The following is a 137,124-nucleotide window of genomic DNA, read 5'->3' on the forward strand; positions in this document are numbered from 1 at the left end:
GAGACCGTGTTCAGGATCTTCCTATCAACAATCCTCCTGATGGCAGAGGAGGGACCGGGTGCCCTTAGCGGATCTTGGGGAAGAGGCTCACAACCCAAAGTAAGGCAAGCAGAAAAAGTGTCTTACAAGTTCACTAAATGTTACCTATCCTTCATGCAGATATATGCATTTATTTTAATATTAAAAAGAAGAAATTTTTTTTTTTTTTTTTTTTTTTTTTGGCCACACCGCACAGCATGCAGGATCTTAGTTCCCCGACTAGGGATAGAACCCAAGCCCCCGGCAGTGGAAGCTCAGAGTCCTAACCACTGGACTGCCAGGGAATTCCTGGGAAGAAATGAATTATATTAGCTTTGGGAAAAATTGAAAAGGGAAAATCGTTTTTTTCTCTCACATCTTTGAGTAAAAATAATGTCCTGGTACTTCCCTGGTGGTCCAGTGGTTAAGACTCTGTGCTTCCACTGCAGTGGGCACAGGTTCCATCCCTGGTCAGGGAACTAAGATCCCGCATGCCGCTCAGCTCAGCCAAAAAAAAAAAAAAAAAATAGTGTCCAGAGGCAAATGTCCTTCATCTGTGGGGGGCCATGGAGGCACAAAGTAACACAGCAACATTTTATACGTTAAAATGTTTACATTCAACACAGCAGACATTTCTTTCTCTCTCATGCAGATGTAGGAGATCAGAGGTGGTGTGGCATCACCACAGTCACCAGGCCTCTTCCTTTTGGTCCTTCCAGCATCTGTAACCAGTGCTTTCCACCTCAGGGACCAGTATAGCTGCTTGAGCTCCAGCCATTTTGTCCACATTCCAGCCAGCAGGAAGGGGAGAGAAGGAAAGAGGAGAAAAACTTGTTTCTATCCCATTGGTCACAATTTAGTCACATGATACTCCTTACTGCATAGGAGGCTGGGAAATGTAGTCTTTCTCTCCAGGAGGCCAATATGTGCCTGCAGAAGGGCACTGCACCCCAGCTTGACAAGTGCTGCATTATGCTCTCCTGTTTACCAGTCATGGTCTGAGCCACATGCAGGGCCAAAGGGACAACACTTGGCTTCTCTGAGCCACTGACTTTCTATCAGAGGTCTGCAGCTCCAGGACTTGGACTTTTCTTTGCTTAAACCCTGCCAATGCGCTTGCTATAAAATCCAAAAACCCCCAGACAACCCTCACCTACACGGTTTTTCTCTCCTCCTCTGTTTTTCTTTCCTACTCCTTTTCAGCCCATTCTTGCCCTCATACACTCTGCCCTGGCCACACCTGCCGTCTTCCGTCTCCTTCAACCCTCCCACCTGCCCCAGGGCCTTTGCACCTGCTCTCCCTTCTATGTTTATGGTTTGGTGATCACTCTGACTTAAGACTCATCAGCATCATCACTCTCGCAGGAAGTTCTTGAGCTGAAATCGCTGCCTCTCCTCCCCATTATTCTTATTCTCACGCTTTTACTTATTTCCTTCACATTGAGTATCAATATTAGATTATTTTTAAATGTCTCTGGTTATGTCTCCCATTTAAATGGGAGCTCCAGGACAGCAGGTTGGTTTCACCACTGTTGGATTCCCAACATGCAACCCAAGCTTGGCACCTAATAGGTGCTTGGGAAATATGTGCTAATAAGTGAATGAATGGCCTTTTTCTCATCTTGGGAGAGTTTGTCATTTATCCTGGACAATGAGGAGTTATAAAGCATTATAAGCAGGGGAGTGATGTGGTCAGACTTGTGCCTTTAAAGGTCAACCCTGGTCGCTGCAGGGACGTTGGAGTCAAGGAAGTATAAAATGAGGGAAGGGAGATGAGAGAGGAGGCAGATGAGGTCAGGACAGAGTGGACAAGGGCGATGGAAAGGAAGTAGGAGAGTGATCAGTCTCCAAAGGGCAGGAGGGCTGGATTTAATGATATCTTAGGAGAATTGGTTAATTAGGTCTTGATCTCTGTAGCTTTTATTTCCTCCTTTTGCTGACTCACTCCTTTTCTACTGCATCTTGGAGTTCCCAGGCTTTTCTGTGGGGAAGAGGTATTAGTTTACCTCTAATTGCTCTGCTGGAAGCCCATGCCTCAGTCCATCCTCACCCTGTGGTCATTGTGTGACCACAGACCCTGGAAGCCAGTGGCTTTGGCAAAGTCCAGGCCATGAAGGGGCTCAATGGACTACGTGCAGGTTTACCTATCTCCCTCTGTGGGGACCCTCTGGTCGTGTCCACATTTCCTCCCAGGGAGGGAGCTCAAGAGACCATGCCACAGCTTAGCACAGAGCATTATGTGTAGTAAACACTCCAAAATGTTAGGTGGTAGATGGGTGGGGATGGCTGAGAAAGTGGGTAGGGTGGCTGGGTGGGTGGGTGAGTGGTGGGTAGATGCATGAATATTTGGGCTGGATGAGTGATTGGGTGGTGGGATGAATGAGTAGGTAGATGCACGGGTGGGTAGATAGTAGGTGGATGAGTGACTAGGTGGGTAAGTGATTGGGCATATGGATGGATGGATGGATTGATCGATCGATGGATGGATAGATGGACAAGTGAATGGGTAGATAGACAGGTGGATGGAAAGACAGATGTTATATGGATGGGTAGATGGCTGGATAATGATAGATGGGTGAATGAGTGGGTAGAAAGATGGATAGTGGACAGAATATGTGAATGAATGGAAAGAAAGATGGATGAGTGAATAAGTGAGTGCATGGATTGATGGGTGAGTGGGTAGATAAATGTGTGGGTGTATAGTTGGATAGTTTGGTGGCTGAGTATATGGATGGATGAATGGGTGGTTGGGTTGATGGGTAGGTGGTGAGCAAAAGATGAAAAGAAAAATGGAAAAATGTTTGGGTTGGTCAGAAAATCAAGCTCACCCACTTTCCAGGAACCTGGGCCAGGAACCCCAGGGCTTGATAAAGGTAATCAGACTAGATTGAAAAAGTACTAGAATCAGACATCTGGTCACTCAAAGATCATCCAACAGCTAATAGGTACAGTGCCTGGCATATAGTAACTGCTTAATCAATGTTAGCTGCTGTTATTGTGGTTGTTAGTATAGTTACTAAAGTTATATTAATGTGTACTTGCTAGTGTTATGTATGGTGCTAAGCACTTCACATGCCTTATCTCATTAGTCCCACCAGCAACCCTGGGAGGTAGCTTCTATCATTAACCGCATTTTACTCATGATTATGATTATTATTATTGGATTTTATTATTATTATTGGGGCAAAAGAGAAACGGGCAAAAAGACTGTAGTCCAAGCTGCTAGAAAAATCCCTGGGGCTACTGGAACTGTATCTGGGCAAGGCCACAGCATAGAGCAGTTGTCCTGAGTGACAGCCACTCAGAGATGTCAATTATATCCCTTGAGCCTTTGGGTACCCTCATAACCGAAAACAATTATTCCTTCCCAAGGGTCTGTGGGCAGAGGGGAGAGGAGATTAATTAGTTTTGCTTAGTGCCCAGAAGTGCTGAGAAACCTGAGTAGGATACTCAGTGGGATTATAAATAAGCGATGCCTGGTATTATGGAGTCCAAGAAAAAAAATCTGACTTCAAGTGGACATGTCTCTTGCCAGCCCAGCTTAGACGGGGATTCACTTGTATTCACATGGAAGAATTGGGCTGACTTGACCTCATTCAGCCTCGGAGAAAACTCTCAACACCTCTCAGTGGGAAGTCTGCCGAGAGGGCCTGAGCAGAAGATGGTTTGTGACCTAGTGCTGGTACTCGGCTGCCTACTCACTGGTTGACCATCAGGATGAGATGGTTATACTTGAACTCTTAACGCAGGGCTCCTTCTCCGTAGAACATTCTAAGTTTTATTACTCTTTTTGCACTGTTTCCTGTAAGTACATTATAAGGAGATGGTAAACTTCTGGTTAGTGGAGAGAGAATTGAATCAGTTGGGCTCTTTGGGACTTAAATGACAAAATCACAACACAATCTGGCTTAGGTAAGAAGGAGTATTTACTAGTTCACATAAGTGGAAAACCCAGAGGCACTGCCTTCAGGCATGGCTGGATGCAGGAGCTCTAATGACATTGACAGGACTCAGAATCTCAGTCTCTGGGCTCTACATTCCCTTCTATTGGCTTTATTTCTAGATAGTCTCTCTGCTTATGATGGTGGAAAATTCTAAGAAATGAAGACCAGGTGCTTTCAAATAATTTATAGTCTTTTCATTTAGAACATAAAATTTCTAAATTGGGCACTATGCAGAGCCTGGGGAAACAGAGAGCGGCAAGACAACTTCTTTGGACTTCCTTGGCCTTTGTGTGCAACAAGCATGAACTTAAATTTATACCAAGGCCAGGAAAGTAACATAAATAAGAAAAGTGTCTTGAGTGAGGAATATTAGGGAGAGGTGGAGACTGTAGCATAATAGAGAGCACATCCTGCCTAAAAGGAGTGGCTGTGATTCAAGGCCAGCCACTCCTCTGTGCCAGCTGTAATTGCCATGTTACACAGGAATGTGGGCCAGTGTTTATCAGTTCCTCTAATTTTTCAAGAGAAGCCAGAAATCCAGATTTTCATGGAAATCCCTCTGATATTTAAATATTAACTAAAAAAAAAAAATCTGTGATGGCCACACAACAAAAGTCTGCAGATAACCAGCTCATGACCTCTGCTATTTAGCATAGGGGATTGCCCAGAGGACTTGAACACTGCTTACATACTAACGATTTCTTTTAAAAAGATGTATACAAATATCAGTTTAGCTGACTTGAGACTGTAAATCATCTCAGAGGGTCTCCTCATGAAAGGCTTGGAGTCAGAGAGGGGGCCCATAAGAGAACTCTTTGCCAGTTTTATTTCTTATATACCTTGCCCCCACCCTCACCAATAGGATTGGACACTCCTGGAGTCAGAGGTGTGTCTTATTCATAAGTTTCTTATATACCTTCATATAAAAGGATTTATTTATTCATTCAATAAATATTTATTGAGCATTTACTCTGTACCTAGCATTGTGCTGGGCACTATGGGAACAGTGTGGCAGACACTGTTGGTTGCCTACCCAACTTTAATCTTCACTTCTTCCTTGTTAAGTAAACTTCAATTTTGTAAAGGCAGTAATTGGCCTAGGCCTATGGGGTGAATCCTATTTCCTTTGACAGTGATTGGTATAGGAGTGGCCATGTGACCCCTGATATGGAACTTGGCAGAGATTTTTTTTGGGGGGGTGCAGATAAAAGCATAAAAGGGGAATTATTTTTGGCCACCTTGGCCATCTTCTTCTTTCTGCCTTTGAATATGGTTTTATGGAGACTTATGCCTGGAGTGGTGACAACCATTTTGTGAATATGAGGCAACAAGCTTGGGACAAAAAGCCAATATATTGAAGAAGACAGAAAAAAAATGGAAGAAGCCTGGGTCCTTAATAACATAGTTGAGCTGCTTAATCAACTCTCCTACCATCCTCTTCCTAAATTTTTATGTGAGATAACTAAATATCCTTATTCTTTAAGCTCCTGTTAGTAAAGTATTCTGTTACTTGAGATGAGCAAGACAGACCACCTCCTGCCCTTCGGTAACCTACAATCTATCAGATAATGAGAGCTAGCAATGAGTAAATGCTTTCTATAAATTCCTTATAATAATTTCCATCCTCCTTTTACACACAGAAGAAAAAAATTGAGGCTCAGAGAGGTTAAACCATTTGCCCAAGGTCATTTTGCAAAAAATCGCACCAATCGTTCTTACTCCAGAACTCACTCTTGGAGCCACTAGCAACACTTCCTTCTTAAGTTTGCACTGAATCCTTTGCACTGAGTAAATGTATGAACAAGTAGTAGCAACAGGGCTTTTGCATAAAAGTTACAGAACTGTTTGCACTATCTGCACTTCTAACATCCAATTGTACACAGATGTTCTTTATCTGAATCTGGAGCCAGAGCCAGAACTTTGCAGGAATTGGGCCACCTGGAGTGACAAATCTGAATGACAAGGAATATCTAGCACTAGCCTTGGACTTGGGGAGGGCTCTCCCCTGTCAGAGCCCTGCAGCTATGAAATTGCCCAGCTATTCCCACCACTATCATCCCAGTCCAAACCCCATTATCTCTGGCCTGGACAATTGCAGAAGTCCCTTGATGGGTCTGCCTGCTGCTACCTTTTGTCCCCCAAATTCCATAATGCACACAGCAGCTGGAAGAATCATATACCAGAAACATACACCAGCACATGGAACTTCTCTGCTTAAAACTCTTATCATGGCTTCCCATCACAATTAAGAAAAAAACTCAAAAACATTCCTTAACCTTGAGAATAAAATCCCCAAAGGGCTCTGCCTGGCCTGGTTCCATCCACTTCTCTAACTTCCTTTCCCAAGCTCATGTCTGCCTTAGGGCTTTTGCCTGTTCTGTTTCCCCTGCCTGTACCTGCATCCTCAGGACTTCACATGGTTGTCTTCTCCCTGCCCTCAGGTTCTTGCCTTAGATAGATCACCTCCTCCAGGAAGCCTTTCCTGCCTGACCACCCTATCTAAAGTTGCTGATACCTCTCCCAGTCATGCTCTATCACTTCCTCTCGCTTACTTTTCTTCATGGCATTTAACACAATTCAAATGAGCTGGTTTATTTTTTTACTTGTTTATTAACTGTATCCCCCACCAGAATATAAGTCCATGAGTGTAGAGACGGCCTGTTTTATTCTCACTGTATTTCCAGTGTTCAGAGTAGTACCTGGCACATAATAGGTGCTCACTAATTACTGGTTGAGGGAATAGCATTTCCAGACTGGGAAATACCTTTGCCTTCTATTAAATTAATCTAAGGTTTCTCAACCTTGGCACCATTGACATTCAGGGCTGGAGAATTCTTTATTGCGGGGCTCCAACCTGTGCATTGGAGGATGTTTAGCAGCATCCCCGGCCTCTACCTACAAGATGATGGCATCTTGGGCACGGATCATGATGATGGAGGTGATGAGAAATGAACAGATTAAAATATATAATAATATTATGTGCAACTCCATGCAAATGAATTCCTTAATTTTAGAAATGAAGGAAAGGGCCAGGTGGGGAAGGATCTTACCTTAGGGCACTGTGGCTTGCTCAGTTTTTCTCCTCCAGAACAGGGGCTCACCGCTGTGTCCACAGCACCTATTTACTTATCATGCAGTAAATATGTATTTGAAAGCATAAATGAGTAAACATGGGGCCCAACTATGGCATCCTTAGGGAGGCCTTGCTCACTTCTCTAGGTAAATCCTTCAGTTTTTTATTCATTTCTGGAGATTATTTGATCGATTCTGTCTCCCCCACTGGACAGGGAGCTCCAGGGGGGGACGTATTCTTTGTTGACCCTGGCACAGGGTCTGGCACACAGGAAGCTCTCAATAACCAGCTGTCCAAAGTAACATGAATGAATGATTGACTCACCAGGCTTTATAAGCTAGCTCACCCTTCACTCTCTCTTCCCGTCACCTTGCTTTATTTTTCTTCTTAACCGTTATCACCAACTGCCACACTGGATATTTATTTGTTGATGTATTCATTGCTCACCTTCCCCCACTAGAATCTAGAATTCCATTCTAGAATTAGATTTTAGAATCTAGAATGGAAGCTCATGAAAGCAAGGGCTATTTAAAATTGCAATCTTCTCCCCCTACCCCTGCCTCTATCCCTCTCCCCTGCTTCATTATCCCCACTGTGCTTATCACCGTCTGACATATTCTTTGACTTTCTTGGTTTTGGTCTGTTTCCAACCAGCTCCACAAGGGCTGGACTTTTGCGTTTGGTTCACAGCTGTTATCTCGGACGCTTATCTTTGTGCCTTTCACACAGTAGGCGCTCAAGCCACTTTATTGACCGGATGAAGGAAGCCGGGATTGAGAGGCAGGCAGTGGAGGTAGCCCAGGTGGGAAGGGCCAAACCGCTAGGCGCCCCTCCTTCGCCCAAAACCCCAGCCCGCCCCCAGCCTCACCAACGGGCTGGCCCGGGCAGGCAGGAGTTAAGCGGCGCGCACGCTTCCGACCCGCAGGTGGCGCCGTCCCGCCTCGGTGCCCGACTGGGCTCTCAGAAGTGCGGGACAGAATCGCAGCGAGCGCGGAGCCGAAGCTCAGCCCCGACTTGTTGATCTCGCCCAAGCAGCCGCCACCGCTGCCGCGGGAGCAGGAGAAGGAGGAGGAGGAGGTGGAGCAGGAGGCGCCGCCCGATCCCGGTCTTGCCACCCGCGCCCCCAGCGCCCATCCGCGCCCCCAGCCTTGGAGAGCGCGCTTCGGCCCCGCAGCGCCTGCTGCTCCGGCGCGTCGCCTGCCCGTCCGGCATAGGCCGGGCCCAGCCCGGCCCCGGGTCCGCCGCTGCCCGCGGGCTGGGGCGCCCGGGCGACCGCGGCGATGCGCGGTCCCTGGCCCCGGGAGGCGGCCACCCTGGGGGTGAGTGTTGGGGCGCGCGGCGGGGGCGCAGGGGGACACAGGAGGGGGGCTCGCCTGCCGCGGTTCGGCCTGTTGGTCTACCCAGGCTCCGCGGTTTCAGGCGGGGGGGGGTGGGGTGGGTGAAGGGCCTGGGCCCGGGGAGGTGCGCGATCCGCATTCTGGGGTGAGGGGTTAGGGCGTGAGCTTCACATGCCTGGGGGCTCAGAGGAGCCCCTGAAATCACCAGTGCGCGGAGGGAGGAGGGCTCGTTTTGAAAAGGCCAGAAAATTCAGCTCATTTCCCCGCCTCCCACCTCCCCCACCCCTTCCCTTCCAAGCCCCGGGAAAGGCGCAGAACCCGGAGTTATAAAAAGCCACCGCAGGAGAGGAGCGAGGAGAAGGAGGAGGAGGAGGAGGAGGAGGAGAAGGAGGAGGAGGAAGAGGAGGAAGACAAGGAGAAGGGGGCGGGGAAGGAGCGAGGGGGTGACGGCCCAGGTGGATCCCCAGGACTCTGTTCCCCCCTCCTGCCGTGGGGCAGGGGGCGCAGAGGGAGGGGCGGGACCCCGCCCAGAGCTTGGCTTTGCGTCTTCAGGGTTCACCTCGTTGCCGGAGAGACCTCAAGAGATGCTCCCGTGGCTTGGGGAGAGGGGTCGCTTCAGGACAGTGGGGCTTCATGACCACCCCGTCTGTTGTGACCGACAGGTGGGCACCTGAAACCCTCCGGAATTCCTCCAAATCTTTAAAGGTTTAGAAAAAGCAATCCCGCTGCCACCCCCAAGCCCTCAAATCCTAATTATCTCGGAGCGGGGGAAGGAAAAGATGAGAAGTTAAAAAAAAAAAAAAGTTTTCTCATGCAGCTCCCCTCTTCTCCCCATTGCGGGGCCAGGTCGGGGACTGGACGGGGAGACCGAGGGAGAAGCGAGTTTCAGCACTCGAAGGGGCGGACAGCGCCCCAGGCGGCCGGGTCGGGTCCCGGCAGCAGAAGCCCGGGGTAGGGCCTCCTGGGCCCCCGGGGCGCCTCTTGGGGACCCTCTCCCCGCCCCGAAGGGCGGCCCCTCCCTCCGGCCACGGGGTGGGGCGGGCTTCAGCACCGGCTCGAGGGACAGCGCCCAGCCTGTCTGTGGGCCTGAGCGGCTTAAGCGCCGGGAAGGTCAAGGCCGGCTAGGGCCCGGGTGGAGAGGTGGGGAGGGGCTGCGCACAGCTCCCTGTTTGCTGACCTGCGTCTGCTTTCTGCCTCGCAGCCGTCGGGATGGAGGTGAGAAGACGGCCGTGACACGCGCCCGCGCGGCCCCCTGCGCCCCCAGCAGCCCACAGCGCTCCCTGCCCCCCTCCCCCGCGGCGGCTGGCCTTGCCCTCCAGTGACAGCGGCCTGGGGGGGCAGGGGGGGCGGGGGCGGCCGGACCAGCGATGCCGGCGGGCATGACGAAGCATGGCTCCCGCTCCACCAGCTCGCTGCCACCCGAGCCCATGGAGATCGTGCGCAGCAAGGCGTGCTCGAGGCGCGTCCGCCTCAACGTCGGTGGGCTGGCGCACGAGGTGCTCTGGCGCACCCTGGACCGCCTGCCCCGCACGCGGCTGGGCAAGCTGCGCGACTGCAACACGCACGACTCGCTGCTGGAGGTGTGCGATGACTACAGCCTCGACGACAATGAGTACTTCTTCGACCGCCACCCGGGCGCCTTCACCTCCATCCTCAACTTCTACCGCACCGGACGGCTGCACATGATGGAGGAGATGTGCGCGCTCAGCTTCAGCCAAGAGCTCGACTACTGGGGCATCGACGAAATCTACCTGGAGTCCTGCTGCCAGGCCCGCTACCACCAGAAGAAGGAACAGATGAATGAGGAGCTCAAGCGTGAGGCAGAAACCCTACGGGAGCGGGAGGGTGAGGAGTTCGATAACACGTGCTGCGCGGAGAAGAGAAAAAAGCTCTGGGACTTACTGGAGAAGCCCAATTCCTCTGTGGCCGCCAAGGTGAGTGTGAAATCTAGGGGCTGCTGGGCTGGGGCATTCTGCCTGTGTCCCCAGATCGAGGACCACGGCTGGGGGACTCTGGCTTAGTTCCCAAATGTGAAGACCAGAAAAGAGGAAGGGCTATGGCTGAGATCTCAGAGGTGAGGACCAACAACCCCTTCAGACTGTTCCTATGTGGCACTGGCCACCTCATCCTTTTATCATTCAATAATTTATACCCCAACTTTGTTGGAGAAAAGGATTTACAGAGACTTATGAAAACCCACAGCAAGAGAATGGACACTGCAAATAAAAAGGGCACGGAGAGGCAATAAAGCTTTGGGATGGAGTAGAGTTGAGTTTGGTCTATTCTACATAATGCTCCCTTGTGGATGCCCAGACCCGGGCTGGAGGGGGGTCACCCTGCAATTTTAATACTTATCCCTATATTTATAACCTCATTTTGCCCCAAGAAGGGAATGAAGGCAGCTTATAGACATACGTGGAGCACGTTGAGATACTGTCAGGCGGTTTTAACATAAGTGAGATAAACGAGGCAAAGGGACTCTGAGGGGTGAGTGTGTGCGTGCATGACGCATGCAGCTGGCTGTGGATGCTTGTGGGCGAGGGGTCACCCCTGGTTTGGTCTTTCTTAATTTGGTGAGTTGATTCCAAGAATGGTTTGATGCAGCTTCTAAAGATGCTTTGGCTGTCGGAAGACGATGTAAATTTTGAAATAGGACAGAAAAAAAATGAGGCAATGTGAAAAATAAAGCAGGAGAAAGAGGCAGGAATGAGTTCAATCACACTGGGTAGGCCAGGGAGTCCTGTGTGCTCTCAGATAAAAAAGCAGAGGCTGTAAGGGACTAAGAAAGGATTGGGGTGGGGGTCAGGCCAGGACAGGAGGTCATTTGTTGATGAGCAACTTCTCTGTGTCAGGTTGGGACTCGGGGATGCCTCAGAGAGGTGGGGGCCTGTCTTCACGTGGCCAGTGTGCTGGGATTTGGGAGTAAATGACAGCACAGTGTGTGCAGTGCTATAAAAGAGGCCATGTGGGACCCAGGGGGAGCCCAGAAAAGAGAGGTGTTGATGTCAAAATCCAGGAAAACCAAGTTGGGAAAGATGTGTTGAACATAACTCGTTCTCTGAGAGCAGGGCCAAAAAAGGGGGGCAGGTAAATGTATTCATGGCGAAAGGAGAAAGAGAAGAGGAAGTCTACGTACCAGCCATGATGTATTAGCTAGGGCTGCCTCCTGTCCAGCCTGGCCTCTCATTGTGGGTGCTCCCTGGCTCAGTTGCCCCCCACTAAAGGCCCACCTACAGGGCTGGGTCTGGAGCGGGTTTTGTGGGGTCCTTTCTCCAGATCTGTCTGCCCAAGGAGAGGCCTTTGAGAGTGAATGTAGGACTGAGTGGCTGGTTGGAGGGTGGAGAGAGGCCCAAAGGTTTTCTCTCTTCCATGTCGACTCTAAAGAGGACAGAGAGATTCCTAGGCCTGTTTCCTCTTCTGTGGGCTGCCTCTGGCCATAATCCTGCCCCAGGTTTCATGTCCAAAAAGCCTCTCTCTTAAGGCATAGTCGCTCACCCTTAACCGGCTTAGGATCAACAGACTTATTTTGCTATTTCCAGGCCTGACACGGGTTCTTCCCCTCCACACCTGGTTTAGACCCAGATATGACTCTCCCTCCTTCCTGCCCTGTTCCTAAGACAAGAGAGTGAGGGGCAGAGGAGGGGAGGGTCACTTCCCCAGAAGAAGCAGGCAAAAGGCTGTGTTTGGGTTGGTGCCTGACATCTAGGCAAGTAGCTCAGGCTTGCAAAAGGCGCTGTTTGGGAATCAACAGCTTCATCTCTCCCTCGGGTTAATCCGCTCACAGGGACGAGTTTCATGACCTCTCTGTGATCCTAGGCTGGGGCTGCCGGCTAGTCCTAGCAGATGGACGACGGCCTAGGATATTCTGCAGCCAAGGCTGAAATGGTGAGGCAGGCAGGCTCATTGGCCCTCAGTATAGAAATCCTGCCATTGATCACATATCTACTGTGTATGAAGTATAACAACACATTTAGCCTTATACCAATTCTCTACTATTATCCCACCTTTCACAAAGAGGGAAGATCAGAGAGGTTAAGTAACTCACCTAAGGTCGTGCGACAGGCCAACAGGAGTAGCCAGAAACTCAAACTCAAGTGTGATTTTGAAGGCACGGTTCTTTCCATAGTGATTAAGTACCATACTCTCCTCCGCAGTCTCCCTGCTTCCACCTTTGCCCCCTGTAATCCATTCCCCATTCAGCAGCCGGAATGAGCTTTTCTAAATGTTATTGGATCGCATTATTCATCTGCTCGAAATGCTCCAGAGAGGTTTCCCATCGCACTCAGAATAAAGTCCAAACGCTTCGCCACGAATCCAGCTTCATGACCTCTCTGAGCTCATCTGTTCTCTCCTCTGTTCACTCAGTTTCAGCCCCACTGGCCTCCTTGCTGTTCCCTAAACAGGTCAGGCTTTATCCTAACTCAGGACCTTTGCACTTGCTGTTCCTGCCGCCTAGAATTCTCTTCCCCATATTGTCCCATGGCTGGCCGCTCCTCTTCATTCCCCATAGGAGCTGGTCCCTGCTCAAGTGTCCCCTCCTCTGAGAGACCTTTCGTGACCCCTGATTAAAACAGCCTCCCTCCCCTTACACTCTGTCACATCTTGCAGTGTCTTTCCTGCATAGGATTTAAGCACCATCTGAAATTATACTTGCTTCCTTGTGTTTCTCCGTTTCTCCCCCACAAGAGTATGAGCGTCGAGTTGTATTCACTGCCCTGTTTCCAGCACCCAGCGTGGTGCCTGGCACAGAGGATCTCCAGATAACTACATGTGGAGTGAATGAATGGCGCAGGCAATCGGTCAGTCACTGTGTCTCAGGGTCTGGGAATCTGTCATTCCTTCCTCCCAGCCCACCTGCAGCCCAGTTCTCTGTGCCTCTGGCCTCCTTCAATCATTTGTTCTTTGCCCTCCCCACCCCCATCCAGCCCCCCAACTTGGATGCTTTGCTTGTCAGAACAGCAAGGCCTGTAGAAATTTCTCAGAGGTCACAGAATAAGAAGTCAAGTGGAGGATCATTGCTGGGTGATTGTGAGGTACAGAAATGGCCATACCTCATATATTTAAGAGCAAGGACAGACCTGGGTTCCAAGCCCATGTTCACCCCCTCCCCAGTTTCTGGCCTTAGGCAAGTTCTTCACCTCTCCAAGCTCTAGCCTCCCACCAGCTATCCTCTTAAAGTATAGATAAAAGGCCCACCTTACAGGGTCATCATGAAATCATGTTTGTCAAAATTTAGCACAGTGCCTAACCCACAGTACGTAGGGCTTATTGTTATAAATAATAGGGAGCAGAGTCCTTTCTCTATGGCTGGGTGGGCTGAGTTGCAGCAAGCCCTTTCCTTCTGATAGCAGTACTGTAAGGCTAAGCTGCCACTGTTAATAATTGATGGATGTTCTGGCAACACAGAGACAAACCAAAGCACAGGCCCTCGCCTTCCCCGTCAGGGGAGTGAAAATCAAAATCCATTAGGCAAAAGGCAGTGTGGTTGATTCTTGTTTGGAAGCTAGGGTCAGCTTCATCAGAGTGACATGACTGCAGTGCTGGGCCACCACTGAGTTTCTGCTTTCTGCGAAAACTACAGGCTTTTCTCAGTAGGAGAGACAGGGAACTAATTCGCCAGGTCAGGAGTGTCTGTGGTCCCTGGAAAAGTATCAGGGTTAAAGCCTGAGTTAATTTCCTAATTTCCAGAGTAGCTGCTGTTTATTGTGCCAGGCACTGATTAGTGATACTTTCTATGCACTATCTCATTGAAATCCCTTCAACAATTCAATCAAGGTAATCTGCCAGTTTGGGCTACAAGTCACAGATAGAAACCTGGAAGTGGCTTCTGTAAGGAGGAAGGTGCATCTTCCTCCTTTCTTAACGGGAAGTTCCAAGTAGCTGCTTTTGTGTTAATGGTTCCATGATGCCATTAGGATTCTAGATTCTTTCTGTCCTTCTGCTCCTCCAACTCCTGCAGGTGGCTTGGTCCTCAGGCTGGATGCCTCATCTCACAAAATGGCTACCTAGTTCCAGCCTTCAAATGTAGGCACATGATGTCTGACCAGTGAAGAAGAGTGTGCCCTCTTAGGTGCCACTTTTTTTTTTCTGCAAGGCAAACCTTTCCCAGCAGCCCCCTGGCAGACTTCTTTTTAAATCCCGTTGGCCGGCATCAGGTCACATGCTCATGCTCTATCTGCAGGGAAGCCTGGAAAAGCGTGTCTGGCATTTTCAGATGAGGGAGGGAATGGATTTGATGAGTGGTATTAATATTCTTTTATAAAGAGGAAGTGGAAACTCTGAGAGGGGCAGTCACTTGCCAGAGCTCACACAGCTAAGTGCTCAGTCAGTATTTGTTGAAGGAATGAAAATGGCCGAGCAAGGGTTTGAACCCAGGTTGGTCTGGTTCCCAAACCTGTGCTTCTTCAATCTGGAATCTTGGGCAGCTCATTCAAGCTCTCTGAGCTTCAGTGAGATCATCTGCCAAATGGTGATGGTATAAGTGCCCACCTGTTGGGACTGTTTTGATGATTCAATGAGATTTCAGATGGTGAATGTAATTTGCAAATAGAAAGTACTTTATACATATGAATTATTATTATTATATTCCATTGTGAGAGTATCCTTTATTTAGAGACTTTGGTCAGTACTTTGCCCACCACAGAATTTGATTAAAAATCAGCTCTGGGGACTTCCCTGGTGGTCCAAGTGGATAAGACTCTGTGCTCCCAATGCAGGGGGCCTGGTTTCAATCCCTGGTCAGGCAACTAGATCTTGCATGCATGCCTCAACTAAAAGTTCTCATGCCACAACTAATACCCGGTGCGGGCAAAATAAATAAATAAATAATAAATAAATAAATATTTTTTTAAAAAGCCTCCCCCCCGCCCCGCCCAAAAAAAAAGATTCAGCTCTGGAGTCCAACAGATGTGGTTCATTTCTACATTGCTTACCAGGAATACAACCTTGGGTAAGTTCCTTTCCTCCTCTGAGTGTTAGTTTCCTCCTCTAGAAAATGGGAATTATAATGGAGCCCGCCTCTTAGGGCCATTAGGAGATAATCTGCATAAAGAGCTTACCCCAGTGCCTGGCATGTAATAAATGTTCTATATGTGACAACAGTGATGATTAGTATTATCACCGAATTCCTCTCTTCTAGCTACTCCCCTGGTTAGCAACATCCCCTATTACAGTGTTGATTGTAGGATCACCACCTGCCCCCTTGGGATTTCATGCCTTTAGTGTGATGATGCTTTTACTTCCTTGACTTGATCCAGGAGAGATTCATGTTTTATGAATCCATGGGGCCCCTCCAGTGCTATGAATCGTCTAGCTGAGGCTCTTGCTGGCCTGGGTCAGTCATCCTGGATGTTTGTATTGGGTTGGCCAAAAGTTCGCTCAGGTTTTTGTTATGGAAACTCTGAATGAACTTTTTGGCCAACCCAATATGCCAGAGATTCAGAATCCCGGCTGTGGGGTCACACAGACCTGGGTTTGATTCCCAGCCCTGACATTTCCTAGCTCTGGACTTTGGACAAATCATTTCATTTCTCGTAGCTTCCATTTCCTAATCTGTAAATGAGGATGATAATAAAAGCTACCTCCCAGGGTTGCCTGGAGGATTAAGTATGATCGTGCATGGAGAGCACTGAAGCCACAGTTCATAAATCCAGTATCCTGATTTGATAAGGGGAAACACGGAGGATGCTTCAAGGACTTGCCTGGGTCACACAACAAGTTGGGGAAAGATCAGGGGCCATTTTCAGGCCTTTCTGCCCCTCCCTCCCTCCCCCCCACCCCCGTTACCCTCACTGAGGTTCAGGGGTATTTCCATTCCTCCAGGATGCTTGACCAGGATCATACCTGGGCAGCTGGTCTCCCAGGGTTTTTGAAAGGCTACAAAAAGCTAGAGATTGTGGAAAAGTTTAGGAAGGACAAGTGCTGGCCAAATGAGCAGTTTGGCCAAAGCTTAATTAACTGAAAGAGAACAAGCACGCATTAAGCACCAACTCCATACCCAGCACTATGTGTACTTCCTATACTTGATAGTGTCGTGGATGGGAGCCCTGATTTTAGGGTTGCCCAAGTTCAACCTGTTGTGGATGGGACCAAGTTCAAAATTTGACTCCCCTGTTACTCACCATGTGATATGTGACAAACTACTGCACCTCCTTGTGCCCCGGTTCCTTCAATCATAAAATGGGGGCAATAGCAGGGGCTGCCTCATTGAATCGCCACCAGAATTAAATGAATTAATGCATGCAAAGCATTTCAAATAGGGTTTGACACGTAGAAAGCCCTCAGTAACTGTTAGGGGTTTTGTTTTGTTTTGTTTTTAATTGTTGTTTCATTTAACCCTCTGGACTCTCCTGCCAGTTAAATAAGATCCTTTTCAAAAATTCATTATTCTTATAAAAAGATACATGTTCATTATAAGGTGAGGTTACATAACTTTGCTCAACATCACATAGGCAATTGGAGCAGAACGGGGACCCAATCCTGATGGGGAAGATATGGTCAGTGTCCCACCCATATCCTTTTAGCTCTTAGCTTTTCAGTGCCACTAGCCCAACTCCCAGCTGCCAGCACCTGCAGTTCTTTGCCTAGAAGCTTCCTCTGGCCTGTGGAGTCCAGTAAAGAGAGGGAGTTAAGGCCCTACCTGGAGGGAGCAGCCCTCAACTGATGACTGATGGGGAAGGTGTATAATACTTCAGCTCCCTCCCCCTGGATGGGGATATAACTCAGAGGTTCATGGTCCACACTGGCCCCAGAGTTCCTCAGCAGAATTCAGCCCCAGGTGCCCACAGTGGTTCCTTGCTTGATAGTACACTCTGTTTGGCCTCTTTGCCTTCCCTGTCTCACGTCTCCTCTCCCCTACCAGTGTTTTCTAGGATCACTTCCTACATAAGCCACTTTACTCAGATCTTTATCTTAGGATCTGCTTCTAAGGATGCAACAAAAGACCTGTGGGAAACCTCAAACTCCTATCGGGGATCATCTTGCAAGAAAAAATTCCAGGGCTGGTTGGGCTCAGTCAGCCTCATTTCCAGCTTTTGGAGAAAATAAAAACAATAGCAGCCGCAGCTACCACTGTGCCTGACGCAGTGCAAGGAGCATTAAATGCACTGTGGTATCTGATTCCCACAGTCACCTCACGAGGGAGGGATAATTATCCTCATCTTACAGCTGTGGAAACTGAGGCCCCGAGAGGTGAAGTGGCTGGCTCAGGGTCACACAGCGAATGGGAGGACTGCGAGCCCATGATCTGGCCTCTGTGCCATGTGAATGACCTTCAGGAAGTGAGAGAAGAGCTCCAGGATGCCTCTTCACCTTAGGGAACTGAAGTGCTGCGGAGGTGAGAGAACTTCAGCGTCTCCCTCCTAACTTGGGAGTGTTCCTGCCTCCTGCTCCATTATGACCTTGACCCCAAAGACTACGGGATGGGACTATTGGAGACACAGGGTTAGCATTAAGCATTATTTTAATAGATAATTTAAATATTAAGATAAGGCCTTACCTTCTCCCTGACGTGGGATATTCTTGATTTTGGTGTCTCTGGTTGAGGTGGGCTCGACCGGATGGGGACAGGGACAGAGGCACACCCCTGCCCCCAAATTGGAGGCGGGTGGGGCGGGAGCCGGAATTCACATGTTCATATCCAGAGCACCAATTCTCCTTTAAAATTTCCCTGATGACATAAATAGCAAATAAGACGTAATGTTACCACGCGAGACATATTCCTGCAGGTATGCCCTGGGTTTCAATTCCACCACCGCTGCTTCCTGGCGGTGTAAGCCCACAAGTCACCTCACCCGTGCTGGGAATGGGAATAATAAGTAGGGCACACTTCACAGAGCAGGGTGATCACCACTGTCTGAACATTTGGGTCACCTGAGCTTCGACAAACACCCATACTTGGACCCCACAGTTGAAACAATCTCTGGGTGATTTCTTTTTTATTTGTGGTAAAATATACATAACATGAAATTTACCATCGTAACCATTTTTAAGTGGATAGTTCAGTAGTGTTAAGTATATTCACATTGTTGTGCAGCCAATCTCCGGAACTTTTTATTTTGCAAAACTGAAACTCTGTACCTGTGAAGCAATAACTCCATTCCCACCCCTCAGCCCGTGGCATCCACTCTTCTACTTTCTGTCTTTATGAGTTTGACTACTCTCGGTCCAGTATTTGTCTTTTCATGACTGGCTTATTTCACTTAGTGTAATATCCTCAAGGGTCCCCCATGTTGTTGCATGTGTCAGAATTTCCTTCCTTTTTAAGGCTGAATAATAATACATTTTGTGTATATACCACATTTTATTTATCCGTTCACCTATCAGTGGACACTTGGGTTGCTTCCACCTTTCGGCTATTTTGTGAATAATGCTGCTAGGAACGTGGCTGTACAAATATCTCTTCGAGACCCTGCTTTCAGTTCTTTTGGGTGTATATCCGGCAGTGGAATTGCTGGATTATGTGGTAATTCTATTTTTAATTTTTTGAGCAATCTCCATACTGTCTTTCATGGCAGCTACACCATTTTACATTCCTACCAACAGTGCACAAGGGTTCCAGTTTCTCCACATCCTCACCAACACTTGTTATTTCCTGCGTTTTTTTGGTTTTGTTTTGTTTATCGTAGCCATCTTAACGGATATGAGGTGGTATCTCATTGTGATTTTGACTTGCATTTCCCTAATGATTAGTGATGTTGAATACCTTTTCGTATGCTTGTTGGCCATGTGCATATCTTCTTTGGAGAAATATCTATTTAAGTAAGTTGCCCATCTTCTAATCGGGTTGTTTGTTTGTTTGTTTTTGTTTTTTGTTTTTTAATTTTATTTATTTATTTATTTATGGCTGTGTTGGGTCTTCGTTTCTGTGCGAGGGCTTTCTCTAGTTGCGGCAAGCGGGGGCCACTCTTCATCGCGGTGCGCGGGCCTCTCACTATAGCGGCCTCTCTTGTTGCCGAGCACAGGCTCCAGACGCGCAGGCTCAGCAATTGTGGCTCACGGGCCTAGTTGCTCCACGGCATGTGGGATCTTCCCAGACCAGGGCTCGAACCCGTGTCCCCTGCATTGGCAGGCAGATTCTCAACCACTGCGCCACCAGGGAAGCCCGGGTTGTTTGTTTTTTATTCTTGAGTTGTAGCAGTTTCTTTATATATTCTGGATATCAACCCCTTATCAGATATGTGATCTACAGATATGTTTTCCCATCTGGTAGGTTGCCTTTGTACTCTGTTGACTGTGTCCTTTGAGGCACAGAAGTTTTAATTTTTGATGAAGTCCAACTTGTCTATGTTTTCTTTTGTTGCCTGTGCTTTTGGTGTCAGATCCAAGAAGTCATTGCCAAATCCAATGTCATGAAGTGTTTTCCCCATGATTTCTTCTAAGAGTTTTATACTTTCAGGCCTTGCATTTAGGCCTTTGAACTTTGTTTACAAACTTTGGGACTCTCATTATTATCACTAACACATTTCTAGAAGTCTGACTCTCATCTGCTTCTGCCATGCTCTGGGTGCAGGACATCTCTGGCTTTTCAACCTCAGCGCTGTTGACAGTTGGGGAGGGATAATTCTCTGTTGCTGGGGGCTGTCCTGTGCATTATAAGATGTTTAGCAGCATCCCTGGCCTCCACCCCCAGGTGTTGCATGAAGAGTGGGCATTAGAGAAATAAAAGATGAGCAGCTGCCAGGAGGATGTTGCAGCATTGCAGTCAAGAGAAGATGGCGGGGGACTCCCTGGTGGTCCAGTGGTTAGGACTCGGCACTCTCACTGCCGGGTCCCGGGTTTGATCCCTGGTTGGGGAACTAAGATCCCCCAAGCCACACGGCGCGGCCAAAAAAAAAAAGAGAGAGAGAGAAAAGATGGCAGCTTGGAAGAGGGAAGTAAGTCAGTGAAAGGTGGCTGGATTGGGGATACATGTGGGATGTAGGGGCGGTTCCTGGGCAACCACAAAACCTCAGCCTCCACCAGCAGCCACAGATGCCCAGTCCATGTGATGGGTCTTAAGCCCTGGCCATTTTCTAGCTGTGAGTCCTTGAGCCAAGTGGCTCAGTTTCCCCATCTGGAAAATGGGCCCAATCACAGCCCTTACCTTACAAAGAGGTTGTGAGGATTAGATGATATAATATAGTAAATAACAATAAACAGATAACACCCACAAGCTCAATAGCAGCTGTTATTATTAGGATTGGTTGTATTCATTTATTCAACAAGATTTATTGAGCACCTACTGTGTGCTAAGCACTGTCCTAGGTGTTGGGGACACAGCACAGAGAACAAAACAAAGATTCCAGCCCTCATGGCACTGAGATTCCAGTGAATAGAAAGATTAAGACCATTCAAAAAAGAAACAAATACAGATACTTCCTGGAGCTGAGAAACTGTGAAAAACAAATCATGAGACAGTCAGAGGAAGATGAATGCTAACTGGATATTTGATGTTATGGCGGAATGAATGCTATTTTTTAGGTGTAATAATTGCTATTGTGATTATGTTTGGAAATATTTATATTTTAGAGATACATACTGAAGTATTCATGGATGAAATGACAAGATGAAATAAATACGCAATATTTTGGTTGTAACAGGAGACACAGAGAAAGGTTAGCAGGGAAGGGGGTGGGAGTGTTCGGGTACGGGGTGTTTAACCAGGATGGTGAGAAAAGGCCTCACCAAGAAGGTGCCAATTAAGCAGAAACCTGCAGGAAGGGAGAGAGGGAGGCATGTGGACTTTGGCGGGGGAGAGTGTTTCTGGTGGAAAACAGCACGTGCTAAGGCCCTCGGGCAAGAACATGTCTGAGGTAGTCAAGAAACAGCCAGGTGGCCAGTGTGGCCAGAGCAGAGTGAAAGCAGGGGAGCTGGGGAGGTAAGATCAGAGGGATGACTTTGTTGCTGTTGGACTTTGGTCTTCCCTCAGAGTCTGAGCCTCTGCACTGGCCTCCCTGCCTCCAGCTGTCCCCTTCCAGTCCCTTCTCTGCAGGGAACCCAAGCCATCTTTCTCAAGTGTAATCTGCTCATGCTAATCATCCCCTTCCAAAAACCCTTCCATGGTTCTCACTGCCCCCAGAATAAAGTCCAAACTCCTCAGCCTGACCTTCAAGACCTCAGCCAACCTCTCCACCTTCGTCTCCCCCGTCCTCTGTCCAGGTACACCCACCTTCTTGCATTCCCCAAATACACCATCCTTCCTGGGTCCTGCTCCACACTTCTGCCCAAGCTGATTCCTCTGCTTTGCACTCCCTTCTCCCTCTTGTCTGCCTGCAGCCTCTCTCTCCTCACCCTTTAAGGCCCAGCTTCTCCCTCCCTCCACCACCCACACCCCCATCAGGCAGCACTGCCTGCTCCCTCCTCTGTGCTCCAGAAACCTGATGTTCATAACTTCCTTGCACAAAACACTCTGAAGACTAGCTTATGAGTTTGTCTGTGGATGCCAGGCCTGGCCCACAGAGAGACAGGAATGCTTAAGAGAGCAGGCTCTGCAGCCCGACTGCCTACATTCAAATCCTAGCTCGATGATGAGTCAAGCTGTGTGCCCTTGGGGGAATGAATTTCTCTGGGCTTCAATTTCCTGATCCATAATTTGGGGAGCCTCATAACAACCAGAGTAACAATTCTATTTCTTTCTTTCTTTTTTGGCCGCACTGCGCAGCTTGTGGGATCTTAGTTCCCCAACCAGGGATTGAACTCGGGCCCTCGGCAGCGAGAGCTCGGAGTCCTAACCACTGGACCTCCAGGGAATTCCTGTGACAATTCTATATGAAGCACTCAGCAATCCCTGGTACTCAGCATGTGTTCAGTACGAGTTAACCATTGCTGTTATTATTAATTTTTATTGCAGTTTCGTGTTAGTAAACAATTGTTGAGTGAATGAATGAGCAAACTTGCATGATCTTATGGTGATTGATCAGAGGGGTCTCCCATACAAGGCAAAGGTCTCCCAGGTGTACCCCCTCCAATCTCCTCCCACCTTCCTTATCTCTACCTGCCCACTACCATCCCCATACTTCCTGGGCCAGGAAGAAGTGACTTCTGGCCTTCCATTCACAGCAAGGAGGTGCAATTGAATTAGACACTTGAGGTGTTCCTTCACACCCTGTCTGCTCCATTTTTGCTCTGCAACAGGGCTGGTCTCCACCATAATTGCCCACCATGGCCTGGCAGACAGACACCGTCTTTGAGAGAATAATGTTATATTGGCCAATTCCACATCATCATTCACATCCGCCAGGTAATGCACCTGGAATCAAACAGCTTCTAAACATAGAGCATTATATTTCACTAATTGCTACCTAAGGCCCATCCCTGAGTCTTTCCAAGGCCTGTGTGATCCTTGGGGCCCCTTACCTTGGCCAGCATTGCTTCTCAGAGTCTTTGTAGACCCAACAGTTCGTACCGAAGAGGCAGTGCGTGATTGCCCTGCCAGGGGCATGTGAGAACAGAAAGAAAGGTGGAGATAAGATAATGTTGGGGGACTTCCCCAGCGGTCCAGTGGTTAAGACTCTGTGCTCCCAATGCAGGGGGCATAGGTTCGATCCCTGGATGGGGAGCTAAGATCCTGCATGCCGCAAAGTGTGGCCGCCAAAAAAAAAAAAAAACATAATGTTGAACCAGCCTTCAACATGTCTAGAATTCCCACTGAATAGATCAATTTTCTTTTATCTCTTATGCTGTGGGTATGTTTACACATCCCTTATTGTTCCTTGAAATACTGACCGAAATTTGATTCAGTCATTCCCTCCTATTCCTGGGACAATCCTATTGGATTCAAAGTTAGTTTCCTTTCTAGGCTTCTCTGGTCCTTCTAACTTCATGTGGGTATATGTGCATGTTTTGAGGTTCTCCTTCAATGCCACCTGTTGTCTGTGTGACAAACATTTATTGCATGTTACTATATGCCAGGCATTGTGCAGGGTGCGTGAGAAGCACTTGTGTATCTATTGGTTTAGGATTCCTTTGGTTGTGGGTGACAAAAATACAGTTCAAATGGACTTAATCAAAAAAAAAAAAAGTGTAATTGAGAAGTCCTGGGTTAGGTAGGGCTTCAGGCAGGGCTGGATCTGGGGCTTAAATATGTCATCAAGAATTGGTCTCCAATCCATCTAAGTCTCTTCTTATCCATGTTGGCTTCTCAGCAGGCTGTGCAAACATGGCTGGAAAGACAGCACCCAGCAACTGTAGGCTTCCATCCTGGGGAAAAAGCAAGTCTCTTCCCCAATAATTCCAGCAAAATCCCAGGGCTGATTTTCACTGGTCCATCCCTAAGCCAATCACTTAGCCAGGTCTGGGTCACATGACAATGGCTGGTTCTGAGTTGGGACTGAGAATGGGAAACAGGGGGTTCTTCAAAGAAAAATTGAAATACTGTTAGCAAAAAAGGAGAGAATAAATGTAAGCTGGTAAAAATAATCCATAGCCATTATGGAGTTTATAGCCTGCTGGAGGGAGATAGGCATTAAACAAATAAAAAGTTAAATGAAAGAATAATCACAAAGTGTAATATGTATGCTGGGAAGGAAAGAAGGTGTTTAGATAGAGAATAACAGGCCAAGGTCAAAGAGGAGTGCAGGTGGCCCTTTCTGAGAACCTGAACTTGATTTCTCTCCTTCCTGAGCTGCAGAAGTGATCTTCTTCCACAAATTCTGTTTCTACCTCTCCTGCACCATTTAGTATGCTCCCTCGTGTATTCTATTTTCTTCTAAACTTGTATTATCGCCCCAACTAAAGCAGGATATTCTCAAAATCTAGGACTGTATCGTACTCATTTCTGTGTTCTAAAGCAGGGTAGGCTGCCAGTTTTGTAAATAAAGCTTTATTGGAACATCAACACGCTCATTTACCTATTATCTATGGTTGCTTTTTGGTAACAACAGCATTTACAGGGAAAGTTTCCTGACCTGTGTTCTAAAGTCACCCCAGGGCCTGATGCAGGGGAGGGGCTGGCTTTGTCAGAGGGGGTTTGTTGGAGGACTGGAGGGAGGGAGGGAAGGCACAAGTTAGCCATGTGACCTTGAACAAATCACTTAACCTTTCTGGGCCTCTGGCTCTGTGTCTTGCAATGCCAGCTGCCCCTTCTCATCCTTCAGATCTTGGCTCATATGCCACCTCTTCAGAAAGGCCCTCCCTGACCTTGAACAACCAGTTTGGACTTGGTGGCATTTCCACTCTTTCAATGACAAAATGTCTCTCTGGTTTATTTTCAGATTAGGCCCACTTGGGGCACGTGTCCTTCCCCTCCTCTTCACCAGTGTTTTTCCTCCTCTCATATGCCATCTCCCTGGTAGGATGAGTGGAAAGACCTCTGGCTTGGAACTCTGGAGGCCTGGGTTCATAATCCTAACACTGCCACATGTGAGCTACGAGACCCAGGGCAAACAGACCCATCATCTCTCTGGGCCTCAGTTTCCCTACCTGGAAAATGGGCATGGTAACTTGCCAAGCAGGACTACTGGAAAGGCAGGTGCACTCATCTGTGCCAGAGTGGCCAGCACTGCGCTGGCCAGGCACGGATGCTCCGTTCATGTTGTTGGTTTTCCTTCTCTCTTCCTTTTGTCAAGAGGGAGAGAGGAAAGAGAGGCTAGCCCAAACCTTGCCTTAATCAGGCCTCTTATGACACCTTTGCCTACTTGAACCCTTCATGCAATGGCTGTGCCAAGGAGTGACTGGAGAGCGGGGGGCTTAGACCCTCCCCCCAACCTTCTCCCCAGTCTCCATCACACCCCGCATCCATTGATGTGGGCACATGGAGGCTTCTCCATCTTACATAAAGCCCCATGCAAATGCAACCCAAGGCAAGTCCCCTAGTTCCCCCCCCTTCCTTCAGGTTTCTACCCACCAGTACCCACCCCCTGCATAAAAATTTTAGACTCTTGCTGGCCTCACGACTGGGAGGATAAGCCAATCCAAAGAGGTGGTTTTCAACACTCAGTTAAGGAGGCAGGAGAGAGTGGTGGGGACTGCGGTGAACTGGAGCGTATGTGCCCATCCAAGGAGGCAGCTGCTATTCAGCTCAAGGCTGGATTCTGCATCCAGACCAGGTTCTGGGCCCAGCCAGAAATTTTAGCTTTCACTGAGATATCCCCATTTTTCAATGTTGCCAAATAATTTTTAAAAAATTAAAAACATTTGAGTGAGCCAAACAGAACACGTCTGGGGACCACATTCAGCCTTTGGGGCTCCACTTCTTGACCCCTGCAGCATAGAACCTTCGATGGCTAGAGATATCAGTGGGTGATCACTTCTTGCCTCTGAGACCCTCCCATCCTGAAGTGAGTGGGGAGGAAGGGTATAGAGCCTGGGTGTCAGAAGTAACAGGTCCCCTCTCCCCTCTCCTTACTGAAGCACAGCACAGGGTGGCAAGTGTCTGTTGAATGAATGAATGTCCCACACAGGTGGGGCCCCAAAACTCAAGGCAGCCCATCCCCGGTGAATGACAACACAGGTCAGGGAAATTCACAGGTAAGTCCTAAATTTATTAGCTAATAGGATCCTAGGTCCCCCTACCCAAACTCCAAAGAGAGCAGGAGGAAAAATCTGCTGAAGTGGTTGGGAAAAGCACTGAATATTGAGTCAGCAAACCAGACTGACTCTGAGCCTCAGGTTCCTCATCTGTAAAGTGGGAATAATAAATTCCCCGGGGGTGGTCCAGAGGATGCAATGAGATATAGCATGTGAAGTGCTCAGCAAAGTGCAACAAATGAATGTGAGCCAGTGTTATTCGTACTGTTATTTTCATCCTCTTCATCATCATCCAAGCCTCTGGCTTATTTCTGGGGGCTGTGGGAGAGTTTATTGTGTAGAATTCAACTTTATATCCTTATGGAGTGATGTTAGCTCTACAAATTCAGGCTGGAAAGCTTGGGATTTCAGAAATTCTTGGTAGAGATTAGGGTGCCTGGGATTGGAATTCTGGTGTTCAGGGTTGCAATTCTGTCACTCAAGATCACTGCTGTGGTTGATGTTCATTCTTGGAGCATTGCCATTCGAGGTCACAACTCTGGGGTTCAAGGTCAGAGGGCTGCCATCCAAGGTCAGAATCCTCAGATTTGTAATTGGACCCAAGGAGTACACGGCCAGAGTGTTGATATTTGTGATTGAAAACTCCAGCAGACAAGGTTGGAATGCTGATGTCTCAGGTTGGAACTCATGGTCGGAGTTGGAATTCTGAGGTTTCAAGGTCAGGACACTTCGGTGGCGTTTGTGATCAGAATTCTGGCAGGCACATTCGGAACGCTGGTGTTTAGAGTCGGAACTCCTGTTTCCAGCTCGTTATTTGTGGGTCTCATCCCTTGTGTGTGTCATTACTGCTCATCGTCCCCCTCCTGGCAGAGTTCCTGAAGAAATGCAAACCACAGAAGGTTCCCAAATCTCCATTTAGCCAGGGGGGTTCTGTTACACCTCTTTCTGTTTCTGACGCCCATCCACTCGGGTGGTGCTGGTAGAGGTGACGTGCTCCTCGGGAAGGCGGCTGAAGAATGGCTCCCCTGCCCCACTCCTGCCAGAAAACCTCGAACCTGTTGTCAACTTCGCTTAAATCCACTTCTTTTTCTTGCTGGCTGGCCTGGAACAGGCCCAGGGATGCAGCCCTGCCAACCCCCTGCAGGGCACCTGGATGATCTCACCACCCTATTATCCAGAGAAAGGCAAATGGTGTCAGGCAAAGGTGGGAACAGAGTGCCTAGTGCTTGTGGCTTCCTTACATGTGGCTGGCAGCAACACGTAGGGAAGTGGAACAGTTTGCTGGTCACTGTGGTCACCACAAATGCACTCTTGGTGCAAAGTAGAGGGGGAGCTTAATTGATTGTGGGATGGAGAGGTGCTAAAAAATCATCTTTAAACTCTGCTTACAATGGTGCAAATAATGGACACTCAGGGGACACTGGGTGGAAAGGGGGTCTGCAGGGACGATTTGCTGGGCCACATCCGCTAGTAAATGGTTACAGCACCCCCTCCCCCTGATCTTCACACACTCCATTCTTTACCTTCTTTTATTTTTCTCGTAGTCCTTTCCACCACCTAGAATGCTATATATTTATCTGGCTCTTGTCTGTCTCATTCTATTGCATTATAAGCTCCATTAGAGAGGAACTTGTTCAGGTTTTACTTCTATCTTCCTAGTGCTAAAATCGTGCTTAGCATATAGTAGTTACTAAATAAATATTTATTGAATAAATCAATGAATGAATGACTACTGCTCTTTCTGATATAGTCAGAGGGTTTTCCAAGCTCTCAAATCATTCCATGAAGAGCCCATGTCCAATCACATCCACTCTACCTAGACAGTTTTTGAATGGGGGTGAGGGGGAGCAGTGGTAGGAAGAGGTATCAACCCCTCCATGGTTTCTCATTGTTCTCAGGATAATTTCCAAAACCCTTACCTGGCCACTAAGGACCTATAAGGAGTACTACCCCACCTTCACATTACAGACACATCATATGGCTCCCTATCTCCTTTCTCAGACCTTCAGGACACCATTCCGGGTCTCATCCCAGAACCTTTGCACATGCTGTGCTGACTAGCACAAGCTTGTAGCCCCTACCCTGGCCCCCTTGGCCTCCTTAATTCATCCTTTAAAACTCTATTTGAACACCCTTCCCTTGACTTCCTTTTTTTTTTTTTTTGCCATGCTGCGTGGCTTGCGGGATCTTAGTTCCTCGACCAGGGATTGAACCAGTGCCCTCGGCAGTGAAAGTGAGGAGTCCTAATGACTGGACCGCTAGGAAATTCCCTTGACTTCCCAAACTTGATGACATTCTAAGCCCCACAATGGGCCCTGGTATTTCTTTCAAGAATTTATCATCAGACCCCTTTGGTCACTGCTTTTGGATTCCAAAGTTCATTGCTCTGGGGTTAATCTTCCCTGAACTGGAGGTTCCTTAGAGGAGGTGCCCAGAAGCCCTTCCCTTTCACTCAGAAAAATGCAGAACCTGGTTCCTCCTCCCAGATATAAGACATTCTCACTCAAGGGAGGAGGAGTTTCGCTCTCCCAGGAAGATTTCTTAGCTGCCCTCCAAAGCCTGTCTCATACTAGCCCATCACTGTGGGCCCTGTGTCTCCTCAGTACTTCTCACCCTCCAGCTGTCCAGGCTGAGCCCAGGTTTCCCTGGGGACTCTGAGGGCTTCAGAGGCACCATCCAGCCTATTTCTCTGCCAGCACCCACATAGCTAACATTCCTGTACCACTCATACAGACGTTAACTCGGATAGTCCTCACTACGCCCTATGGGGAATGTACTGTTATCATCCCCATTTTACAGATGTGGAAACTGAGCCCCGGAGAGGCAGAGTAATACATGCAAGGATGCAGCTAAGAGAGGGCAGGGCAGCATCTGACCCCAGGCTGTTACCTGCAGAGCCCAGGCACTGAGCCAGCACCCCCCTTCCCCCCCACACCCCCCCACCCCCATGCTGCTCTCCTTCTCTCCATAGCTCTCCCTCACTTGCTTCTTCCTTTTATTCTTGGGCTTCTTGCCTTTCTCTTTTTGCTCTTCTCCCTTTTCTCCTTAAGTAGCTCAAACACCCCAAGTTTTTAAAGAATCTCAATTGTGTGGATATTTTGTTGTATTTTTCAAATTCCATAAGTCATAAAGGCAGTGGGGTTTTTCACAGTTTTATGATGTAAAGGAGGGAGGAGGGGAAAGGTGGGTGATTTCCATTTGATTTGCTGGAGAATGGGTGGAAGGAGAGGTTAAATCTCCTCCCAGTGAGTGGCCTGCAAGTTTCCGTGTGGCCAGGCACCCCCACCTCTCTGACTTCATCTCCCACCACAGTCTCCTGGTTCCTTGTGTCCAGCCACACTGATCTCATACTAAATTCCTTCTTGCTTTGGGCCTTTGCACATGCTTTCCCTCAGCCTGGAATTTTTTTTCCTTTCTTCTTCACCCAGTATTGCCTGCTCATCCTGAAGCTCCCAGATCGAATGTCACCTCCTCCGGGAAGCCGTCCATGATCTCTGAACAGGTCAAACCTCCCAGTTATGGTTTTCAAAGTTCTATGTACCTCTGTTGGATGGCCCTTGTTCCCACTGTAATTTCACATCCATTTTGCTGATTATCTGATTATTCTGCCTTCCCTTGCCCCGTGTGGACTGTGAGCTCCCTGATGGCAGGACTTGTCTGCTGTGTTCATCTGTGTCTCCTGCACCTAGCACTGTGCCTACCTCCCTGTAAGCACTCTGTAGGATTGTGTTGAATGAACTGATGGATGAAAGAATTCAGAGGTTAGTCACAGTTGCCAGGAAGCAAATATCGAACTCCTTTGGGTTAGGAGTGGGTGAAATAGTTTTAAAGGTCTGGCCAGAACTCCAACCAGAAGGCTCTTATCATCCCAAACTGAAAGGAGGAAGGGCACCAAATTCTTTGCAAACAGCCAAATATCTTCTCTGGTGCTCGGAACGTATTGAATGATAATTCGTGTTTTCTATCAGCTTTTTAAAGGTACCTACTTGGGTTATCTTTTATAGGGTGTTACTGAGTTTTTCTAAAGCAAATGCCACATACGAAGACTCTAAACCCAGGAAACAGAAGTTCTGAGGGAGGTTTCTAAATGAAAAATTCACCAGAAATATGGTTTAGTTGGAAGTTGCACTACCTTTGGGGGCAGATGGACTTGGTTCAAATCCCAGCTCCACCACTAGTGCCTGGAGCCTCAGACAGGTCACTTCCTCTCTCTGAGCTGACATTTTCTCTGAACTTCATCTTCTGAACACCAAAGCCAGCAGAAAGAGAGGCCCTCTTCCCTGGCTGTTCCAGCAGAAGTCCCAGGGTTGGCTCTGATTGGACACACTTGGGTCATGTGCTCATCTCTGAACCAATCCCTGTGGCCAGAGGAGGACATAAGTGAGGGGACCCACTTGGGTCAGAAACCACCACTGAGCGCAGGGGAAATACCCGAAATAGGATTTGCTTAATATTCGCTAATTAATTTATTTTACTTCAATCAAGTTATTTTAAGAGGAAATTTGGTATCACGAAGAATTGGTACCATTTGCCATAAATCATGTTATGAAATTCCAGCCCGATGCTGGAGCCCGATACCTGCTCTCTCTGGGTTCAAGGGGGAGACGTATGTGTGTTAGAGAGGTGTGATAGTCCCATTAGCTTCCAACAGGGACTTTCCCCTTAAGGCAGTCTGAAGGTTTGAAGGAGAATCGGAAAGGCTAACACCTTCTCGCTTTGAATCAATGGGATTTGATGTCTTTCCCTGTACAGCTAACCCAGTCTTGGCTGCACGTGAGAATCATCTGAGGATCTTTGGAAGATCCCAATGCCAGGCCACCCTCCAGACCAATTCAATCAGAATCTCTGGGGGTAGGACCCAGGGACTGGTATTCTGCAAAGCTCCCAAAGTGATTCCAGGGTGCACTGAGGTTGAGAAATCAGATTTCAATGCATCTGGTACTGGTGGTATGTGTCCCACATTGGCACCCCTAGGGGTTCAGCAAGTCCACTGGGCTGTAGGAAGGGGCTCACTGGGAGGCTAGGGTGCCCTGGGCTGGTCAGAGTGGTCCAAGGGCAGGCTCCCTTTTCTCCAAGGAATTAACTGAGCAGGAGTCTGGGGAGGATCATTTAACAGTCTCAAATGGGAAGGAAACACTCATCCATCTCCCAGTCTAGCAGGATAAGATTCCCGGGATGAGATTCAACTCTCACTCTGACCCTACCCCCAATATCTGGGGTCTGACTGCTTGTTATCTGAACCAGCTGTTACCTCTCCATCCAGCTGTCAACCATCCCGGACCCAGCTTTCCTGCTGTGTGGCCTTGGGCAAGTCACTTAGCTTCTCTGGTCTTCAGGTTCCTTGTCTGCATACTGGGAGCACATTGCTGGGTTGTGTGATCTTTAAGGGCATTTCCACTCTGGGGACCCGTGAGTCTTCATCAGGGAGGCGGCCACAGGCTCCTTAACCCCACACCCAAGCCCAGGTCAGGGATTCTCAAACCCCAGCAGAATTCAGATTCCCAGGTCCATCACTCAGACCACAGAATCAAAGTCTCTAGATGCCTCCTGGGATCTGCATTCTAACAGGGACCTCAGTGGATTCTGATGCCGGTGGTCCTTGAAGTACATTTTAAGAGCACAGTGCCTCTGCCTTGGGGCTCACCATAAAAACTCCTTCTTCAGCCATGCGCTTCTCACAGCAGCCTCCTTTTTTTTTTTTTTAAATTAATTAATTAATTAATTAATTTTATTTATTTTTGGCTGTGTTGGGTCTTCGTGTCTGTGCGAGGGCTTCCTCTAGTTGCGGCAAGCGGGGGCCACTCTTCATCGCGGTGCGCGGGCCTCTCACTATCGCGGCCTCTCTTGTTGCGGAGCACAGGCTCCAGACGCGCAGGCTCAGCAATTGTGGCTCACGGGCCCAGTTGCTCCGCGGCATGTGGGATCTTCCCGGACCAGGGCTCGAACCCGTGTCCCCTGCATTGGCAGGCAGATTCTCAACCGCTGCGCCACCAGGGAAGCCCCAGCCTCCTTTTTATAGGTGAGGATACTGAGGCTCAGAGAGTCCAAGTCCTCTGCCCAAGGCTCCGCCCTGAGTACCTGGCACAGCTGGGATTCAAACGCCAAACCGCCTAACTCCAAAGCTGGAGTTCTTCTCCTGTCTCTCACCCTCCATCTTTAAATGGCGACTTCTGCATCCTGCACTCTTTCTCCCTTCCCTGCTTTATTTATTTATTTATTTTTCCATAGCAGTTATTACCTTCTGGCCCACCCCACTCCTGGCCTACTTGAATATAAGCTTCATGTGAGCAGGGCTTTCTGTTTTGTTTATTAAAGTATCCCCAGCACCTGAATTAGTGCCAGGCACAGAGTAGGTGCTTAATCAACACTTGTTCATGCACGAAGTCACTGCATCTCTCTAAGCTTCCGTTTCCCCATGTGTAGAATTTTGACCCACCCAGTTCAGAATGCTGAACTAATATGTGTTTTGCTCACTGTAGAGAGCGCTGTGCCCAGGTGAGGGGGCTGGAGCTTGGCATGGGTGAGGGTGAGGTGTGGCCCTGCCCTTGGGCCTGCTCAGGGCCGAAGGCTCTGGTGCCTTTCGCAGCTGGGATGGGGGCTGCAGGCCAAGCCCTCACCTGCCCAAGGATCCTCTGCCCCACATCCCTGCTCCACCACCTCCCCTGCTCACAGGATCAGATCTCGCCGTCCTCCCAAGGCCTGTTCCGGGGCCTCCCCGGAGGCCTGGCTAGGCTGCTTTGTCTTTCTTCACCTTGTAACTCCATCTGCACAGCCTGGACCTCCAGCTGGGCCCCATCCCGTCTTCCCTTGGTGAGGCCTCCTCAGCAGGCAGATCAGCTCAGAGCACCTGAAAGCAATGATTCTGACACGCCACCCTGAGTGTGTCACAGATTCTAGAATCCTACAGACAGAATAGTTCTAACTTGTACTCTGTGAGCCCAGATGTATGAAGTGCCGTTTCTTTTTTAATTTCTTATTTTCCAAATACTGGATTCCATGGCCTGCAATGGAGGGAGGGTGGTGGAAACTTAACCTCAGCACTATTCAGTCTTTTCCTCATTTTCTTCCAAGGGTTGGCCCTAAGTTGGGGAGGTTTAGGTAGTGATGAGTTAATGCAGTAAGTCAAGATGGATGCTGTAGGTGCCTCACCTACATCCCCTTTCCAGGCTGGTGCACCTGCAACCTCTCTCCCTCTCCCCCCTTACCCCCCCACCCCTTGCAACTGCTCTGAGTACCAGCTGCCGCTAAGTTACAACTGCCTCCTTCTCATAACTGCCCCCCTCTCACAATTGCCCTTGGCCAATGGGAGTCACCTGCTTGGGGGACTACACCCTACAACAGCTCCGTCCTCCTGCCCCCTCCCCCCATCACTGGCAGCCTGTAGCCAATGACTCACTGAGTCAGGGGTACAAAAGCTCTACCTTCTTACTTTAAGGTGAGATCAACTTCAGGTGCCGTTCACGCTCCCAAGTTCCCCGTGGTGGGATCAGGCTGAAGCTAGCTTCCTGTAAGACCCCATCTTACCGTAGCTCCTGCCCTGCCGGGTCCTGCTTCCCTCGCTTGCTGTCTCCTCAATAAATCTTGCGCATAAGGCTCTCAATCTCTGCTTCTAGGGACACCCACTTAACGGTCATGAAGGGAAGTCATTGTGTGTTTAAAATGTACAAATGCTAGGGATTTATAACTAAAAGAGACTCTCGGTCTCAGGCAGTCTACTCCCTCCCCAGCATTCCCACCCTCCTCTCATTTCTCCTTCATCTTCAGGATGGGATCTCATTGACCCTGTCCCCACAGGCACAGACCTCAGGCCACTCCCCTTGTCCTGCTGGGCTGAAAGCTTTAGCTTCTTCTGCTGACTTGGTGGGGACGATGGCCAGAGTGGGCTGCAGTTCAAGCATTTGTGCACAAAGGGCTTTTAAAGGCTGGCCTGGCCTTCCCTCCCCGCCCTCTCCGCCAGGAATGCTCCCCATCCCCGGCGCAAAAGCCCTGGCAAGCTGGGCCTTGTTTCCCTTCTGCTCGGGCGTTTTCTGAAGTTTAGCTTGGCAGCCTTCCACGCCGACCTTGGACAGCATAATGAATTTGGGAGAGGCTCTGTGCCAGCTCCCCATTAACATGGCCTTTGAGGGTGTCTCATGGGCTCCCAAAAGCTTTTGGCCTGCTCAGGTCAGGAAGTAGAGAGAGTGAACCAGGCAGGGAGAAATTGATAGATTCAATGGTCCTAAGGCGCAGTGTGACCTTGGACAAGTCACACCCCCTCGCTAGGTTCTGGATCCCCCAACTACAAAGGAGGACATTGGACTGGGTGATTCCTCCCAGCTCCCTGCTGTACCCATTCATTGGAAAAACATTTATTGAGTGCTGAGTACATGCCAGGCACTCTTCTAGGTTCTGGGAACATGGTAGTAAACAAAACAAATTCCCTTCCTCGTGGGATAGGATAGCCCTACTGGGGAGAATAAAAAGAATGTGGGATTTAGAATCAGAAGACCTGGATTTTTTTGCCACTGACTTCTCTGAGCCTCAGTCTTCTCATCTGTAAAATTAGGTTCTGCTGAGGCATCACTGAGATAGTGGACATGAATGTTCTTGGTAGTAGCCGCATCTCATATTTATTAAGCACCTACTGTTTTCCAGGGCGTGGAATAGATAATAACCCTCATAGTCTCTCCATGGGGAGGGGTATACTGTAAGGGTGGTGAGTGAAGGCTCTGGAGCCATACTGGGTTAAATCCAACTCTGCCACTTCCCAGCTGTGTGACCTTGGACAAGCTGCTCCACCTCTCTGTGCCTCAGTTCCCTTACCCAAAAGAGAGGGGTCTAACTACTAAACTGGCTGGAAGAATGGAGTGGGTTAGGACTTGTACAGACCTTAGAACAGTGCCTGGCACATAGTAAGTGGTCAATCCAAGGGAGGAGGATGTTAGTCATCCCATTTTATGGAGGAGAAAACAGATTTTACGTACTTTCCTGAGGTCATCCAGCAAGGGGCAGCTAAAGGAGATGCTGAAGGAGCCTCCCCGTGGTCTGGTCCCAGTGCCAGGAGCTTCCCCACCTCCCTTAGCTACCGGGACCTTGAGAGGCTAATCTGAGCTGCAGACTGAAACCCAGGGATTTACAGCTTAGAAATACCCCTTTCTCAGTGTGTATCTGGGTGCATCCGTGAGCTTCCATGCACGTATGTGCGAGTGTGTGTGGCTCTGCCTGCTTACTTGCATGTGTCTGAGTATGTTAATAGTCACCATCTTTATACGAGCTTCAAGAATAGGCAAAACTAAACTTTGGTGAGAGAAATCAGAACAGTGGTTGCCTCTGGGGATATCGACTGGAAGAGGGGCCTGAGGGAACTTTCTCAGGTGATGGAAATATGTGTACCTTAATTGGGATGGTGGTTACACAGGTGTTTCCATTTATCAAAAGGCATTGCACTGAAACACTTAAAACGTGTGCATTTTATATGTGTAAATTATACCTCAATAAATAAGAGCTATAGGGCTGGCCTGGGAATCAGGCATGTGAGCCTTTCATCCTGGCTCCAGAACTGCCAATGTGACACTGGGCAAATTCTTGTGTATGGGTCTCAATTTCCTCATCTATAAATAAAAAATTATTCCAAGAAAAAAAAAAAAAAAAGAGCTATGGGGGAAAATGATCACTTATGTGATCTCATTTACCGAGGGCTAACTAACCACGTGCCAGGCACCGTTCTGGGTGCCTTACAGGTGTCTGTCATTTAATCCTCACAACAGCCCCACGTAGCATGCCTGTATGTACCTTGTCTGGGGCTCTTTCTGTGCAGGTTTATGTGTGGTTCACAGAGCACACATATACACTCATTCATCCCCAAACTTGAGGGCCCCAGCGGGCAGGCACGAGGGTGCACATGTGTCCACAGAGAGCAGGAGGGTGCATGTGCGTCCACAGGGATGTCCACAGGAATAGATGTCTGCTAGCACCTGTGTGCTACATGCAGGAGCATTGCTGGACCACGCTCCACGCACTGTGCCGTAGTTAGTTGCTAACAGCATGCCAGGCCCCTGGTCTGTGTAGACAAATCAAGCGCTGTTCCAGACAACAATGGCAAGAGATTGACAGCCAGCCGCCTGTGCCAGGGAGGAGTGTGGACTCCTGGACTCCAGGCAATTAGCACCTCTAAAGGGCGTCTTGGCTGACTGGTGGCTAATTTGCAGACAAGGTCCCATCAGCCAAGCACAGCAGGCGGATGAAGGGCCTCCTCCAACAACTTGTGAGCCACTCTTGGCTGCAGGTTTTGCCCTGGGAGGAGCCCACACTTTAAGAGTATAAACAGAGCCTGCCTGCCCGCGCCAGCCCTGCCTCTGTCCTTTCCACCGCCTTGTGAGCTGGGGAGGACATGGAGGCTCAGAGAGGGTGAGCAACTTGTCCAGGGTCAAACAGCCAGCAGGCCAGCGACCCAGGAACTTGCAGGCATGTGTGTCTCCCACGACTGTCAGGCACTGACATGCAGCTTTCATGATTTCTTCTTGCCATTTCCTTTCACTAAAGGTACTACTATTTTCTTAGTATTTTTCCTGTAAACGGCCCACTTATTAAATTTAAGTAAGTTTATTTTGAAAGGAATCTGCTATTAATGGAAAACCAGTATCAGATACCCCTAAATTGAAGTAGAGTGACCAACCTTCCCTGTCCCCATTTGCCTGGGACTGAGGCAGTTCTCTGGACATGGAACTTTCCAGTTTTAAAATTGGGATGGGCCCAGCAAACTGGGTTGCGTTGCTTACCCTAAATGGAAAGCAAGTTTAAAAATGCATGCTGTGAAAACGAGCTAGATTATTAAACTGTAACCTGCCACCGTGGCCTGCCACAGGCTCTGAGCCTGGAGTTTTAGACTTGGAGCCCCTCTTTTCTGTAGTCCCACCACAAGTTCCAGGGTTCACTCTGATTGGCTTGATTTGGTCATGTGCTCAAACGGAGCCAATTGTTGCTGCCAGGAGAACGCACAGTTCTGATTGGCCAGGACTAGAGCTAGAGGTGGGCTCAGCCTCAACCAAGCCACCTGGCTCCAGAGCAGAGGGACAGTTCCTCTAAAGAGTGAGGGGATTTGTTACCAAGAGGAAGCCCTCCAGGCAGACACAAAACAGCAGATAACCCGTCCGTTCTTGCAGGAACGATCTCCTCTTGCTCTCCCAGGCCCTGGTTCCCAATCTGCTTCTTTCTCCCTGTGTCCCTTCCCCTCTCTGCGCCTCAGTCTCCCCATCTACAAAATGGAGGGTTGAGGGAGGTTAACTTGAATGATCTCTAAGAATCTTCCAGGCTTTGACATTTTGAGATTTGTCTTCCCTGGAACAATTATTATTGTTGTTTAGTGGTTGTTACTGTTTTTCTTCCTTTCAATTGCTCAGAGATAGATGAGAAATGGGGAGGTCATATAGCATGAAGAAAGGAACATAAGGCATTTCCAGATTCAAATCCCAGCACTGACACTTTCTGCCTCTGTAATTTTGAGCAAGTCAATTCATTTTTCTGAGCCTCAGTTTCCTCATCTCTAAAATGGAAGAATGATAGTATCTATTTAGAAAGGTCACAATGAGGATTAAAACTGGTGGAAAGTCTTTGGTAAAAGAGATATGTCTGTAAGGATGTATCTGGGGGCAAGAAAAAGAAAACCAAATCAAACTGGCATAAACAATGAAGGGCATTTATTGGATGGTGTAACTGAAAAGTCTCAGTGAGTTTTGATCCAGGGGTAAAAGAGGGGTCACAATGTCTTTTCAATGTCTATGATTCATTCTGCTTTGCCTTTCTCTGTGAGTCAGCTTTGCTCTTGGGCTGGCCCCCCTCATGGGAGCCCTAAAGGTAATTCTAGGCTTCACATTTGCACACCATGTCGTCCAGAAGAAAAGAGAACTTCCAGCATTCCAGCAAAAGTCTCAGAAGTCAATCTCACTGGACTAGTTTAAGTCACATGTCACACTCTGAGCAATCTCAGTGGCTAGAGGATGCAATGTGCCTATCCTGGGGGATGCAATGTGCTGATTGGCTTATCCCCAGGGCAGGGGCAGAGTCAGCTTCCTGAGGACCAGATGGATCCCAGCTGACCAGGAAGAGGTTGGCAAAGGGAAAATGCATGCTGGGAATGATGCAATCATACGTTGAAGATCACCAGAGACTCTAATGATGACAGCAATGAAAGGGCTGGCTCTCAGGGATACCTCCTCTTGTCCTAAACTATCATTTACACAAGGGGAAACTGAAGCTCAGAGAGACGAGGTTCCAGGTGGGTGTCACCTAGAAAATGTGCACTGAGAGCTACCTTTGTCTGGGTTGCTGTAAGACCGCACTGAGATAAGAGTAATGCTTTAAGAAGGAAAAGAAGGACTAAAATGCATTGTACGCCTACTCCGTGCTAGATTTTCTACCCCCATCATGTCATTTAATCCTTGTAGCCACCCTGGAGTGTAGGTTCTGTCATTGTGTTACCGAATCCAAGCTTGCTCTGCTCGCCGCACAACAGGCCAATGAATCGGAGACGAGGTGTTGAGACAAGGAATACAACTTTATTCGGAAAGCCAGCAGACCAAGAAGATGGCAGACTAGTGTCTCTAAAAAACCATCTTATCTGGGTCTGGATGCCAGTTTCTTTTATAGAATCAGAGAGGGAGAGGCGGTGAGCAAGTAAAGTAAAAGGGCCATCAGTCTTGCAGAACATCTCCTGGAATGACCACCCTCAGTGAGGGGATGTGTTAATTTCTTCTTTCTTGCAGCCTTTCACAGGTGGGCAGGGTTCCCCGAGGCAGGCCATTATGTATGATTATAATAACAGAATCAACGAAAAGCAAAGGTTATAGTCAAAGAAACAGATCGAACATGGAGTCTGATTTAGCTCTTCCCTGTTACAATTCCCCACTGTCATGTCCATTCCACAGTCTTGTGGAAAAAGGGGTGACAACGTTCTAACTGCTCCGTCAGGTGGATCTTTCTGGGAGTGTCCACCACTGGTGTCAGTGTTCCGAATGTTGAGATTTGTCTTTTGTTCCGCTTTGGAAGTGTCTACTTTACACCTGCATACTTAAAAATATTCACAACCTAAAAGTTGAGAGTTATCAGGAATTTTGAGGGCTTCAAACCCAGGAGGCCACATCTCAAGTTAAGGAATTTAGCATTTTTCTTTGTATGGGAAGATACAAGAGTCTGGGCTCACTGAAATCATTTCTTTGATATGCACCACAGCTATCTGGGGCCTGTATCCTGTATTTTCACATCCTGAGTTTCCTCAGGGCTCACCATAGGGAGTGGCTGCAGTCTGATGGCTGCTAGGTGGCAGGTATTCTTCTCCTTCCTGAGTTTCCTCAGGGTTCACCGGCTCACGTTGGAGGGCTGCAGTCGCCAATGACTGATCCTCTCCTCTTGGTCAGGAATTTGACCAATATTTGGGAGATATTTCATGATAAGATTTTGTCCCATGGTGCTGGGAAGCTCATCCCAGGTCAGGGGAAAATTCTTGATATGCCACTCTAGGTGCTAATTTTCGGATTAGGCCCTATTGATAATTAAAGATTCTCTGGATCCTCTAATTATGATCCAGGAGACATTTTCCCTTGTTGCTTCTTCCCATACTTAGAATCATATTATTACAATTATTTAATGTTATAAAAGTGATCTATTTCCTTAAGATGTTTAGCCATAGAAGTTTTGTTGGAGCCCCGGTTACACACTGGGTACTGCAAGAGACAACGATCTTATAAAATAGGATATAAGCAGTGCAGCTAGTAATGTTGACAAAGACAGTACAGCGGGGAGACACAAAGCACAAACAATTTGGAAATAAAGAACAAATTAAAACAATGATTAGCATAATATCAAGTCCACAGGAGAGCCAGCTGGAGACAACAAATTCTGGCAGGATCAGGTAGAGAGAAAAAGATAAATGTTTCGTCTTTGTTTACAAAGGCATACTTTATCAACTTGTTGTAGGTCATAGCACAAGAGAAAAAGTTTTTCCGAAAAACAAAGATTAAAGCCAATATATTTCCCAAAGTCGTAAAGTTATAAATCATATTTACCAGTTTATTCAGTCTCATGTAATTAATTCCTGTTGATCTGGATGAAATAGTCAGGTTTCCCATTAGTTTTGTCATTTGTTACCCAGTCCAGTGATATTATCTAAAGGCTATCAGAAAATTGTATTTCTTAAAAAGTTCCTTTTTATCAGTCTTCTTGAAAATCTTCATTTTGTAAAAGCATCAGGACAAAACTTAAAATAGCATGGATAAAGATTTGAGTACAATGCAATTAGCAGGAAACTTGGATATACCATTTTAGAATAGCTAGTATAATGATTGATAACATATCAGGACGTATCAGATGTTAGGGATTCCATGTAAATTTTGGAATATCTATATAAATGACATATCTCCACACACTATAATCTAAGGTTCATCTCCAATCACTTGACAATGTTTTTGAAGCAATTTAACATATCAAATAAACTTAGTTTGACATCTGTCTCTGAGATGTCTCAGGGATGTTCTTTCAAAGTATCCCAGAGTCAGCTGGAGGCTGAAAAGCTTGAGTCAGGTTTTGATATTTGGGAAGTTTGTCAAAAACATCAAAAAGGTTTTAAAACACAACAGGATCATAGGTCACTGTGAAACAGTACTTATCCATTTAACCAAAGTCACAAAACGATGAAAAGAAAACAAATACGGATCACCTAAGGGCACAAAAACTTACATAATCTGTTATCAAAAGAAGCACTTCTAACAGAGAGAGATCAAATTCCAGTCTTGTATTAGCTTACTTAAAAAAATCCATTTACTTAGTTAACTTCAGTCTAAATTTTGTTAATCCTGACCATGTACAAAACTTTCTCAGTAAAATGTAATTCCATTTCTCATACCTTCTTAACTGAAAACACACATTCCACCGTACGGAAATGTTTTATTATTTTCAGTAGCTTTAATTATATATTTAAATTAGAATCCCTGACTCTTAAAAACCTTAATTTCTAACGACAACCAAGAGGCAAGTAATAGTTACCAAAATCTGGAGAAACTATTTTAGATGATTTTTAGAACATAAAAATATTTTTATAGTTTACCTAAAAGCTCTTATCTCATTTATAATTACTTTAAAGTTTCATCATATCAAGTTACTTTTATTGCTGACAAATTTGCAACAGATATAACAAGATTTCATTTAACTTCTATTAGACCTAGGTGCAGTGAAAGTACTATACTTAATGTTGATGGCTCTAAAGACATGTCTATATTAATTAGATCAACAAACTGAAACATTAATACCAGACATTAATTTAATACTAAATATTTTCCAATTCACGTGAACATGAAACTCATTTAGCTCAATTTCTCTTGTATTTAGAATTGTTTGGTTTGAAAGTGCTTACTTTTCTTTAAGCCAATAAAATAGAGCTCACTTACAGATTAACCTCAGCAATGTTATCCAAAGACAAAAACACATACAAACACACAAACAGAGAGACATCATAGTTCTCATTTCAAAATTTCAGCCCTGAGTCAGGCACAGCAGTGTAAAATCCATCAGTTTACAAAAGAGGTTGGATTAAAGTTGGGTTTCTGGCAGATGGAACAAATCAACTCCCTTATCTAGACGGCTAAACCCTTTCTACTAATATTTATGGAAAACAAGTCAAGTTCTAAATTACTGTACCCTCTTTTTCAAAATTTGCATTTTAAGAAGATGGCAGAGATAAAGGTTTCTGAGAAGACCAGATAGAACATTTGTATCTCAAAGATACAGGCAAGTTTTTCCTAGGATGACTTTGTTTCCCCTTTGTTTAATATTTACAAGCCTCTTAAGATCACCCGTATTTATTAGAAAATCAATAACTTGTTCTCCACTGTCAATGTTACCCGGGGCTCCTGTGGGGAAATCAGAATTGGACGCCTCAAGTCCAAGGGAGTCCCCTGGCCTCTTACAGGATATCGGGGCAAGGGAAATTGCCCTGCTGCAGAAGTGGCTCCAGGTCCAAACTGGGTGCCCTGTTGGGTCTTAGATGGTGATACTAAACCAGGTCCCTGTGCCCCGGGGGTTACCATAGGAACTTCTATTTGATCCCCACAGGTAGGGGAAACAGGAGGCAGTGAGAATATGTTGGCGGCATGGGGTGGCGGGGGGAGTTGGAACAACTGCCGGTGCAGTCTGCTCGGCCACTGGGGGAGCTGGATAGGCTGGAGGGGGGGTTAAGTTTTGAAATAACATGTCCCCACTCTCATTTTCTCCCTCTTCCCTTGTAGAACAGGTTTTCCTTTGTGTTTCCTTTTAGGCCACAGCACCATTAGGGGGCAGCCCTCTGACTCCTTTTCCCCCTGATGCAACAGCATAAATGCTCCTACATTTGGAATCTTATCTCTTTTCCCCGTTCTTTTGCAGAACATTTCTAACCGCGAGATTGTATAATAATTGAGTGAGCCATTCAGGGGCCATCGTTCTTCGGATCCTAACATATACTGGGTCCACACCCTATTACAATAGTACATCATGTCTTTCTTAATCACAGGCTCACGGCTGTTTTGCCCATTTATCTAATATATGCCCCAAAGGGCTCTCCTTCAGGATAAATGGAGTATTTCCCATTTTTATAAGTTTGATAACACCAAAACACAAAAGACGCAGACAAATTCCAACACAAAAGGCACAAATTCTAGCATCGATACACACAAAACCAAGACAAAACCAATGAACTAGTTCCCAGATCGGGTAGACTTACCCTACAAAACCAACAAACTAGTTCTCAGCGAACCGGTTCCCAGAATCAGGTAGAGTCCAACAACAATTCTCCCCTCCAACAGGGTACCGCGACCAGATTGGCTCGTCCCGTAAGGGAAATGCCCAGATTGAGGGGGGACTATGTTCCTGGCCTGCACGCCGGAGTGACTTACCCTCCAGAATCTGAGTCCGTCAACTTGTAGCCCCAAATGGAACCAAAGTTCCCCAGATGGAACCGAAGTTCCAGAATCGAATCGAGTCTGTCGACTCGTAGCCCCAAATTGAAGTTGGTCAGCTCCTTGCTTCAACTGCCAAGTGCTGGTGTAGCTGGTGCTGCTTCAGGGAACTTTGAAGGGACGATCCTCAGGACAAATGGTCCTGGCAGCTGCTAGGGCCTTGCCCCAGTGTTCCCTGACCGGGGCCGGCTAGCCACAAGCAGCAAGGCTCCTGGCTAGCTAAGCCAAATTTGTTACCGAGTCCAAGCTTGCTCTGCTCACCGCACCACAGGCCAGTGAATCGGAGACAAGGAATACGACTTTATTCGGAAAGCCGGCAAATTAGTGTCTCTGAAAAAACATCTTATCTGGGTCTGGATGCCAGTTTCTTTTATAGAATCAGAGAGGGAGAGGCGGTGAGGAAGTAAAGTAAAAGGGCCATCAGTCTTGCAAAAACATCTCCTGGAATGACCAGCCCCGGGTGAGGGGATGTGTTAGTTTCTACTTTCTAGCAGCCATTCACAGGTGGGCAGGGTTCCCTGAGGCAGGCCATTATGTATGATTATAATAACAAAATCAACGAAAAGCAAAGGTTAAAGTCAAAGAAACAGATCCAACGTGGCGTCTGATTTAGCTCTTCTCTGTTACAATTACTCCCATTTCACAGATGTGAAATGTGACATTGAGCAAGTTGAAGTGACTTGCCCAGGTCACATGCTAGGAGGCAGTGCAGCCGGGGTACATACTAAGCTGGCTGTATTTGAATTCCCATCAGAAGGACACTTGCCTTTCGTGTGTACCACCTGTGTGCTTAAGTGCTTCCCTGGCCACCATCTCTTACTTGAGGGGTCAGTGGGTCTGCCCCCATTTTGCTGAAACCCTGTCTGCCTGTGGGAGGGGCATGTTCTCAGGAGATATCAGAGATCCCTTCTTGCCTTCCAGACATGGTCTATTTTTCAAGTTGTCTTTGCCAGCGGGGAATCTGTGACTTCTTTCTTCCTCTTTCTTTATCCTGCTCCCCATACCCCTCCTCCAACCTTTTCTGGCCTGGCAGCGCCCCGCTGGGAGCTTCTGTGTCTTCCAAGTTCCTGGGACCTAGCCCTGGGGCTGTCTGAGGACGATTTTCTGGACACCCAGGCCTCTGTCTCCCTGGGCCCCAGGGCTCAGCCCCGCCCCCAGCTGCCCCCTCCTGGGCCCCTCCCCAGCACTGGTTTTGGGCCAATGTTTGGGCTGCTATGGCCCAGGCCAGGCTCGAAAAAGGAATTATTTCTGTCTCCTTGCATAGTTCTCAGCCCAATTCCCAAAATGGGAAGTGGCCTGGGAGGTGGGAGGTCCTCCCCACCCCCAGCTCCAGGGGAGGAGGGAGGAAGGGAAAACTTGGCAGAGCTGTGAGAAAGGAGGGGGCCCAACAAGGACTCCACACACCATCCCCAAACACACACACACACACACACACACACACACACACACACGCACGACAGCCCTTCTGTAGCCCTGCAACCTGTAAAAAGTAGGAAGCTTTGGGGTGTTCCCAGGTCCTGGCAATGTGTCTGACATGCTTCAGAGGGAGAAAGGGCTCCTGGGATGGGGCAGGGCATGGTGAGGATAAAAAGGTTGGGGAATGTGTGGACCCCGTGCCCAGAGCTAGAAGAGGACTGGGGTTAAGGAAAGAGGAGACACAAACTGGAAAATTGCCTCCAGTCCTGGCTGGGGGCTGGGCAGCTAGCCCACCCAGAATGCTTTGCTCTCGACTGCTGAGCCTGGTCCTCTTTCCTCCTCTTCCGGGAAGCTTTCCCTGACTGTTTAGGTGTCTGTGTCAGGGTCTTGCGAAGGGTGTTCAGATCCCCGGTTGCTTATTCTGTGACCACCTGTCCCATTTCCCAGCGTCCCTCACAGGGTCCAGTTACTACACTGCCTGGCCTGGATCGTAATGACCAGCTGGGTCACTGGCCGGGGAGCGGGTTGGGTCTGACTGTCTGATTCGTCCACCACACCACTGACTGGAGGAGGCGTGTCTAAATGATTGGCTTGGCGGTTGCCTGTCTTCCTGATGATCTGTCCATCTAACAAACTGGTTACAAGCCTAGGTCACTGTTGGTCTGTCTGCCTTCCTGCCTGGGTGTCCGACTGGCTGGACGGCTGACTGGATGAATGGTTGTCTGGCTGTGTCTTTCTGTCCGCCTAGGTGTCTGCCTGACTCACCTGTGCTGAGTGGGTGATCACCTCTTTGTCTCCAGACTGACGGAGTGGTTGTGAAACTGAATGGCTCCCTGTGTGATGACACTGTGAGACCTCTGACTGAATGGATGACTGACTGACCGTCTGTCTGTCTGCCTGTCTGACTGACTGTTGTATCTAACTGGATGCGTAACAAATTGTCCATCTCCTTGTTTAAATGCCTTTATGAGTGTCTGACTGACTGTCTGTCTGTCCGTTCTGCCTGGGTGTCTGACCCAATGGCTGAGTGATCACCTGGTGATCTGCCTGCCTTCACGTCTGTCTGGCTGACAACCTGTTGGGCTGTCTGTTTTCCAGGGTGTTCGGCTGTAATTAGCTGACTGGCCGAGCCTATCTCTTCATCTCCTGGTCTGACTGCCCGCCTGGCTGGCTGTCTCCATGTCTGACTGGCAAGAGGGTGGACAGCCTGTTTGTCAATCTGCTGGCTGGCTGTTGTATATAACAGATGATGACAGGACGTCTCTCTGTCTATCTCCTTGTCTGACTGACTGACCATTCGTCTCTCAGCCTGGCTGTCTGACCGTGTGCCTGATCAAATAGCTGAGTGACTGACATATCTGCCTGTCTCTGTGTCTGACAGACAAGATGGCCGACAGGCTGACTGACAGTTTTTCCACCTCCATGTCCCACTGACTGGCTCACTGGATATTTGACTCTTGACTCCCCAACTAGGACACAACTCACAGGCTGTCCTAGGTAGTGGTGGGGTTTGAAGGATGCCCAGCTGAAGTACCCCCAGCCGGCCTCAGCAACCACACTTCCCTCCTTCCCCCCATGTACCCCTCCATGTACCCCCATGTACCCCTCCATGTACCCCCATGTACCCCATGTACCCCATGTACCCCCATGTACCCCCTCCATGTACCCCATGTACCCCCATGTACCCCTTCATGTACCCCATGTACCCCCATGTACCCCTCCATGTACCCCCATGTACCCCTCCATGTACCCCACGCACCCCCATGTACCCCATGCACCCCTCCATGTACCCCCATGTACCCCATATACACCCCATGTACCCCTCCATGTACCCCCATGTACCCCCATGTACCCCTCCATGTATCCCCATGTACCCCATGTACCCCTCCATGTACCCCATGTACCCCATATACCCCTCCATGTACCCCATGTACCCCATATACCCCTCCATGTACCCCATGTACCCCCATGTACCCCTCCATGTACCCCATGTACCCCCATGTACCCCTCCATGTACCCCCATGTATCCCCATGTACCCCATGTACCCCTCCATGTACCCCATGCACCCCATGTACCCCTCCATGTACCCCATGTACACCCCACATACCCCCATGTACCCCATGTACCCCTCAATGTACCCCATGTACCCCATGTACCCCCATGTACCCCCCAAAGTACCCTCCCTGCCCCCGCCACCCACAGGAGCTGAAGTCCTTTCCCCTCCAGAGGAGGGAGGGGAATGGGGTGGAAAACTCAGCATCTGCTCCATCTCCATGATTTCACATGTTTGCACTCTGGGGGAATGAGGACGGTGATGAATGTGTGCTCCTCACACCGTCCCCCACCCCCATTTTCAGGGAACCCCCCCAGGGGCCTGATGGAGGAAACATCATTCTTCAAGGAGACCACAGGGACATGCTCCCAATGTGTCAAGCCCTGCCCAGGCCCTGCCACCCTTGGAAGGGGGGACCCTTTTCAAATCTTTACACTATTGTTGTTCAGACACGGGCTGATTCCCAGGCCCGGAGGCAGATCCTGGCCATCTGAGGGGCAGACAGCTGCTGCTGGGGAGACAGGTCCTTCTGCCAGCAGGCCTTCTCCACCGGCTGGGGACTCCACAGCCCCTCAGAATCAAGCCAGGCTCGGGGGGGAGAGGGTAATGCTTGGAGGGGAAAAGAGGGCACTGTCCTCTCCTGCTGGCGGCACTTCCTCCTGATAAGAGAATTTTGCCCAGCTGCTGGGTGGCTATCTGACCTCCCTTCCTTAAAGACAGAATTCTGCTGATGAATTTTATTTCAAGATAAATGTGTGCATGAACATGAAAGAAGGAGACGGGCAGGGAGAAATAGGAGGGGTTTGAGATCCTCTGGATGGAAAGGGGCCTCCCAAGAATTTAGCTCTATCTAAATCATGCCTTCCTGGTCTTTCTTAGGGCTCCCCAGGTCCCCCAGACTGGCCCTGGGAGATGGCAGTCTGGACGATCCTCACACAGGTGGAGGGAATGACTGGTCCAAGCTCAGGGATAGGTGGGAAGAGTGCATTCTAGAAGTTTTCCAGACCCTTGGACGGTAGAAAGCAGCAGGTGGGGATGGTGCTCTCTGCCTGAGGCCAAGGTAAAGCTCAGTGTGTGACCAGGGTCAGGACTCAGTGCGTGATGAGGGTCGGGGCTTATTCTTGACAAGGATCAGAGCTAAATCTGAGTCTGAGGTCAGTGTGTGACCTGGATCATGGCTCAGCCTAAGACTGGGTCTGTGACCAGGACCAGGGCTCAGATTGTGACCGAAGTGAGAGCTCTTTCGTAACCAGGGTCAGGGCTTAGACTAGGACCAGGGTCGTGAAGGAATCTGTGGCCAGAGTCGGGATTCAGTGTGACCAGGATTAGGACCCAGTTTGTGACCCAGGGCAGGGCTCTTTCAGGGTCTGGAATTAGATTCAGTCTGGATCCTTGGGCTCTAAGAGTCAACGCAGGTCCTTATCCCTAAAGGACAGGCAGGCAGAGGCACCGTGTGCTCCTGGTGGTTCCTGCCCATTCTGACCCCTCTTCCCCCTGGGCTCTGAGGGCAAAGCCAAGATGCCACGTGAGCCACGGAGGCAGGTGCGGGTGCGGAGGGATGTTCCCTCATCCTTGCATGTTCTGTTGGAGGTGGGACCAGAGGGCCATCCTCAGTCTGGGTGAGGGCGTGGAGGTAGAGGACGCGGCCCCTGATAAGCAGGGAAGAGGAGGAAAAGGAGAAGTCATAAAAGGAAGTATTTTCAAGTTTGGGGTCTGGAGCAGACAACCTGGGTTTCAGTTCTGATTCTGCCACGTACCAGCTGCATGAGTGACCTTGGGCAAGTTACTCATCCTCTCTGTGCCTTAGCTTTCTTATCTGTAGCATAGGGATAAAAAATCCTATTTACTTCATAGGGTTGTAGTAAGGATTAAGTAAATTAATATGTGTAAAGTGCTTACAGAATGCCTCGTCGGTTGTACGTTCTCAGTCAATTTTAGTTGTTTTAGCTCCAGAGCCACACAGGGCCACACCCTGTGAACAGTGGGGGGCAGGGAAGTTGTGTCAGGGGAGAGAGGGCTAGAGCCCAGGCTCCTGACCCCTGGCCAACTCCCCAAATCTGTAGGCCTCCCCTCTGTTAAATGCTGATGCCTTTGTAATCCCCTGGACGTCATCACTGTAACACGAATGACACTTGTAGTTACTTCTCCAATGGGTCTGTACCCCACAACTAGAGTGCCTACCACTTGAGGGCTGGTTCCTCATCTTTCCTGCTCACCACTCTGTCCTCAGCACCCAGCATAGTAGCTGCACATAGTAGGTGCTCAAGAAACAGTTACTGAATACGTGATCATAATAAAGGCAACCGGGCACTGTGCTTTGTCTCTAATTTTTTGATCCGGTCTTTTAAAAACTGATAATTAAAATGAATGCACGCACCCAGTGAAGACTAGTTCAGACAATACCGAAGGGTATACAGTGGAAGGATAGCAGTCTCACCCCCATGTCTCCAGGCTCAGAAGAAACCATTTTCTTGTACTTCTTATAAAATCTTCATGTGTTTGAATCTTCATACTCACATTCCACAAGCTCTGAGGAAATAAGGATTTGTCCGTTCTGTCCACTGCTGTAGTCCTACTGCTTAGACAGTGCCTGGCAAGTAGTAGGTTTTCAATAAGGATATGCTGAACATTCAATTTTTTTTCTAATACCAATGGGATTATTTCATACATCCTGCTCTATACCTTGCCTTTTAACTATTGATAAATTAATAAACCTTAGAGCTCTTTCCACATCAGCAAAAATACATTGACCTCATTCATTTTTAATGGCTACATAATCTTCCAGGCCATGGATGAACCATAATTTATTTAAGTAGAACTTACATTGAGGTAGTTTCTGGTTTTCATTTTTCTTCCCCCATAATGTGACCCCTGCTTCACACCTCAACTCGGCAAGCGGTTATCACTGATTTTGACTGAGAAGACGGCATCCCAGAGAAGTTAAGGCACTTGCCCAAGGTCACCCAGCTGACCTCCAAACCCACTCCACCACCACGCTGCTGTCCACCAATGACCCTCACTGAGTTTTCCCATCACCAGTCTCAGAGAAGGCTGCCCTGCAACACTTCCATCACCTACACAGGGCATGGACCTCCAGCAAGGGTCTCTCAGATTTCGCAGTGCCTCCCAGGAGCCTAATCTGGGCTCAGGAGGGTAAGAGCCCCCAGATGGACCCAGAATCCATTGCTCCAGAGCTGTAGTTAAGGCAACAGCTCTCAGCCAGGGGTGTTTTGGCCCCCAGGGGACACTTGACAGCGTATGGGATATTTTGGGTTGCATATTTTGGGTTGCCACACCCAGGAGGATGGGTGCTATTGTCATCTAGTGCGTAGAGGCTAGGGACGCTGCTGAACATCCTACAATGCACTGCCCCCCAGACAAGAATGCTCCAGCCCAGCAGTGCCTTGGTGGAGAAACCCTGTGTTAAGGGCACGGACTCTGGCCCAGGCTTCCTGGAGCCAAACCCTGGCCTGCCACTTATTGGCTGAGTGATCTTAGGCAAGTCGTTTAACCCCTCTGTGCCTCTGTTTACTTATCTGTAAAGTTGGATAAGGAAAATAGGATGAGAATAGGCTCTCTCTTCCAAATGTGTATATGTTATATTTGTAAAACACTTTGGCAAGTGCCTGACCTATGGTAAGCTCTTGGTATATGAAGCCATAATTAGAATCATTGCCCTCAGAATCAAGGTGTCAGAGAGAGCTGGAAGAAGATGTGCTCTAAACAGGAAACAGGGCAGCCAGGCCGTTCTCTGCTCCGCAGCCCAGCCTCCCCCAGGGGGTGTGACTACGGTCCACAGATAGAAATAGAAGCCCCTGGATGCTACTGACCTCTGATTGGTCAGGAACGGAGGAAAAATTGCTCAGAAGACTGTTTCCATTTTGGGGGCTGAAAAAGCGTCTCCCTGGAGACCCTCAGACATTGGGGATTTTCCAGAAGCTGAGTATTAGAAGGTCTTAGAGATCCATAACTCCAAGCTACCCATTTTACAGATGGGGAAACTGAGGCCCAGAGAGGGGGCAGAACTTGCTCACACAGCAAGGCAGTGGCAGATCTGAGAAGAAAGCCAGCCTAGGATGTATTCTTCGCAGCTCCACCCAAAGGCCCTTCTCAGGCACAGACCAGCACCCAGGTTATATTCACTCTTCCCTCTTTGATGAGAGTCTCTGGAATCCAGCCTGCCTGGGAAGCAATGTCATGTAAGTGTTTAAAAGCACAGCTTTGACATCAGACAGACCTTGGTTCAAATCCCAGTTCTACCAGTTACCTGCCATGACCTTGGGTAGGCCACATACAATTCCCTAAGTCTTGGCAAAATAGGCATTAGCAATTTTTGTCATTGCAAGGATTAGAGACAATGCATGGGGTCTCTAGCACATTGCTGGTGGAATGCAAATTGGCCAAACCTCTTTGCAGGGCAATTTGACACGGGAACATTTAAAAGGCATCTACCCTTTCTACTCCTGTAGATATGCCCTCACATGTGGGAAATATATATACCTGGATAATCTTTGTAAGGTTGAGAACAATCCAAATGAGGCCTAAGAGAGGACTGGTTGAAGGACTTACGGGGCATGTGTACAAAGTCTTTGACACAATAATTTAATTACGTTTGGGGCTTTGTGTGTACTGATTTGTAACAACTTCCAAGATACATCATTAAGTGAAGAAGTAAGATTCTGAAGGGTAGGTGTAAAAAATGCTACATTTTTCTGGGGAAGAAAGAATACAGATAAATATAAATGCTTATGTATGTATAGTACATCAGCTAGGAAGGCATGCAGCTGCAAAGAACAGAAAATTCAACAAACAATGGTTTGAACAAACACAACAAAAGTCCAGAGCTGGGTGGACCAGTGCCGACCCAGATGTCCAAGGACTCAGTCATCCTCCTTCTTCCTGTTCCAGAGCATGTGGCTTTGATCCTCATGGTTTCAAAATGGCTGCACTGCCTCCAGGCATCAAGTCCACATTCCAGGCAGGAAGGAAAAGGAAGGGCAAAGGGCAAAATGTGCTTTGTCTTTGGGGGGAAGTAGAAAGGAATGACTTGCCCAGGGACTTTTGCACAGAACTGGGTCACATGGCTGCTCCTAGTTGCAAGGGAGTCTGGGAACATAAGCATTTTTACCTGGGCACATGGCTGCCTGAACAAAATTGGGATTCTGTTAGTAAGGTGGAGGGTGGATATTGGGTAGGCAAGTGGGGTCTGCCATTCATAGCTCATCACTGGAAGGATCCATAACAAACTGGGACAGTGGCTGGCTCCAGGGAGGGGAGCTGAATGACAGGAATGGGGACAGAAGGGAGATCCCCCCCTTACCTGTATGTATACCCTCTTGTACCTTTTTGATTTTCAAACTGTATGCATGTATGACCTTCTCAAAAAAATATAATTTTTGTAAAAATACAATTTAAAAAAAGGCAATGCCTACAAAATGCCTGGAACATAATAGGCACTCAGTAACACCAGCTTTCTATCTTTAAACAGTTGCTTTAGCATCAGATGTGGATTAAATTCCCAGGTCTGCCACATCTAAGTTTTGTGACCTTGGGCACATTTCTCCATCTTTCTGTGCTTCCATTTCCTTAAACAAGGTACAGGAAAACACATTCTTTGAGCGGCTGGCAGGAGAATTCCTCCCAGGAGCCCAGTGCTATTGGGGAGATGGCTTCTTAAGACCTCTTGAAATGAGTGAGCCTCTGGGTGGTTGGGAGTAGAGCCAATGCTTCCCAGAAAGGGAGAGAAATTATGCTTCGTGAGAAGAAGGCAGGAATTTGCTGGTGGGAATGGGGCAAGGGAAGAGAATTAGCTCCAGGTTAGCATCCTTTAATACATGAACCCCCCACCCCATGACCTGCCAAATACCCCTTACCACTAATCATAATACAGCAATAATAATATACAATAATAATACATAATATACAATAATAATAACAGCCAACATTTATTGAACGCCAACCATGTGCCAGGCATTGTTCTAAGTGCTTTTACATACATTAACTCACTTAACCCTGACAACGGTCATTCAAGTTATCTATTATTATTCCCATTTTATAGATGAAGAAACTGAGTCTGCAGTTAAGTCTGCCAGAATGATAAAGTGTTGGGTGGGGTTGGGTTTCTCATGAAATTGGTAGTGGAGGCTGAGCCAGGGCCCAGACGGGGTCAGGACACTTGGTCACAGGAGAGAGAAGCAGCAAGGATCCTGAGTCTACAAATCCATAGGAGTTTTCAGGGTTCTGGGTAAGGGCTGTGGATTGGGTGTTGACCTTGGACAGTGCAAGGAGTGCAGACTGTTCATTAGGTAGGAAGCCCCTTCTCCCAACTGACCAATGGGCAAGTTAAATGGCAATAAAAGTCCCTGCAAATGTCAGGGCTGTGGGGAGGTGCAGACAAGACCAGGGATGGGATGGTACACTCCACACCCAGCGCCTGACCACTTCCCGCACCTCCATCTCCAGAGCCAAGCCCCCATCATCTCTCACATGGCCCATTATGGTAGCCTCCTCCCTGGTTTCCCAGCTTCCACCCTGCCCACTTCCACCCCCGAGTCCATTCTCCATTCCCAGCCAGAGGGAGCTCATGAAAACTTTACTCAGAACCCATCCCTCCTCTGCTCTAAACTCCCCCATGGCTCCCACCTCGCTCCGAATAAAGCTACAGTTCTTACCACAGCCCACCAGGCCCTCCATGATCCAGCCCCCATCAATTCTCTGACCTCACCTCCTGCCACCCTCCCTCTGGCTCCTTACATTCCAGCCCCACTGGATTATTGCTCCCGCCTCAGGGCCTTTGCACTTGCCGTTTCTCCAGGTGCTCTCCCACCAGATATCTGTGACTCCCTCAATCTCTTCATTCAGGGTCTCTGTTCAAATGTCGCCCCCTCAGAGTGGCTTTCCTGAACCACAGTGCCTCTCCCCTGCCATCTATCCCTCTCTTCCTTTCCTGCTTTATTTTTTTTTATCACCAAGAGTCAAATCACACTTTTATTTGTTCCCTTGTCTCTTCCTCGTTAGCTTCCTGAGAGGGCAGGGGTTTTGCTTTGCTCACTTGGCTCACAGTAGATATTTCATAAATATATCTATCTATCTACATACATATCCACATACATATAACAGCTCTGTTGAGATATTGGGATGTATAATTCACCCACTTAAAGTGCATAATTCAATCATTTTTAGTATATACAGAGCGGTGCAACCATCACCATAATCAATTTTAAAGCATTTTATCACCCCAAAAGGAAACCCCGTACCCACTAGCAATCACTCCCTGTTTCCCCCACCCCTTTCCAGTCCTAGGCAACCACTAATCTACTTTCTGTCTCTATGGATTTCCCCCTTCTGGACATTTCACATAAGTGGGGTCATATAATATGCAGCCTTTTGTGTCTGGCTTCTTTCAGTTAGCATAATGTTTTCAAAGTTCTTCCGTGTAGCATGTATCAGTACTTCATTCATTTCTATGGCTGAATAATATTCCATTGTATGGAGAATACTGCATTTTGTTTATCTTTTGTCAGCTGATGGATATTCAGGTTGTTCCCACTTTGGGCTATGATAAATAATGCTGCTGTGAACATTTGTATACAAGTTTTTGTGTGGACATAGGTTTTCATTTCTCTTGGGTGTATACTTAGGAGTGGAATTGCTGGGTCCTATGGTAACTCTATGTTTAACCTTTTGAGGAGCCGCCAGACTGTTTTCCAAAGTGGCTGTGCTGTCTTGCATTCCCACCAGCAATATACGAGGGTTCCGGTTCCTCTACATCTTCAACACTTGTTACTGTCTGTTTTTTATTCTAGCCATCTTAGTGGGTGTGAAGTGGGATTTCCCAGTGGTTTTGATTTGCCTTTCCCTGGTGGCTAATCATGAATATTTCTTGAGGGAGTGAATTGAATGACAAAGGTCTACATGGCCCAGCCCCCTCAGCTGCCTTCCAGATCAGGGCAGGGTTGAAGTCGAAAGTTCAGGGGACGCCGCCACCCCCCCCCCCCACTCCCAGGATGCTATCTGTGGCTGGGCAGTCTCCTGGGTCAGGCCAGACAGCCAGGGCAGCCCTCTATGCCGACCGGCAGCCATGGTCAGCTTTCGGGACTCAGCTCTAGGGACCGTCACTGCAGTCCCCTCCCCAGTATCACAGAACCATGGCTGGGTCTCCCCTCCTTCCATCTGCTCCTCAGCCTTTGTGGGAGCTGCTGTTACCTCTTGAAAAAAGTGAGGCTCAGAGAGGTGACTTTCCCAGCCCTGGGATACCAGCTGAGCCCTGTGCTAACTCGTGGGGTCCAAAGTGACTGAATCCCAGCCCAGTGGAGCTCGCCCTGTAGTGGGAGAGACAGATGGTACACAAGTAGACAAACGTGTAAGATAATTTCAGGAAGGAATAAGAGCGGTGAAGAAGAATAGAGGACGTTGAGGGGCTGCAAATTTAGATGACAATAATAGTACTAGACAATTCTGTGGTGTTTACCAAGTGTTGGGTGCTGTTCAAAGCAGTTTACATATATTTCCAGGTGAGGCAGTCAGAGAAGCCTCTCTGTCACAGAGAAGACAGATCACGCTCTCCACCCCTCCCACACACACATGCTTCGTGGGCCTTGACTTTAAACCAGAAAAATAAGGAGCCATGTGAATCACTGCACGAGGGCGCTCCGGAAATGAAAGCAGCAAGTGCAGAGGTCCTGGGATGGGAATGCATTTGGTAGAGTCTAGGAACAGTGGAGAGGCCAGTGTGTTGATGTAGGAGTGAAGGGAGGGTGCAGGAGGTGAGGTCAGCAAAGCTGGCAGGAGGCGCACATCAGGGTGAGTGACCTTGCAGGTTGACGTATCGGTAGAACCCAGACTCTAACGCAGGTCTCAAGACTCGCAGCCCAGCGTGCTCCCAGGAGCCACACACTACTCTTCGGTCACCCATGCTCTCTACCCCACTCCCAGGAGAAAGCATCTCGTAGGGGTCTGTAGGTCTCCTGCCCAGAGGCTGGGAACAGGCAACATGACCCCCCTTCCTGTCCCTGCTCTGAACCAGCACCAGCCTTCACTGGAGCCCAGGTCTGCCACATCCCCATTGTGTGGCCTTGGGCAAGGGACCTGACCTCTCTGTGCCTCAGTTTCCGCCTCTGCCAAATGGAGATCAGCATAGGACCCACCTCAGAAGGTCCTTGTGAGAATTAAAATAGGTTGAGATAGACCCAGAGCTTAGACCAGCACCTTGTAAATGCTTGATAAAGTCTGGCTTTTCCTATTTCAGCCATTATTATTTCATTTCATTTTTATTCCTGGCCTATGCTGTGCACGATTGGCAGGGGTGAGGGTGCTTATGGCCAGCATAACTTGGAGCCAGGGATCTGAGGGAAGCTGGAAGAGGGAGGAGGGAGAGGGTCCAGGGCACAGCCCCCCGGGAGGGGTCTCACCTGACACTGTAGGCCCAATGCTGAGAGGATAAATGAGTGAACCGTGAGTAAGTAAGAACTTGCAGGGCACCTGCTATGTGGAGTGGGGCTGTGGGGAATCAAAGGGAGTCAGAATCACTGCTGTCACCTCCCCCTCCCACTGCCACACCCACCCTCAGGCCGGCAGCCCCGAGCTGACCACAGGCACTGTCACGAGCCCCCAGCTCCTGCGGTAGCACTGGGCCCCGCGCTCAGAAGGGCCCCATACTTTGTTTATGCTCTGCTGTCACTGTCTGGAAAATCATAATAATTTCTGAACAAGAGGCCCTGCATTTTCACTTGGCACTGGGTTCTGCAAATTATGCATCCAGTCCTGGCTGACAAGGAGCTGGGAGGCCCCCCTCCCTTGCCAGAGCCAGCCAAATGGATGCTTGCTTTCTGTTGGGATTTGGAGGCATTAGTTGATCTATCTGATCAAGTGCCATGTGCGTTTTCTCGGAGGGTCAAGAGAAGTCTTTATCCTTAAGGGGAACAGGGGAGCCCAGGAAACAGGGAGAGAGAGGGCCTGATGATGCATTTAGCAGGGGGGAGGTGGGGCGCATATGACCAGGGACTTTGTCCCCTGAGATTTTCAAATAAATCACACCTCTGACTCCCAGGACTCCAGAACCTCCTGGAAAGGAAGGGAAGTACCACTGCTGAGCACTGCTTTGTGTCAAAAGCTTTCCCTGATGTTATTTCACTGACTCGTCATTACTATTAATTATTGTTATTAGCCCTTTTTGCACAGGATGAAACTGAGACTCCATAAGGCAATGCTGATTGCTTAAGACCCCACGGTTAGTGGGAGGAAGGGGAGGAGTCGGAGAAAGGGGGGGAGGAGTCGGAGAAAGGGGGGAGGAGTCGGAGAAAGGGGGGAGGAGTCGGAGAAAGGGGGGAGGAGTCGGAGAAAGGGGGGGAGGAGTCGGAGAAAGGGGGGGAGGAGTCGGAGAAAGGGGAGAAGGAGGTTGAGGAGAAGGAAAAAGGAGGAGTGGGAGGAGGATAAGGAAGAGGAGGTGGAGAAGAGGGGGTGACAGAAAGCAGGACCACGTTATGCATTTCAGGGGCCCTGGGTACTTTTGCCTTTCTCCATGAAAATTATTCAACATTACATTTGATGGCTGCATTGATATAAAGATGACTAGATTAAGATTACATATTGAAACATCTTCTGCTATCTAAAAGTTCATTGTTTTCCGGGGAATTCCCTGGTGGTCCAGTGGTTAGGACTCGGAGCTTTCACCGCAGTGACCCAGGTTCGATGCCTGGTGGGCAAACTAAGACCCCACAAGCCACACGGCACGGCCAAAAAAAAAAAAAAAATTCATTTTCCTTCTAGTTATAAAGAAATGAGAACACTGAGGAGGGGACCTTAGAAGCCGTGTGAGCTCCACGCTCTGTGTCTCTGGTGTTTCATGGAGAAGTCAGCCCTGGCAGGCGTAGAGGCAGAGAAGGAAGATGACGAGAAGAGGGGAAAGAAGGCAGAGGAAGAAGAGATGGGGCTGCATCACATATCAAAGAGATCAAGGCTGCAATGCAACAGGATTGGCAGCAGCCAGAACTTCCGCCCTCTGCCCTGAGCCCAAGCGTTTGCACCCTTGGAATCACCTCCCTGAGACCCCCCTCTCCCTGCCCACCTGGCCTCACCTCTCCCTGGAAGCTTTATCTTCCCAGACTTCACTGTCTGAAGCTGCATCTGTCAGATCAGCTTTGGCCCACGACCCTGCATGGAAACTGCAGACACTGAGAGGGTTGGCCACAACCCCTGCCCCCTCACCTCGCCTGTTCTAGAAGCCGCTGCCCCACTTCACAGATTGGGCCTGTTTTGATTTCTGCCATCACCTTGGCGGGCCACACCTGGCGTGCAGCCAGCCACACGGTTACCTTTTGCTGCCATTAACACGGCTGTTTACTCCCGGTAAAAAGCCCTTAATTTACAAGGCATATGACTAATACCAGATGATTATGGCCATTAATATTAATGGTTTTCACTCCCAGGAGGGGACTTGGGTGCTAATTGGCACTCTTTGCTTCGTTTCTCAATGAGGCTTCCGATTTCCGCTGCAGTTCGGGGTTTCAGCTTCTTAGTTTCAAAGCGAAATATTGCGTGGGGCATTTCCTTATTTCTGGATGATTCTCTCATTTCATTCCCTTCTGATCCTGTAAGCAGTGTAGAAACATGCTGGATGCACTGGGGACTCCAGGATATTGGCAGAGGGCTGGGGTCATGGCTGAGGGGAAGATGGCGGCGTTGAGCGACCTGGAGAGTCTGTGCTGCTGCCCAGAGGAAGGGGAGGAGGGGAGGAGGGGAGGAGGGAGGGGAGGAGGGAGGGGAGGGGAGGAGGGAGGGGAGGCAGCAGGGAATGTGTACGTTTGCCCAGAAATAGAGCCCCGTCTCAGACACCCACGCCTTCCTCTATCTCTAATCAGACATTTTCTGGTCTTTTTATATAAGATGGAATCTAAATCAACCCCTCCCTACCCCCCATCTCTGGGTTGGTTGAACAAATGGGGGTGTTTGGGGCATCTGCCTTTGGGGCCCATATTGGAGAAGACAGATCACACTCTTCCTCCTTCTGGCTCTTAGGTTTGGGGGGCACCAGGAGTTGATGTCGCCTGAGCCGAGAAGAGAGATGTACTTGTCTCTCCATTTCGAATGGAAGATGTATTACAAATGGCAGCATGTTGCCATGGTCACCCAGGCGCTTCCTTCCAAGAGAGGGGAAGAGTGTCCGGCCCGGGGTCCAGCGCAGCCTCGCCCACTCACGCCTGTGCCCCACCCGCTGGGGCTGGGTTGTAACCTCAGAATGCCTCTCCCAGCCTGTACGTGAGTGACGTGCCAGGAGGGCTCTGGGCTGGGATGGAGCGCTTGTGTCCCAACTAAAGGGGCAGCCACACTCCAGCTCCAGGAAATGGCTGCCAGGCAGAAAAATGGGCATGGTGCTGCCAAACCTTCCACTTATTTAAGAAAAGTGAGAAATTTGGATTATAGGCTCACTGTCCCAATTACTTTTATTGTTGGCAAAGAAGGCGAATCATAAATTCTTTGAGAACTGTGTGGTCCAAACAAAGCATGCATCAATACATGGGCCGGCCATTTTGCGATCTGAGCAGGGAATGGGAGTGACAAAATGGCGGCCCTGCTCAGCATCCTTTTGGGGTCACGAGGTAAGCAAATCCGGAAAGACCGCTTTGTGAGGAGATGGGAGGTGGGGCATGCCCAAATCCCCCAAATAGACTTGGATTTAGGAACTAGAAATTATGATCGGCTGCATCATGTGTCTCTAAACAATCATTCCGGTTCTACCAGTTGGTGTTGATCCTGGGCTCGGAAAGGGGGACGTGGCCTGCATCTGCCGCTTGCTGAGTGAGTTTGGATTCTCCCCTTCCCAGTGTCTCCCCATCTGTACAATGATGGGATTGAACCGGTTTGGAGGGTCTTACTACTGCTGACTGACTGCGCCCCCTATGCTTATTCATTCTGTGTGATGTGATGTCCACTCTGTGTGATGCCCAGAAATTCCCAGAGATTTCACAGTCAAGAGTCTGCTGCCTCCATTCCATTCACATCTTCTTTACCAATGACCTGCTGAACAACCTCTGTGACAGTCACTGAACTGGGAATGGGGATAAAGCACTGAGTAGGACAGGCAAGACCTATACCCACATGGGCTTACATCCTGGTGGTAGAGGCAGGAAAGATGGAGGGGGTCATCTGAGTTTCTGCTGGTACAATGGCCAGATGCTAGGCTTGACTCATTTCCTGGATTGGTCTGGCCAATGTCCATCTTTTTAGACTGAGCTGAGCCGTTACAGCCTCCAGGAAGCTTCCCTAACCAATTTCCCACCCCCTTCCACCTGCTGCCCCCAGGAGTCAGGATTTGCTTCTGATTGGGCTAAGACATGGTTTTTCAACCTCAGCACTGTTGACATCTGGATAATTGTGCTGTGGGGCTGTCCTGTGTGCTATAGGATGTTAAGTAGCATCCCTGGCCTCTACCTGCCAGATGCCAGTAGCACCCACAACACACACAATTATTGCACCAAAAGTGTCTCCAAATGTCCCAAGGAGGAAAAAAATCACCTTTGGGTAAAAACTTCTGGTTTGAGACAATCATGATGGCCCCATTACTTTTACCAGTGATGGCTTAGGTGAGGATATATGATGCCACCCATCAAATCTGCTGGGGAGTTTCTGGAAAGGTTTTTCTCTACTTCAGAAAATGATAGGAGGACGAGAAGGACTTTTTTCCTTTTCTTGTGTGGCCATGTCTTCATGTGATGGCCAGAGCAGTGGCAGCCATCTTGGGTCCATGAGGTGAGTGAGCCTGAGAATGGAGCCAATCCTCTGAGGATGGTAGAACGGATGGTAGAGAACTTGGATCTTTTATGATATTGTTGTGAACCTCAGTGATGGGGTACCTATCTCAGGACATTTTGTTATGTGGGATTATGAATGCCCTGCTGGTTTGAGTCTCTACGAGTCAGCATTTTCTGTTTCTTCAACCAAGAGCATTTCTCACTGATAAATTGTAAATCATACTTATCGCACATATCAACCTCCTCAGAGAGATCTCCTCTGCCCCCCAATAGAAATTAGGTCCCCCTTATTATTCTGAACTTTTCTCTGGTGGCATTCATCCCAATTTGTGTTGCTATTTTGTGGGTCTACTAAGACCCATCTTCCTCCACTAGTCTGTGAGCTCCATGAGGACAAGGAGCTTGTTTTATCTTTTCTTCCATGGTACCCAGTGACTAGCACAGTGCCTGGCACATAGAAGGCCCTCAATAAATTTTTGTTGAATTAATGAATGAATGGGGAAATGGATGGATGGATGGTTGGATGGATGGAGACATGAAAGGGTGTGTGTTTGCAGCTTTGTCTGTACACTTTGGTGGGAAATTCATCTCAGGTCTGCAAACCCCAAAGCTGAACTTTGAAAGTAAAGGGAGGGCCCCTGAAAAGCATCTCATTTAGCTCTGAAGAAAGAAAGCCTGTGAAATCGCATCATGCAAATGCTTCACAAGGCAGCAACCTTGTCTTCTTCCTTGAACCCCAGCATCAGGGTTATTTGAGAAGTGGTTATAGAGGCCACAGTGCAGAGTGGCATGCCAAGCGTTAGAAGGACAGAGTTGAGAAAAACAGCACAGATTTAGCCTAGAATCCCTGGGTGAGTGGGGTCCTGAGAAAAGACGTTTGGCTTTGTTCAAATGAAACCTGATGAAATGTGGAGAACCATTATATCAGAGGCAGTTAGGGGTGGTCCGGCTGAAGCCCCCACCAAGACAGGGAAGGGGACATATCATGGTACAAATGGGGAAACCAAGGCCTACAGAGAGTGAGGAACTTGACTGGGGTTCCCCTGCAAGTGGCCCCAAGTCTGCCTAGGCAAATCCCTTGTGCTATGATGTAGCTGAGAGCATCACACCCTATGTGACCTTGGGCAAGTCATTTCCTTTCTCTGAGCCTCCATTTCTTTGCCCAGATAATAGGGGTGAGGATGTCCTCTCGCACTCAGCAAGGCTGTTGCGTGGCTTCAGTAAGATATCAAAGGCAGAGCACCTGGACACCAGATGTTGCCCAGTCATCACGCTGGGTTCCTTTTCTCATCTGTGGTTAGGATATCTGGAAGGGCTTCCTGAAGGAAGTGTCCTGCAGATTCTCAATTCTCTAGGAACAAGCCCTAAGGTGAACTGTTGGGGCTTGGGGTTGGAATTCTGTCTTGAAATCCTTCTTGAGACATCCCGGAAGACAGCATGGGGCTGCCCATGCTGGGGATGTCTTCTCATTTGTGTGTTCCTCCTTCTAAAACTCTGTTGTCATGGAAATGCTTCTCTTGGTATTCTTTTAAAAATGGTTTGGTTGGGATATAATTCATGTGGCATACAAATTCACCCATTTAAAAGGTATAACAGTAGTTTTTAGTATATTCACAGAGTTGTACAGCTATCACCACAGTCTGATTCTAGAACATTTACATCATCCCCAAAAGAAACCCCACACCCATTAGCAGTCACTCTCCATTCCTGCTTTCCCTCGGCCCCTGGCAACCGCTAATCTGCTTTCCGTTTGTATAGATTTGCCTCTTCTGGACATTTCATATAAATGGAGTCATACACCATGTGGCCTTTTGTGTCTGGCTTCTTTCACTTAGCATACGTTTTCAAGGTTCATCCATGTTGTAGCATGTATCAGTGCTTCATTCCTTTTTATAGACAAATAATATTGCATTGTATGGATATGCCACATTTTGTTTATCCTTTGTCAGTTTATGGGCATTTGGTTTTTTTTCTACTTTTTGGCTATTATGAATAAGACTGCTATGAACACTCATGTACAAGTTTTTGTGTGGATAGAGGTTTTCAGTTCTCTTGGATATATACTTAGGAGTGAAATTGCTGGCTTGTATGGCAACTCTGTTTAACAGTTTGAGGAACTGTTCTCTTGGTCTCTCTCTCCCCCCAGATTGTGGAGTATAATTTAGGTCAGAGCTGCTCTTGTGGATCAAGGCTTTTACCTCATAGCTGGGTGTTCCCAAGGTCTCTTCCTCCACTCGAATATTCTAAGGGATCCTCAGCCCACAGTAAGATGTTATGGATTTAGGTCTGCTCTTTCCAGGCTGTGTGATCTCAGATAGGTGACTAAACCTTTCTGAATCTCCATTTCCTCACCTACAAAATGAGGAAAAATACCATTCCTGGCTTGAAAGATAATGATGACAGTCAAAATGAGGGAATGTGTGTGAGACTTATTTGTAAAAGCTTAAAACAGCTGAAGCGATGTTATTTATTCATTCAACATATATTTATCAAGAGCCTATTATTTGCCAGGTACTTTGTTGTGTGGTGGGGATGGAATTGTGACCAAGGCAAACAAAGTGCATGCCCTCTGAGATTTTACATTCTGGTCTTTTCAGATTGTGGCCAACTGCGCTATAATCTTGAGCAAACCATGCTTCCTTTTCAGGCCTCAGTTTTACCACCTGTAAAATGGGTGAGCTGGATCCACCCAGGTGCAGTAGAGTTCCTGCTTCTCTCAGCCCATCAGTAAAATGGGCACAAATGTACCACACAAACTCCAGGGAGCATCTTCAGGAGACAAGGAGAGCGGGCTCTTCCTAGCTACTCAGAATGGTTAAAGAAGGTCCGTCTAGGATGGGCATGTGGACTGGGATGAGCTTCCTTCCCCCTCACCTCCACATCCCTGAGACTTAATGACACCACCATCCCCAGGCAGCTCCCAGACTAATTGGCATGATTCTGCTACATCTGCTGGTTCTTTCCTGTAATGGAACCCAGCCTGGTGGTCCAGACCTGGCTGCTGGGCCACAACTGAGAAAGGGGCCCCCTGGGGATGTGTGTTCCTCATGGAGAACAAAGATGTAGGCAGCAGTCTAAAATAGACATGGAAAAACAAAGCTCTTTGTTTTCTCTCTGGAAGGGTGGCTGAGTGATCCATGGCAGGGGACCCAGAACGTCCGTATTGAAAACAGTTATTATCAGACAGCCAGAGGAAGGAGCCGGGAGCTGAGGGGCTGATGGAAGACACCACCCCTCTCACCCCTGAATGCTCTCTAGGCTGGGGTTTGGCCCCAAGAGAACCCTGAGCCAGACTTGATATCATGGGTGATTCTCACTCCTGCTTCCCCACACCCCTGCTGACTCTGACCGTGTCCCTTGCCTTCCTCCACAATCTTCTGGGGCTCCCCGCTACCCTCAGGAGAAGTTGAAGGGCTTAACAAGGCATCCAAGGCCCTGCAGATTCTGGTCCCAAATGACTTTGCTGGCCTCTTCCCACTCCATACTACTTCTTGGCAGTCCTAGAATTTGCCCTACATTTTCCTGCCTTTGCCTACTCAGTGCCTTCACCTAGAATGCCTGCATTAGTCCAGAAACTCAATTCTAACTGATTAAGGTAAAAAAAAAACTGTGATGTCCCACTCCCTCCATCCAAAACCAAGCTTAGTGACCTCAGCCTGGAGACCTGGATTGCGAGCATAAAGACCCCCAGAGGCTGCGCGTGGCTGTGTAAATAAATGAAGGGGGCCAAGTGGTGCACCTGGCAGACAGGAATTCTCACGCTCTGTCTAAAGGGGTGTCCGCTGCTCAGCCCCCGCCAGCGGCTGAGCTGCAGGAACGGGTAGCTTGATCCTCCAGTTTTGCAAGAGAAGTTGAAAATCGGTATTTTTAAATGAAATCTCCCCAATTTTGTGAATGTTAGCAACTAATTCAATGTTTTGGAAACACTATTTAGACCAAACAAAGCGTTATCTGTGGGCCAGATTCAATTTACAGGCCACGAATTTTCAATTTCCCTTTCCTTGTCGCAAATAGAAGAATCTAAGTCACAGTCTGTGTTATACGTGACGTAGATATATTTGACCTTATCCTTGAGGCTGGATTGGGAGCTTTCTCCTAGGGTGGTGTTGACAGTGTCTCTCTGAGGAGATGAGACCTGTGCAGAGACGAAAAGGGAGTGAGGGAGTCAGGCTGTGGTTATCTGGAGGAAGAACTTTCCAGGAAGTTAGAACTACAAGTGCAAAGGCCCTGAGGCAGGAAAGAGCCTGCTACCTTTGAGGCGCAGCAACGAGGCTAGTGGGCTGGAGTGGAGTAAGAAAGGAGGAGAGTGGAAGGGGATGAGGATAGAGGGATAACCAGGTCCACGTCTATACAGGGCCTGTAGGAGCCTGAATTTAATTCAGAATGAACAATTAAGACATCAAGTTGATGAATGAATGAATTTATGAATGAATGAATGAATGAATGGGTTCCAAACTGCTTTCACTAGAATATTGATATTTGGTGTGGCAGTGTGGGTGTGGCTGCTTTGTCTTAGGTTCTGAACTCTTCAAAATTATCCTGGAAGATGTTGGTCTGTGGTTAACATCCCCAGGTTGCCAGCAGTCTGTAGCTGTTGCAATCATGCTTTGTGAGAAGCCTCAGATGGAGAGGGGTCTTCATGAGGGTGGGTATGTATGAGAGAGACAGACAAACCGAGAGGAACAAAGGCAGAAAGAGATGGTGCTCACCAGAGTACCCGTCAAGTCAAGTACCCTCATCCCAGCAGGCCAGGGACATCAGGCCTCCATGGGGGGTCTCTGAGCTCACCAGCGCGCCTATGAGACTTCCTGATCACCAAGTCCTCAGGACTCCTGCAGCAACCCCTGGTGAACCCACCAGTGATGGCGTGTGGCAGGCCTGCTCCTGTCCTTGGCCGCACTCGGCCTATGAGACTATTTTCTACCTTGATTCAGGCACTGGCATCCCAGCTGTTGGCAAGCGAGTTGGGTGGGGTTGCCATGGCGACCCTCAGGCTTGGATTCCCGGAGATGCTCCCTGCATCCTCCCGAGCCTGCCACTGCTGATTGCTGGGGGAGAGCGTGACTCACCGTTAAATATATCGCAGCCGTCCCAAACGGCTGCTCAGCCCCAGCAGCCGGATGTGGGGAGGGCAGCATCTGGGGGTGTATGGGGTTGGGAGGCTGAGAGGCACGACCTTCCGTGTATCTTCGGAGCTTTCAGCTGCTGTCACTCCCAGGTGTTACCTTCGCCAGTCCCCTGCTCAGATCTCCTGCCTTTCCCAGTCTGTCTGGGTTTCAGTCCCAACTCTGTCACTTGCTAGCTGTGTGACCTTGAACGAGAAGCTTTAATTCTCTGGGTCTCAGAGTCCTCATCTGTAAAATGGGGGTGATGTGAGCGCCAACTGTCAAGAACTGTGGAGAGTTCTGAGATTTTACTTTGCTTGCAAGCTAACAAGTGAGCCTGCCACAGTTTAATAGATACCAGCAGGAGACACGAGACCCCTGGGTCAGAAGACAAAGGACTTTATTACTCGCAGCACAGCAGGTGGCATGAACTTCACATTCGCATCAGCTCTCTTTGCCCCCAGGTTCCGTGGGAGCGCTGCAAGGTGACCCAGCTGGATGCTGCACCACCTGGACTTGTCACAACTGAGGATCCCCGGGCTTAGGAAACCCCCAGTCTTATAAGAGGGCTGCTGGCAAACCCACGCAGCCTTTGCTCTGGAGGGAGACCTTATCTTTATTATAGTGATTGGGAAACAACTCTCTCTGCCCCAGAGGGAGATAGTCTTTCTATCTTCCAAGGCTGCTTGCTGTACAGACGTCCTTGAGAAGAGAGTCCAGTACAAAGCTCTCAGTGTCTCTTGCTCAGAAGACACGCAGACATTGAGCGACCCATGGAGAATTTTCTCCCAGCATCAGTTCATAGGCCTGTTGGGAGGAGCAAAGGAGTTCATGTGTGTAAACTGCTTCGCGCAGCACCTGGTGAAGAATAAGCGCTTAATAATGTCAGCCGTTATCATTATGATTCTCAGCTTTTATCCCCGTCACAATATAATCTCTTTTTAACTGGTAGGAAGTCAGAGGTCTTCTGCTCCTTGCTTTCCCCAGTTAGGTGACTAAGAGAATCACAGCTTCCATCCCCTCTAACCAGTACATACCCATTTATCTCCTGTGCTCCAGGAGGCCTTAACTACCCCCAGTCCCCACCCCCGGCTCCTCCCTCTGACTTCCCTGGGGTTTTTAAATGGCTCTATTGGGGAATAATTTATATACCATAACATTCCTTCATTTTAAATGTACAGTTCAATAATTTTTCGTATATTTACGGAGTTGTACAGCCATCGCTATGATCCAATTTCAGAACATTTCCCCCAAAACCCTCCCGCCTACTTGCATTCACTCCCCATTCCCACCCACAGGCCCAGAAAACCACTAATTTACGTTTTATCTCTGTGGATCTGCCTCTTCTGGACATTTCACAGAAATGGAATCATATGATATATGGCCTTTTGTGTCTGGCTTCTTTCACTTAGCACAATTTATTTTGGAGGTTCAGCCATGGTGCATCTGTGCTCCATTCCTTTTTATTGCTGAGTAGTATTTCATTCTTTGGATAGACCACAGTTTGTATCCAGTCACCTTCACCGGGTTCCTGAGGGAATTTTCCAAGGTAATGCTGACGAGAGCTTTTTGGGTGCTGTCAGTTTCAGAGTGGGCCTTGACTGTCATGGCTAGGATCCCTCTATTGGCACTCCTTGGGCCTGTCTTGTCATCTTGGCCCTTTGGGGAGTTCAAGCTAGCTTAAAATAAGAAAGGGACAGTTTGGCAGACAGAGTTTTAGAGACTTTTAAAACCACATGACAAACCCACTTCCATGAATAGCAGGCAAATCACTTCCATGGAGCCAGTCCAAGCCCTAGAGAAAGGGGCGTTCATGAAGATTTTCCAGGCCGAATTTCCCCCATCTCTTCCCAGTTCCATATCCATGGCAGCCCCACACGGTCATTAAAAGAGAAGGGCAGAAGGAGAGGTTTCTGGTGCTTTCCTATGCAATGGTCTTCTTTCCTTTGATATTCCAAATAGGACTATAGCTACCAGATGATTCCATGTTCCATGAAAATATCTAAAACCCTGAATTAAAGGAAAACATCTATTCTCCACCTTTGCCACCTTCACCCCTGACTATCGAGGATCTGGGAGGTGGGTGTTGGTTAAAAGAGGATTCTATCTCAAATAGGGAAGAGTCCAAGACTATACTTAGCTATTCTAGTTGACAAGACTGGAGAGAGATGGCAGAAAGTCAGCAGGTGAAGTTTTCTGGCCTGATTTATTAGCCTTCTTTTCAATAACCAGGGCTCTCTTTTGGTATTAACGTCCTACACCTGGATTTGGGGTTCCTGCAAGACACAGGGAATGTCTTCCAAGTTGGGGAGGTGTTCTGGTTATCTATTGTTGCATGACAAGCCACCCTCAAAACTTAGTGGCTTGAAACAAACTCAATCATTTATTTGTCCATGAATCTGCAACACGTGCAGGGCTGGGTGGGGCTAGTTCATTTCTACCCTGCACGTGGTGTCCACGGGGGCACCTCAGCGGGGGCTCACTCACACAGCCCAGCCCGGGGAGTCGTTCCCGGCTGTCAGTTCCTCTCCATGGAGTAGCTCATGCCTCCTCACAGCATGGTGGCTGGGCTCCAAGAGTGATCATACCAAGAAACAGGAAGTGATAGATGCCAGTTTCTCAAGGTTTGGGTCCCAACACTGGCACCACATCATTTCTGCCATACTCTACTGAACAAGCAATTGCAGAGCCCAAATTCAGGAGGAAGGGACCCAGACCTCACCTCTTAATGGAAGGAGAGGTAAAGATCATGAAGACTCAAGTGACTGGTAAGTTCATGGCTCGTCAGTAGGTCTTGAGGTTTTGGAGACAGATGTTGCATGGGACTATTAGACCAGAAGGGCCTGCCCCAGGACAAGACTCTCCTTACCACCTCAGGTTGGCAATAGTTGGTTTGAGCCAAATTTCATTTTGCCTCATGGGCCAAGCGTGAAGCAGGTCCCTACCCTGTCTGTTCTATGCCCCTAGGCCAGCGTCCCTGCCCTCCATCCCCGAGGGATTGTGTACTTGGAAATCCAGGCCTTCTTGCCCAGCCTTGGGTCACAACATCCTCTCAGAAGTGGGGAGACCCAACAGTGAGTTGGTGGGGCAACATGCACGTGGCTGCTCCAGGCCCCTAAGCACCTGCTTTAATGGAATCCAAAGAAGCTTCTCCAAACACATCTTTCCTCGCCTTTCACCAGAGCTTTTAGGGGGAAATGGCCAGAGCTCTCTGATTGTCTTCCAGGAACACACCAGCAGTGACGTGTAACCCCAGCCCGAACTCCGGGTGCTGCATGACTGGCTACCCTTGTCATCTGGATGATCTAGAATCCTTTGTTTTTTTCTCAGACCCCGGCCAGCAGGCCTGTCCTTATCTGCATGGTTGTCTTAGCAAATTGCTAGTGCCAGTGTCCTTAGAGGATCTTTTCTTGGATTTGGGGTGAGAAGACCAGGGTTTGGGTGCTGTCTTCTGCTCTTAGTGACTGTGGGACATCAGACAAGTCACTTCACTTCTCGATCCTCCGTTTCCTTTTCTGGCAGGCAGGAATACTATTCAGGGATGTCATGAGGATCAAGTAGACAGTGTACTTCATACAGTGCCTCGCCCATAATAGCTGCTCAGTTAGTGGTAACTATCATTATTATGAATGATTATTTTCTGCCTAATAATGGCCGCTTGAAAAAGGGAGCCAACCCCAAGGAAAGCCTATTTTGCATAAGATCTCATTTCCTGTTTACAAAGAAATCATTCCTGGTTCCTTGTAAACCATGCATTTGGAGCAACATTTCACTCTACGAATTTTACCTTGAGCCCCAAAAAGTTCTCATTGCGTTTGTGTGAGTACCTTGAGGAAACAGAGCGCGCTTTGCCTTCAATCACAGAAACACACCAAATGGGTATAGTCACTGCAGTGACTTGGGCATGTGACCAGCAAACTACCCAACCCCAGTGGGAAGCAGGGTTTGCATTTCCTGGAGAGAAAGATCCATGGGGCATTTCAGAGCTCCTTGGCCCAGTCGGAGTTCTGAGGAGTCTGTCTGGAGACCTGGATTCATTTCTTTGTTCTCCAGCAAATCTTTATTTAGTGTCTACTGTCCACTAGCCCCTTGCTAGGCTCCGAGGATACAGTAATGAAGGAAAAGAACCAAGCCTCCCCAGCTCATGAAGCTTGCATTCTAGAAAGAAGAGAAGAACAAAAACAACAGGACACAATTAAATATATAATATCTATGCATAGATGTAATATGTCAGGAGTAAGGACACAGATATTCAGATACCAATGGGAGGTTGGTGCCGCTTGAAGTAAGTCAGGGTAAGCCATTCTGGGGACGTGACGTTTAAGCAGAGACCTGAAAGAAGTGAAGAAAGGAGATGAGTATGTATGTCGGGGTGGGGTGTTCCAGGCAGAGGGGAACAGCCAGCACAAAGGCCCTGAGGCTGAAGAGTGCCTGGTGTGTTCCAGGAGCAGCAAGAAAGCCAGCGGGGCTGGAGCCAAGTGAGCGAGGGGAGGAGTGGAGAGAGACGGGTCAGAGAGGGAAGGAGGGGCCGACCACGCAGGGCCTTGTGGGCCTTGTAAGGACTTCGGCTTTTGTTCTGAGCGCACTGGGACACATGGTAGTGTTTTGAGCAAAGAAGAGTGAAATGACCTGGCTTAGGTTCTGACGGGATCCCTCCAGATGAATGTGGAAGATGGAGTGGGTTTCTTGTAGGGATCAGGACAGAAGCGGGAAGATAGTGAGGAGGTGATCGCAGCCATCCAGGCAGAAGAGGATGGTGTCGGGGTGGTGAGAGGTGGGTACACTCCAGATACCTCTTGAAGGCTGATGTGACAGGTCTCACTGATCCATTAGATGCTCTGAGATTCCCTGTCACTGGTGCCTCCACGTGCCTCCCCCCCGACCCCCAGGCTCAGCAGCACAGTCTAGACTAGGTCACCTGGTCTCTGCCCACCTGAGGAGGTGGGGGCCTTGTCTATCCGTGCCCTGGGGACCCAGGCACTGGGTGAGGCCCACCCTGGCTTCCCCCAGGCGGTGTCTCAGAGAGACCTCTGGACTGGAGATGCCTACCATGTATGATACTCCCCCGCTGTGTGACCTTAGACGAGTCCCCTCCCCACTCTGAGTCTCAGCTTCCTGTCTGTAAAGTGAGAATTATGAAACCAATCCTGCTACCTCCTAGGGTGGCCGTGAGAAGTAAGATGCAGGCTGGGCACCAGCTTTGAAGACAGTGAAGGGCAATGCTCACAAAGGTGTTAAACTCGTGTACATCATTAGTAGTGACATTTGGTCATTTCTGCTGTCCTGCAGGCTAGTGGGAAACTTTGACCTTGGTTCAAGCCAGGTCACAGCCACGCTAGCTCAACATATCTCACTTTTTCTTATTGAAGTATAGTTTATCTGCAATATTATATTAGTTTCGGGTGTACAACATAGTGATTCTATGTTCTTATAGATTATACTCCATTTAAAGTTATTATAAAATATTGCCTATATGCCCTGTACTGTACATTACATCCTTGTATCTTATTAATTTTATACCTAGTAATTTATACCCCTTAATCCCCTTCCCCTATCTTGCCCTTCTTCCCTCTGGTAACCACTAGTCCATTCTCTGTATCTGTGAGTCTGTTTCAGTTTTGTTATATTGATGTTTATTTCATTTTTTAGATTTGTAAGTGAAAACATACAGTATCAACATCTCTCACTTTGATCTAGTGGCTAAAAAGCCTGGGCTGTGGGTTCGGACAGAACTGGGTGGAGCTTCTAGCTCAGTTCCCAGAACGGCAGCTAAAAAACAAGATGGTCCCCCCAGTTCGTAGCCAGACCAGCCTCCCAGGCTGGTATTCCCTCCTGCCCCCGTTCACCAGGGGCCACGTTCCCAGGGGCGGGCCTGGCCCAGCCTCTGCATCCTGGTGAACTTGTCATCGTCCCCTGGGAGTGGCTAAATGTGGGACTGTGGGTTTACTGTTCCTCTTCTCTGAGCTTCCCTGGTCTCTCCCTGAGGGAAACCGGGACAGGGTCCCTCAGGCCAAGAGAAGCCTGGAAGACTTCTATTTTTTGAGACTCCTGGAATATTAATTTATTTTTTTAAAAGCCCCCAAATGAAGACATCCCAAAAGTTATGGTACATTTAAAATATTAGGGGCTTCCCTGGTGGCGCAGTGGTTAAGACTCCAAGCTCCCAATCCAGGGGGCCCGGGTTCGATCCCTGGTCAGGGAACTAGATCCCACGCGCATGCCACAACTAAGAGTTTGCATGCCACAACTAAAGAGCTGGCGAGCTGCAACTAAGGAGCCAGCGAGCTGCAACTAAGGAGCCTGCCAGCCACAACTAAAACCCAGCGTAACCAAATAAATAAAATAGAATAAAATTTTAAAATATTAAATTGAACAAATTCATGCTTGTGGCCCACCTGCACAAAATTACAGCACAATGTATGTGTGAGGCTCACAAGATGACCACAGGATTTGTTTTATGTACTTATATATTTATATTTTAAATTCATGCTGTTCTCGAGGCATGAGCCAGTAATGGGATACAAGGATGGTGAGGTTTGACGAACATGGCCTTTTTTCATCATCGTCACTGTGTCCCTGTTTATGTATGTAACCCATCTAGAGTTAAGTTCAAAATCCTAAAAATATTGGGATGTCAGTTTTTTGAATAGGTGATATATTTTCTTGGTATGAAAATCAAAGTGTCCAAAAGGGCACACAGTGAAAAGTCCTTCTCCTGCCCCTTCCCCCAGCCCTCCTCCCCAGAGGCAGCCACTGTTACCAATTCCTTCTGATCCCTTCCAGAAACAATTTATCTATATACAAGTTCATCCCAATCCATGTATGTGTAGATCCTTTTTTCTGTGTTTTACTGAAATGGGGACTGGTTACAAACATTGTTCTCATCTTGCTCTGTTTGCTAACGTCACTCCTCAGGGATTATCCGCTATTCATGTGTATTGAGCCACCTTGCTCCTTTTTACAGCTGCATAGTATTCCGCTGTGTGGCTCACCCACTGCTGATTTAACTTTTCCCCTGTTGATGGACACTGAGGTTGTTTCTGAACTTTCTGATCTAATAAACAATGGTGCAGTGAGGAACCTTATGTCTATATCGTGAAAACTCTTGTTTAAGACCCTTAGGGATTATGAGGTCTGGGTGGAATGGCCCCTCTTTTGCGCACCTCCACCCCCTTCCTGGAAGCTGAGGCTCGATTAGGGATAGCATCACAAAATGGACGAAGAACCTTCCAGGCAGAAGGGACTGCAGTTCAAAGGCCCTGGGACAAAAAAATGAGCTCAATATATTGGGAAATGGCAAGAAGGCCCTTGAGGCTGGAATGGAGCATGTCGGGGGAGAGGAGTAGGAGATGAGGTTACAGAGGACTTCAGAGGGCAAGCGGGCTATGGTGAGGCTGGAGTGGGCGAATGAATGAATGAAGCCATTCTTTTTCACATTTTTTTATTTTTGACCACACCATGTGGCACGTGGGATGTGGGATCTTAGTTCCCCGACCAGGGAGCGAACCTGTGCCCCCTGCAATGGAAGCGTGGAGTCCTAACCACTGGACCACCAGGGAATTCCCAATGAAGCCATTCGTTGATATTCATTCAGTGACAACTGAAAAGACATTATATTCCAAGAGACAGGCATGGCCCTCCCCTGACCTCTGGTGGCTGGAAAGACTGGTGTCCCCTCCCCTCTTGGGTCCCCTAGACCTTTCCCCAAGGTCACCCACAGAGAGGAAAGAGCCTAGTGACCTGCCACTGGTCTGGAACTCACCCAGGCCTTCAGTGGACTTGACTGTGGCCTCTCCCAGTGCCCACACTGGCCTGGGGCAAGCACATTTTTAAAAGGATGGGAACTCATGGGGTGCTGAGGTGGGCTGGGCTCAGAATATCCCACCGTGCAGCTACCCCGGAATACGCTCCTCCATCTTTGCATGGCCAGCCCCCCTCTCTCTCTGAGCAGATCACGTTCCGAGGCCACCAAATATCAACTGCCTCCCTCTCCTTGTGCCCACCCACCTGCCCTCCTCGCCCATCTCCTCACTCTTTGGAGCCACCCTGAAGCCTGGTGGTTTCAAAGCCAGGCTTCCCGAGTGGAACCCGCTCTGCCCCGACAAGCTGCAAGCAGCCTGTTTCACTGCTCACAGGGGTGAAGACAGTACTAACGCCCACCTTTTGGGGCTGGAGCGAGATGCAGTAAACGCACATAAAGCCTTCTGAGCAGGGCCTGGCACAGAGAGTGCTCAGAAGGTCGGTCACTGCTTTTCCACTCAGTGCCTTAAATCTTACCTCCTTTTATTCATTACTTGTGTGTGCTCCGGCTTCCGCTCTGAACTGTGAGCTCAGGAAGGGGGTGTTGCCAGTCGGGTTCAGCCCTGTGTCCCCAAATGATATTTAAAGAGACCTTGAAGGAGGAGCCAGTGTGATCTGGGGCAAGAGGAGTGAGGAGAGAGCAGAGCCCTTGTATGGCCCCTTGGAACAGCCCGGCGTGGAGACGGGGAGAGGGGACATGGGCTGTGGGGAGGCGAGGAGGGGTGTGGGGACAGAGACAGCGGGAGGGGCAACAGGAGCCACATCTTTCAGGGCCTTGAGAGCCACACTTAGGAGTCTGGGTTTATTCTGAAGGCACGGGGGAGCCACAGAAAGCTCTAAAGCAGAGGAGTGACAAGTTCAGATCTTGTAGAAGATTCTGATCTTGGGATTCTCTGGGAGGAGGGCTTAGAGGAGGCAAGAATGTGAGCAGCACCAACTCAAAACATGATTGCCCTCTCAGGTCTGTCTGTCTGTCTGTCTCTCTCCTCTATCACCCTCTCCCCACCACCTTCTCTTCCTCCTCCTTTCTCTTGCTCTCTCCCACTCTTTCCTTCTCTTTCTTCTTCGTTTCTCTTCTCTCCTATCATCTTCCCTCTCGTACTCACTCACCATCCCTCTTTTTCCCTCCCTTCCTCCCTACCTCTTCCCCGAACAAAACTGTAATTCATCTTCCCTACTCTGGCTGGCCCTAGAGCCCTTCCTTTGGCACAGCTCATTATTTTAATTAAACTCTGGGATCTGTTTTACTAACCTGACATCTTGCTTAGGAAAACCAAAAGAGGAGCTGCCTGGGGCCAAGGAAGGGAAATTGCCAGGGGATTGTGGAAAGGTTTCCATCACCCCATCCCAGGAAGGGGCCCTACTTACCCAGCCCAGCCCTTAAAGGGGCAGCTGAGCACAGCAGTTAAGGTTTGAGGTCTGGCTTGGTCTCAAAGCCCCATCACTTACTCCAGCAAGCTCTTTCCTGATTTATAAAATGAGGTATTAATAGTTCTTCTCTCATAGGGTTTTGAGAGGTTTAAGTGAGTTAACACAGTACGGCGGGTCAAACGGTGGGTCATAGAATCAATTTAGTGGGTCACAACCACTATTGAAGAAACAAGAACAAAAAAGGCCAGAGAACGTCATCATCAGGATCCATGTTGTGTGGGGAGCGTTCATTTCGGGGCGGGGGGGGGGGGCGGTATGTTTTCTGGGTTGTTTTGTAAATGTAGCTCTTACTCTACAGGTGGCCCTTGTAGAGGCTTAAAAGCTACAATTAAAGCACTTAGAAAAATTCATACAGTAGGTGCTCAAACTGTGGTTGCTGATAATCCTCTGACTGGCAATGAGGGCTCTGGGCAGCCAGGGCCTGGCAGGACTAGGGCTGAGTCTGGGCAGGGGCTTCTGGGGCTGGGTTACCCTTGGCTGTGACCCCAGAGGTAGCAAAAACCCCTCACCCAGTGATCTTGCCTCTCCAACACCCCACTGCCACCCCAGAGGGGAGAAGGCTGCAGTTTGTCTGCTTCCTTCTGGGCTTTCCAGAAGCCAACAAGTCTAGAAGACTTGGGGCAAAGGAAGGTGGGGTGGCTGGTGCAGGGCTGTGAGGAGGGGGCAGCCAGTGTGGCAGGGTCTGCAGGCTCTGGAAAGGTGGAGGGGGGCCGGTAGGGAAGGGGGTTATCGGGAGGATTCTACGAGGTCATGACAGAGAACAAGCCCCCGGCTGAGAGGCTGAAAAGAGGGAAGCCTGGGTCCCAGCCCTAATTCTGCCACAGCAGGGCTATGTGCCTGAGGGCCAGTTCCTTCCCCTCTCTGGGCCTCAGATTCCACACCTGTATAACGGGCATGGTGGCTCTGATGATCTTTAGGAAGCTCACCACTAAGATGTCTCAAAAGTACTCCCATGAGCCTGTGATTCTGATTCTGAGAAGTCTCTTCAACTTCCCCACTGGAGAAGGCCTTGTGTATTCATTCATTCATCCAACAAACATTTATTGAGCACCTCCTTTGTACCAGGGAGCTGGGATACACAGGGGATGAAGGCAGACACAGTCCCTGCCCCCTCATTCTAGTGTACGAGACAATCAACAAGTCAAGAAAGAAATGACTGAGTGCTTTAAAAGCCCTGAAAGAGGATCCTGGGATAACAAGTGAGGGGGGGGGTGGGTGGGCTGCTTTACCAAGATGGTCAGGAAGACCTCTCTGTGGAGGTAACCTTTGAGCTGAAACCTGAAGGGTGAGGAGGAAAGAGACCTGCAGAGATCTAGGGAGGAGTAGTGAGAACCGCACGTGCAAAGGCCCTGAGGTTGGAGCCAGTCTGGGATATTGGAGGAGCAGCTGGGAGGCCAGTGTGAGCGAGGGGGTGGGGGTGAGATGGGAGAGGCAGCCAGAGCCAGATCAGGCAGGGCCTTGAGGCCATGGTGTGGCCGCTGGCTTTTATTCCAAGTTCATGGGACACCCATAGGGGCTTTTGAGCAGGGCAGTGACAGGATCAATGTATGTTTTGTTGTTTGTTTGGTTTTTTAAATTTTATTTATTTATGTATTTATTTATTTATGGCTGTGTTGGGTCTTCGTTTATGTGCGAGGGCTTTCTCTAGTTGTGGCAAGTGGGGGCCACTCTTCATTGCGGTGCGCAGGCCTCTCACTATCGCGGCCTCTCTTGTTGTGGAGCACAGGCTCCAGACGCGCAGGCTCAGCAATTGTGGCTCACGGGCCGAGTCGCTCCGCGGCATGTGGGATCTTCCCAGACCAGGGCACGAACCCGTGTCCCCTGCATTGGCAGGCAGATTCTCAACCACTGCGCCACCAGGGAAGCCCCAATGTATGTTTTTAAAAGATCATTCGGAGTAGAGAAAGGACTGCCAGGGTAAGGGAGGACACGCGGACACCATGCGGAGGCCACTGCCGTCTTTGCAGGATACCTCAGGGACCTGGACCAGGGAGAAGTGGTCAGACTCTGGATCCGTTTTTCAGGTGGAGCCCACAGGGCAGCGAGCAGTCAAGGAGGGCCCCCAGGTTGGTGGCCTAGGGATTTGGGAGCATGGGGGTGCCATTTGCCAAAACAGGCCAAATCCAGTAAAGAGCAAGTAGGGGCTCAAGGGCACTGCTTGGCCTTGTTAAGTTTGAGACGCCCATGGGACAGCCCAGTGTCAAAGCAAACCTCTTCCCACCCAGCCAGGCCCCGCCAGCCCAGAGGGTGGGTGGAGGGGAGCCCACCTTGTGGCCGAGATTAATTCCCATGACCCAGTTCTGTCTGCCTGTGGCTATCTGGGTCACCTGGACTGCAGGTCCTCGCCCCTCAGGGCCTGTCCTGCACCCACCCTCCCCTCTCTGGTTTTTTCAGTTCTCTGGACCTGCTGCCCCGGGAACACTGAGAGAGGGAAACCAGAGATTCCTCTTCCACTGGCCTTTCTGTGAACCCTGGATTTCCCTGTCTCTGCCTTTGCTCTTGTTATGCCCTCTGCCTAGAATTAACTTTCCCCTGTTAACTCTCACGTAGCCAAATTCTTTCCATCCTTTTACGTCAAGCCTAGAAGCCTCCAAGAAAACTTCCTGTGTTTCCGCTTAGAATAATAGGAACCATATTTTAAATGCCTATTATGTGCCAAGCTCTGTAAGAAGTACTTTATCTTTCTGGTCTCATCTAATCTTTGGAGATAGAGATGATTGCCTCTGTTTTACTGATGAGAAAGTTAAGGTTGAAGGAGGTAAAGTCACTATCTTGAGGTCATGCAAGAGAAGTGGCAGAGGTGGCAGAGTGGAAATTCAAACTCTCTACTCTCTGTCATGTTTTACAAAGCAGCTTAGGTACTTATTTGCCTAAGGGACTTTGAGCTCCTCAAGGGCATAGACTGAGTTTATTTAGTTTCTGCATCCCCAGAATCTGGCACAGGCCCTCCATAAATGCTGGATGGATGGATGGATGGATGGCTAGATAGATAGATAGATAGATACACAGATGGATGGGTGGGTGGACATGTGGATGGGTGGATAGATAAACAATAGATGAACAAGTGGGTAGATGATGGACAGATAGGTGGTGGGTAAGTATATAGATGGCAGAAGGAAGGAAGGAAGGATGGGTGGGTGGGTGGACGGATGGATGGATGGAGGGAGTAGAAAAAGAGAGACAAGAAGGGTGTGAGAGATAGAAAATTTCCACATGAGAAAGCTGTTCTTGCACATTAAGTCATTGGTGACACTCCCCTCTGACTTGGAAAGCATGCAGTTCCAAGGCCACCTCTTTTCAGAGAAGACAGGAAACAGATCCACCATTTATTGAGCACCCATTATGGACCAGGCACCATCCTAAGAACCAGGTATGCATTCATCATTCCTCACGAAAGCCCCATGAAAAGAGTACTATTCTTATCTCATTTCTCAGATGAGAAATCAAGCCACTTGCCACAGGAGTGAGAACCCCATGGATGATCACAGCACAGCCTGTTAGTGGGATGTGAATTAAAAGGTAGGGTAGCCCTGAAAGTTCCTCCGACCCCAGGGCCTTTGCACTTACTGATCTCTGCCTGGGACTGTCTGCCAGGGCTCTTCCCATGATCAGCTCCTTCTCACAGTCAGATCTCAGCTCAAACATCTCCTCTCAGAAAGGCCATCGTCAACCACCCTGCTTAGTAGCCACCCTCCCCCCCCCAATTATTCTAAGAATTACTTACATAAGATACAGATTTGGCTGCTGTGATAGAGACCCAAATGGGAGTGGCTTAAACAATATTGAAGTTGTTTCTTCTCTTTCTCTCTCAATAAGGAGAGGTCACTGGTTCTTGAAATGTGGTGTATACATCTAAGGCGTGTGGAGCCCCAACAGGGCAGGAGAACACAGTGTTAACAGTGAGGGCTCTGAACCAGCTCTGCCTGCGTCCAAATCTCACCACCATCTCTCGCAACAGGGGTCAGATGGACCTGGCACAAGGATCTTAGCCTCTCTGAGCCTCCATTTCCTCATCTGAAAATTCATTTGTAATAACATGCCTATTTCATAAGGGTTCCAGGAGTGAATACACACAAAGTGTCCAGAGCAGTGGTCAGCAACCCAGGGCCCACAGGCCAAGTCTAGCCCACCACCCCTTTTTGTATGGCTTGCAAGTTAAGAGTGGTTTTTATATTTTCAAGTCACTGAAAAATATCAAAAGAAGAAATTTCATGATATGTGAAAATTATATGAAATTCAAATTCCACTGTCCATAAAGTCGTATTGGAACACAGCCAGGCCATTTGTTTCTGTTTGTTTCTGGCTGCCTTTGTGCCAAGCGCAGAGTGGAGTGGTTGCGACAGACCATGTGACCCACAAAGTCTAAAATATTGGCTGTCTGGCCCTTTAAAGAAAAAGTTTGCCGACCTCTGGTCTAGATAGCATTGCCTGGTACACAACAAACCTCAGTGTGTTAACTGGTCTCATTCAGGCCCTTGGGAAGCTGCTATGGGGTGAGGACCAGACAGGGTTTATTAAGCACCAATTGTGGGCCGCCCCCTGGGCTAAGCACATTATGCGGACAGATCTCCTTCACAGCACTTCAAGTTAGGTGTGACTATGCCCATTTTATAGATGAGGAAACTGAGGCTCAAAGAGGTGATGGCACTTGCCCAAGATCACCCAGCTGGGTAAGCAGCGGAGCTGAGATTTGAACCCAGGGTCTTCTGGTTCCACTGACTGCCCCCTTCCCTCCCCTTCCATATACACACCACCCACCCTAATGCCTGAGGTGGCTCTGGGAAAATGCCAGCAACTGTCTCTCTAAGGCCCAGTAATGGAATCATCTGGAAGAGTTTGTTAAAAATGCAGATTCCTGGGTGCTACTGCAGACCTCCTGAATCATTCTCTGTGTGGAGGACCAGGAATCTACATTGTTAGCAAAATTTCCCAAAGGATTTCAATGTCAGAGGGGTGGTCAGGGAGGAAGAGGTCCCCACGGGCTCAGCTGTCAGGGAGGGCTTCCTGAGGAAGGGTGGGCTGAAGAGAAGCTGGACAGGTGAGGGGAAAGGAAAGGGCATCCCAGGCAGGCAAATCTGCCTGAGCAAAAGTGAGGAGTCAGGCTTGAGGCTGGTATCCATGAGCCCTGGCACTCCCAGCAGAAAGGCAGCTCTTCCACCCTGCACCCAGAGCCTCCTCTTCCTCTGGGTTTTTAGAAAAAATTGGAAGCTCCTCACTCTGGCCTTCAAAACCCTGTGTGATCTGGTTCCCTCCTGCCTCTCCATCATCATCTCTGACCTTCCTTTCCCTTGCTTCTTCCACACTGGCCTCTTTCTGGCCCTGAAACATACCTTGTTCCTGACTCAGGGCCTTTGCACTTGCTGTTTCCTCTGTCTTGATGTGCTCACGCTCAGACTTCAGCTGTGCAGGCACCTCAGAGGGGCCTTTTTTTTTTTCTTTTTAAAAAATTTTTTAACTTTTAATTTTTTAATTATTAATTTTATTTATTTGTTTTATTTTATTTATTTATTTGGCTGCGCTGAGTCTTCGTTGTTGCGCACGGGCTTTCTCTAGTTGTGGTGAGCAGGGGCTACTCTTCATTGCGGTGCGCGGGCTTCTCACTGTGGTGGCTTCTCTTGTTGTGGAGCACGGGCTCCAGGCACGCGGGCTTCAGTAGTTGCAGCACGTGGACTCAGGAGTTGTGGCTCGCGGGCTCTAGAGCTCAGGCTCAGTAGTTGTGGCGCAGGGGCCTAGTTGCTCCGCAGCATGTGGGATCTTCCCGGACCAGGGCTCGAACCTGCGTCCCCTGCATTGGCAGGCAGATTCTTAACCACTGCGCCACCAGGGAAGCCCAAGGGGCCTTTCTTGACCAGCTGCCTCCCTCCCACAGGCACCTCTCCCCATTGCCTGTTAACCCCCTCGCTGCCTGCCTTTATTTATCTGCTTGTCGGCTCCTCCTCTCCCCTGAGGACCGTGACTTCCTGCCTCATTCACTGCTGTGGCCCCAGCACAGTGCCGGGCCCTCATAAAGTGCCCAGTACGTGGCGACTGAGCGGACATAAAATGTGAAACATGCCGCAGCCAGAGAAGAGCCGAGCAAAGCTTCTAGGCTCCTCTCTTGGTGAAGTACTCAACGCCCTGGGGGCTGCTGGCTAAGGTTGGGGGATGAGAAATTTGTGGCATGAAAGTGGGCAGAGAGGTGTGTGGGGGAGAATTCCTAAAAGAGAAAGCAAGGCAGTTGAAAGGGCCATTTCCTTCCTCTACCCTCTGGAGAGGAAGACACACTGTCACCTTCTAGAATTCTCCAGTCACCCCCCTGCCTCCACAGACCTTGGAGTTAACAGCCACCCCTGCTCCCCTCATTGAACAGGCCCTGGGCCAGCCCTCCACATGCATGTTCCCGTCAAATCCTCACAACTCAATGAGTGAGGAAGGATCACTGCACCCATTTCACAGACAGGGAAACTGAGACTCGGAGATGTAAAGGAATTTGTCCTAGTCTAGGGTGAAACCCAAACACTAGAACTCAGTTCTGTGTCCAGAGCCTGTTTTCTCAGCCCCCGTGTTGTGTGCCACCTTTTCCCCACCATTCATGATATTCCTTCGTCCCACCCTAACATACCATTGTCAGAAAGTCCTTCTGAGATCTAACTCAAAGCCTCAGCACATCACCAAGAGGGAGGATTCAAAGACAGCGTTTGTTTCTGTTTCCAACATAACGGTAAGGCTCAGCTCTAACCAGAAAGGCATAGAGGGTGGTGAGCAGAGAGGACATAGAAAACCTGAACCCCAGAGGAGGTCAAGTCTCAGAAACAAAGCTTCAGAGAACGAGCTGGGGGTCAGGGTGCCTGGGTTCAAATCTCAGCCCTAGCACTTCCTTCGCTGTGTGACTTTGGTCAAGCCAGTGTCACCCTCTGTGCTTCCACCTGTGCCCATGTGGAAAAGAAGGGTCTTAACATGCAGGCCTTGTGTCCAAGGTGCCTCGAGGTTTGAACCAAAGAAGTCAGGTGAAGTCAAGAGTGAGCAGGAGAGGCACGCCCTGCTCCCAGGAAGCTGGAGGCTAGCAGGGAGTCTAGGCCTGAAGGGAAAAAGCATGGTAACAAAACAGAGAACAATTCCAGACTACAGAGAAAGGCTGGTGATTAATTGCCAAGTAGAACGACAGTGGGATCCAGTGGGACCCTCCCAGGAGCTGGTGTGGCCCAGAAAAAGGCCTTGATTTTTAGCCAGGGCATCTCGACGTCAGCACGGTGGGAGAATTCTTTGCTGGTGGGGTGGGGTAGGGGTCTGCACTGTCAGATGTTTAGCGGCATCCCTGGCCTCCACCAACTAGATGCCACTCAGGCCCCACCCCCGCCCCCACTCCACGCCCACTGTGACAACCAAAACCTTCCGTAGGGGGTACATTGCCAAATGTCCCCTGGGGAGTAAAATCACACCTGGTTGAAAACCAGTGCTTTCGGGTGTAATCTAAAATGTTGGCATCTAATTTATAAAGTTTTTAGCCTTCGTGAAGACCTCAGACATAGCTCATCAGCTCAAATGCATCCTGGCATCAGGCAGGTGAGATTCAGCCTGAGAGCTGCCAGTTTAAGATCTCTGTCCTACAAGATAGGCTGACCCTGGAGGTCATTCATTGTACAGATGGGGAGAGTGAGGCCCAAAGAAGGGGAAAGACTTGCTGAGGTCACGCAGCAGGGCAGTGGCAGAGCTGGACCTAGAACCAGACTCAGTTTCCTCGTCTATAAAATAGCCGGTTAGACTGGATGGTGGGTGGCTGCCTGGCAAACTGCTCTCCCCCAAGACTCAAGTGGTGCCTCCTGTAGAAAGTTTTCCCTCTCCCCACCCCCAGATGGACTTGGTTTCTCCCAGGCTGCGGGCTCCCCCTTCTCCCTGGGACGCCCCACTCTGCTTTGCGATAATTTGCATGTCTGTCTCTCTGCTACTAGACAGGGAGGAGGATTGCGTCTTACTTGCTTTTGCAGACCTGGTGCCTGGTCCAGAGCTGATCATCTTTCGTCCTGCCATAAAGTTGAAATGAATTCATTTTTATTTACATATATATGAAATATACCAGCCCTTCATTCCTTCAGCCAGTGACCACAGTGCCTCAAGCACCACAGTGCTAGGCGCTGCAGGATCATGGATGAACACGGCAGACTGGGCCCTGGACTGGACCTCCCAGTGAAGCAGTGGAGACAGGCATTGCAGCGAATCATACAAATATTCAAACTCGTGTTGGCAGGGCCAGGAAGAGAGTGAGACGAGTGAGATGCCCAGGGCATAAAATTTAAGATGTTCACTCTCAGGGTTGTACAGTGCATGCCTCAGCCTGGCCCTGAAAGCATGAGTGGAGAGACATGCCCTCATCGGGGAGGGAGGAGAGGGTCAAGGAAGGCAGCCCTGAGAACGGAAGATGTATAAACACACACATCATTCATGGTAATGGTTCTCCACCTGCCCAACCCCAAGCCCCCTTTACATATAACAAATATTTTGTTAACTCTTCTCACCACTTACTGCCCTAAAATGAAATTCATAGATAGTATGCTTGACTGCCCTGGTTAAGACTCCGTGCTTCCACTGCGGGGGGCACGGGTTCGATCCCTGATCGGGGAACTAAGATCCCGCATGCCGCACAGCCAAAAAGAAAAAAAAAAAAAGTAGATAATATACTTTACCTGTATACATAACTCCCCCCACCAAAACAATATATGTAATGCCCTAACTTTAGTAGAAAGGAGAATTATAAGGATAATAATTTATATTAAACTCTCATGCATTTCAATATGCAAATGCCTGGTCACGACAATGACACCAGAAAACACGATGAAGTGTCAGGTGCTTACCCTATACATAGAAGTGCTGTGTGACAGTGACAGAAACAGAGAGCTACAGGTATGTCGGCAGCCCAAATACCACAAGTGGCGTTGCCATCAGCCACGTGGTTTTTCCAATGTGGTGAGTAACTTATTAAAGTCCTGAACAGATGAAAGTACAGTTCCTCAGCTGTTTTATTCAATGGTTGCATTTCTGGAGAATTCAGGGTATGTTAAACCTTGGCATTGGCAGAAGATATTTGATGTGTTTAGATGGAGTCAGGAAATCATAAGCAGCCCTGCCTCGTGCGTGCGTCACAGGTCGCCTGGCATGCCAGCCTCTGCCCACTGAGTGCCTCAGTGTTCTCCCCCACCCTTGGGACACCCTCGAACTTTTCCAGCACCTGCCGTGTGGGCAGTACCCCGCCCCCGCCACAGAACCACTGGCGCCGACCTCCAACCAGTCTCTGAGCAGGCCACTCTGTTATCTGTTGCTCCTTCTATCCTCAACCTAATGGTTTATTTACACTTTATTTACATTATCAGGGGCCTTGCACACTGAGAGCAGCTTGTGTTTTTTTCCAATCTGTGCACATCCTCAGCAATTAGCCTTGGAAATAAAGGAGGCAACACCAGCACAGATTCCCTCCTGACCAGTCTGAACGAGCCTTGCTACTCATTCCTGCTAAAGCTACCAAGGAAGTCAGCCGCCCCTGGCTGAATCCACTGTGAATTCTCAGCCACTCCAGACTAGCTCTGTAGACATTAACCAGCTCCCATGTGTGCTCACAGCCAGAAATAGGCAGCTCAGGAAGTCTGGAACCCCGGCAGTTGTTTCTTCAAACCAGAACCATAGCGAGTGCTTCTATGAGCCACGGACTTTTAGCTAGAACATACTCTCACCCAAGCATCTAATACATGAGAACTGGATTTTTCTCGCTTGAGAAGGAAAAGAGACAGAAAAAGAACAATTCTTTATTTCCTCCTACATCCTTTCACCTTTCCCTAACGGCCCCAATTTAGACATGTGCCTCCCAGTCACAAAGAGGTAGACCGCATCTGAAGTGAAGGACGTTACTTCTTGCCTTTTGAACTTCCAGGTTTTGGGCCCTCCCAATTTAAAGGTAGGCATTTTCAAGAGTAAAGGATGGTGATTCATGATTCATCTCACGTGGTTATCCTTGGAACCAAACCCATGAGGGATATGAACCTACTGTGTATTATTTCTAATCATCCTCACCACCAGCAAGGTAGGTCTTTCTCATCCTTGTGTTGCAGATGAGGAAACAGAAGTTCAGAGAGGGCTGTGACTTGCCCAAGGCCACACAGCAGGTCAGTGGCAAGGCTGGAGTTTGTCCCAGACCTACTGCCCCCAGAGCCCACCCTTGTTATGGTCGCCCTGCTGCAGAGTCGTTTTCCTTCTCCCGGGGTAGAAATAGCTGTTTACCCTATTTTTTATGAACAGGTTTCCAAAGAGGCCTCCAGAATGGGTGTGATCAAGCCAGAGAATTCAGAAATACAGCTCTTATTACGGAACTTAGTATTAGCCAGCCACCCACCCGCCTGGCTCTAATTAAAGGCCTGTCTGTCTTCTGCTTACAAATCATGGCTTTCTGAGGCCTATAATTTAACCAGTCGCAATTAAGGCCTGGCGAGTTGCGGGTGGAAGACTGGCCTCCCCATTCCCCGTCTCACTGAGGCTAGTGATAGAGAGACAGGGTACCTAGCATTAGTGTGGCCTTGGGGCCGGGGCTCAGGGGTGGCAGGCGAGGCACAAAAATCCAGAATCAGTATTATTGATTTTTTCTTTTCCTTCAGACTCCAGGATGGCTCAACATGGCAGATCCTGTCTTTATGTAAGATATAGATGCTTTGTTCATCATGCATTTTTTTGCATTAAGTTTGATTTTCTAAAATATTGCATTAAAATATTATTTATATTGATTACTGAGTTTTGAGGGACTCCCTTCCATTTTGCACCCTTTAATTTTTTCACCCTAGTCTTGGCCCTGGTGCCACTTCATGTAACCTTTGTCAAGTCACCACCCACCCGCCTCCAAGCTGTAGTTTTCTCATCTGTAAAGTGGGGTTACTGACAGTACCTACCTCACTGTGCTGCTGGATCTCAAGTCCCTGGCATACAGCTGGCATATAATAATAGCTACCAACGTGGGGGAAGGGAGAAACTGGGGGCACTATTGTCCTGGAGGCAGGGTGAGATTTTGATGCAAGACTGTACATCACAAGACTTCTCCCATCCCTGGCTCCCGCCCACTGAACACCAGTAGCACACCCACCCCATCACGTGACAATCAGAAATGCCTGCCCACCCTCACATTTCCAAAATGCCTCCAAAGGGACAGCGCCGCCACCACCACTGGGCTAGATCACCGTCTTGGAGTCACACAGACCTGGGCTCAAATCCAGGTTGTCATTTAGCTGTGTGACCTTGGGCAAGTTCCTTAACCTCTCTGAGCCTCTCGTTTTCTTCATTTGTAAAATGACAACAATATCTCATAGTGGTGATTTGAGTGTTTGGTTATCGAATTTGAGGTAGCTGCTACTGTTATGATTATGTCATTTGTATTCAAAGCAATAAGCTCTTCTTGGAGCAAGGCTCTCTTGTGGCAATTTGTGCGGGAGGAGGGAACTATCTACCAGATGAGATTGTGAAGAGAGAAGCAGATCTAGCCTGCTAATGTGTATTGTCTGAATTGAACTGCATTTACATATTTTAATCAGCTGCCAGCGTTAACAATTTGGAAGATTTCAGGGAAAAAACTAGATTTTTTTTTTTTTTTAAAACTAGATTTTTTTTTGGTTTCTCTTAAGAAGAGAAATTAGGCCACCTTTGGGTCACCTCTGTTCCCTCCTGGAGCTGGTGAGAAGTAGCCTGAGCACCCCTCCCCGCTCCTGGAATTTTACATCCAGCCAGCTGGAGTTATTTGCACTTCCTGCCTGGGCCCTGTAGACCACTGCGTTTTCCACCACTGGCTGGCTCTAAGGGGGAGGGACAGAGCACTCCTCAGGAAACCGGAAGGAAGAGTTTTAAAAGGAAGCAAGGGATTGGGCCTGGGTTGTCAGGGAAGATAAGAAGCCCTGGAGGAATTCGGAGTGCCTCAAAAGTGGCTGAGAGAATCAAGGTTTTGTTTGTTTGTTCAATCTTGCAAACTCATCGCAAATTGCTAAGAGCCAGGAAAATGTTAACATTCTAGGGAAGGAGGCTGGGAAGAGGCATAGCAAGAGCAAAAACCTGGAGGCTGGAATCAGCCTAAATTACCCAAGGAGAATGGGTAGAGGCCGGGACCAGTCAGGAAGGGGATGGAGCACCAGGTCAGGAGACCCCTAATCTAATCCTGGTTTTGCCACAGAGTGGCCTGGCGACCTTGGTTAGTCACTCTCCTCTCTGGGCTGTTCCCAGCCTCTTACCCTAGAATGGGTGTAAGGAAAGGGTTGAACCAGGGAGCAGCCTTCGGACTCTGAAATTTTAGGTCATCTTCTTCATTACACCCCTCATTATGCCAGTACTCAGTAGGCGCTTAAGCAGTACTGTACTGTTTTTGTACACAGCTGCACAGAGCTGTGTGGCAACTTGGCCCTGTCCAGGGCTGTGTTCTCTGAAGGCAGGGGTTAAGAACAGCTCTAGCAACAGCCGGAGAAAGTGGCTGTGTTTATAATCTCTGCTGGGGCTGTGGGCTAGAACCCTAGGGAAGATTCCAAGCACAGGCAAGAAAAAAATGCCTGGATGAGAGCTGGGGTCCCTTGGAGGGTTCAGGAGAGAGACTATACGGACAGCAAAAGGGAGCCTGGTCCTGAGGAGTCACCGGTCTGGTTTAAATGTGATTTCTCTGAGGAAGGAATCAAGTGGTGATTACCTTACCCGTGGCAGCTGACACAGGGCCTGACATGCTTGAGGGATGAATGAATAATTGATTAAAAGAAAGATGGAGACAAAGACAAACACAGGAAATGAGAGAGAGGAAAGGATGGATGGATGGATGGATGGATGGATGGTAGAAGAATAAAGGATGGTGGATGCTGGTTAAGTGGAGAGAAGATGGATGAATTTAAAAATGGAGAATGAGTGGAAGGAGGAAAGAATGAAGGGAGGGAGGGAAGAGAAAGAAGAGAGAAAAGGAAAGTGGAAGAATTGACAGATGGAGGGACTTCCCTGGTGGTCCAGTGGTAAAGAATCCACTTTCCAATGCAGGGGACGCAGGTTCGATCCCTGGTCAAGGAACTAAGATCCTACATGCCACGGGGCAACAAACCAGCCTGCCACAACTACTGAGCTCTTGCATCTCAACTAGAGAGGCTGCATGCTGCAAACTACAGAGCCCACGTGCCCTGGAACCCACGCGTCACAACTAGAGAAGAGAAAGCCCACACGCCACAACTAGAGAGAAGCCCATGTGCCCAACAAAGAGCCCGTGTGCACTGCAATGAAAGATCCCGCATGCCTCAACGAAGATCCCGCGTGCCACAACTAAAGACCCAACACAGCCAAAAATAAATAAAATAAATAAATAAATAATAAATCTTAAGAAAGGAAAAGAATTGACAGAAAACTGGCTGGATGAATGAATAGATGGATGGAAGGAGAGTGAGAGGGAGGAAGATGGACAGTATATGGTTGGGTGAATGGATGCATAGATGAGTAGACAGATAAAGGTAGACTGGTAGGTGGCTGGCTGGCTGGCTGCCTGAATATAAGAATGGAGGGTAGGTGAAAGGAAGAATTAGATGTATGTTAGATAAACGAATGGATAGAAATTTGCGTGGATGGAAGAAAGGAGGCTTAGTTCTGCCTCTGAAAAACAATCCATTAATAAGCATTTATTGAGCCCCTACTATGTGCCTAGCCCTATACTAGGCACTGTGCAGAGACAGAGAAGTAAAGTCAGGCTCTCTCCCCACCTCAACCCATACTCCCCAAGCCCTGCCCCCCCACCCCCGCCACACACACACACACACATACACACACGAGGAATTCACTGTCTAGTTGGGGAGAAATGTTGAGAGGCTGAGACCATTGGCCAAGGCAGCTCAGGTAAGAGGTAAAATCCACAGCAGTCCTTCAATTCTGCCTACAGACAGGGCTCCTCCACTATAGTCTCAGAACCCTGCATAGGAGAGAATGATCCTGGCCAGGCTTCTTGTGTGGGCTGTGAGGAAACTTCTTGGAATGTCCCCCTGACTGGCAACCCAGCGAGGGCAGGAACCAGGTCTATATTCGCTGCTGCATCCCAGCATCTAATGGAGCCCATCCTCATGCGGAAGGCAGTCAATGGCATCTCTTCAATAAATGAATGAGTAGGTGAGGGAGTGAATGAATGTTAATCTGAGTAGCCTTGCCTATGGCTGTAGGCAGACTCCATCACCTGTGCAAACCTTAATGTCCTTGCCCTTGCAATGGATGGTGAAAAGGCTTTGTAAACAAGGGAGGTTTACAAATGGAGACTGTGACATTAATAGAGGTAATAGTAGTAATACCAGCACCAATCATAGCAGCAATAATGGCCCCAGCAGTCATATGTTCATGGTGGTGATGATGGTGTTATCACTGGCAGTGGTAATAGAAGTATTAATGAAAGTAGTAATTGCATTAGTGATGACAATGATGGTTATATTCCTGATGGTCGTAAGAACAGTACTATTGGCAGGAGGAGAGAAGAGAAGGGAGGACATTCCAGGAGGAAAAAAATATTCTGATTTCAGTTGCAAGTGACAGAAATCCAATTCAGACTGGCTTAGGCTCGAAAAGAAAGGGAGAGGTGATTTATTGGCTCAAACAACTGGAAAGTCAAGAAGTTGCTCTGGCTTCTGGCCCAGATACACAGGCCCTAGAACCATATTGTCAGAACTTGTCATTGCAACTTAGTCTCTCTCCATCTTTGGTCTCTGCCTTCCCCTGGCTGAGCTTGACTCTCAGGCAAGCTCTCTGGGCTTCCTGGCTCCTCATCTCCCAGCTAGACATTCCCCTTCGAAAGAGAACTGCTCCTCTCCAGCCCAGGATTACATCCAAAGTCCCAGGACTTGCTCTCATTGGCCCATCTTGTGTAACATGCCCATCCTTCCAGCCAATCACTGTGTCTAAGAGGGTTGAAATATGCTGATTGGACCAGCCTGGGTCACGTGGCCACTCCCGGAGCTGGAGGTGGACAAGGTTGTAACAGGGGAGGAGGAAAGAGATGGCAGGAAACCAGTGGGTGGACTTCAGAGGTAGGGCCAGGCAAAGATGACAGAGGTCAAAGGGCCTGGTGCTTGGTAGGTGCTCAACAATTAATTTTTCTCCTCCTTGTGCCCTGAGGATGGGGGAAAACTCATCCTAAGTTGTAGGAGAGAGCAGACCTGGGTTCAAATCCCCGCTCTGCTATTTGCTAGCTGTGTGGCCTTAGGCAAAGTACTTAACTTCTCTGTGGCTCAGTTTCCTCATCCATAAAATGGGACAACAATAATGGATTGTTTTAAGTGTTAAACAACTTATTGCTTAGAGCGGGGCCTAGCATATAGTAAGTACTCAATAAACGGAGGTAATGGTGCCAATTTATATAACTTAGGAGGATTAAAATCTCTTCCCTCTGACTGGACACTCCTCTGCTAGATCTTAAACAGCTGAATCCTTCTCCTTCAGGTCAGATGTCACCTCCTCAAAGAAGCCCTCCCTGACCACCACAGCTAACGATGCCCTCCCTACACCCAGTCACACTCTATCCCATTAGCCCATTTTCTTGTCTTTGTGGTATCTGAAGTAACCTTGTTCATTTATGTTTCCTCATTTAATATCATCTCCCCCGACCCAAATGTCAGAGACTTGAAGACAAGGTCTGCCTTGGTCACTGCTGTCCTGAGAATCTATAACAGGGCTTCGCACATAGTTTAGGCTCCATAAATATTTGCTGAATGAATGGATCCTTCTTTTCTTCCCTGACACAATGTTTTTGTACAGTGTTTCCCATATCAGGGAGGACTCTGAGACAGAGATGCAGGAATGGGGGAGGGGTGCAGAGATGCACTCCCCACATTGGCAGGGGTGGAAGGTGGGGGAGGCCTGGGTGAGTTTGTCACTCTCTGCCTTCAGAGATGGGCTCCCTTTTGTCTTTGTCCCTGGCTGTGTAGAGGGTCTCAGCTCTGGGGGACCTTGGGGGGCCGGGGTGTCCACCTCGACTTGGGTCATCCCAGCCAAGGTCAGGCTAAAGCCGAAAGGACAGTGTGTGCTCAGGCCTCGGATTACACATCCTTACACGTCTGGCTGCTTAGCTGGGATTAGTTCAGACACCACGCCTACCTCTCCAGTCTAGGCCCGAGACAGGGGCCCGGAGGGTGGGTCACAGGCCACCCCTCTGTCCCCACTCCTCAGGCCCATCCTGTACTGGGGAAGGCCTCAAGACCCACCAGACACTGGGCCAGTGCTGCAGACAGTGTGCCTGTATTTTCCATGCATTTTCATCACCATTTGCCGAACATCTGCTGTGTTCCAGGCCTGAGGCCGGCGCTTGATAGCCTCTCACTTGGTCCTTCAAGATGGCAGACTGGGGCTTTTTTAAAAATTTGGTTCCTTAATAAATAGTCATGGAACACCTACTGTGTGCCCGGCACAGGTCTAAGCATGGGGGACACAGAAGTGACAAAGATGGTCACTACATTCATGGAGCTTTTAGAGGGGAGGACAGGCAATCAGTGAGTAAATAAAGATTTTTAAATGCACGTCGGCTCCTAAAGCAGGGGATGGAGAAGGAGGGGAAGGGAACCCATGGACCAGCAGGTGAGATCTCCTTATCGGCGCTCTGGTCTCAGGAATGTGATTTGCGCCCCTAAACCCATTGCTGGTTGCGGGGAGCATCACTGTCTGGAAGAGACCAGAATGTGGATCACCTCGGCCCATAAACGTTTGTTGAATGACTGAATGAATATTCTGCTACCGCTCAAAAGCCCTCCATAGCTCCCCATTGCCTGCAGGGCCTCCTCCAGACCCCTCAGCCAGTGTTCACAGCCCATCATGATCTGGCCCCAGGTACTCCTCTGGCCTCTCCAGCATGTTCCTCCCCGTCCTCCCCATCTCAGAAAAGGCCACCACGAGCCTCCTGGTTGCTCAGGATGGAACCTGGAATTCCTCCTTGATTCTTCTTTCCCTCACTTCACATGTCTGAGCCATCAGCAATGTGGTTAGTTTCACATCCAAAATATGCCTTAAACCTTTCTTCTGTATTCTCAACAGCCACCACCATCTCTCACCTGGACACCTGCCAGGCTCCCTCACTTAGATTCCTGCTTCTATTCCAATCTCCCTACAGGCCGTTACCAAATGCAGCTGGAGGATCTTAAAATCTACATTAGGCCATGTCACTAGCCTGCTGAGAAGCCCTCTGTGGCTTGTGTGGTTCTCAGAATAGAAACATCCTATCAGGTCTTCAAGGCTTTCGTCACTTCTCTCTTGGACCTCATCTCTGACACGCCTTACCTTTCTCCCAGCTCCGGGTACACAGCTCTCCCTTCTCTTCCTCTTACCATCTCTTCTCTGCCTCAGGGCCTTTGCACTCGCTGTTACCTCTTCCTGGAACACCTTGTCCCCTGGTCTTCCCATGCCCGGCTCCTTCGCGTCCCTCAGATCTCCGCTCAAATATCAGCTCCTCAGAGAGGCCGTTCCTGGCCACTTGAACTGAAGTAATCACTCCTCCCCTCCCTAATTTTTTAATCCCATCACTTTGTTTTATTGGCAGAGTGGGTAGTGGAGAATGGGGGTGGGGAGGGCTTCAGAGAGGTCCGGAAGCAGGGGAAAAAATGCATCAGGGGCTCTAAGGAAGCAACAACACGGCTTTCCTACAGACCAGGAAGAGCAGGCCACAGTATGGAAGGGGTGAGGTGCTAGAGCAGGTGGGGATTCCAGCCCCACATCCCTGATTCAGAGCATCCCATGGAGCCAGCTGCAGACCCAGCGTTCCTTAAGGGGCCCATGACTGTTTCCCTGGCACTGTTTAATTCTTTCCCTCATCGCTGGCCACACTTCTAATGATTTATGCCTAGGCTCACAAACTGTGATCCCTGCAGAGGCCAAGTAGGCCTCATAAACAACTCGCGGGGGCTGCTTATAAGACTTGAAAAGCACAGGCCTGGGCTAGCTGGCGCTCAGCCCCAGCCCAGCGTTCACAGAGGAACAGGGGCCCAGAGGAGCCAGAGCTTCAGATTGCTTTTTTTTTTTTTTTTCCTTTTGAGAAGCTGGAAATCTGGATTTGTAGGGGAAATAAATTTTGGCAAATCTTCCACGGTGTGGGCCAAAACCACCTGCTTGTAGGTAGGTGGAGCCCTCCAGCCCTCAGTTCATATTTGTCACAGACACTCACCCTTCACTGGCACCAAGTGGCAGTTTGGGGTATGCATGTTCCCCCCATGATTTCTTCCCTGCCTCACAAACACCTGTGTGGTGGAGATTATTCTGAACCCCATGTTACAGATGAGAAAACTGAGGCTCAGAGAGATGACATGATCGTCTACGCCAGGGCTCAGCCTGTATGTAGAACTCACTTGTGTGGCCCAAAAGCCAGAGAGATTCTAAACTCTGAACCAAAAGCTTTTACCTGCTTTGCCTGATTTCTTCCTCCGTTCCTGTCCATTTCACACAATGGGAAACCAAGGCTCAGAGAGGTTAAGTAATGTACCAGAGGTCACCCAGCTGGCAAGAGCCAGTATTACAGCCCAACTCTGTTCAGTGTCAGAGTTTGCAGGTTAAACCCTTTATTCTTTGTCCAGCTCCAGTGAAAAGGAGCTCTGAAAAGTTCAATGACCACAGAATCCTTGGCAATACTGAAACCATTATCTGCGCACGCTCCTACTAAGTATAAGTTTCTAAGTGTTAGGACTTCAGGACCTTCCCTGGAAACCTTGGGTTGCAGCCAGGACCCTCAGATGGCATTTTTTGGAGGGAGTGAGATCCTCAGGAGTTTTGTTTAAACACTGACATCCTGGCAGCTGATTCACTTTATTTGCCAACTCCTAAGCCTTGGTTCCCACTCCTGCCAGACCCCAACACAGTTAGGAAGTTTCCAGATGGAATCCGGAATCTGACCAGCAGCTTGGAGCTCCACATGGCATATCTCTTCTAGTCCTCTACTCTGCCATTCTTTGGTTTGTGGGGGATGGGAACTGGCATTTATTGAGGACCTATTAGATGCCAGCCACCTTCTATGTTATATCTCAGTGTGATTCAGTCACTTCCTGGCTGTGTGATCCTGGGCGAGTCACTTTACCTCTATGAATCTTAATTACCTTGCCTGTTAAATGAAGTTAAGAATTTTGTTAGCCAGTTCACTTTTTATTTGCAATAGTCATAAACCCAAATCAAAAAAAGGGCACTGATTGGTTCATATTATTTGACAGTCCAAGGATAATGGCTTCAGGAATGGCTGTATCCAGGTGCTCAAATAGTGTCATCAGAAACTTGCCTTTGTCTCTTAGCATTGAGTCCCTCTACATTGGCTATATTCTTGGGCAGAGTCTTTCCAGAGGGCCAAAGATTACTTTCTGGCCCCCATAGGCTGATATCCTGTCAACTCAGCAGTCTCTGACAAAAGAGAGTACCTCTTTCCCAATAATTCCAGAAACAATCCCAGGATGAAACTTGATTAGCCAGTTTGAGTCATGCCCACACTGCTAAACCAATCACTGTGTCCAGGGGGATAGATTATCCTAACCGGTAAGCTTTGATCTCATTCTTACCCTCCCTGGGACTGGGGAATAGGGTCAACTTCACTCAATACATAAGAGTGGAAGAGGGTTGATTCTCCCCAAAAAATGCTAAACAGTCTTAAACATCAAAAACTACATGGGAATTCTTTGGCAGTCCAGTGGTTAGGACTCCGTGCTTCCACTGCCGGGACCAGGGTTTGATCCCTGGCAGGTGAACTAAGATCCCATAAGCTGCATGGCGTGGCCAAAAAAACAAAACAAAAAAACGCTACAAAAATACCTACCGCCTGGGTACTTGTGAGAATTAGATGAGATAATATGCTGTGCCTGGCTCTTAGTACATGCTCACTTAACAGCTTGCCTTTGTCTTCTCTCTTCTCGACCCCTGAATACCCCTCTGACCCAGCATGCCCACTCCAGAGTTAGGCAGGCATCAGTTCAACCCTAATTCTGCTGTGTGACTTTGGGCAAGTTATTTAGCTGCTCCAAGCCTCAGATTGGTCCTCTGAAAAGTGGAGGTGATAAAACTTACCTCCTGGGGTGGTTGTGAGGAAATGCCTTGAGTGAGTAAATGGCATGCAGTAGGCGCTTAGTAGGTGGTGGCTTCCACTCTTGCCAGCCTCTCTCTCTGTGCACACCCGCCCCAGCCAAACCGGGTTGACTCTCATTCCCCACCTCCAAGCCTTTGCACGTATGGTTACCTCCACCTAGAACACCTCCTCCTCTCATCTCTGCCTGCTGGAATCCATCTCTAGCCCTCAAGGTCCAGCCCAAAGGATTCCTCCTCCAGGAAGCCTTGCCTCTCTGTGCCTTGGTTTTCCCAACTACAAAACAGGGATTATGAGAGTATCTACATCTTAGGGTTGACTTAAGGAGTTAATGAGACTGCCCATGTAAAGCAGTTGGTACAGTGCCTGGCATGGTGAGTAATCAATAAATACTAGTTGTTTTTGTTATGTCATTATTATTAGATGTTCAGCTGCTAATTCCAGCTTGTGTTTCCCCATAGTGTCTCATGCAGGGTGAGTACTCAATAAACGTGTTACATTTGGGTGGTCTAGTTGAGGCCATGGCTTCTAAACCCACCCACCCATCCATCCATCCACCCAACAGCCATCCACTCATCCATCCATTCATTTGTTCATTTACTGCACCAGTATTTGTTGAGTGTCAACTCCATACCAAGCTCAGTGCCGGGCAACGGGGGATCCAGCCTTGCAAGATAGACATGGTCCCTGCCCTCATAGTGCTAACCAAGGTCAGTGGGGAAGAAAAAAATAAATGAGTGAGCAAATGAATAAACAAGATGACTGCAGATTGTGGCAAATCCCCAACGAGGTAAAACAGGATGGCAAGATTGAGTGAGTAGGGAGGAGTTTCTTTTGGATCAGGTTGTCAGAGACAGCCTCTCTAAGGAGGAAATGTGAGGGATAAGAAGGAGCCAGCCATAGAGAAATCTGGAGGGATGGCATTCCAGGGAGAGAAGACAGCAAGTGCAAAGGTCCTGAGGCAGGAATGATCCTGGCATGTTGAGGAGCAGCTAGATGGCCAGTGTGGCTAGAGGAGAGGGATTGTGTGGGAGAGAGCAGAGGAGAAGAGATCTGAGAGGCCAACACGGATGAGATCAGGCAGGGTCTTGTAAGGCCCATAAGAGATGGAACCTTATATTGAGCACAGTAGGAAGCCACTGGAGGGCTGAAAAGGGGAGGAACAAGGCCTAGTTTCTACCTTAAAAAGACTGCTATGACAGGGGCAATAAAAGAGTTGAGAAACACATCAGAAGGGCGTTTAATTCAGTCTGCGGAAAGTTGAAAAGGCTTTTTTGAGGAGGTGACATTTCTGCTGAGTCCTGAAAGAAGTCAGAAAGCAAACTGTAAGAGAGAGGGAGTGGGGAAAGGGCTCTCCAGGCCCACAGAGCAGCAAACAAGAAGGTGCCAAAGGCTCTGTTGACTCCCTTTTATAACAGGAAAATGAGAGGCTACTGGGGCCCAGAGAAGAAAGGTGTCAAAGAAAAAAAAATCAATGACACTTGCTAAGATGGTAAGGCACACTTTATTCAGGACCATTGAGACATGTGTGGGGACCACTGCAATGGGATTTTACAGTAAGAGAGAGATTGGGCTCAGCTCTGAATACAGCATGAGCAAGTGGATGCTTTTTGTTTTTGTTTTTTTAACATCTTTATTGGAGTATAATTGCTTTACAGTGGTGTGTTAGTTTCTGCTGTATAACAAAGTGAATCAGCTATACGTATACAGATATCCCCATATCCCCTCCCTCTTGCGTCTCCCTCCCACCTTCCCTATCCCACCCCTCTAGGTGGTCACAAAGCACCGAGCTGATCTCCCTGTGCCATGCGGCTGCTTCCCACTAGCTATCGGTTTTACATTTGGTAGTGTATATATGTACATGCCACTCTCTCAATTCGTCCCAGCTTACCCTTCCCACTGTCCTCAAGTCCATTCTCTACATTTGCGTCTTTATTCCTGTCCTGCCTCTAGGTTCTTCAGAACCTTTTTTTTTTTTTAGATTCCATATATATGTGTTAGCATATGGTATTTGTTTTTCTCTTTCTGACTTACTTCACTCTGTATGACAGTCTCTAGGTCCATCCACCTCACTACAAATAACTCAATTTCATTTTTTTTATGGCTGAGTAATATTCCATTGTATATATGTGCCACATCTTCTTTATCCATTCATCTGTCGATGGACACTTAAGTTGCTTCCATGTCCTGGCTATTGTAAATAGAGCTGCAATAAACATTGTGGTACATGACTCTTTTTGAATTATGGTTTTCTCAGGGTATATGCCCAGTAGTGGGATTGCTGGTCATATGGTAGTTCTATTTTTAGTTTTTTAAGGAACCTCCATACTGTCCTCCATAGTGGCTGTATCAATTTACATTCCCACCAAGAGTGCAAGCGGGTTCCTTTTTCTCCACACCCTCTCCAGCATTTATTGTTTGTAGATTTTTTGATGATGGCCATTCTGACCAGTGTGAGATGATATCTCACTGTAGTTTTGATTTGCATTTCTCTAATGATTAGTGATGTTGAGCATCCTTTCATGTGTTTGTTGGCAATCTGTATATCTTCTTTGGAGAAATGTCTGTTTAGGTCTTCTGCCCATTTTTGGATTGGGTTGTTTCTTTTTTTGATGTTGAGCTGCATGAGCTGCTTGTATATTTTGGAGGTTAATCCTTTGTCAGTTGCTTTGTTTGTAAATATTTTCTCCCATTCTGAGGGTTGTCTTTTCGTCTTGTTTATGGTTTCCTTTGCTGTGCAAAAGCTTGTAAGTTTCATTCAAGTGGGTGTTTATAGCCAGGGAGCAGATGGGGGTCAGTGGATGGAAAATTACTAAGAGGAAACATCAGGGAAAAAGGGGATTCTGGCTAAATTGACCTGACAGGATTCTTGGCTGAATATCTGAGGGACTCCTCCCGAATGATTGTCTTTTCCAAAACAGGTCCTTAGTCGGGCATGAAGAAGGGAGTCAGAGGAAGACTGCTGCTAATAATACCACTAATAATCATGACATGTCCCACATTTAGTGTGTGTGGCCTGGAGACCCTTTAACACCTGCCCCCATTACCTCTCTCACCTCACCTCCTCTTCCTCTCCCTTTCAGTAGCCCTACTTCACACTGGCCCAATACGTTCCCACCTCAGGGCCTTTGCACTTGCTGTTCCCTCTGCCTGGAATGCTTTTCCCACTGATGGTCACATAGCAACTCCTCCTTATCATTCAAGTCTCAGTTTCAATGTCACCTCCACAGAGAAGCGCTCCCTGACCACCTCAGCTAAAGTAAACCCACCTCATGGTCATTCTCTTTCCCACTGACCTTCTTCATTTTTTCCTAGCAACTTTCACCACCTGAAATTATCCTGTTGACTTGCTACTGTTCATTGTGTATCCCTTCCCTCTACAAGATGGTCAGCTCTACACAAGCTGGGATTTTTGCCTGGTTTGTTCACTGCTGTATCCCTAGAGACTAAAATGGTACCTGGCATCATTGAATGAATGAATGAGGTCAATCTTTTTTTTTTTAATTTTTTTTTGTTTGTTTATTTATTTATGGCTGTGTTGGGTCTTCCCTTCTGTGCGAGGGCTTTCTCTAATTGCGGCAAGCGGGGGCCACTCTTCATCGCGGTGCGCGGGCCTCTCGCCATCGCGGCCTCTCCCGTTGCGGAGCACAGGCTCCAGACGCGCAGGCTCAGCAATCGTGGCTCACGGGCCCGTTTGCTCCGCGGCATGTGGGATCCTCCCAGACCAAGGCTCGAACCCGTGTCCCCTGCACCGGCAGGCAGACTCTCAACCACTGCGCCACCAGGGAAGCCCCTGAATGAGGTCAATCTTAATAAAAACCTGACCATGTAGGTATTATTATTCCCTTTCTACTGACAAGGAAACTGAGGTGAAGTTCCTTGTGTAAATTTACACAGCTGTGTAAGGGATACCCACCCTTTGGCCTCCCTCCAATGAATAATAATAATAACTAATTGTAACGGCTCCCACCTTCGTATAGTCTTACATTGAGCTGAAGTCTTCCTCCCAGTTTTTAAAAAAATGAGCAGCTAACATTCACTGGGCCTCTACTGTGTGCCAGCCATTGTCTCAATGAATCCTCAGTGAAATAGGAACTGGTTATCGTCATTGCAGAGATGAGGAAATTGAGGCTCAGAGAGGTTAAGTAACATGTCCAAGGTCTCACGGCTGGAAAATTAAGAAGCTGGGATTAAAATGCAGGTCTAGTTCTTAACCAGTACATTCTAGTACCTCCGTCCCACTGGACCTAGTCCATTCATTCATTTTTTTTATTCACTTATCCTGCCTTCTTCCTATATGTGATGAGTGAATGAAGCCAGGGTTCACCGTAAAAGAGAGTGGATGAAAATCCATATTACAGAGTCTCCCTGATAATGATGACATGATGAGATCATCATTGTTTTTAACCTCACATTGTTACTGTTGAAGGACTCATACCAGGAGGAGAAGTATCAGTTTAGCTATTGTCTTGATGTTCTCCTGGGCTTGGATTATTAATACTATCTCCGAGCAGTTGTTTCTTTGCGAGGATCTTTGTAAGCCTTTCATCTTTGTGGCAAGGATTAGTTCAGCTAAAACCAGAGGATAGAACCTGCACTCCAACTCAACCGGATGAATTAGAATAACCTAGATTATGCTGCAGTACGTACGAACACACAGTCTCATGACTTTTTACGTCAAAGTTTATTTCTGACTCATGTGATTCCCACTGAGGATACAGTAACAACCCCGCACAGCTCTCTTCCAAGTGGTGACTCGAGAATCCAGTAGCTCCATCCTCTGAGCATGAGACCTCCACTCCTCCAGCTACAGACCCTCAGTAGATATTGCATGAAAAAGGTCAGAGATGTGAAGACACTTGGCCTAAGGATGCCCAGCTAGAATTAGAAAGTAGGTCTCTAATCTATCCACACATCCATTTTACCTCAATATGAATCTCTAGTGAGACTAAAATGCTATATGAAAAAGAACTATTGGTAAGTCGCCCAAATGCCTCTTTCTAAATGTATATTGGGCATTAACCAGCAAAACTGACTGTTGTCAAAATGACCACTCACAGAGCCATCGTTCTGACATTAGCCAGAGTGGTACCCAATCCCAGCATCCAGACTAACACATTTAGTTTCTTTTAGCAACCCAACCACCTCAGCCAAGCTCTCAGAGACTACCCTTCCCACTCCCCATCCTGTCAGACTCAGGGGGCAAGAGGACAGGTTTGTGGCTGGGCAGAGCCTGTGGACACTGCCCTTGCCTAACATCTCCTACGCTCCTTGTTTTTTATTCAAAACATTGCTCTCTGCAGCAGCGATGGACTGATGCCATTCATCACCGTTAAGACTGACAGTCCCTTCCTCAGCTCCGCATGCCCTCAGCAAATATCAGGACTTGGCGATCACTCAGGCAGGAAGGACACTGCCCCACGTTTCTCCCCCTCACCTCCTCCCTCTATAGGGATCAGAGTCAAGTTCCCACCCCCATCAGAGACATTGTCCTCAGATGGGCAGGAGGTTGTAACAGCACCAGCTTCTAGAATTCCTGCTTTGGCAAAGCTCATGAGAACTTAGTTGACCTGTTAGGAAGAGGATACCCAACCCAGAGCTTTTTGAGAAGAGTCAGGTCACCTAGGGAAGATGGTTCAAGTGAGGGCATACATTAAAAACCATAACCCAGACCCCAGGATGCTGGGATAAGAAAGGTCCTCAGTGTTTAAAAAAAAGTGGGGGTAGGTGCTTCAGAGTCTAGTAGACATGGATTTAAACCCTGCCTCTACCACTTCCCTAATTGTCACTTTGGATATAGTCTTTCTCAGCCTCAGTTTTCCCCATTACAAAATGGAGGAAGGGGACACAGCATACCCTGCAGATTGTTTGGGGGATGAAATAACATTCTTTATTGAGACACAACCCCTGCCCTCCAGTTGCTTACATTCTACAGAGGTGGGCATTATAGTAAAATTGCAACTTGAATAGCATTATGAGGAGAAGGGCATAGTACTACTAGAGCCTGCAATTAGGAATTTGACCTGGTCAGGGATGGCTTCCCTGAGGAGGTGATGCCTGAGCTGAGCTAAGAAGGATGAGTAGGAGTTAACCAAGCAGAGTGGAGGGAAAAGCATTCCAGGCAGAAGGAACAGCATGAGCAAAGTCCCTGTGGCAAGAAGGATCATGGAGACTATGAGGGACCAAAGGAAAGCTAATGTGCCTGAGATGAGAAAGCAAAGGGGAGCATGGAACAAGACGAGGGTGGAGAGTTAGGCAGGGCATAGACTAAGTGACTGTAACTGTGAGACCCCAAAATACAGCGGCTTAAACAAGATGGATGTTATGAGGTAGACCAGGAGCTGGCAAACTTCTTCAGTAAAGGGCCAGTCCAGGGCTGGGGTTAGCTTCCATCTCAGATCCGAGATAGTTGCTCCAGCTCTGCACATCACATCTGCCTCCCCTCCAGCAAGAAAGAGGAAAAGGAGAGAGGGCAAGCATCATTTTTGCTCACATTCCATCGGCCAAGCTTAGTCACATGGCCACATCTAACTACAAGGGAAGCTGGGAAATGTAGTCTTCATTCTGGGTAACCCTTTGTCCCGCTAAAACTCTATTACAATGAAAGAAGGGAAGAATAGATATTGGGGACATCTAGTGGCTTTGGGGACACCAGAAAGAGGTCAGTTTGCAGTGGTCCAATGGGAGGTGAAGGTGACTTGGGACAGGGTCATGGTTTAGCAGGTGGAGCGAATGGAACAGATCCAAAGATGTTTGTGAGCCAGAATGGACAACACTTGGTGACAGTTTGGATATGGAGGCAAAGGATGGGGTTGGATGTGGCAAGTGTGACCCTTAGGCTCCTGGCGTGTGCAACGAGATGCAGGTCTTGTCTGGAAAGTTCTTCGTATATGGTAGCAGGTCAGGTAAGTGTTGCTGTCTTCAATGTCATATCAGTGAGTCCAGGGGGCAAACCCGACACCTACAGAGACCTGACAGATAACGAAAGGAGTGAAGGGGCCTGTGGACACTGGGGAGCCCGTGCCCTGTCTAAAGGGACAGCTACTCCTTAGCGCCAGCAAGTTGTTGCCATGGGGAATGCAGGTTGAACGTGTAGACACAGCATGTGACGTTCCAAGGGAAATCTGAAAATCTAGATTTTTATGAGAAATCTCCTAATTTGGAAACTTGGACAAATAAGTAAAAATAAATTTCTCAGCCCCAAAGCCTCTGGTTTATAATGCCTGGGACACACCCAGCAATGTCACTACACCCTGTTTCCATCTTTGTGTCTCGGTTGCCTTCTCATGGTGAAGGCCTCTGTTGCCTGGCTCACCCCAAGGCCTTCATCCTCTATTGTCCCTGGATTCCTGTCCCTTTGTGCCACGAGCGCCCCCTGCAGGCTCCTGACTCCAATTTCTCACCAACCCCCCCCACCAGAGGCCCCTACCTGTACAGGAGGGAGCCAAAACCATCAGCCTGCTCCCAATCCCCTTAATCGGATCTGCGCCAGTGACCCTTCTGATTAAAACTCCCCATCTGTAATCCCCCCTTAAAGCTGGGGAAGCGGAAGCACCATAAAAGGAGAGAAAGGTTTGATGGTCCAGAAACTGCCACCTCCTACGTCCTTGAAAACGTCTTGGGGAGACGCACAGATCTGAACTGGAGTCCCAGATCTACTCCTTGCAAGTTGTGTGGCCCTGGAAAAGTCACTTCATTCTCTGAGCCTCCACTTCTTTCGTTTGCTTGATCATTCATTTATTAACTATTTAGGGATCTCCTGCTCTGTGCCAGGCACTGCTTCAGGAGCTGGGGATACAGCAACGCAATACAAACCCAGCCTCGGCCCTCATGCAGCTGACATCTATTGCGGGACACAGAGGAGAAAATTCCAGCTTGGAAAGATCAGTGCCATGAAGGGACAAACTCAAGGGCTGTGAGAGTCCAGAGGGTGGGTGTTCTCAACCCACAACTGGGAGTCAGAGAGGGCTCACTGGAGCAAGTGGCCTCTGAGCTGAGGCCAGAACAGGCTGTAGGAATCAGCCAGGAGAAGTAGGGGAGGAAGGGCACTCCAGGCAGAAGGGACAGCATGGACAAGGGTCTGGAGGTGTGAGCAACCATGGCAGCATGGCTTGGGAATTGTAAGTGGTTTTGCCAGGATTCATTATGGAGTATGCAATGGGAAATGGAGGAAATGGTCTGGAGAGAGAAGAAAGGTGGACTTAATACAAAAGCCAAATCTCCTTTTTATGCCTCCTGCCTCTCTGACCTCATCTCCGCCTTGTTCATGCAGCCCCACCCACACTGAGCTTCTTTCTGTTGCTTGATATACCAAGCTCATTCCCACCCCAGGGCCTTTGCACATGCTGTGCTTGTACCTGGAATGCTCAGATCTTTGAATGACATACTCTTCACCTTCAAGTCTCAGAACCAGCACATCTCTTGTGAAAGGCCTGTCCTGACCACCCAACCTCATGTGGACAGCCCCAGTGCTTCTCTACTGATACTCCTTGGTTTGTTTTTCTCAGTAACATGTAGCACATAATACTATCTGACATCATCTTGCTCCTTTATTGGTTTATGGGTTTTCTTGTCTGCCTTTCCCTACCAGTGCCTTAAGTCCAGGGAAATTGTCTTTCTTATCCATGCTGCATCCCCAGCAAAGAGCATAGCACTTAGTAAGTGCTCGGTAAATATATGCCAGCTAAATGCAAAAGGATCGGAACTTCATGGGGAGCCATTTCAGGGATTACAGCAGGGCTGTAGCTTGCTCAGATTTCTGCTTCTCTCCTGTGACCCATCAATGTGGTTGTGAGGATTAAAAGCAATGGGATACTCTTTATGGAAAGCAACTTTTTATATAACTTATATTGAGGCTAATTTTACATAGCATATAATTCACCATTTCCAGTGAGCAAGTCAATGATTTTTCAGTAAATTTGCCAAGTTGTACAACCATCATCCTAAATCAATTTTATAACATTTTCATCATCCCCATGAGATCCTTCATGCCCATTAACTGTTAATCCCTGTCCCCACCCTGGCAACAACTAACCTGCCTTCTGTCTCTATAGGTGTGTCTTACCTGGGCATTTCATATAAATGGAATCATACACTACGTGGCTTTTTGTGTCTGGCTTCTTGCACTCAGCATAATGTTTTCAAGATTTATCCATATTGTATCATGTATTCGTATTTCATTCCTTTATATGGCTGAATAATATTCCATTGTATAGATAGACCACAGTTTGTATATCCATCAGTTGATGGACATTCAGGTTCATTTCACTTTTTGCCTCTTACAAATAATGCTGCTGTGAAGATGAATGTGTATGAAAACAGTTTGCAGGACCTGAATACTAGGTGCAGCTCTCTGCTGGCCAGAGCTTCTAGTGTCGCTGCACAGACTTGACCCCAATGGGCTGTGTGACCATAGACTAGTCCCTTCCCTTCTCTGCTTGAGTCTCCCCATCCTTCCAGAAAAGAGCCTGGACCCTTTTCTGCACAGACGTTCTGTGCCTTGTCCATATTCCTGGAAGAGCAGGGAAGTGTTCAGAGCAAATGATAAACAGTCTGTTTATTGCTGGAGCCAAAGGTAGGCATCCTGTGATTAACCACCAGAGCCAACAATTTTTTTTAGGATGAGAAAGCCCTGGCTCCAGAACCCTTGATTCCCCCCTGGGTACCCCTACCTGCTAATCTCTTCTCTCAGAGGACCAAAGCCCCCTCCCACGCTCGGTGCAGACAAGTAGGCTGCAGGATTCAGAACCTCATTGCAGGGAGGGAATTTGGGGACAGCCTCTGAGTCCTGGTCCTGTTTCCTGCCTCTGCTCCCTGGGGTCCTGGAGCCCTGCCCAAACCCAATTGGGCTCAGATCCAGGAAAGCAAGGCTGAAAATGCAGGGACCTGGCCAGGGGTTTGAGCTGGGGCCGGGAGGACTCAATGCTGGCCTGGCTGGTCCCCCATCCCTGCAGCCCATCCCAGAGACCAAATCAACACTGTTCATTTGGGTTCAAGACTGTTCAGAGGATGTCTGCTGCCTTAGCCAGGCACTGAGGTCCACAGACCTAGTCCTGGACCTCCAGAAGCAACCAGTCCAGAGGCTGGGGGTAAGGGTGACAATAAATTATCCAAATAATAATTTAATAACATAAAATATATATTAAGTGGCTGTTATGTGGTAGGTGCTCAATTACTTTCATCTCCATTTTAGAGATAAAGAAATGGAGTCTCAGAGAGAGGAAGTGACTTGCCCAAGGTCACTCAGCCAGGTGGGAATAATAACACTACTGCTCAGAGCCAAGTCCAACCAGCTTATAAATAAGTATAATGTTGTGAAATAATAAAAGCAATAAAAGTTGATCTAAGGGCCTTATGAATTCATTGAATTCTCTTTGCCACCTTGCAGTGACCCACCCCCATCTTACAGATGAGGAGACTGAGGCACAGAGGGTTTAACTCATGTTCAGGAGCTCCCCAGTCAAGAAGTGTAACCCTGACCCTAAGGGCTTCAGCGGGTCTGGAAGAGAAAGCAGTCTTGTGGGCAGGGCTAGGAAGGGTAGGTCACACTGCATTAGCACCAGTGCTATTTGATGAGTGCATGTGCCAGGGCAGGAGGCCTGGCACCCTCTGACCCTCCCAACCCAACCCTGAGCAGCGGACACCCCACTCCAGGATGCAGTGAGGCCTCTGCCTGCATTTTCTTCTTTCCTAAGCATCCTCAGGCTGAGAGGACAGGAGGGGAGAGCACTTTCTGGGGTACAAAGAGGGGGTGCCCGCCTTAGAATAACAGCGCTAAGGACTGTACAATAGGTGGGTGCATAATTCATGAATCTGTCAGCAGACATCAATTATGTGGGCCTTCCCTGGAGTTGTCTGGGGGTTAGAAACTGGAGCAGGCTTCCCCTGCCAGCCTCCGGGGGAAACGAGATCTCCCAGCTCTTAAAGGAACAGACTCCCCAGGAATCTGCTCCTTCTCCTGCAGCTGCCCTCAGGGCCAGGAGTCAGAAACTGTAGCAGCTCCACTGCAGGGGCTCAGCCCGAGGTCCCAGCTGGCTGCTCTGTAAGGTCAGACCCACTCTGTGCCTAGCTCTGTGCTGACAGCTCTTTTCCCTCATTCTACAGCTCCTGAGGGGCTGACTACTGGTATAGCCCAGAGTTTCTCAACGTTGGTACTATTAGCATTTGGGGCCTGACCGTTCTCCGTGGTGGGGACTGCCCTGTGCATTGTATTTAACAGCATCCCTGGCTCCACCCACCAGCTGCCAGTATCACCCCTCCTCCAAATCGTGACAACCAGAAATTCCTGCAGGATTTGCCAAATGTCCCCAAGGGAAGGGGGAAGGGTCAAAATCATCCCCAGTTAAGAACTACTGGAAGATCCCCATTTTACAAATAAGGAAACTGAGGCAAGGAAAGTTGCAATGCCCAAGGCACTGGACCCATAAATGGCCATGAACTTGAGCCACAGCCAAGAAACACCATGAAAACCCGTTGCCCTAGGCGCTGAGGGTGCAGAGGTGAATCTCAGAACCCATACCTGTCCCCCCAAAGCTCACAGATTCTGGGCTTTGATGGACACATTCACACACACACACACACACACACACACACGCCGGTAATAGGCTGTAGTGTGCTAAGAACCCCAAGGCTGGCAAAATGACTAGGGACCCCAGAGGATGGAGTGGCTGGCCCCTCCAGGGATGACCTGTGCAGGGAGGGGCCATGTGGGCTGGGTTTTAAAAGATGGATTGGAATTCACTGGACAGAGAGGAAGAGGCACAGACCTGCAGAACTGACCAACGATAGCCTGTGATTAGGGAAGAGTGAAGTTTGGGAACCTGCGGCAGGAGAGGCCAAAGAGAAGGGTCAGAGTCAAACTCAGAGAGACTTGGCAACCATGTGTCCTGATCAGGGATTTACTGCAGGGGACAGAACCCTCTCATGCTCACCCAAGCAGCAGCAGCATTTACTTTCAGGATACGGCAGGCAGTTTCAAAACAAGGGTGAGAAGCAAAGACTAGCTGGCCCCTCGGAGGCTGGGTGGTCTGGGCTGACAGGGTGTGGGCTGAGCTATTTCCCCTGTGATGACAGCTAACATTTATTAGACATTCACTAGGTGCTGCTGGAACCTGTCCTGAGTGCTTTGCATGTGTTAACACATTTAATCTTCACAGCAGCTCTCTGAGATAGATCTTGTCATTATCATCCCATTTTGCAGATGAAGAAACTGAGGCTTAGAGAAGTTAAATGCCTGACTAAAGGTAAGGAAGTGGAAGCGCTGAGACTTGAATCCAAAACAACCTGACACCAGAGCCCAAGCTTTTAACTGTGGCCCTCTACACCCTTTTCAAATCTCCTGTGTCCTGTCTGCTCCTTCTCTCTGCCTCTTCCCTTTAATCTCTGGCTTCTCTAAAAGGTTCAGCTTTCTCTGATTTTTTAATGGTTTTTCTGATCCCCTACAACGTGGGTGAAAAGTCGCTTGAGGCTTGGGCTTATCATGAAGCTGGTTCAGGCCTGGATTGTACTTGACCATTTAATTCAGAGGCTCACCACCCCCATAACCCACTCACCCCTGGATCCCTGAACTCAAATCTTCCATGGTGGACTGGTTCAGCCCAGCCTGGGTTTTCTATCCATCTCTGGGCCACTCAGCGGCAGCCGGGATCAAATGATACAAGCATGGAGACCCCACCCCCACCCGCTGCCCTTTAGCAGGGGCAGCAGAAACAGAGGCACAAGCCCATGAGAAGAGGACAGCTTTTGAGGGGTGGGGAGGAGGGCTGATAGATAAGTTTAGGAGTTTAGATTTTTTCCTGAAGAGTCCTGGAAATTTATTAAGCAGGAGAGTGATGTGACTGGATTTGCATTTTTGAAAAAAAGACCCTAGAGCAATTTATTACATCTGCTTGCATTTCTACATAAGCTGTAGACTAGCCTAGGTTCCATTAAATTCAACAAACATCCAGTGAGCCCAAATATCTGGACCAAACCCTCTTCTTGATCCAGGGGACTCAAAGGTAGTTAAGCTGTGATCCTTAGCCTCAAAAATTCATAGTCACAATCAGGAGTTAATAACATGAGACCAGGATGTCTAGGCCTCCCTGAAAATCATCTGCAAAACCTTGAGCGTTTAGCAAAAAGGTCTGTAGCTTTCATCTCATTTCTAACACATTCTTCAGAGCTCATGTATTGAGGTCAGACAGACCCAGGTTAAAATACTGGCTCTGCAACTTACTAGCTTTGGAAGCCTAGGTTTCATCTTTTCGTTGGAAGTACAGTCCTTAACGGGGTTGTTGTAAGAATGAAATAAGGAATTGCATGGAAAGTGACAAGCATCGTGCCTGGAATACAATGAACGCTCGATAAAGGGTAACTATTGATATTATCATTAGTATAATGTCGGGAAAGCGGTACCCCACCCCGTAATAGTTATGAACCACTGGTCTAGATCACAAGACGGCCAACTATGGCTTGCAGGTCAAATTCAGCCCACTTCCTGTTTTTGTAAATAAAGTTTTATTGAAACAGCTATGCTCATTCATTTATGTATTATCTAAGGCTGTTTTCATGCTATAACTGCAGAGTTAAGTGGTTGCAACAAAGAATTCATGGGCTTCAAAGTCTAAAAGATTTACTATCTGGTCCTTTATAGAAAAAATTGACTGACCCCTGGGCTTGATGATTAGCTTGAAATCATTTCAGTTCTCTGGGCCTCAGTTTCCACGTCTATATGATAAATGGATTTGAATAAATAATCTTTTTAGCTCAAACATCCAGTCATTAGGTAATTAGTGAGCTATGAAAATGCTCTTGAATGTTGAGGAATGTCCTGCAGACCCAGAGTATTAGGATGACCATCCCATTGGTGGTTGATAACTAAATTCCACTCTCTTCTCCTCACAGATCCTTGCCATAATTTCCATCATGTTCATCGTCCTCTCCACCATTGCCCTGTCTCTCAACACACTGCCCGAGCTGCAGAGCCTTGATGAGTTTGGCCAGACCACAGACAACCCCCAGCTGGCCCACGTGGAGGCCGTGTGCATTGCGTGGTTCACCATGGAGTACCTGCTGCGGTTCCTCTCCTCCCCCAAAAAGTGGAAGTTCTTCAAGGGCCCGCTCAACGCCATTGACTTGTTGGCAATCCTGCCATATTATGTCACCATCTTCCTCACTGAATCTAACAAGAGCGTGCTGCAGTTCCAGAATGTCCGCCGCGTGGTCCAGATCTTCCGCATCATGCGTATTCTCCGCATTCTTAAGCTCGCACGTCACTCCACTGGCCTCCAGTCCTTGGGCTTCACTCTGCGGAGGAGCTACAACGAGCTGGGCTTGCTCATCCTCTTCCTTGCCATGGGCATCATGATCTTCTCCAGCCTTGTCTTCTTTGCCGAGAAGGATGAGGATGACACCAAGTTCAAAAGCATCCCAGCCTCTTTCTGGTGGGCCACCATCACCATGACGACTGTTGGGTATGGAGACATCTACCCCAAGACTCTCCTGGGGAAAATTGTGGGGGGTCTTTGCTGCATTGCAGGGGTCCTGGTGATTGCTCTTCCCATCCCCATCATTGTCAATAACTTCTCTGAGTTCTACAAGGAGCAGAAGAGGCAGGAGAAAGCAATCAAGCGGAGAGAGGCTCTGGAGAGAGCCAAGAGAAATGGCAGCATCGTATCCATGAACATGAAGGATGCATTCCCCCGGAGCATCGAGGTGATGGACATTGTGGTTGAGAAAAGTGGAGAGAATGTGGGTCAGAAAGACAAAGTAGTGCAAGATAATCACTTGTCTCCCAACAAATGGAAATGGACAAAGAGGACACTGTCCGAAACCAGCTCAAGTAAGTCCTTTGAAACCAAGGAGCAGGGATCCCCTGAGAAGGCCAGATCGTCTTCTAGTCCTCAGCACCTGAACGTCCAGCAGTTGGAAGACATGTACAATAAGATGGCCAAGACACAATCTCAACCCATCCTCAATACTAAGGAGTCAGCAACACAGAGCAAACCAAAGGAGGAACTTGAAATGGAGAGCATCCCCAGCCCCGTAGCCCCTCTGCCCACTCGTACAGAAGGGGTCATTGACATGCGAAGCATGTCGAGCATTGATAGCTTCATTAGCTGTGCCACAGACTTCCCTGAAGCCACCAGATTCTCCCATAGCCCTTTGGCATCACTCTCCAGCAAAACTGGAGGTGGCATGGCCCCAGAGGTTGGCTGGCAGGGAGCTCTGGGTGCCACTGGTAGTAGGTTTGTGGAGGCCAACCCCACCCCTGATGCCAGCCATCCCTCTGCTTTCTTCATTGAGAGCCCCAAGAGTTCCATGAAGACCACCAACCCCTTGAAGCTTCGAGCACTTAAAGTCAACTTCATGGAGGGCGATCCCAGACCATTAGTCCCCGTTCTGGGGATGTACCATGACCCTCTTAGGAACCGGGGGGCTGCTGCGGCAGCTGTTGCTGGGCTGGAGTGTGCCACACTCTTGGACAGGCCTGTGCTGAGTCCAGAGTCCTCCATCTACACCACAGCAAGTGCTAGGACACCCCCCCGGTCGCCAGAGAAACACACAGCAATAGCGTTCAACTTTGAAGCAGGTATCCACCAGTACATTGATGCGGACACAGATGATGAGGGGCAAGTGCTCTACAGTGTGGACTCCAGCCCCCCCAAGAGCCTCCACGGGAACACTAGTCCCAAGTTCAGTGTCGGGACAAGATCAGAGAAGAACCACTTTGAAAGCTCCCCCTTACCCACCTCCCCTAAGTTCTTAAGGCAGAACTGTATTTACTCTACAGAAGCATTGACTGGAAAAACTCCCAGTGGTCAGGAAAAGTGCAAGCTTGAGAACCACATCTCCCCCGACGTCCGCGTGTTGCCGGGGGGAGGAGCCCATGGAAGCACACGGGATCAGAGCATCTGAACCACCTCCACACGGAGGAGAGACTTGTGGCAGGGTCCAGAGAGGAGTGCTGTTCAGCTTACCTGCCGTGGAGCTTTTCTGCATGACCTCTGAGACAGAAAGCCTCGGCAAAGCCCCCAGAAAGAAGAGAGACCAGAGAAAGCTCCCTTAAAACCTTGAGAGCCGTTAACGGGTCCATCAGATCGAAGTTGGCCAAGCCACAGGGTATGGCGCCTCCTTGTAACAGCTCCACGGCCCTCTTTGGAAGATGACAAGAGCAGAACTCACAGCCACCACTACCACGTTCTAGACATAACCAAGGCCACCTACTCCCCATTCTTCTCTCGTGGCTTTCCATCACAGCCTCTGAGGGCAAGATCTCCTTCCCTCCTGGCTTCAGCTGGAGAAGGATGCCGGAACAAGTGGCTGGTGTTAAAAGAGTGGGTTGACCAGTTTGGTTTTGGGTGTTGCCTGGCCACCTCTAGGAACTTCTGTCCATCACCTGCTGGATGGATCTCACTGTTAGAAGGCTACAGGGAATGCTTGTGTCATGGGGAAAACTGCACCATAAGCCACGATCCCAGCGCAAAACCCTTCCTCAAATGTCTTCATTGACTTCAGTATTCCGTAGTACCTGAGATTTTATTTTGAGATATCATCAGGGTGAGTTGCACCACTTGTACTCAATTCTACTTGCCCCCTGGCAATCTGGGAAGGGTTCAGAAGGCGGGCACTCAGCCAACAGTATGAACTCTGAGTATTGCTTTAGGGTTATAGAAGGAAAATGCTTTCTGTACATCGCTAGTGTAGACTCAAAAGATATGCAAGTGTCAAATATGCAGAAGAATAGCTTATTCAAAGAGACTGTATGTTACCGAAGAACAGAATAAAATCTGATTTTTTTTTACCTGAAAAAAACAAAAGGAAAAGAAAAAACCCCAATTGAAATGCCCAGTTCAGACTTTTGAATACTTCCTGCTGGGGCAGGGAAAGCATTTACTATAATAGAAATTCTTTTTTGTTTCCTGTGATATTCAAGTTTGAAAAAAAAAAAAGTTAAAATAAAAAGCACTTTATGTTTTTCAAAAATAGGTTCTACCAGGGACAGTGTCAACATCTTGCACTTTAAACAAGCATGATTTCCCGTGGGCCACTTGTTGGGACTACAGTTGGGTTTTTGCTCCAGGCGTGTGTCTGGCCACGGTGAGTGATACTGTGCTGGTATTGCTGTCTGCTGTGTCAAAGTCTGTGGGCTCCTTCCCTGCCGCCCTGAAGCTTCCCCTTAACCCTCTTGCATCAGGAAGGGTTCTTGGCCTCTGCATTGGGCCCCTTATAAAATCATGTGTACAGCAAACAGGAACATCTCAGAAGAATGAAGTAGACGGTTGGGCATTGGGTGTTTTACTCTGTTCTCTTTCTTGTCAACCAGGTGTTGGTGTGTTTTCAGTGTCACTGTCTGTACTAACAGCTCAGCTCTCCTTTCTGCAGCCATCAATGCAGCCAGTACCGACAAAAGCAATAAGTATCTGTGTGCATTGTGAGCGGTTCTGGTCTATCTCTTGGTGTTGGTCTTCCTGTCTTAGTTTGATGACCTGGCGTTGACCTGCCTGATTTTAGTCCAACAGCATGGTGGTGTTGGCCATTCCTCAGGTCAGTAACACGGGGTGGAGCTGCTGGTTAGCAGGATGCCAAGCTGTTGGCCCATGTGTCAGTAAAGATGACACATTATTGATCTGCTTGTCTTTAGTACAGTGAACCGATGTTGTCCTCCTAATACAATTTCGAAGGATGGGGTCCCAAGTACGATAGCATAGATCTGCCGATCCTCAATACAGTGCCAGGCATACGTCTTCCTGATGTAACAGAACATGGTTTCCCTGTCCTTCATAGAATATGTTGTTGGTCTGCCTGTTAGTACAATGGCACAATCCACCTGTCAGTGCACAGACATCATGGCGTCATTCTGCCTGCCCTCTGCACAGTGGCATGAGGTTGGGCAACCTGTCACAGGTATGATGACATGGGATCATTCCACTGCCCTTAAAAACGCGTGTTCTCTGCTGCGTATGCACCCAGTTCATACTGCTTCTCAGCATCTCCAAGGATTGTAGATCCCTCCAAGAGGGTGCAGTCCTGTTTTCTGCTGCATTAACAAAGTATGTTGGCTCTGGAAGTATCTTCGGAGTACTCTCGCAGCAAATGCAAAGGGATTTAAGGGGCAGGGAGTATGAGGTCATCCTGTGCTGGTGGCACACCAGAGAGAGGAAGCTCCCAAGGTGCTTTACTGGGCACACAGTACAAGCTGGGGGCCTGTGGAGGAAAGGCCGCAGAACAGTCCTCCCTGGGCCATCTCACGTCTCTTTGTTTCCATCACCATTTACATCCGCCATCAGCACAAATGTGAAAATTCAGGGAAAACAAACAAATGCTTTTTGATAAAAGTAAATAGTTGTGATTTCCGATTCAGATTTTTTAGAGCTGATGCTATCTGTGAAAATTAATAATAATAATATAGTCTATTTTACATATCAGGAAAGTGAACATGTTTAAATATAGCCATATATAGCGAGAAGGAACTTACCACCCCTTCTTCAAATCGAGGCATTTCATTTGCTGGTTGAAGCAGACGAGAAGTGTACAGATTAGAAATGATTTCTTTCTTTCTTTTTTTTTAAACTAATAACCAATTGGTGCAACTCTCCTTGTCTCTAACCAAAGGCCCTTTCTGCCTTGTGTGGTCATGCAGGACCTACCCCTTCCTTCCTCATGTATTTTGTCTGAACTTAAAGTAGCATTTTATTGAGTCACTTTTGAAGGATGAATTCAGAAGTATCATTAAGAACCTACCTTTTCAGGCTTAATAGCCAGAGTCCTATAGAGTTCTTATAGAAACAGAATAACTGAAACTCAGCATATACTATGCTTAGAAAGTATTGCGTTTTGTTTTGGGTTTTCCTTTTACTTGTGGATGTATTGTAGGAATATAGCTTTTACCCTGTGCCGATTCAAAATAGAGTATTGTAAGTTCTCCCAGGCCCCCACCTGCCAAAAAGAAACATATCCAGATTTTTAATATGTGTACACCCTACCTGTACCTGTGTACGCGCACTGGGATATCTACCTGAGTCTCCAGTGAGAAGCTAACCTTGATAGACGGGTGTTGATGGAGGAGAGGAAAGCAATGGTTTGGAGGCAAATACTGCTTTAACTTGATGGTCCATGTACCACCCATTCCTAAACCAACGAAAGTGGGAAAAAAACGAGTCATGAATGAATGAATTGGAAAGAAATGAATCTAGGGACCGGAGGTGAATGGATGCCTGGTCCCTTTGGCAAAGTCAGTAAAACTCATCAAGAACCCCACCAAACTTACACCATTATCAAAAAGGGCTAGGGACCAGGTAGCTCTGTGTCCTGATCACACAGGGGACTGCCCACGACCAGCAGAGAGAGGTGGGAAAGCTCTGGAGGAGTCCATTTATTCACCTTTTTACTTTGGGGTAAAGAAGAACAATAGGACTTCGGTGCAGTAGATTTCTCAGTGCCTTCTTTAGGAATTTTACCTTAAGCACACTTAATGGGGAAAGAAAAAAGAGGAAAGAACATTCATTCCCGTGAAGCCCCTTTCTCTAAAAGCACTGGGGATCAAGAAGGAAGACAATGACGATGGGGAAACGGCAAAATCCTGAGGAGGCCATTTCCTTTCAACCCACCTGGCTTGCCCCTTTGAATTGCTGGTGATACAAACTTTTTCAGACTGATTCCTGACCTCTCCTCCGCCGTGTCTTAGTAACTGTAAACCTCACCCCTGCCCTTTCTCTGAATAAGATCCACGTTTCTAAGGAGAAAAAACAGAACCGTACCCTCTTCTGTAAAACTGTAATGTATCGTTGATGTTTGTAACTGTTGTATATTTCTGTCTTGCTCCAAGTTATGGCTGGAGTGTATATTCCATGGGCAGGGGGAAATTTAAAATTCACCCCAGACAAGGGTCACTAATGCCAGGTGTCTCTCTCTCTCTCTCCTTTCCTCATTTCTCTGCCAACTAGTCTCAAGTAACATGACCCCGGGCTTCAGCCTCCAGTCAAGTAACTTTGAATCCAATGTGGTGAGAAGCCTCTAGCATGTGATCCTTTGAGAAAGGACTTTTTCTACTGCTGTGAAGTTGGCAGGCGTTAAAAGGGGGCTTCCCCTGACTCCCCCAGCAGGACGGTGGAGAACCTGCAGCCCTGAGCTAAAATTTCCTCGCCTCCCACTGCTTACATGACAGCATCCAAATGCTTTCACTCAACCCGGGCGACTCAAACCAGCCCTGGCTACACCCAGAAATAAGAGTTACCTCTGCATTTTCTGTTGCCATTTTTCTGGCTCTAGAAGTATCTGATGCGTGACTACATCATAGGATGTCCACGCATCTCAGAGTAGTCTATTTTTCTGTTCAGATAAAATATATATATATGTATTTTTAGCAAATTTATAATTGGGCCATTGAGTCTAATTTCTTCTTTTGTAATACAGAATAACATCTTAGGGGTTTTATTGTTGGTCATAATCGCAGCTGATATCTTCTGGTCTCCTTCATTTCCTCCTGTTGCTCCTTGGATCTTTTTTTTTCTTCTTCTTTTTGATTCTGATTTTCTGGAGGTGGGGAAAGACTTTGGGGTCTGACTTCCTCATGCAGGCATTCCCTGACACAAGGCCTAGAGTCTGTTGACCTGTTACTTTCCTCATTCTGTCTGTTCTATTTATTGTTCTTAAAAATCCAGAACACAGATGCAGGAGTGAAACCAGGGGAAGCAGGGCTACAGATGGCCCTCAAAATCAGGATGGGATGTGGGCTGGTTTAGCTCATCCTCCACACCGTTCCGGGGATCTAAAGGCACTGAGTTTGTTCATTTCCAGAGATCTTGGAATCTAAAATCTCGTGTGAGAAAACCTCCCTCTGGCATTTCTGAGATTCAGAAGACACCTAAACCCCTCTTGGCTGGCCTGCTGCCACGCCCAGCGCCCTGCTCCCCTGTGACATCAATTGGATCTGAAGGTCAGGGCACTTTCAGGTTCTTACGAAACTTAGAGAAAATCCTGGGCCTCAGATCTCATCAACTTTTTATCAGTTCTTCATTTCAATCCATTTCCAACAGCCTTACCAAAAAACAGTGGCCAGACAAGCTTGCAGCCAAATCCTGAGAAGACGTGTCCCCAGAATCTGCCATCTCATCTCCTCTTCCTTTTCCAGCTGCCTGGCTCCATAGAGCCAGAGATTCGTGGCAAGGGCAGTGGTATTTTTCCAGCTTCCGCCTATCCAGGCCTCGGGGAGTGTCTGGACTATCCTGATAATTAATTCCACCAGGCGGTTTCCAGGCCTCGGGTGGGCAGAGGACATCTCATGAAGCAGGATCTTCAGCAGGAAATGATTCTCCATCCATCAGCTCATGCAGGAAGATGAAATAAGCCCAGATAATCTCCATCTTGTACCTACAGATTTTCATATCCCACCCACCTCGCTGTCAGCTACAGGGCTCTGGCCTCTGCCCAGGTCAGAGATCTGAGCCAAATCAGGACCCCCAGATGGCAGTCAGCCATCCCTGTTGGGTCAACCCCAAGAGGAAACCATCCGAAGTACAAATGTGTCATTCTGGACTAAGATTCTAATAAGCGTTTCCCCCACCCCACCCCCCACCCCAAATTCCTGGTAATCTGGTTTGAACCGCAGCCAAATAAAACAGACAAGATTTTTTTAAACTACCGCACAAGAACAACAACAACAAAATTGTCTCCCAGTCATTTGCTAGGTTTGATGCCCAGATAAGCAAACACCCTTGCCTGTGGCCGTTTTCATCTAGAAGTTGTGTAGTCTGGGTTTCCATTCACTGACCTTGATATTGGCTTAACCTGGAATTTCTCCTGAACTCCCCAAAATGCCATCTTGAAGACATGGATTTGGAAGGGACTCTGTTAATCGAGTGACCCCTCATCTTCACTGCTAACTCTCCATTCCTTCTTGCAAAGATCCTGGAGAGATCTAAAGGTTGGCGGGGATGGGGATGCAGTTCACCTGAAGGAGAGCCCACCTGCCCACATTATGTCTGCATGCCAGTCTCTGAAAGTTTCTCCTGCATGAAAGGGACAGGGCAGTCAATTTTGGCTCAAATTAAGGAAGCACTTCTAATAGGTGGGCCTGCCTCACCATGGAACTCGATGCCCTGTTGGGTAATGAGCTCTCTGACAGCACAGGTGTTTAAAGACAGGCTAGTTGATGTACAAAACGGATGTTGCTGAGGGAACCTAGCACTGCATGCTGACTGAACTGAACGTCTGGGGAAGTTCTCTCTCCAGCACCTCCGCCCCACCCCCTTCCAATGTATGCACGTGTGCGTGTGTGTGGTTTGAACATCCGAGCACAGGCTCAAGCCACTGGGACAAAGGCAGAGAGCACAGTTAGCAGAAACTCAGATTCTAGAATGCGGAGCTTTCTGGGGGGATGTCAGGGAGGGAAGTGGCAGCAGGATACCCTGATCCTCTCTGCTCCCCATCTTGGACAGTTTTAGTGACTCTGTTGGTCGCTTATCCACCCCCAGTTCCCTGACAGGGACCACACTGTGTGGGTTGAGGCTCGTGCTCCCCTCCCCCAGGCCAGCCAAGGAGCAACCCCCCCCTTCCCCCGCCGTTTGGGTGGCCTTCTCACGGTGCTTCAGCCCTTCTGCCCAGGCCCTGGGCCCTCGTAGGCCTCAGGCTTTCTGTACAAGAGATACAATTATCCTTAACCCACTCGCCAGCTGCCTAATGAACAAACTGGCCAGGCAATAGCAAATGGTACCATCCCCAAAGGGCTTTTTTTTTTTTGGCAAATAAAACAGGAAATCCCATTCAAGACCCTTGAAAGTCCCCACCCAATGAAGTAAGTCCAGAAGGGCCAAAAGAAAGAGACAGCCGCAATCTAGTTTTACAACAAAACGAGGCTTCGGCTACCTGCAGGTTGAATGCCCACTCTCCCACCTCAGTAGCCCCTTCCCAAGTGAGTCTGGATACCACATTCGCCAAGGACAGCATTTGACGAAAGAGGTTTTAAAGTTCCATCTAACTGTGTATGGTGGGCTTGGAGGAAGTAGGGCTTCATCCTCAGGGTAACCCCAAGTCCAGGAAGTCTCAGGTTGCTTCATTATAGGATGAGGCAAGGCCATAGGTTTTGATGGATAGTCTGAGCAGCTGCCTTCCTCCCAAAATTAAACAAAAACCCAGTTTCCAAGCCCCTCTGAGGCTCTGCCCTACAGAAATAGCTCAAGTTGCTGGCTGCAATGAGATGACAATTCTGGAAAATGAAGAAAACTCCCAATTCTGTCCCATTAGGATGCTCTCCAGAGTCCTGCATGGACTGTTGCATACTTCCTGCCTCCCTAAACTGATCCGGGTTTGGAAAACAAGGAGGGAAGCACAGAAGAAGATGCCCACGAGGGGCTTCCCTGGTGGCACAGTGGTTAAGAATCCGCCTGCCAATGCAGGGGACACGGGTTCGAGCCCTGGTCCGGGAAGATCCCACGTGCCATGGAGCAACTAAGCCCGTGTGCCACAACTACTGAGCCTTCGCTCTAGAGCCTGTGAGCCACAACTACTGAGCCTGCATGCCACAACTACTGAAGCCCCTGCGCCTAGAGCCTGTGCTCCACAACAAGAGAAGCCACCGCAATGAGAAGCCCACGCACTGCAGTGAAGAGTAGCCCCTGCTCGCCTCAACTAGAGAAAGCCCACGCGCAGCAATGAAGACCCAACGCAGCCAAAAAATAAAAGAATAAATAAAATAAATAAATTAAAAAAAAAAAAAAGAAGATGCCCATGAGATCTGGACTTCTCCACAACGGGGCTCAGGCTCCCTGGTCTTCACCAGGGCTTTGGGGTCTCTCTCTGATGAGCTTGACATCTGAGCTCTGGATGCCTGCAGGGTGGGGAAGAGGAAGATCAGCAGCTGCTGGGTTGTGCAGCTGGCCCCTTTGCTCTCCAGGCCTGTCCTGGCTTCAATCCAAGGTCAAGGAACTCAGGGTTATCCCCCAACATATGACTTTGGCACATAGTGGTCACCCAACCTGTGTTTTGTTTTTTTTTTTGAGTGATTGTGTAAATGAGTGACTTCTGAGTGAATGAATGAATGAGTGAATGTGTGAGTGGAGAGAGGAGTTCATTCATTCTCACCTGGCTTGAGGTATTCCTAACTGGGAAGGAAGGAGAAGTGGGAGGCTCCTCCCATTGAAGCCCGTAAGACCCATCAGTGCCATCTGTTCTTTGACTCAATTAGGGGTCAAGATGACGGTCAAATTTTCTGCCCTAAGGGTCTTCTCAGAGCTACACTTCCAGGGGGCTATGGGGACAGCCCAGCCTCCTTTTGACCCTCCTATCCTGCATTTTCAGCCTCGTGCTCTAGTTTAGCTCACACTAGCCCATGGGAGACTACAAGGTGGTTTTCCAATAGGCTAAGCCAAGGGTCCAAGGTAACAGTTTCCCCTGGTCTGGGACTTGCTGGGGGCAGGAATGTGGGAGCTGATATCTGGAAACTGGATCGCATTCCCTGAGCCGTGGGAGCTGAGCTGGAAAACAGGGCCAGCCTGTCCTCCAGCTTTTAGAGCCAATGGTCTTCGTTTTTTCTGAGCCCAATGCCCCCCCATGGTAGCATGCTCCCTGATCCCATCAGCTAAGACCCTCTGTCTCTCCCAGGAACCATGGCGTGAGGTTGAGGCTTTTCTGCCAGCAAAGCCATTCTGATCGCCCCACCCATAATGGGGGCCAATCACATTAGCCATAAATGACCAATGTCCTTAGCCGCTCTTTTCTCGGGGTCACGTTCATGGGTTCTGTTCATCTCTGGTCAGTTGATGTCTCTAGTCCTTCCTGTAAAGGTGAAAATGAGCATCATACACACACACACACACACACACACACACACACACACGCGCGCGAGGAAACCAAACAACAAAAAACCCAGTGTCTTTTTATGCATGTGATGAGATGAAATTGTGACCTCCAGCTGCTGTCCTGTCTTGTAAAATACGTCCAAATGTTTAAGAATTGCTAAGCAAATGGTCCCTTAATGAGTCTGCAGAGTTCAATAAAAAAAGGTATGGAGAAAACAAGCTGGGTGGTTTATTTTCTGGAGGGCACAGGGAGGTGAGGGTGTGAAGATCTGTAAGGGAGGCTGAATTGGAGAGCCTGGGGGCCTGGAAGAGCAGCGCTGACTGTTTCTCTTCATCTGAAAGAGAGGAGGCATGAAAATATTACTGACTTGTCATCCCAATATGCAAGCAGTGGTAACCTGACCCACGCTGTGTCCATGGAACCCCAATTCTGGTCATTTGACTCTCATGTCAACGATGCCTGGGTATTCCTAGCCTTGATACCTCATAAAAATGTCTCCTAATACAACTTATAAGCTCAAATGCCTACAGAAGTTAAGCAGGTAACATAACTGAGTAAAGCAACCCAGCTAAGACACATAGGGAGCAGTGGTGAGTGTGGCGAACTGAAGATCACATTCCCTGTCTAAAGGGTGAACTCTATTCATCTCTGGCTTGTTGTCACCACAGAGATGCAGGCCCAGCAATGCCAGATCCTCAGACTTTTTCAGAGAAGTCAGAAATCTTGATTTTTATGGGAAGTATCCCAACTTTTTAGTGTTAACAACTAATTCTGTTTTTTTATTTTGGTCCTGTAGTAGCCAAATAAAAACATCTGTGCACAGGCTACCCTGCTCATACGTGGCCCTTTTGTGATCACCTTGATTGACAGGGCTTGATGATTTCTATATTAGTTATCTATTGCTGTGTAACAAGTTACCCCCAAACTTAGTAGCTTGAAGCATTTATTATCTCATAGTTTTTGTGGGTCAGGTATTCAGGAGGGTCTTTAGCTGAGTAGTTCTGGCTGGTGGGGTGGGGGGCAGTTTCTGAGACTGCAATCAAGACATCAGCTGCAGTCATCTGAAGGCTGGACTGAGGCTGGAAGATCTGATTCTGACATGACTCAGGAGGCCTCAGATCCCTGCTGGCTGTTGGCAGGAGGCCTCAGTTCCTCACCATGTGGGCCGCTCCACAGGACTCCTTGAATGTTCTTACAGCATGACAGATGGCTTCTCCCAGAGTGAGTGATCAAAGAGAGAGAAAGCAAGGAGGAAGTACAATGCCTTTTGTGACCTAGTCTCAGAAATCAGACAGCATCAATTCTACCAAATTCTATTCATTAGCTCATACTCAAGATAAGAGGAATTGGGGACTTCCCTGGCAGTCCAATGGTTAAGACTCCACACTTCCAATGCAGGGGGCATGGGTTCGATCCCTGGCTGGGGAACTAAGATCTCACATGCTGCATGCCAAAAAAAAAAAAAAAAAAAGTTAACAGGAATTGCACCTCATAAGGACAAAAGTATAGAAGAATTTGTGGACATATTTTACAATTTTTTTTTTTTTTTAATTTATTTATTTGGCTGTGTTGGGTCTTCGTTTCTGTGCGAGGGCTTTCTCTAGTTGTGGCGAGCGGGGGCAACTCTTCATCGCGGTGCGCAGGCCTCTCACTGTCGCGGCCTCTCTTGTTGCGGAGCACAGGCTCCAGACGCACAGGCTCAGTAGTTGTGGCTCACAGGCTCAGTTGCTCTGCGGCATGTGGGATCTTCCCAGACCAGGGCTCGAACCCGTGTCCCCTGCATTGGCAGACAGATTCTCAACCACTGCGCCACCAGGGAAGCCCTGTGGACATATTTTAAAACCACTACGTTTCAAAGCCTGGAAAGAGTAGTTTCCAACTTTAGAATTTCATAGGCCAATAAAATTGCCAGTTCAGTTTGGGGAAGTATATAAACCTTGCTGGCATTTTTTTTTTTTTTTTTTTTGCCAAAGTAACGACCATGTACTATCACCATTTCCTAGTAAAACAAAAGATATTTCAAATCTCCCCCACAAAATATTATCTCAGAATAAAAGACTGTCCTTAAAAAATGGAACTTTTATTTTTTCCATAGATCAGGGTTTCTCAGCCTCAGCACCATTGACATTTGGGGCTGGATCATTCTTTGTGATGGGGGCTGTCCTACACACTGCAGTATGTTTAGCAGCACCCCTGGCCTCCACCCACTAGATTCCAAGAACACCCTCTCCCCAGCTGTGACAAACAAAAATGTCTCTAGACATGGCCAGATGTCCCCTGAGGGACAAAATCACCTCCAGTTGAGAACCACTGGAAGAGGTACAAAATTCAAAATCCAAAAAGTATATTGAAAAGTGAAATTTCCCTCACACCTCTAGACCCCAGGCCCCCTGTCTCCAGAAGCAACTACTGCTACCAGTTCCTCATATATACTTCCGGAGACATTCTTGGCAAACACACACACACACACACACACACATACACACACACGTATAAGTGTGTGTGTGTGTGTTTGGTTTTACCCCACACAAATAGTAACATTTACACTGTTCTGCACTTTGCTTTTTTCATTTAATGTATCTTGAAAATCATTCTGTATGGATACACAGAGAGCTTCCTCATTCTTTTGCAAGCCTATGTCCTATTCTATTGTACACAGTAACTGCTAGTCTCCTACAGCTGAACATTAAGGTTGCTTCCAAACTTTTGCTGTAACAAACAGTGCTGAAATGAATGGCCTGTCAGCGGTTCCTGTGGGCTCTGCCTTCAAAATAGATCTGGAATCTGCACTTCTCACCCCTCCGCTGCCATAGCTCTGGGCCAGCTTGTCATTGTCTGTTGCCTAATGATTGCAGCAGCCTCCGGACCAGGCTCCCTGTTTCCGCCTTTGATCCCTTTCAGGCTCTTCTCAACACAGTGGCCAGAGGGATCCTGTCAAACTGTCAGTTCGATCATGTCACTTCTCTGTCAAAACCTTCCAAAGGCTTCCCATCACATTTTGAATAAAATCCAAAGTCCTTGGCATTGTCTACAAGGCCATACATCCCCTGGCCCCTGCCTGCCACTCTGATTTCGTCTCCCCCTGCTCTCCCCTAAGGATGCTTCACTCCATTGTCACTGGCCTCATTGCTGTCCTCACACATGCCCACCATGGGTTTATCTAGTGATGCTGTTCCTTTCTGGCCCCCCTCTCAGACCCTTCCACCCTCTCTGACCTCCTGTCTTATTACTCTTTCCTTCCTTCACTCCCCATCACACACATTAGCCACCAGCCAAGTTTCCAATACACCAAGCACACTTCCACCCTAGGGCTTTTGCTCTGGCTCTCCCCTCTACCTGGAACATCTTCTCCAGGCTAGTCACAGTGGCTCACTCCCTATTTATAGTAGCAGCCTCCCACACTGACCCCCCCTCACATGCACACATCTCCCAATCCATCCCCTTCTCTGCTTAATTGTTCTCCATAACGATTACCACCCTCTGACACACTGTATTTTATGTGTTCATTTTGCTTATTGTTTACTCCCTCCAATAGAATGTAAATTCCTCCCTCCAGCAGAGGGGAAACTCAAAAGCTGAAAAGCCAAGAGAACAAAGACTGAAAAAAAGAGAAGAGAATATAGAAGGACTGTAGGGTAACTACAAAAGGTTTAACATATATGTAATGGGAACACCAGAAAGAGATGAAAAAGACGAACAAACGAAATATTTGAAAAAATAATGATTGTCTATTTCTGCAAATTAATGTCAGACACCAAACCACAGATCCAGGAAGTTGGGAGAAAAAGTAGGATAAATGCAAACAAAACACAAAAACAAAACAAACAAACAAAAAACACCCTACACCCAAGCATGTCATTTTCAAACTATAGAGAATCAAAGATAAGAAAAACTCCTGAGAGAGCTGAGCGCTGGCCCAGCCAGCGGCCGCTACTCAGCTGCATTCCAGCGCGGTCGAATCCACCTCTCCAGGGATCCAGGTCCCGCTCCACGGCCGCTCTCTCCTCGACGCCTCGCAGGCGGGGGTCGCCACAGTTCACTTCTTGTACCAGGGCCTCTCACCCCCGACCATCGTCCCTCCGGAAGCTCAGAAGGCTGTCCTGGGCTGCAGCTGGCTGCAGGTGAGTACCCAGGAGGGGGTGGGGGAGGGAAGGGGGCGGGGATTCGAGCGCGGTGGGTCGTCGTGGAATGTGTGGAGGCACATGTTGGCTCATTTGACCCAGGCGGGAGGTAAAATCTGCAGAGGCTGAGCCCCTGCCAGGCTTCTATCTTCACCGGGAAGTGCATGCACGAGAGCAGTTGTCCTACTGAGCGCTGACCTTGCGCTGCTGAAAGGAGGAGCAGAGGGGTGAGTCCCGACTACCGTGTGACCTTGGGCGAGTCCCCTCCTCAGGTCTCTGATTCTCGCCTGTGCCTGCCGAGTGCGGCAGCTATTTTGCAGCATCGTGTCAGTTTAGACCTAAGTGCTGGGCATGGCATTAGGCTTGGCCCATAGTCATAGCAGTAGACGGTAGTAGTAGACGGTGGCACTTATTGTCATGATGAACCCAAATACCCCAAACCTCCACTGTTACCTGTCTTATCGGTCCCGGGATCATTAATAGGAAGACCTTCTGAACCCGGCTGGGGGAACTGGAATGCAGAAGACTGAAATTCCTTAAATTCCACGTGTTCCTTCCCCTCTCTTCTCCCTCGGAATGCCTATTAAACTAACTGACCAAAATGAAGAAGGAAGGAAGGAAGGAAGGAAGGAAGGGAGGGAGGGAGGGAGGGAGGGAGAGAAAGAAGGAAGAAAGGAAAGGAAAAATAAAAAATCCTGAAAGACGCCCAAGGAAAAAACACCTCTCCTCTAGAGGAACAAAGATAAGAATTACATCCAGCTTTTCCTCAGAAACCATGAAAGCAAGAAGAGAGTGGAATGAAATATTTAAAGTGTTGAAAGAAAGAAAAAAAAAGCCTACAATTCTGGACCCTCCAAAATTATTCTTCAAAAGTGAAGGAGAGGGAATTCCCTGGCAGTCCAGTGGTTAGGACTCGGCACTTTCACTACCCAGGGCACAGGTTCAATCCCTGGTCAGGGAAGTAAAATTCTGCAAGAGGCAGAGCGTGTCCAAAAAAAAAAAGTGAAGGAGAAATAGTGATTTTTCTCAGACAAACAAAAACTGAAGAAATTTGTTGCCAGTATACCTGCCTTGAAAGAAATGTTTTTATTTTTTTATTTGTTTGTAATTTTCACTTTCAAATGTTAAACATACTTCAAAGAACTCAAGAGAAACATAATAGTCTATCCTATTCACCCAGATATTTCCTTCTCTGCTATTGTTCTGACGATAATGGAGTCATCATAGTTCAGGCATATAAAAATGGAAACGTCTGCCATTGAGAATCTGGTCTCAGACACGTCCTTACATCAATGAGAACTTGAACTTTCTTTGAACTTTGCCAAACCCAAGGATGCCACTTGCCCTACTGAGAACAACATAACCAGCTGCAACCTTATGGTCTCAAGGTTCCCCCTTGTAACTATGTAATCAAAGAAATGTTTTAAAAAAGTTATTTAGGGGGCTTCCCTGGTGGCGCAGTGGTTGAGAATCTGCCTGCCAATGCAGGGATTCACGGGTTCGAGTCCTGGTCCGGGAAGATCCCACATGCCGCGGAGCAACTAAGCCTGTGAGCCACAACTACTGAAGCCCGCGCGCATAGAGCCTGCGCTCCGCAACAAGAGAAGCCACCGCAATGAGAAGCCCACGCACCGCAACGAAGAGTAGCCCCCACTCGCTGCAACTAGAGAAAGCTCACGCGAAGCAACGAAGACTCAATGCAGCCAAAAATAAATTAATTAATTAATTTAAAAAACAAACAAAAAAACACAATACTGTTTCCATTAGCAACCAAAAAACTGAAATAGTTATAAATCCAACAGATATGTATAAGATCTATATAAGGAAAACAACAAAAGTATAATGAATGAAATCAAAGAACTAAATAAATGGAGAGATATTCCATCTTACAGATATGAAGATTCGATACTGTCAAGATGTCAGTTCTTCCCAACTTCATCTAAAGATTCCCTGCAATGCCAAGCAAAATCCCAGCAAATTATTTTGTGGATATCCAGAAACAGATTCTAAAGTTTATATGAAGAAGTAAAAGATCCTGAATAGAAAACACAATATTGAAGAAGAACAAATATTGGGGAACTGACACTACCCAACTTCAAGACTTATTATAAAGCTATAACAATTATTCACTCAACACACATATATTGGCATCTTCTACATGTCAGCTATGGATAAGCATTGCAATTCTGAGATAAAATAAGACATCCTTCCCTCCTTTGTTTCTTTCTTCTTTCCTTTTCTCCCTCTCCCACTCCTTTCCTTCCTTCCTTCCTTCCTTCCTTCCTACCTTCCTTCCTTCCTCCCTTCCTTCCTTCCTCTTCTTTATTTTCCTCCCTCCTTCATGCCTTCTTGCCTTCCATAAACATTTATTGAGCACTTACTGTGTGGTAGACCCTCTGTTTGGTGCTGGATTGGGCAGAGTCCCTGCCCTCATGAAGGTAACAATCTAAAGAGGGAGCCCACACTTATTCACCTTAGAAACAGGTGAGGGGGCTTTGAAAAAAACCACACATATACACACATGCATACACACAGATCACAGGTGCCTGCAGGAAACAGGATGTGACCCAAGATCTCCTATTGTCCCAGACGCTTTGCTAAGCCCTTCCCATGTGTTATCTCCCTCAATCCTCACTAAGCACTACTAGGAAAACATTGTTATTACCTGCATCTTGCAGCCAAGGGGACTGAAGCAAAGGGCAGTAAGTTGACTTGTCCAAGGTCACCTAGCTAAGAAGAGGCAAAGCCAAGATTTTAACCCAGGTCTGTCCAATTTTACCAGGTTACTACCTCTACCAAAAGGATCAAGCATAATAATTCAGTAGACAGAGCAGTGCAGGGTTTGAGAGGGCTTGTACAGAGCCAGACTGCCTGGGTTCAAAATCCTGACTCCTCCATTTAGTAGTTATATGGCATCAGGGAGGTCTCTAGTTTCTGTGCCTCAGTGTTCCCATCTGCAGAATAAGGCTAATTCCCTTAAGCAATGGTTATATATTAATTAAGTCCCTCAGGGCCAAGAATGGGATGAGGTGACCAAGGCAGAATTGTACCAGTGCAGAGTTGGATTCTGTCATTATTTGAAATGTTGATATCTTGTTAATGGTGGACTTTTTGCATTAATTTTTTTAATATGCTTTCTCTTGATTACTGAGTTTGGGGCACACCCTTAAATATCGCATGAGAGATGACTTCCTCACTCACCTCACCCTGGTCTCGGCCCTGTCCCGCGGGGGACTTGGAATTTGCAAAGCAAATTTCTGCCTTAAAGAGAGAGACCAATATTCGAGAGGGGAAGGCTGCCAATCAACAGAGTTAAAATGTATGACACATCTGGTGCTAAGAAGAAAAATGAACTTGAGTAAAGAGACAGAAAGAGACATGGCAAAAAATAGCACCTATCTCACAAGGTTGGTGTAAAGATTAAAACAAATGACCCACATAGAGCGCCTAGTATAGAGGCAGACACATGGTAAGTGCTACTCAAACACTGGCCATTAATGTGATTTCAGTGCTGGCTCAGGGGACACACACCAGTTAGAGACTCCAGGGCTCTGCTCTCCCAGAACTTACAGCTTGGGGCAGTGTTTCATAAACTGTGAGCTGGGACCTCCTTCTTAAACTTTGTGTGCTGTGGACCCCAGGCAGTCCAGTGAAGCCCACAGACCCCTTCTCAAATAATAATTTTAAGTGCATAAAATAAAATACCTACGTTTACAAAAGAAACATATTCTGTTGAAATGCAATTATCAAAATATTTTTAATACATGATACAATGATACATGTGCTTCTTAGCAAGTCAAATAACAGGACCTAGCAGTGGGTCTAGTAACTACCATAATTTTGAGGTAGAGAAGCATTTATAGGCTGTTTCAAGGCATCTGAAACAGCTATAATGGGATGCAAAATAATCTATAGTGTTTGTTAGTGACAATGTCACAAATACTGCTTATGGTACTAACATTTTTTTGCCTATATTTCTAACTAAAGGAAGTGCTACATTTCAGCTAGAAGTCAGTGAAAATAAAGCTATAGAGTTTTGCCCATCCAAGTTCACAGACCCAGATTACAAATTCCTGCATTAGGGGACTTTGAAATCTATTTCATGGGTCACAACTAGAACTTTTTTGATGAAAGAATGATATAGACTAGACCAGATTAGAACAGAACATAATAAATCAGCATGCATTGCTCACAATAAAGCGAGTACAGATTCATGAAACTTTCATTTCACTTGTGTGTGTGTGTGATACAGGTCATGATGCAAAAATACTTCTTCCTGCAACTCATGGTCAAAAATATCTGAGAAGCAATGGCACAAGGGAAAGCAGGTCCAGCACAGCCACTGGCCACTGCCACACTGCAGGTGCACGCTTCCATGTCCCTCCCTCCGGGCCCTCATCGGCCTTGGTTTGGCCTCTGTCTACATTTCTGCCCACACACAAGTGTACACACACGACCCAAGCTCAAAAAACACTGTGTTGTCAGTGGCTGCACAGCTCTTTCCCCCGTCCTCGGGGAGAGGAGCAGGTGTGGCGATGCCCATGTCCTGAGCTCATTGCCTGTCTGGGGACATGCCCCTCCTGATGGCCACATGTCCCCACAGCAAATATTAGGCAAGCTGTTTGTGAAGAGCCAGCTGGCAGCATGTCTGGAGGTGCCGGGCTGCAAAGGTTTGGGGCTAATTAAACAGCCTCTGATGAGACACTCTAGGAAGCTAAGGCCAGGCAGATATTCTTGTGCTTTTCTGAAATGTGTGTGTGTTCTTCTTATTGCCCATCCTGGATATCAAAGGAGAGAGTCAGGGAGAGGGTATTGGAATCAGAAAAACAAAACTTCTAAGGGAATCTACTCCCGGTTTCCCAAGGGGAAGGGGGTTTGACCCTCTGCAGATGGGAAATGAGGAAACAAATGATTCGGCTGTCAGATGTGCTGGCAATTAACCCTGTGCTAATAAACAGGAAATTGCTGAAGGGGAAAGAGGGCCTTTGGGGTGAGGGGGTGGCATTTCAAGCTGCAGCTCAATCTAGTGGTTCAGAGAGAAATGTTGGGGTCTGAAGCATCTGAGTGCAAATTCTGCCTACACTACTTCTTTGCTGTGTGACCTAGGGCAAGTTATTTTACCTCTCTGTGCTTCATGAACTTGTAACAGCTAGTTCCCAGGGCTGTAGTGAGGATCAAGTGTGCTGTCTCTTGTAAAGTCCTTGTCACAGTCAATAAAAGTTACTGTGGCTTGTCCCTCTCTACCCCAGACTGTAAGCTCCATGCAGGCAACAGCCATGTCTTATCTCTGTTCCAAGCACCAGCACAGAGCCTGGCACAGGGAAGGCACTCAGTAAAAGTTTGCTAAATGAATTCAGGCATTCATTTCACAAATATTTATTGAGCACCTTCTCTGTGCCAGGTCCTAGGGAGACAAAGGTGAATGAGGTAGGCATCTGTGCTCTCATGGGGTTTGTATTCTCATAGAGGAGACAGCCAATAAACAAATAGGCAAATAAGTAAACAAAAAGATATAAACTGCTCAGCGCTATGGAGAAAATGAAACAGGTGGTGATATAGGATGACTGGGCAGTCAGGGAAGACTGCCCAGAGGTGGTGATTGTGAGACAAGATCTGATTGACAGAAGGAGCTAGCCACCAGAAGAGCTGGGAGAGCTTTTCAGGTAGAAGGCACAGCAAGTGCAAAGGCACTGAGGTAGGAACACTCTCGGGAGGCCAGCTTGGCTGGAGAGGGATGAGTGAGGAGAGTCGTGGGTAGGAGGTGGGAGAGGTCAGCAGGGGTCCATCACACGGCACCTTGTTAAGCAGGGTAACTCTGAGTACAATGGGCAGCCATTGGGAGGTTTAAGCCAGGGAACAACACAGTCTGTGCATCCAGGAGCCTCTCACATGATGAAAACAGTCCCCACTGAACCTGGAAGAATCTGCTCCTCCAAGGCAGCATCTGAGAGCTCAGCCAGGAGCAGCTCAGCTGGGAGTCGCTACCATCCATCCTTGTCTCAGCCACCTAGCGGCCCCATTAAAATAAATGAGGTCTTTGCTGACTTGATTTCCAAATGAGTCCAGCCGCTCAAGATCTTTATTCCAGGAAATGTGAAATTTATGTAATGAAAATTAAAAGAGAAACTGGGGAAGAAGCTCCTTAAGTGCCTGCTTGCTGGGTAAGTGAGCCAGGTCTGCTCATCTGGCAGGAGTTGGATGAAGGCGCCACCCAAGGGAACCTGTGATCAGCAGGGAGGCAGGGAGCATGTTGGCTGCAGGCAAGGATGAAGCCCCCAGACCTCCTTCGTTTCCTCCAAAAAAGAGCCATGATAATAATAGCTCATGTTCACTGCTACCTGCCCAGCCCTGTTCTAAGCGCTTTACTTACATGGGTCATTTCGTTTAACCTTCATGACAACCAGATGGTGTAGGCACTACTATGTTCCCCATTTTATAGATGGGAAAACTGAGGCTCATGTTGGAGAAATGACTTGATCAAGGTCACACAGCAAAATAGTGGCCAAAATGGGACTCAGGTCTTTTGTCTATTATCCCCACAGACCCTCTTGTCCAGAGGTCAGACAAAGTGAAATGGTAGAAAGGCTCAGGAGGCAGGGAGATCTGGGTTTGAATCCAAGCTTCAACTACGGATTTGCTATGTGACCTTGGACAAGCTGCTTCCTTCCCTGAGGCTCAGTTCCTTTATAATCTTAGCCCCTTCACCGAGTTCATCTCTGAATTAAGGGAGATAATGTATAAAGATGCCAAGCACAGAATTTCAGATACCTTCTCAAACCGATTTAACTTTAAAAACCAATTGTAAACTCTTAGAACTGGAAATTCTTCAGGCAATAGCTTCAGGTATAGTTGGATCCAGAGGCTCTAAAGATGCCAAGGGCTCAGTTTTTTTCTCTTTTTCCATGTAGTGGACCCTCCCTCCAGGATTATATCAGATTTCTTATAGCTAGAAATCTAGGTTGAAAGAGAGCTTTTTTCCCAACAGGGCAGCAAAAGTCCTAGGATTCACTCTGATTGGACCAACTTGGGTCATATGCTCATTCCATAACCAATCTTTTTAGCCAGAGGAATGGACTATGCTGATTGGGCCACCTGGGCCACATGCCCACTCCTGGAGCTAGGGGAAGGGGTGCAGAAAGCCCTCCCCCTAGCTCCAAAGTCTGAGACGTTTGAACTGTGAGGGGGAGAGGCTAGGTTCTCCGCAAAAAAACCGGGGTGCTGTTACCAAAAACATTGTATACTGGGCCAGCAGGAATACCAGATGGTGTTCCTGGCACATAGTAGGCCATAAATAAATACATGTGCAATTGAATGAACAAATATCTACCCCCAGAGGACGGTTGTAAGGATGAAATGAAAATATGTATGCACATAGCAACACTCAATAAATCTTGTCTTAGAGGAACAAGAGGTGCTCAGACTGGGCTTGGATTCTGGTCATGTGCTGATGAGCACAGATGCTGGAAGATACTAGAAGGAAAGGCTTCCCTTGCCTCAGCCAGGCCTCCCCCACATTCATTTTATATACATCCCCAGGGCAGAGCAGGGCCAGGACTATGGTAAGGAGTGTGTGGCATAAATTGTAGGGGAGACCAAAAAACTCAGTAATCAAGATAAATAATATTTTAAAAAATCAATACTGTAAAAATCCATGATATTCAAAATATTAACATTTTAAATAAAGACATATCCATATGCACACATTTACATATCACGTATATGCAAGTGTCCAGACACATGCACATATGGACATTTTCACAGACATGTTTTTTTGCTTTTTTGGGTTTTTTTAACATCTTTATTGGAGTATAATTGCTTTACAGTGGTGTGTTAGTTTCTGCTTTGTAACAAAGTGAATCAGCTATACATATACACATATCCCCATATCTCCTCCCTCTTGTGTCTCCCTCCCACCCTCCCTATCCCACTCCTCTAGGTGGTCACAAAGCACCGAGCTGATCTCCCTGTGCTGTGCAGCTGCTTCCCACTAGCTGTCTATTTTACATTTGGTAGTGTACATATGTCCATGCTACTCTCTCACTTTGTCCCAGCTTACCGTTCCCCCTCCCTGTGTCCTCAAGTCCATTCTCTATGTCTGTGTCTTTATGCCTGTCCTGCCCCTAGGTTCTTCAGAACATTTTTTTTTTTTTTTTAGATTCCATATATATGTGTTAGCATACGGTATTTGTTTTTCTCTTTCTGACTTTACACTCACAGACAGGTTTTTATGTTTCAATATTTACTCATAAATCTGCACAGGGCCACTGCACGGCACAGCCCCAGGAGGTCCCATCCCATTGTAATCTGCATGGATGGCATCCCCTGCATTGTGTGGGCACAGCATCCGTGGCCAAGCACAGCCACATGTTCGTGTGAACAAACATGTACGCACGTCTCCATCCATGTGTACACATCCACATCCATGGCACAACCACCCATGTACCACTAAATGTGTGCCACATAACACCATACATGCACACGTGCCAAGAGATATAACTGCACAATATGGTTTCATACATGCTCACTTTCCTGCGCCAGGGCCTTTGCACTTGCTGTTTGCTCTGTCTGGGATGTTCTTGCCCCAGATAACCACGTAGCTCCCTCTCTTCCCTCTTTCAACCTGTGCTCAAAGGTCACTTTCTCAACGAGGCTCTGACACCCTACCACTGTCTAAAACTGCAAACCTTCACCCACAGTCCATATCCCCACCACCATCACCTTACTTTATTTTCTCTCCTGAACATTTAAAATCATCTGACATAATACGTATTTTTCCTTTTTATCTTATTTAATGTCTACCTGCTAAAATGCCAGCTCTATGCAGGCAGAGATTTTTGTCTGCTTTGTTCACTGTTGTATTTCCAGCCTCTAAAACATTGCCTCACACAGATTGGGTGCTCAATAAATATTTGTTAAATGAATGAATAAAGCCAGAGAAGTGGGGATCCCTGAGAATGACTGAGACCGAATTTCCCACTACCCCAGCAGGAAGGCAACCAAAAGTCGGATGTATCAAAAGGTGATTTCTAGGGCTTCCCGGGTGGTGCAGTGGTTGAGAGTCCGCCTGCAATGCAGGGGACACGGGTTCGAGCCCTGGCCTGGGAAGATCCCACACGCCGTGGAGCAACTAGGCCCGTGAGCCACAACTACTGAGCCTGTGAGTCTGGAGCCTGTGCTCCGCAACTGGAGAGGCCACGATGGTGAGAAGCCCGCGCACCGCGATGAAGAGTGGCCCCCGCTCGCCGCAACTAGAGAAAGCCCTCACACAGAAACGAAGACCCAACACAGCCAAAAATAAATAAATTAATAAATAAATAAATAAAAATTTTTTTAAAAGGTGAATTTCTAGAACTTAGTAACAATGCAAGATACATCCTAAGTGATGTAAGAGTATTATCTCATTTAATTATCACAGCAGCCCCATAAGGTATCGATACTATTGCCTATCCCCTGTTTACATTGGAAGGAACCAAGGCACTGAGAGGTTAAATAACTTGCACAAGATGTCACAGTGCAGAAGTAGGCAAAGCTGGGATTCAAACCCAGCACCCTGGCTCCACATAGTCCAGACTCTCCTACACACACACACACACACACACACACACACACAAACTTATATAGTGCCACCAAGTCCTTTCAGTTTTTAGGCAACTCTCAGAAAAGAAACCTCCTTCCCCCAGACTGGGTGTGTGGAGTCCCCACCCTCGGCCAGTCCCATCCCCATTGTCCTCACTGCATCCCAGGCAAATGCAAATCTGCATCCCTGGTGACAGCTGGAAGCTGTAGGCTGTCCAGTTGTCATGGCGATGGTCTCCAGCTCCTATAAACAGTCCTACCTCCTGGCTGCTGGGCTGGCTTACTCTTACCATACTTAGAAGCTGTTCCCTGGGCCTTGCTTCATACTTGACCCCTTCTGGGTGGCTGGGTGTGCCCAAAGGTCCACATGTCTATCCTGTTCCCGCCGGGGAGCCACAGGAAGCTTGGAAGCAGAGCACCTGGTTCCCACCTCCCTTCCTGCCCCTTCTTGGCTATGTGACCTTGAGCTGTCGCTTCCCCTCCTGTGCCTGCTTTACAGGGTGGCCATGAAGAGTTAATGAGCTCAGTCATTCATTTATGCAACAAATTATTATTGAGCACCTACCATGTGCCAGGCAATGGTGTAGGTACTGGGGGTACAGCAGTGACCAAGATAGACCAGGTCCTCTGGGATTCAGACAACAAAAAAGTTCTGGGAAGGAGATAATATAGCTGAACGTGTATGAGTGGAGGGATCAGGGCAGAGACTACTTAGGGTGGTCGGGGAAGGCCTCTCTCACGGGTGACACTTGAGCTAGACCAGAATAAGCAGATAGCCATGCAAATATATAGGGAAAGAGTGTTCCAGGAAGAGAGTGCAGCATGTACAAAGGCCCTGAGGCAGGGATGAACTGGACTCTTTAAGGAACAGAAGGCCCTTCCCTCAGAATGATGCTTATAACGCTAGGAAGGCAGCTCCAAGGTATGAACTCCAACACTGCAGGTTGAGGGGGAGAAAGTGAACATTGACAAGGGATGCTGCTCATGATGGCAGGATGAAGATGACCTCACAGCCAGCTGCTGCCGGTCCAGCTTCCAGCTCCTGGAGGGCAGCCCTCGGACTTGGAGTCAGAGCCTCTGCACCAGGTAAGAAGAGTAAAAGAACAGAAATAATACAACATATTCCAGATGCTTTACATGTATTAACTAAGGGAGAGTTCACATCCCTAAGGGAGAGTTTACTGTTCTCATCATCTCCATTTTATAGATGGAAAGCTAAGGCAGAGAGCTACTTGCCCAAGGTCAATGGCTGTTGACTGGCAAAGCTGAAAACATACCTGGCTTCAAAGCCCATGACCCCAACCACCATCCCAGATGCTCCATAAATGAGCAAAGGGACTCAGTTCAAAGCCTCCAGGAGTGGTGGGGACAGTGGTGAGCTAAAGCATGTGCCCTTTGTAGAGGGTACCACCACCCAGCTCCAGCCCATCTTTGGAGGCATGTGGGAATACAGACTCACTATGGCAAGACGTTCTAATTTTCCAAAATACATCAGATTTTTATGTGCACTCTCCAAATTTTAAAATGTGGACTGAATTGTTTATTTTATTTTATTTTTTAATGTATTTATTTATTTATTCTTGGCTGTGTTGGGTCTTCGTTGCTGCATGCGCGGGCTTTCTCTAGTTGCGGCAAGCGGGGGCTACTCTTCGTTGTGGTGCGCGGGCTTCTCATTGCGGTGGCTTCTCTTGTTGCGGAGCACGGGCTCTAGGCACGCAGGCTTCAGTAGTTGTGGCTCACGGGCTCTAGAGCGCAGGCTCAGTAGTTGTGGCACACAGGCTTAGTTGCTCCATGGCATGTGAGATCTTCCCGGACCAGGGCTCGAACCCGTGTCCCCTGCACTGGCAGGTGAATTCTTAACCACTGCGCCACCAGGAAATTCCCATGAATTGTTTATTTTAAATATCAAGCAGTCCAATGAAACATAGCATCACTCTAGATATCCAGGTGGGACCATCAGGGACCAGTGCAAAATGATAACGCAGGGCCCCTTGTTCAAAAATGATTAAGAATCTCAAGACAGGGACTTCCCTGGTGGCGGTGGTGGTTAAGAATCCACCTGCCAGTGCAGGGGACATGGGTTCGAGCCCTGGTCCGGGAAGATCCCACATGCCGCGGAGCAACTAAGCCCGTGCGCCACAACTACTGAGCCTGCACTCTAGAGCCCGTGAGCCACAACTACTGAGCCCACGTGCCACAACTACTGAAGCCCGCGCGCCTAGAGCCCGTGCTCCACAACAAGAGAAGCCACCACGATGAGAAGCCCGTGCACCGCAACGAAGAGTAGCCCACGCTGGCTGCAACTAGAGAAAGCCCGTGCGCAGCAACGAAGACCCAACACAGCCAAAAATAAATCTAAAAATATATATTTTTAAAAATTATATATATATATAAATATCTCAAGACAGCAACGATAGAGCAATAAGCCAAGTGCAGGGCCCTGTACAACCAGCCAAGTTGCACATCTATGAAGCCAGCCCTGCCTCTAAGGTAGGCACTTCCTAAATACTTGTTGAATCAAATGGAAGACAGGGGAAAAGGAAGGAAAACAGACATGTATTTGGCCCCTTGATGTATCAGACACAGCTTTATATAATAGCTCACACTTATCAAGCAGTCACTACGTGCCAGGCACTGTGTTAATGCATTTAAACCTCACAGCAGCACTATATTATTATTCCCGCTTTCCAGATGAGGAAATTGGGGCTTAGGGAGGTGAAGTCCTCTGGTTATTGTTAATACTTGATCAGTCACAGGGTGAGGAAGAACAAATGGGGCGAAGGAAAAGTAAGAGAGAGAGAGAAAGGCAAGAGGAAAAGAAGCCACCGCGGGCCTGTCTCCCAAGCTGGGCTGCATTCAGGTCTCTGCCAAGACCGAGTGGAATTTGGGGAGGCCGCCGCACCCCAGATCACAGTGCCATCCGCCCCAGCTTGGCTCCTCTCCAGCGATCCAATTACTAAATGCAGCCGCATTCTTTAAAAATGTCTCTCCTCTTATGTAATGCAATAGTGACAAACGCCAAACAGATGGTGCCGTGACAAGCTTTTTAAAAGTTGATCAGGAGCTCATCTTTCACAATTAATGTATGGGCATTTAAACGAGCTTCAGTCAGCCACAAAACTCCATCGAGAATCCATACAGGACTCCACGATTGGCCATGCTCACCTCCTCACCGGCCGGGGGTTGATATGACAAGTGGTCACGTTGACTTGTGAGCAACAGTCAGAAGATACCTGGTTTGGACAGAGTGAGGAAATGCCTTGGGCCTCTCAAAGCCCCAAAAGCTGGAGCCTTCCTCAATCTATTACCAAGACTTTTTTTTTCCAAACTTTAATGTCGTCTTCGAGGGAGCGGACTGTCTCTCTCAGAGGGAAATGGGTTAGTCACAAACAGTGTCAGATGCTGCCAGTGAGCTATTTTCCCTACCCCCACCCCCATCCATCTTCCTCAGTGTTCAGGGATGAGATCATTTCATTTGGAGCCAATTATAGATGGAGAACGCTGGGGATGTGCAAAGAAACCTCCTTGGAGCCCTTCCCTCCCACCAACACAGGCTGTACCCTGCCGGGATGAGCAGGAACAGGAGGCTGGATGTCCGGTCCCAAGTTCAATCTCAGGGTGTGTGAAGGCCACGCATTCCTAAGCCACAGAGCTTGGATCTGTCAAGGTAGGATGCTGGGCCGCTGGCTAAATGAAATCTTTTGGTCTCAGAAGTTCAGAGCTGGATGAGTCCAAGGAGATCATCACTGTACAGATGGGGAAACTGGGGCTCAGAGAGGGGAAGGGGCTTGCTCAAGTTCACACAGCTAGTTGGTGGCAAAGCCAGAGAGCTGGATGGTAGCTCCTCCACCTCCCATGAGGAAGAAGTCTGTCGTCTGGGACCTGTCCAGCCCACTTCCTGCTGCTTCTGATAGCAGGACCCTGAGTTTTCCTAGGGGAGCTATCCCTTCCCCTTGGTCCATGTGGTTAAAGTAGGACTAACCCCTCTCCTACCCCCAGGACTGACCCAGTCCCAGCCAATCAGAGCCCACTGCCCTACTGGTTCAGGGAAGAGCATGTACGATGAGCCAGGTCAATAAGCAGCAACCCCAGGACTTTAGCCAGAGCTACAGCCATTGGAAATGAGAAGCTCTCTTCCACTTGGCATTACTAAACTGGGAGGAAGAAAACCTAGAGATGCTGATGGCCATCTATGCCACCACAAGATGCCTGCTAAGAAAAACGCCAAACAGAGGAGAGCAGGGCCAAAAGGTAGCGATAAGACAGCTTCAACCTTGAAACCACTGGAT

The 137,124-nt window shown here is 48.1% G+C and overlaps 1 protein-coding gene across 1 annotated transcript; it reads left to right on the forward strand.

Annotated features, from left to right (window-relative positions):
- The first annotated feature begins 8,268 nt into the window (after positions 1–8,268).
- On the forward strand, positions 8,269–110,258 carry KCNB1 (potassium voltage-gated channel subfamily B member 1). Its single transcript, XM_068523921.1, has 3 exons — positions 8,269–8,354; positions 9,574–10,306; positions 108,246–110,258. The coding sequence occupies exons 2-3, from the start codon at positions 9,740–9,742 to the stop codon at positions 110,256–110,258; spliced, it is 2,580 nt and encodes an 859-aa protein (XP_068380022.1). The 5' UTR covers positions 8,269–8,354; positions 9,574–9,739.
- Positions 110,259–137,124: the final 26,866 nt, after the last annotated feature.

The sequence above is a fragment of the Eschrichtius robustus genome, chromosome 16, assembly GCF_028021215.1.
Source record: "Eschrichtius robustus isolate mEscRob2 chromosome 16, mEscRob2.pri, whole genome shotgun sequence".
NCBI classification, from domain to species: Eukaryota; Metazoa; Chordata; class Mammalia; order Artiodactyla; family Eschrichtiidae; genus Eschrichtius; species Eschrichtius robustus.

Excerpts from the sequence above, each read along its gene's own strand:
- KCNB1 (XM_068523921.1), top strand. The coding sequence starts at position 9,740 with ATGCCGGCGGGCATGACGAAGCATGGCTCCCGCTCCACCAGCTCGCTG. Across the intron at positions 10,307-108,245 it reads ATTCCTCTGTGGCCGCCAAG|ATCCTTGCCATAATTTCCAT; the intron begins GTGAGTGTGAAA and ends TTCTCCTCACAG.